Consider the following 144,179-nt stretch of genomic DNA (forward strand, 5'->3'; position numbering starts at 1 on the left):
ATTATTAAAGAGGATTAAAAAGCCCAAAGGCAGCTCTGTCAAACCAGAGGAATGTGGCTAGTTTTCATTTGTCTTAGGAAAGATTGGTGCTTTGTTTGTTATTTTCTTGGTCGTTAATAGTAAAAATTCATATTTCTTATTCTTTGAAATTTTTGAATTCTGTTAACATGTTTATTTTATTATGTTACTATGATGAAATAATATGCCACTTTAGGTACATGTTTAAAGATGTTCTTTAAATGATTCTATCATCCCAACATAAATAACTTAAGAACAAATTAAAGTCTGACAGTACTGGAATCCATACTATTATCTTATTTAACGTTTTTGTTGTGGGGAATTAAAAGTGAAAGACTCTCAATTCTAAAGTGTTTAACCAAAAAAAATCTATAGAAATCAAATACAAGGGAAGACATTCTGATCTCAACAATATCCACAGGAATCCCACTATGTCAGAAGACACTCTGATTTTATATTTGGTGTAACTCAGAATCAGATCTGGCACAGGGACTTTAAACTGTGTTTGTGCAGCAGGCTGGGAAATAAAACCCACTACAGTAGCAACAATAGCAATTTTTATGATCAGTGATTAAATTATAAGGTTAGTACATGAATATTGAAAAGCAATCATTATTTGAAGTAGCCTATAATTTTAGGGAGAAGATTTCATGTTTGATGATAATATTTGCAAAGAAGAAACCTAATTTTCAGTTAGTTTTCCTTTATTATAAATCTGCAATGTTTCTCACTCTCATGGAATTGTGCATTGATTTGTTCACTTGTTAAAATAATGCATTTCATGGAATAGCATATTTTGTAGCTTCTGTGGAGATGACATCTGATTTTCAAATGCAGAAAAGATGGTTCTAATGCTTCTGGAGCAGTGGTTCTCAACTTGTGGCCCACAAATACCAGGGGTCTTCAGACTATGCCCAAGGGGTCCACGAAAGATTGAGATTACCATAGGATAGTGTTTTTCATTCTGCGGTTTCAGACACCTGGGGGTCCACAGATTATGTCTTACATTTCCAAAGATGTCCATACATCCATTAGAAATTTGTTAGGGCTTTTGCAAATGAAAAAAAAACTTAAGAGTCATTGTTCTAGAGGAATCTATTATGACAATGTTGGCCCAAACACCCCAAGGAGAGAACAGGAAATTTGAGTCCCAAAGAATAAGCAATTGAATCAATTGATCATACACAATATAATTGTACCATGAAAATGTGTTGAATAAGGTATCATTGAAATTACTGATTCACCGTTCGTGACTATTGTGTGATGTATGGATGGATAGTACAGATGGATATTATGTAGAGAGTTATATGCACTTGCTGGAAATATGTACCAACATATGTTTTGGGGGCAGATTTACCAGTTTGAATCAAGCTTTGTAGGCCTTAGACCGTGAAAGCACATTTACATACAAAATAGATAAAGCAATTAAGCTAAAAGAGGCAGAATTCTGCACCCTCAAGATGTCCTCCTTGTTCATACTTTGGGAAAGGTAAGAAGAGCAAAAAGTTAATTAGTAATCCATCTCTTAGGGAACAAACTAGTTCTTTGAAGGTACGATCTTCTTGGCTGGAGGACAAGATATGTTGGTAACTTGAAGTAAATGAAAAATTAGCTTAGGCAAAGAAGTAATTTGCTAAAGTTAAGTTTTAGCCTTTAGAAAGTGTTTGGCTTTTGACTATAACCGTATGTCTCCTTTTCTCTTGCTTAGTATGATTTAAATCTCTGTTTTATATTGACAAACTTATTTTAAGTTATTTATTTAAAGCATTTCAGTGCTGTGATATTGAAATACAGAGTGAGCCAAAGTGACAATGCCAACTCTTCCAATATGCAAAATGCACCACTGCATAAGGCACCATTAAATTTGGGGTACCAAATTGTTCCAAATTCTGTGGTGCCCTTGGCAGTTGAATGTTATATATGGGGCAGCATCAGCTCCAGCAGCCAACTCCTTGCTGACCCTACCTTGGGCTTCCGTGACCAACAAGCAAGTATCTAGTCAACATTACCATTTAATTATCAAATTATGCAAAAAAGGTTCAATCAGAAGCAAATTTTATTCTAAATCACACCCTGTGTAGTGTATTGAGTCAATTAGAATTTATGAAGTTTAATTTCAGGAAAGATTCTACCTTTCAGTCTTTGATGTTTCTCATCGTAACTTATTACAAAATAATCAGAAAATATTTTTGTGCATAACTCTTCAAAAAGATTGAAGTTCCTTGTCCTGATCCTCATCTGTTCTCTAATGAATGTTGGGGAAAATATATATTCATCTGTCATATATGAAAATAACAATGGTGTACACTGGTATACTAGAGTCTCCTTGAAACACTGTATGAAGCTGTAGAGGTAGTGGTATTGTTGGTTTGAAGTTATACATTTTGTCTCCAGCAAAACAAATTATGTAAAGGATTTAAATGATAGACTATTACATTACTCTTCCACAGTTAAAATGTCAATAGTGTCTGAAGAATTCTTCCACTGACCTGTCACTTCCATCAGTTACATGGACTGGCACAGCAATGCCATTTTGAAGCAACAATCTTTTTGTACAATAGCTCCGTTAGTGTAAATGATTATTAAAGGTACATTAAATAACTTAACCTGACAGGAAATAGTCTGTACCAAAAAAGGTTATTTTTTTTAAGAAAAGGAAAACATTTTGCCTCAGTCAGACAGTTCATTTGTCAATTTAGTCAACAATAAGAAAAATAGTATCTTTATTTTGAAAAAGTTAACATGAAACAGAACAAAATATCAAGAACGGTAATAAAAATTAGAATATAAAAAAAAAATGATTCACCTGTAAAGAAAACAAAGGCGAATGAAGAAAGAAGTGAGCTAATAATATTTATCCTTCCTATTTATTTCCCCTGATTTTAACAACTGTTAACAGGTATAAAAATAAATTAGGAGATAAAACAGGATAATAAACCCTCAGCATGTAAACAATACCTGAGGTTTGTGTTACATTATTTTTTGAGATCTGAAAACTTTGTTTTGTTCCCTAAGTACATTTAATAAGCAGTGGCAAATAGCACACACAATGTAGAAAAACAACAAGGTTAAAAATCAATAGCATCATCAGTCACTGTGTGTGACTGATCAAACCAAATGTGTTCAATAATATTCAAAAGGGTTCTTGTGAAGACTGGTGATTTAACCTTGGAAATGCTATCTGTTGAATAATAAAGTACATTAGACCTCTTGAAGATAACACTTATAAAGGCCTGTAGGATTTTGTGGGTAACAAAACTGTTTACTCTTTGATTCTGAAACAGTCATAATGACAGAATTTGGCAAAACAAGACAAAATTGCCCAGGCATTACATGCTAAAAAGGTAACTAAGCACCTAGAACTAAGAAGAAAGCCTCTTAAAATAATTACATATAAGCATTTTCTTGAGTGATCAAAGAGGAAGGAACATAGTCCATAACAACTGAAACATAAATGGTTATGGCTTTACCTCCTTAGTGTGACATGGAAGACAGAAATGGTAGGTGATTAAAATTGTGTTTTAAATTAAAACACATAAATAAAGCAATTAGGAATGGGAAAAGTGAGAAGTAAATTATAGATCAGTTCACCAGAAACTGAGTACTTGTGTGAAGCATATTCAGAGGGATGTCATTACATATAGAAGAGAATATCTAGACAAGGAAGATACTGAATAAAAAATAATTCCAGTACTGCCTGAACTTTGACCATTTTTGGCCTCTAACTACATTCACAAAACAAAACTTTTGAAGTGACAGTACAGAGAAGGTTGACAGAACTTAAGACCAAAAGGGACTGTCATAATCATATTGTCTGATGTTCTGCATGACGCAAGAATGGAGTTTCACCCACAACTATTTCCTTGTCAGACAGTGTTGGTGCTGCAAGAAAAGACAACCTTTCCAGAGCAGTAGTGGATGGTTAGCTATTAAGGGCAGAGACTTGTTTCAAACATTGACTTTCATCGACACATGGCAGGTTTTTTCAATATTTACACACGTTATAAGGATAAAGATTTGCATGTCCACCTAACAGGAGGAAGCTTTTAAATACATACGCGCTAGTAGAACTGCTGGAATCTCTGGAGACGGTGTCTGTGACTGAGTATTTTGCTGAGTTATCCTTGTTTCAATTAACCTTTATTCTGATCTTTTGAGAGCTCATTTCAAAATAATGATATGATTTAAAAGCAGAAGAATATTGGAAAATGAGGGTTTAAGCATATGCAATTGCAGTCCATGAAGGAGGGCTCAGCACGGATACTATTTGTGTTGGCCATCAGAGATCATTTTCTACGTGGAACTAGAGTGATATAAGTTTTCTAAGAGATCAAGGCAAAGATATCAGAATGGAACACCTTTTTGACAGTGGGCTTTTTTATTCATCAAAGGCAGGGGGACCAAGAGATCCTCTAGAAAAGTCAAAAGTCAATAAAGCAGGAGGAAAGAAGGACTGAAGCATACTAACAGTATAATTATTTTAAAGTCACAGAGTAACAGAGAGATAGCTGTGTTAGTCTATATTGTACCAAAACAAAAAAGCAGTCCAGTAGCACTTTAAAGACGAACAAAATAATTTATTAGGTGATGAGCTTTCGTGGGACAGACCCACTTCTTCAGACCATAGCCATACGAGAACAGACTCACTATTTAAGACACAGAGAACCAAAAATAGTTACCAAGGTTGACAAATCAGAAAAACTTTAATAAAGGTGGGCAAATCAAAAAAGAAGAGGGGTGGAAGGATGGGGGGAAGTTTAGAGTCAGATAAAACAAAGTATGTAGAAGTGTCTTTATAATGGGTTAGATAATTGGTGTCCTGGTTCAAACCACATGTTAATGTGTTGAATTTGAATATAAAAGAGAGCTTGGCACTCTCTCTTTGTAGGCGATTCTTTAAGTTCCTTTTGAGTAAAACACAGATTTTCAGGTCATTAACAGAATGGCCCACTCCATTAGAGTGCTGGATGACAGGCTTTTGAGTTAAGAGCTTTTTGATGTCTGTTTTGTGTCCATTCATTCTTTGTCGAAGTGTGTTTATCATTTGTCCTATATACAAAGTATGTGGGCATTGTTGGGACATGATGGCATATATGATGTTAGTAGAGGAACATGAGAATGTGCCCGTGACTCTGTGAATAACCTGGTAAGGTCCAGTGATGGTATCTCCAGAATAGATATGTGGACAAAGCTGGCAACAGAGCTTGTTGCAAGGAAAAGTTCCAGGATTGGTATTATTGCAGTGTAGCCTGTAGTTGCGGGTGAGAATCCTCATAAGGTTGAGAGGTTATCTGTAGGAAAGAACAGGCCTGTCACCCAGAGCCTTTTGGAGTGTGGCATCCTGATTAAGGATGGGTTGCAGGTCTTTGATGATGAATTGCAGTGCTTTGAGTTGGGGGCTGTAGGTAATGACCAGTGGTGTTCTGTTGTTGGTTTTATTGGGCCTATCTTGAAGTAGTCGGTTTCTGGGTATTTGTCTGGCCCTGTTGATTTGTTTTTTTACTTCTCCTGGTGGGTAATTCTGGTTTATGAGTATTTGGTAGAGATCTTGTAGTTTATGGTCCCTGAAAGTATGATCAGGGTAAACGCGATTGTAGCTAAGGGCTTGACTGTAAGATCGTCCCAAAAAAGCCAAGAACAGAACACCACTGGTCATCACCTACAGCCCCCAACTCAGACCACTGCAACAAATTATTAAAGACCTACAACCTATCCTTAATCAGGATGCCACACTCCAGAAGGCCCTGGGTGACATGCCTGTTCTCTCCTACAGACAACCTCCCAACCTCATGAGGATCCTCACTAACAGCCACAGTCTATACCCCAGGAATACCAGTCCTGGAACCTTTCCCTGCCACAAAGCCCGCTGCCAGCTTTGTCCACATATCTTCTCTGGAAATACCATCCCTGGACCTAATCAGGTTACTCACAGAATCCCGGGCACTTTCTCATGCTCCTCTACTAACATCATATATGCCATCATGTGCCAACAATGCCCAGGTGCTTTGTATATTGGACAGATTTCTAACTCCCTTAGACAAAGGGTCAATGGACACAAAACAGACATCAAAACACTCCAGATCCACAAACCAGTTAGTCAACATTTTAATGGAGTGGGGCATTCTGTCAATGACCTAAAGGTATGTGTGTTACTGAAAAGGAATTTTCGCACCGTTTTGGAAAGAGAATCATCTGAGCTGGCTTTTATATTCAAATTTGGCACATTAATACATGGTTTAAATCATGATGGGAACTTTCTGAGTCACTGTAGGGGCTTATCTGCATACTTGGCTCAATCTAATTCTTGACCTTCCCTTCCACCCCTCCACTCTCTGATTTGCTCACCTTGATTATCTTTTTCTGATTTGTCCTCCTTGCTTACTGTTTTTGGTTCTCTGTGCCTTAAATATTGAGTCTGTTCTGGTCTGGCTATGATCTGAAGAAGTGGGTCTGTCCCACAAAAGCTCACCTAATAAACCATTTTGCTAGTCTTTAAAGTGCTACTTGACTGCTTTTTGTTTTGATAATGGATCTTGTGTGTGTGTAAGATAGAAGCTAGAAGAGTGTAGGTATGTATAGCGGTCAGTGGGTTTCCCATAGAATGTGGTACTGATCAGGCCATTCTTGATTTGTCCGGTAGTGTCCAGGAAATGTATTTCTTGCATGGAGTGGTCGAAGCATAAGTTGATGGTGTGGTGCAGATTGTTAAAGTCTCTGTGGAATTCTTCTAGAGTCTCTATACCATGGTCCAAATCATAAAGATGTCATCGATGTATGCTAAGTAAAGGAGGCGTAATAGGGGACAAGAGCTGAGGAATCGTTGTTCCAGGTCAGCTATAAATATATTACCATATTGTGGGACCATACAGGTGCCCATAGCAGTTCCACTAATCCGAAGGTATAAGTTGTCCTCACATCAGATGTAATTGTGGGTGAGAACAAAGTTACAGAGGTCAGACACCAGACTGGCTGTAATGACATCAGGGATGATATTCCCGTTCGCTTGTAATCCATCATCATGTGGAAAATGAGTGTACAGAGCCTCTACATCCATGGTGGCAAGGATGGTGTTGTCAGGAAGTTTTCCAAAGTTTTGTAATTTCCTCAGGAAGTCAGTGATATCTCAGAAATAGCTGGGAGTGTTTTAAAGTCACAGAGTTACGCCAAGAATGAATTTGGACCATTGCTTCTTTGGGCAAGGAGATATAGATTACAAGATCTTTCTGATAGGAAAAGGCAAGATGATGGGAAGTTTTTAACATGCATTGAATTTTCATGTGCGTCCCTTAATGCTGAAAATTATAAAACTTAACTGAGCTATATGGGAAAGAAGGCATTTGACCCACTTTGATTTTTTCATGAAAGGGTTCATCCATTCTTTAACATCCTAGAAATGCAGGGTTAAAAAGGACTCCATGAAGTCATAAAGCCTCTTCTCTGCACTGAAGGGTTGTGGTCACTCTAACCCCTCCTTTTGGAGGGGCTATAATAATGTGTCACTTCAGGATATGCTAAAGAGGTGCTCCCATGAATATGCAGTCCCTTATTAGCATAATGGTGGTCACACATGCTTTGAAATTGCCAATTTCGAAACGCACACCTACTGTGTAGCCAGGGGCCTTTCAAAGCAACCTCCTGATTCTGAAAGCTCATTAGTCCCATCTGGTTTTGGGAATAAGGGACTTTCAAAACCAGGCCTCCCCCCAGCTCCATGGACAGCTGCATTTTGAAACCTGCAGTTTCAAAGCATGTGCAGATGCCATTATGCTAACAAGGCACTGAATATTCATGGCAGTGCCTCATTAGCATATCCTGAAGTGCCACATTACCATAGCCCCTCCAAAAGGAGGGGCTAGTGTGGCCACAACCAAGAAGGAGCAAATAAGCCTAGACTTTTTGACAGGTAATTGTCCAACATGTTCTTAAAAATTTCCAGTAATGGGGACTCCACAACCTTCTTTGGCTGGCTACCTCAGGCCTTAACTACACTTACAGTTAGGGGGAAGTTTTAAAATCCAACTTTGCTGCAGATTTAAACACCTTACCTTTTCTTCCACCTTCAGCAGACATGAAGAACTGTTGGATTTGCTGAATACCTGGAGAGAGGAGGCTGATTAACTGCAGTTTTGTACTTGGAACAAGAACTTCAATACCTATGGGCTCACTGCTAGTGGCATGCAGAAGAATGGACACAAAAGAGATGCAGTAGTGCCATGCTAAGACTAAGGAGCTGGGATAGGTGTGCCAGAAGGCAAGGGAGGCCAATTGTCATTCTGGTGGGGTGCCAACCACATGTCATTTCAATAGGAAAGAGCATGCCATCCTTCTTTAAGGCTATATCTACCCTAGCACCCTCCTTTCGAAAGGGAATGCTAATGAGACACATCAGGATATGATAATGAGATGCTGCCATGAATATGCAGCACATCGTTAGCATAATGGTGGCCACAGCACTTTGAAAGTGCTGCTTTTGATCACACGCAGCTTGTCTACATGGGGTCCTTTCCGAAAGACATCCACAGACATCAAAATCCCCTTATTCCTATTTGGTTATAAGAACAAGGGGATTTCAATGTCTGTGGGGTCCTTTCAAAAAGAACCCCATGTAGACAAGCTGCATGCGAGCGAAAGCAACACTTTTGACGTGTCTCAGCTGCCATTATGCTAATAAGGCGCTACATAGTCATTGCAGCACCTCATTAGCATATTCCAATGTGGCTCATTAGCATCCCTCTTTCAAAAGGGGGGTGCTAATGTAGACATAGCCTACATGTGCTTTTCATCTTGTTGGTGTTATACATTATAAAGACTTTGGAGCAAGAAACATACATTACTCAGCTTGTAATCAGCTGAGTTGATGCAGTTGATAGTAATAGTGATATGGTAACTGTTATCGCTTGAAACACGTGTAGACTTTAGATAATTAAAATACCATAAATCAGAGCAAACAAATTGGCACTGGTTCTTGGAGGTTTAGTAATATATGTATTAATATTATATATATATATATATATATATATATATATATATATATATATATATATATATATATTGTGCATACACTTTTTCTGATGCTAATGATAACCAATTAAATATGATGCAGACATAAAGAATTTGATCTAGCAGCAGCTAATGCCTGTTGGTTAGCTGTCCTCTAGCAAAATTACATGCACCCATAAATAAAAGACCTGTCAACTCAGCTTACACTGATAAGGTCAGACAGATTTTATAGCTTTTTTCCCCTTGTCTTTGAATTTTGGATGTGTTCTGTCCATAATAACATTACCTGTTGGAAACAATCACATTAGAAAGTGTTTTGTCCACAAGACCAATTCATACATTGTTTTCCCGCTGATGCAGGCTTGTAGTTTCACTCTCCATAGCATGTTTATTACAAATCTACATAATTACAATGCACATAAACTGAATGTATACCCTCAAAAAATAGTGTAACAGGAAGTCAATAATTTGAAAAACTACCTTTAACTCCTAGCTCATTGGATATTCCACTCTCTTCTGGGGTGATATCATGTGATCTTCGGCTTTCTAAATAAACAAACGTGGATCACACTTTCGATCTGCATGACATTTACAACTAGAAGCCCTAGTTAGGCTCAGTGGTCGATTGTGGTAGTCACTGGGCAAATACACAATACGTGTTGATCAACTGTTAACTTAAAGCACAACAGCTCTTCCCTACTAGGTTCCTGTATGGACACTTCTATTCTGCACTCCAAGTTGCTTTTATCCACTTCCACAGTAGATTAACCAAAACTGCAGGAAGCACTAGTAGTAGGTAATAAGCGTCCATATGGGAAAACAGCCTGACCAGGCTTTTTTCCCTGTGAAAAACCCTAAGAGACAATCTGTTCCATGAAGAATTTACACTCTTGTTTAGTCTGGGATTCTCTAAAGCACCTAACACAGCTGGATGTGCAGCTCTCAATGAAAGTGCATGTGACTGAAATTGGGATCCTAATTCCTCTGACAATTCTAGAAATCCTATACTATATAGCTAGTTATCCCTGAAAAAAAAAAACAGTGGACCAAATTTGTCCTGATATAACTCTCTTTGGCCATGTCTACACTTGGCCAAGACTTTGAAATGACCATGCAAATGGCCAAATCAGACAATACTAATGAGGTGCAGAAAAACAAGAGAACACCACTGACCATCACATAGAGCCCCCACCTAAGGCCTCTCCAACGCATCATCAGTGATCTGCAACCCACCCTGAACAATGATCTTTCATTCTTGCAGACCTTGGGAGGCAGGCCTGTCCTCACCTACAGACAGCCTGCCAACCTTAAACAAATCCTCACCAGTCACTACAAATCACAAACCAGTGGCTCTAGGCCTGGAACCAGGCCCCTGCAAAGGTCCTCGCTGCCAGCTCTGCTCACATATCTACACCAGTGACATCATCACAGGACCTAACACCAACTATACCATCAGGGCTCCTTTACCGGCACATCTACTAATATAATATATGCCATCATGTGCCAGCAATGCCCCACTGCAATTGACATTGGCCAAACTGGACAGTCTCTATGTGAAAGAATAAATGGACATAAGTCAGACATCAGGAACGGTAATGTACAGAAGCCTGTGGGGGAACACTTCAATCTCCCTGGACACTCAGTAACAGATTTAAGGGTGGCAGTCCTGAAACAAAGACATTTCAAAAATCAAATGGAGAGAGAAATCTCTGAGCTGCAATTTATTTGCAAATTTGACTCCATTAACCAAGGATTAAACAGAGACTGGGAGTGGCTAGCAGCTTACAAAGGCAGCTTCTCTGCCCTGGGTGTTAAGATCTCCCCATTAGACTCTGACAATGGCTCATATCCCCCGTCTGTGGGCCATTTCCACCTTGCTGAATAGACCCTGTCAGCTCTGGCCCTCCCTTTTTCTGGGACCCCATTCTTTAAATACCCCTCTGAAACAACCCCCTCCCTCCACTCACGCATCTGAGGAAGTGGGTCTTTGCCCACGAAAGCTTATGCTCCAAAATATCTGTTAGTCTATAATGTGCCACAAGACTTCTTGTTGTCAAAGCTACAGACTAACTCGGCTACCTCTCTGATATTTAAACAAACACTAATTCTATCCACAGTGACAAAATTTCTACAGTACTAAAAATAATCTCCTAGCATAGTACAAGAAAAGAACTATGCCTAATTAACTCAGGCCTTCAGAAGAAACCTGAGCATATAAATCAGGCAAATTAAAAGCATACATTCAGGAGATTTTTTTTTAAAACAACATGATCATTAGAAAGGAGTCATAAATGGCCTGAATTGCATTCACATTAATCCTAACCCTCTTCAGTGTGCAGACGCTGCTATTGAGTTGCATAGTGTCTCCATCTATTCCTCGTAGACTTATGGTCCCATTGTCCTAGAAAAACGAAAATGTTCAGCAGCCACTTTGACCTACGTAGGTATCAGGCTGGTCTGGGGTCACAAGTCATGCCTTACTCTGGGTAAAATACCACAAACAGCTCCTTCGAAAGCTCCTCCAAGGAACATGCAGGGTAAACACTCATTACCAGGTAAACACTCCATATTGATTGTTATCTCTTTGAGGACAGGGAATTTATTTACAGGCTTGCTCCCTTTCCCAGCATTACTTGATATACTCCTACCATTTCCATGGTCACCCTGAGAATAGGAACATCTGAATGCCTTGGTTCTCAGCTGAACCAAAAACTGGGCTACGCTGGGCCAATGATTTGCCTTAATGGGGCAGCTGATCATGTCACAGGGATTCACAGAGCAGGAGACAATGTAGTGTCCAGACAAGTCATAGGGCTCTGTATACTGAGCACCTCTTTGTCTTTGCAACGTTAAAATCTTTGCCAAGAGATTAGTTGGGGCATAACTTCCTGCTTGAAGCAGGAGGCTGGACTAGATGACCTCCTGAGGTCCCTTCCAGCCCTTTGATTCTGTGATTCCTCCTATCCAGGGCCAAATTTTCTGTAAACACTTTTGGTGCACCCTATATAGACAAGCTGCAAATGAGATATTAGGGTTTCAGTAGGTAAGTGGATAGCTTGAGACCCTTATAGCTTCTGCCAAATTTACTGCTACCGAAACATTTGCCTTTAGGACTTATATGTTGTTTTTAAGTCACAGTAAATAAATATAAGTTGTGGTCTACTTAATCATAATCTTGTAACTGTGTTTACCTTCATTTTCTCCTCTCATTGAAAGTTAGATTACATGGAGTAACCAAAGCTAGAGGAATGACAATGGCATTAATCCTTCCACAGCTGCTGGAACTGGAGAGATGGTACAGTCTCAAAACAGGCATTTTCCTTGTAATAACTCTAGATGTGGAGTTCTTTAGCAGCTGAAAATGATTTCATGCCCAGAAGCAATATCAGACAAGAAAATATAACACAGAAGAGGTGTAAACAAGACTAGGGCATTGAAGAGAGCTTGCTCATGGTGGTGAGCCACATAGTTGGTGGAGAAGGGAGGGAAAATACCCTGGGCTACAGCCAAGAAGAGCGTATCAGGCTGCATCTACGCTACAAGATAAATTTGAATTTAAGGCAGTTGGCTCAATATTACCACGTGACTGTTTTCACTGTAAATACCATTAGCTTGATTTTGGGAGCACTAATACCAAGATTACAATATCACCATTGACTGACGGGTATAGCATCAAGTTCAAATTCAAAAGTTTGATTAAAGGCCAGAGTGGAAGTGCCACGTCTTAAAATCAAATTTATTAGCCTCCAGAGGTGTTCCATATGTAACCACAATGCCCCACAGTGCTCTGCTCAGGCTGCTGCTCTCCAGGTGCACTGGAATTAGATAACAGGAAGACCATGAGTTTCAAAACACCAGCAGCAAGCCTGCGGCTGTGAGCTCATGTTTGTATGAGAGCCTGAGAAATGTCGTTCTTTCTTTGTTATTAGTGCTGTGAGCACATATGCTCATCACAAATACACCCTGCAAGGAGTTCATGGTTCTGTCTCTACACTTGTTATTTTTTTTTTCTGCGCTGCATGGTGCCAGCCATTGCCCACATCGCAACAAGGCTGTGGTGGGGGTCATGATTGCGTAAGACACCATGAAACTTCTTCTCAGTGGTTTATATTTGCACACCAACCCCCCATCCTGTCCCCACAGGAGCCAACAGTCAGAGTCTTTCCCATTCTCAGCCACATCATGTGGTAGCCCCGACCCAATAAAAGGAGGTGCCTGCTGTTCAGTGCTGACCATGCTGCCAGGCAGCACCATATCATAGCTTGCGCATTAGGGCTCCAAGGGTGGGAAAGAATTTTGTGGGCTTGCAACTGCTGGGTGGAAGCTTCACCCGGTGACTAAGATATTCGGGGACTTGCTGCTCCTGGGGGGAAGTCTCCCCCCGGCTAAGATAGTTGGGGGGGGACCACTTCAACTAACGACCCCCTGCCAAGTCCCTAGCAAGGGACCGGTGGTGTTAGCTGCCACTGGGGGAAAGTGTCCCTTGGTGGCTAAGATACTAGGGGTGACTACTTCAGCTACTTCAACATTCCAAATGGCTCTGCACCCACAGACCACAGTACCCCCACATAGACCCCACCAAAAATATTTTCAGGAGCTAGATGTCCATTGCAGACACCTGCTGGTTTGATATTTCTGCTGTAAAATCTTTTTTTCTAACATATCCTATCTGTTTGCATGCTTTTGACCCCCTCAGAAACATGGGGAGGGGCTAGATGAGATTTCTGTTTCCATTATTAAGTCAGTGTATGATATTTTACTGCCATCACCTGTGTTTGCAATGTCTGTGTAGTGAAGATGAAAGTCGATTTTTTTTCCCTAGAATTTTTTATCCTTTTTCTTCTAACTTTGAGAATAGGGACAATATTTTCAGGGATTGGATGCAATGATGGGAGGTGGGGACACTCAGTGGATGGCCAGTTGAGAACAAAGTCATTGCACAAAAGCCTTATAGTGCACCGGAAAACCAAAACTCTCCCCTTAGCAACTCTCTTTTTTCGAAAAAATTTCCCATCTTCTCTTTCTTCAGGCTTTTCAGGGATATTTCACTGATAGCACCCACGTTGGCAATATCTGTGTAATGAAGAGGGAAGTCAAATTATTTGTCTAGACTTTTCTATCCTCTTTCTTCTATCTTGAAAATACAGTTGGAGTCCCTGTATTATTTTCAGGAATCGGATGCATTGATCGGAGGGAGGACACCAAGTGGATGGCCAGTTGAGAGCACAGCCATTGCACAAAAGCTTTATAGTGGACTAGAAAGCCAAAAATTCTCCCCTCAGCAACACTCTTTAAAAAACAAAACAAAACAAAACAAAACAAACAAAACAAAACTTTTCTATCTTCTCTTTCTTCAAGCTTTTCAGGGTCTCTGTATTATTTTCAGAGATCAGATGCAATCAAGGGATGGGGGACACTCAGTGGATGGCCAGTTGAGAATTCAGCTACAGAAGAAAGACATTTCTGTAAACTTTTTTGCCATCTTTTTGGATGCCCTACTTTTCTTTCCTTCCATTGGGAAAAATGGACATCTTCTTACCAAGGGAGGTGAATGAGGAAAATGAAATGTGGGAAGATGATCTCAAAGACCAGCAAGCATACCCAGAATGGTACAGGGATGAGGGAACTGTGGGATAGGGTCTCACAATGCACTAATGCAACAGCTGATGTTTGCCAATTGAATGTGGCAGCAATGAGTAAACTTTGTGAGGAGCACATGGGGAGGTGAGGATGGTCAAATTCAAACTTATAAATTCCAGAAATACAAAATCAATATTATTAAATTTGAATTTATCTCATAGTGTAGATACAACCTCACTCAGGCAGCTGAAATATCAGGACTGATTCTGCTTGTTCTGGGCAGGAACCCATTGGACGTGCCAATACCGTCACCAAGATCCAGACAGAGGTTTTTACTAGCCGAGAAAGAAAGAATTCACAAACTGCAAAAATCTCAAATCAGTGAGGATGCTCTGATTAGATAACCCAAACCTTTCAAAATATTGTGAAGGGACTGTGCAAAAATAGTGACATGCATATTAGATTTTATATTTTTAAACTGTAGCCATGAATGTTCAACAACTTATCTCCTGAGGCTAAGTCCAGAATTGCTTCTAATGCCTGCTTAGCATACTGTGGAAGCCAGCAGTCCTGTTGTGCCCTAAGAAATATGCATCCATTCCCCAGCTATTTCTCAATTTTAATGCCTGTCAGCATCAGAGAAATAGAAATATCCCATGAGCTATGTTCTAGCCTTTTTAAAGGCCAATCTTATCTACACAAACATTTCTTGATCTGTCTTCTCATCCTATCCAAAAGGGGTAAGATTTGATCATTTAACCATTTTTATCTCATTCAAATTTGTCTTGTCTGAGGCAGTGATGTTACCAGGATGCAGACTTCTGTTTCTTTCGTACTCCTCTTACAGGAATTGCAGTGTCTGCTGTCTTGTCCAATTCTCTTTATTTTTCTATTCTATATTCTGATGACATCCCAGTCAGAGTATTGCTGTCAGTGCATCCATTTGAGTTGCACTAGATGTATCTATATGCACTTTTGTGGCAGTGCTTTCAATTTACATCATTTTCTTCTGGATGATCATATGATCCATCTTTCCACTGTGGCTTTATAAAATAGAAAGATATCCAATACTGCCTCTTTCTTCCTCTTCCATTTTATTAAAATGAACCCACTAAATTTTTATTTAACAGCTGTCTGCTAGCCAAAAATACTGCATCTGCCATCTTACAATATTTAGTACCATTGCCCTCCATTTTGAATATGTAGAGGGTCTGAAATCATTGCTTAGAACTTTTTTCCTCCTATCTTTACTATTTTCACAAACTTTCTTTTCCAGCTGCCACATGCTTATGTGCCATGCTATAGCTAGAGCTACTATCCATTAATAAATGCTGCAGGAAGGGGGTATTCCATACCCTCTTTCCCATTGGATTCTCCATTTCTGTGTAAGGCAAACTTTTATTTTATTGATTGTCAGTCCTGTCATTATTAACATTTTCTCTGTCTCTCTGAATTCTGTCCACATGTATTTTTCTGAAATGGATCACTGAAACATAGTGAAATTAATTGACATGTTCCATTATCATTAAAAAGGAAAGATGGCTTACACAAAAAAAAGCAACACTTAAAATTGTAAGTCCATTTATGTGGTAAATATTGGCAGTAGGCATTTTCCTCTTCATTTTCAGCCTCTTTCACCTCAACTGTATCACACAGTTTCACCTACAATGAAAAAATTAAGTCTATAAATCTAAGAATCACCCACATGCAAACAAATCTTGTCAGAAAGATGTTAGGTAGTCTAGGGTTCTATTGAGATCGCTGTGAATTAAGGATGAACTATTATGCCTTTGTTGTGCCATAACTGAGAACTGCTGATGCCCATTATTATATGAGGGAATTTGTCCAATTCCCTGAACTACTAGAGGTATTGTGATGGATCTGGAGAATAGAAAACAATAATACTGTTATGTCTTATGTCTGTAGGTGTCTATCTCTCAGCATATATCTCATTTCCTTTTCAACATGTAGTTAAAATTAGGGGTAACCAACAGAATTCTATGTTCTTTACATCTGAAGTAACTGGCTGAGCCCTGGTGGTGTCCACTGGGACTGAGGAACAAGGATCAAGGATCCTCCAATGAACTATTACTGACTTATAGTGCTGCATACACCAGGGCTGATGTAGCCAATACAACTATTAAACGTGAGGCCCTACTGATCATGCTCATCCTTTGACCTACCTCCATCATCCCTTCTCTATGGTGAAGCAAACAGGGCCTTGTTCTCCAACTTTACAGAATGACATTGGTCACAATGAAGCATGATCTTTTCTCAGCTAAACTGACTGGCCAGGATTTTTTCCTGTAATAATAAATTCAGTTATTTCCTAGTGAAATAAGGAAATATTTTCACAGCCTTGTAAAAGTTTTGCAGAATTGCATAACTTGGTATCAGTGATGTTTCATATTTGGAAACATATTCCAAATCTGAGGAAAATGAAAATAGCTGGGATCCAGATGCAGCTAATGCTTCTAGAAAAAATCATTGTGTATTATAAAGAAAATATTGCATGGGATGAGGGAGGATTGATTTATCAACTATGTCTGTTTTAAAATTAGATCAAGCCGATCACAGCTGTGTAGAAGCAAGGCCAAAACTCCATTATCCTGAAGGATAGTGGCAGTCCAACAGTATCCAGAGGCCACTCTTGCTTTTCAGCCAGCTAAAAATTAACCCTCTGCTTAGATCTCTCATATGTGCACGTTTGCCAAGTGATAAAGCTGAGGCAGAAATGAGGAGTGAACACCTCTGTCAGGCTCTTTAGGTCCAAAGTCCAGTGAAGTTTTACTTGTTATGGGTTTATTTAAATGGGACTTGGTTTACTCATTAATCTGTACAACTTTGTGAAGGGAAGGCTTCCACCACATTCCAAAGCCTTCAGATCACTGAATATCACTTTGCAGTGATTTGAATGAGAAGTGATTCAATGCACCATGCTGTAACTTATTCTTCGTACTTATTGTAATGATACTTCTGTGGCTAAGGTTCAGAAGATATTTCTTGGTTTTCTGTGTATATCTGATAGGTATTTATGCCTGTTTAAAAACTTTATTTCTAAAACAAATAGTTGCTAAAATTACTTTCAAATATATCTAACATTATCTGTTTTATGCAATAGTGTACCTATTTTATGTTCTGGTAGGTTCTTTGGATAAAGTAGGATTTTATATAAATGTTGCTTCTCTTGAGTATAGACAGGATAATAAAATACTTTACATTTTATAACTCTGATACTGTAATTTTCTTATCTCTAAGGAATGTGTCTTAAGGCCTGTCGCAGACGGTTAAATGTATGACAAGTCTGAAGTTCTAAAAGTGAATTATTCTTGACTTATCTACTGACAAAAATGCCAAGATGTTATAAAACGGAAACTTGCAAAGGTTTAACAACTAATAACTCCCAAATTGTTACTAGATTTTGTTCAGACTTTAAACAGTCACCTAGAGTGTTAATCTACACCTTGACTGAAATGAATTTGGAGTCTTACATCCATTATGAGGTGTGTAGGATGACAAGTAGGGCCCTGATTGTGGCCTTATGCAGGAAACCATCTCTGTTTAAGACAACACTTAAGCACAAGCTAGACTTAGTGCATAAATTCTTTCCTGAATAGGAATGGAATCAAGTCCATGCTTCAGTGCTTTGCTGAATTGTCGGCTGAAGGATTACTTGTGCTTAAAGTTATGCAGGAGCTTGTGTGTTTTGCTGTATTGGAGTCCAAAAAAGGCAAAATTCCTCCATCCTTGAAGTCTATCCTGAACACCATTATATACATTGAATCAAATGAGACTAACCACATGAATAATATTGAATTGAACTGCTTTTATCTGAGGAACCACAAACATGACTTCACAGTATTTGTACTCTATAGTTCACTCAAAATATGTAGTAAAAGCACCACCAAGCAAAGTAAAAATAGTTTGTTTCAGAACATTGTTTTGTTAGTTATTATCTTACCAATAGTTGTTGAGAGCCCAAGGGTTAGAACCACTGGTCATTTTTTTCACCCCAATACCAGGCTAATGAGGGACACAACACTAAAGTGATTCAGAGTCACAGAGAGGTAGCCATTTGTGTCTGTATTTCAGTAATTCACTGCTGTTTTCCATCATTCAAAATATATGTCCTTCACTGGCTTTGTTTTCAAGCTTTACACAGAGGGTAAACACATTATAGAAGTGACAGAGAGGTAGCCATGTTAGTCTGTACTCCAACAAAACAAAACAGTAGAAATGTAGCACTTTAAAGACTAACAGAATGATTTATTTGGTGATGAGCTTTTGTGGGACAGACCCACTTCATGAGATCAATCTCATTTCCAATACAGACTGACATTTATCAGTACAGAGGAACAAAAAAAATTCCAATTAAAACTGATAAATCAAGTGCATACAACTGAAGGAGGTGGGTGAGGGAGGAGGGGAATGTTAAGGGTCCTGCCTCAGATAATTACAAGCGTCAAAGGAAGGGAAGCACTCCTTGTAAGACATGAGGTAACTGGTGTCTCTGTTCATACCACATGCTAACGTATCAAATTTGAATATGAATTCCAATTCAGAAATTTCTCTCTGTAATTTGTTTTTAAATTATTTTTGTTCTAGCACACAAATTCTCAAGTCTTTAACAGAATGGCCTACTCCATGGAAGTGTTCACTGACTGGCTTATGTGTATTGAGATTCCTGATGTCTGTTCTGTGTGCATTTCTTCTTTGGCAAAGGTTTTGCCCAGGGCGTCCAATGTACATAGTGGCAGGGCATTGTGCCGCATAATGGCATATATAATGTTGCTCAAAGTGCATGAAAATAAATTTCCTGGATACCACAGTACAAATCACTGATGGCCACATCGACATCACTCTCTACTGGAAACCCACTGACTGCTACACTTGCCTACATGCTTCCATCCAGCACACAGCACATGATCCATCGTTTACAGTGAAGCACTTCAATATAATCGCATCTGCTCTGATCCTACTGACAGAGACAGAAAACTTCAAGACCTCTAGCAAGCATTCATAAAACTTAATTACCTACTGGGAGAAGAAAAAAAACAAATTGACAGGGCCAGATGAATACACAGAAACCAGCTACTTCAAGATAGGCCCCAGAAGATCAGTAACAGAACCCTTCTTGTCATCACCTATAGTTCCCAACTCAAATCCTTGCAACACATCATTAAAAACCTACAAGCTATTATAGATCATGATGTTACACTCCAGAAGGCCTAGGTGACAGGCCTGTCCTCTCCTGTAGACAACTCGTAACCTAAGAAAGATTCTCACTAGCAATCACAGGCTACACCACAGTAATACTAATCCTGGAAGTTCTCCTTTCCACAAACACTGCTGCCAACTTTGTCTACATATTTATTCTGGAGATGCCATCACTGGACCTAACCATGTTAGTTACAGGATCAAAGGTACATTATTGTGCACTGCGAGCAATGTTATATATAGCATTGTGTGCCAACAATGCCCTGCCACTATGTACATTAGACAGACTGGGCAAAACCTTTGCCAAAGAAGAAACGGACACAGAGCAGACATCAGGAATCTCAACACACATAAACCTGTCAGTGAAAGTGTATAAACTTCAGTGGAGTGGGGCATTCTGTAAAAGACTTTAGAATTTGTGTCCTAGAACAAAGATAATTTAAAAGCAGATTACAGCAAGAAATTTCTGAATTGGAATTCATATTCAAATTCGATACATTAACATGTGGCATGAACAGAGACATCAATTACCTCATGCATTATAAGGACTGCTTCCCTTCCTTTGATGCTCATAATTATCCCAGGCAGGACATACCATCTCCCCTTCCTCATCTGTCTCCATCAGTCCTATGTACTTGATTTGTCAGTTTCTACAGCAATATTTTTTTGGATCACTGTACTTATAGATGTCACCCTGTATTGGAAATGAGACTGATCTCCTGAAATGGGTCTGCCCCATAAAAGCGTATCACCAAAAAAATCATTTTGTTAGTCTTTGAAGTGCTATATTTCTGCTGTTTTACATTAGAGAAGAACAAATTTACAGCTGGTCCACTTCTCAACTCACTCTGCTCCCCATGATTGGGCATATTGTAGCAGGCTGTTCTTCTCTAGTGCTCCCAACTGACTGCTCCAGGCTGGTAGTGGTTTAGCTATTTTCAGGACTCAGACTTTTGACCAGGTCAGTTAGTCCCACCCGTCCAAGTAACACAGAGTGCAATGGCCTTAGAAAAGGCCTTCAGCCTAACCAGTGAATCCCAAGCTCTGTAGATTTCTGTACTCAGAGCAATCAGTCATCCTTACCACCTTCTCATCGACCTCATTGTAGAGCTTCTCAGGGACCCCAGAGTAGCACTACTCTGTTTTCCCAGCAGCCAACATCTGCTCCCTGAAACGCCTTACGGTTACCTCCCTGGACTTCTTCAAGACACTACAAAGTGATTTCCAATGCATTGAAGGTATTGGTATGTGAGGGGACGTGAACTTATTCTTCAAGGATGTCTGTTTCCTTACCTGATTTGTTTCATTTGTAATACTGGTGATCATAATTTCAGGTTCTGCCACATACTGTACATGACATTTTCTTGACCTATTGTGTGCATGATCTGGCAGGCCTCTCCCAAAACCTCTGTAGGTAAACCTTCTCTCATAAACAAGACTCCCTACTGAAATTCCTCCAATAAATCTCTAAATCAAAAGTACCCACTTGAACTCACATCTGCCCACTGCAGGCTTGGCCTTTCATCCCTCTTAATCTCACCTTGGTTTGTTCCCCCATTGGACTTCTCTCAGGGCTTACTACATGGGAGGTGCTCAGAGCCTGACCATTATTAGGACTTACTACCAGAACCTGCTTCCCTCCCCACATCAAATGCCTACACAGTCTCTCTCATGGCCACTCACAAGCCTTCTCTACTCAGGAAAGATTTCCAGGCACTCCAGGCTTTTTCCTTTCCTAATGATCTCTCTAGCCTGTAGTGCCAAGAAAGGAACTACGGAGTATTTTTGCTTTCTTCCTGCAGCCCCCATCTCATCTGTGCTTCTTTTCTCTTGCTATCTGGGCTTCATCTTTTACTTAAGTCTATCCCCTGCTCATGGTAAACCCAAGTAGCAAAAGTGGCCTCTGAGGCACTTATTAACATTTTCCTTGCCTGTATGAGGTACATACCACTCACCACTCACATACAATACTCAAAAGGAAAAGGAGAGAGACATTCCAGAAGAGACATGAAGGCCTTAGGCAAACTTGAGGCAAAATAATTAATCCAACATAAGAGAACTACAGTTGTCTTTAAAATGACAATTTAAACTAAGAAAACCCATTTTCTAAATGGAAAATTTCTTACACACTAGTTACCTCCTCAGAAGGATATAATTTACTTTTTATTGTCAAGAGACAAGTGCTCTGAACAGATCTTTCACTAGCTATATTTGAATTATTTCAGCATTTTTAAAGGCTCATCTAGATATGTCTATTCAAGTTGACCTTAAATGAGTCATCATTCACCGTATATAATAGTACATTGTACTATGAACCATTGTACCACCATTTCTTGTTGATATTCCCATTGAAATCAGTAAGACATTCTGCATAAAAGCTGATAGCACAATATGGCCTATTAGATTAAAGGCTAATGCCCACGCAATTCATAATCAGGCAAAACTCCCAAGTGAGAAGTGCTACAAAAACCAACAAATTAAGCCTCACAAGCTGTCAGTGAGGAAAGGAAAGTATTATTAGCAGCATTTCAAAGATGGTGAAACTGAGGTATTAGTACTACTTAACCCTTCTACTCCGCGTAGAGCATAGGTAATCTACAAAATCTTCCACTTCATTCAGTCCTTGACCTGTTCTTCTCCTCTCTTTACATGTTTTTCTTGCATAATTTTATCTGTTCATCCATCCTTAAGTACCATCTTTACTCCAACAACTCACATACCGCTTCACCCTCCTCCTTCCAACTCCAGATGCTAAGTAGTGTGTTTGACAGATTTTCCTGAATAGCTAAACATGAGCTTGAACTAGGATGATCAAAACGACATGTCTGATTATCTACCAATACTGTCACCAACATATCCATCCTGAGTCCTTCTCTAACTTAAGAAATCTCAGGATGTGTTTCTGACAGCTGGTGTCAAAGTCCTTACCATGGGTCCATGTGATGAAGATGTCACCAATGTAGCAAAAGTAGCAGAGAGGTGCTAGGGAACAGGAGCTGAGGAATCATTGTTACTTCGTCCATTGGTCCTATTAATGACAGGTGACTTCCCCACATTTTTCCTCCTTCTTCCTCCCCACCCCCTTCTATATAAACTTTGAATTCTTATTATCTACACCAATATGAAAATCTGAAGAAATGGGTCTTACCCGCAAATGCACGTTACCTAATAAATAAATGTATTAGTTTTTAAGGTGCTTCAGGACTGCTTGTTTCTCACAGGGCAGGCACTTTCATAAAATGTATATTATGTTATCTACTCACTCAGCACCCAGTGATCTTGTTTCATCACCAGATCATCATTTCCCCCATTTTCACTAGACATGACTGTTTACCAATTGTCTTAGTCCAAACATCTCTACATTTGGAAGGATTTGAAATATTGCTCTAGAAATTCTAATTTTGCACTTTGAGTCCATTTCACCCTAACAAGAGCTTCTTTCTTCTAGAATGGCTATTTCAAAGCTGTAGGAAACTTTAAAAAGTCCTTCATTTTTATGGATGTGAGAATCATTTTTTTAAAACTGTTGTCACTCAAAAGTACAAAGACATTTTTATGAGATCTACATTTGCCTACCAAAGAAGGTTCCAGGCTTAAACTTACATGTAATTTTTGATCTCAGGATAGTTTTAATTAACTAAGAAGACTAGTTTGGGATCTACAAATAATTGCTGCTTAAGATGCAATTCCACTCTGAACATTATTATTCAACAGATCCACACCATTTAAACACATACCTGAGTCATAACTGACAGTTTTGCTGTAACATATGTTTTAAAAATCACTTTTTATTGCTGTAAGCACAGTAGAGCCCATGTGGCTCTAGTAGAGTGGCATGATCTAGGATTCTACATTAGATTTTAAACTTTGCTCAAACCAAAAACTTTATTATTAGTGATGTATGAGCCCAAAAGAATGTAACTTCACTTTCAGACTTAAAGAGGAGCCTACAATTTGGAAAAAAATGCCTCTGGATATTTGGAAAATATATATTAATCACCTGGCACATGTTGCTGTGAAAAATGTAATATAAGCAACATTACTTCAGTCAAACTAAAGTCAAAGTTGGCCATCAGTAAGCATCACATCTTTAAGAAGTGGTGGCAAATCAGTCAATCAAGCAGTTTATGTAGCATCCCTCTGTGAAATTGGTTTCCTTTTACACGCAAAATACTCTTTCACCTTTGAGCTATCAAAGCCCTTTTTCCCCAATGTAGTGTGCTCATCATGGCTACGTCTACACGTGCACCCAACTTCGAAATAGCTTATTTCGATGTTGCGACATCGAAATAGGCTATTTCGATGAATAACGTCTACACGTCCTCCAGGGCTGGCAACGTCGATGTTCAACTTCGACGTTGCTCAGCCCAACATCGAAATAGGCACAGCGAGGGAACGTCTACACGCCAAAGTAGCACACATCGAAATAAGGGAGCCAGGCACAGCTGCAGACAGGGTCACGGGGCGGACTCAACAGCAAGTCGCTCCCTTAAAGGGCCCCTCCCAGACACACTTTCATTAAACAGTGCAAGATACACAGAGCCAACAACTAGTTGCAGACCCTGTATATGCAGCACGGACCCCCAGCTGCAGCAGCAGCAGCCAGAAGCCCTGGGCTAAGGGCTGCTGCCCACGGTGACCACAGAGCCCCGCAAGGGCTGGAGAGAGAGTATCTCTCAACCCCCCAGCTGATGGCCGCCATGGAGGACCCCGCTATTTCGATGTTGCGGGACGCGGATCGTCTACACGTCCCTACTTCGATGTTGAACGTCGAAGTAGGGCGCTATTCCCATCCCCTCATGGGGTTAGCGACTTCGACGTCTCGCCGCCTAACGTCGATTTCAACTTCGAAATAGCGCCCGACATGTGTAGACGTGACGGGCGCTATTTCGAAGTTAGTGCCGCTACTTCGAAGTAGCGTGCACGTGTAGACGCAGCTCATGTAAAACAAAGTGTTTGTTCTCAACTTACAAATTACTCAGAGACTTTAAAGGAGATTGCTCCCAGTATGAAACTGATAGCTCAGAGCCATATTCCACTTTCTCTTTTTGTATTCTCCTTCAACACTCTCACAGTTCCAGGATAAACTTCACTAAAGTTCTGTCAGAAAGAGCCTACCATACAAGCCCTTGTAGCATGAATCATTTTTAAAACTGTTGTCATTATATATTTTCCAGTAAAAGGGCAAAGTGCCAAGTTCTGCTCTCAATGAAAGTTTGGAATAATATAATTGACTTAGCTGACCTCCAGTTTTACACAGTTTGGTGCACAGCTACACTCTCCCAAAAAAGCCATTTTTGAGAGAGAGTGTGGCCCAAGTTTAATTCTCAGAATGGTGCTCGCCATCTACATGCTATCAGAGGTTGAGAAAAGTTGTAATTTGTTATAGATTAATTTGCAAGATCAGTTATTCTTTTAATGCATCTGTATCTTTACACGTAATGTGTGTATATATTCAGAGAAATTAAAAGATGCACTAGGTAGAAGAAATAAGTTTCTTAAATATTCTTGATTTTTTGTCTTTTACTGAGAAAGCTTTAGGCAGCTGAACTACTAAAACGAACAAACAAACAAAACCCTAAAGCAAACATACGCAAATACACTTTGGCATTGTCACCAAGCATTCTCCTCCAGCCCTTCACAACCATGTTTGCCCTGTTTTCAATGCACAACTCTGACTTGCCTGCAATGGCAAATAGGCATACTCTAAATCTTGAGGGTTCCCAAACAATCAGGCAGAAATTGCCTTCAGAAAACAGAGAAACACACATGCAACTTACAGTGAAGTCAACAGGGCTAGTACGCACTTACCCAGGGGCCATATTTGGTTCCAAGGAAATAAAATCTTGTAATTTCTTTCATTCTCCATCCCAAAGGTCTGATTCACCACTGCTCTGCACAAGGTATAATCCTCCATCCCTGCTCTGAGTGAGTTGAAAGTGTTAACCTTCCAATTTGGTAGAATTTACTGCCATTTTGTGTAGATATAAAGGACAATATCTGATGTAATGCACTGAAGAATCAGGTCTATTTCTCATGTGATTTATTGAGGAAATTGCTGTTGTACAGTGGCATTTATACTAACTTTTGTACACTGTATTAACGTACAATAGTTTCAGGAAAGTACATTGTATTACATTTAAAATATAAGGAACCTGGATCACTAGAGATTTTGCTTTGTTTTCATTTTTTCCACTCTAACATCATATTTTGATAAGACATGCTTTATTTGGTGAAGAAAATATAAGATTTGCCCAACTCATAAGCATTATAATAAACTCTTAGAGTTCCCAGGTGACTTTATGAAAATCACCTGTGACAGGGTACAAACCTTGCACTGGGCCAGAAAGGGTTAATACACTGTGGGCAGAGACTGTCCCACCACCTCAGCCATACTGGGCATGCCCCAAGTCCTCAGCTTCTATAAAAGGCAGCAATTCAGCTCAATCTGAGCAGGATGCTGGAGAGGGCAGACCTGGAGCAGGAGCTCCAGAGACAGACCAGCAACAGATCCTCACTGTGGGAGCCAAAGATATGGGGGAATATGACAAGCCCCTGGAGCCTGCAGAACCCCAAAGCTCTGGAGGACCCAAATCTTTACAGATCACCTCATTGCCAGAGATTGTAGGAAGTGACCCATGAAGGGTGCACACATGGTATCTCCCGCCTGAGTGAGCTCAGTGTGTTTCAGTGGGATTCACCACTGAGCTAGTGGTGGACCTCTCCACCAGTGACAGGGCATGGTGGACTTGGGTGCTTCTGAACCCCACTTCCAGGGTTGCCACTCCTCCCCCTACATCTAGCAACAGTCCCCTCACTACTGATCATTGGGCAGCAAAGCCTTGCAAGCAAGGGCTATAGCTTTAGAGTCTGGCCATACGATCACACTGACATAAGGAGACTGACTGACTGAGATCCTATATCAGCACATCATCCATTTGATCTGTGTACGTAAATCTTATGACCCATGTCTTTCTGAGTAAGACACTGTATGCAAACCGAAGTGAATGGGATTTAAGCATGTGCTTAAAACTGAGCAGATGCTGAACTACAGTGTGGGACTTTGGAAATTATGTAAGATGTGCGGATGCTTTATACTGGGGAGTAGCCACATGCCCCTTCCTTAGCATTTGGAATGTAATATTCAAAACAAAGGATGGGAAAGTACTGGGAAGCACCAAAGACAGACCTGGCGCACGCTGTCTGCTGAAACTGCAAAGCACATGAACACAGCTGTGTGACTTGCACATGGCCACACTATTAAAACTCACTGTTGTAAGGGGACATTTGGAAAGCACATCTTCTGTGCAAGATAACAAACGTTGCAAGAACTCACATCCTGAGAAGGATCAGTGATGAATTAACCCTTTCCTATATAGTTCTGCTTTGCCATTATGCAATAAATTTGTCTGAGCTTGGTTATTTTATCTACTGAACATTCTTAATATTAAATCACAACTACAGGTAATTAGTTGGCTATTCATTTCAGTAGTGCCGTTTTTTGTAAATTAAAAAAAACATGCTGGTACACAGCCAGCTCCCAGCCTCCTCTCCTTCTAGCCAATCCCAGGGCTGGGGCTGCAGAGGAACCAGTACTTAGTACTGGCAAGTACTTGCACAAAACAGCACTGTATTTCAGTTAAGAGCATGCAAAAGCTGTATTTGTGGATGTAAACTGGATGATTGCATGTCTGAATGCCTGAGTTACACAAACAAATCACTACATTTACGTTTAGACAGTTTGCATGTAGAAACAGGTGTGTATGTAAATTTTAAAACCCACTCAATGAATACATTTAAATCAGTTTAGAATAACTATAGTGCATAGCCTAGGTGCCATTTCATGGGTTCTCTGGGACTGAAGCAAAGAGAAGAAAGTGCTCAGCACCCACCAGCCACAGCTCATAGAACAATAGAATTACGGAATCCCAGGGTTGGAAGGTCATGAAGTCCGAGATGTTGTCAAGTCCAGTCCCCTGCCTAAAGCAGGATCAACCACAACTAAATCATCCTAGCCAGGACTATCTCAAGCCGAGACTTAGAAGTTTCAAGGGATGGAGATTCCACCACCTCTCTCGGTAACACATTCCAGTGCTTCACCACACTCCTGGTGAAATAATATTTCCTAATATCCAACCTACACCTTTCCTTCTGTAACTTCAGGCCTTTGCTTCTTGTTCTGCTATCTGTCACCATTGAGAACAGTCTCTCTCCATTCTCTTTAGAACTGCCATTCAGGAAGTTGAAGGCTGCTATCAAATCGCCCCTCAGTCTTCTCTTCTGCAAACTAAATAACCCCAGATATCTCCACCTCTCCTCATAGGTCATGTGCTCCAACTCCCTAATCATTTTTGTTGCCCTCCGCTGAACCTTCTCCAATGCGTCCACATCCTTTCTATACTGTGAGGCCCAAGACTGGATGAAATACTCCAGATGTGGCCTGACCAGTGCCAAGTAGAGGGGAGTAATAACTTCTCTAGATCTGCTGGAAATGCTGTCTTCTAATGCAACCAAATATACTATTAGTCTTCTTGGCTACAAGGGCACACTATTGACTCATATGCAGCCTCACATCCACTGTAATCCACACTACAAAACAGCTTATCACAGTCTCAGGAAGGGGCTCAGGGGAGAGGAGATAGTATCAAGCATCGGAAGGGCAGGAGCTTTGGGGAGAGAGTGGGAAGGAAGTGGCCTGGAAGAGGCAGAGTGGATGAGAACCATGCCTCAAGATGGATAAGGGGATGGAGCACAACAGGAAAAGAAGAAAAGCCAGCACTTGTGGTACACTAGTTATTTTGTTTGTTGTTCAGAATCCATATAGCAATAATGCCATCCTTAGGATTTATCAGTCCTTAATTATAGTAGTTTGTATCTGAACAATCCTTTGAGGATGCAAAGATCTATGTGTGCTAACATGTACACGACAAAATATCTTCACCTGCTTCATTGGTACGCTCCTCTGCAACACTCTTATTTGTAGAACTTGCCAAATACAAGGCCTAACTACAAAGCCCAGCAAAGTCCGTGGAAAGACTCTCATTGATTTCAAAAGTAACAGAGAGTAAGCCGTGCTAGTCTATACACTATCAAAACAAAAAGCAGTCAAGTGGCACTTTAAAGACTAGCAAAATAGTTTATTAGGTGAGCTTTCGTGGGACTGGCTATGGTCTGAAAAAGTGGGTCTGTCCCACGAAAGCTCACCTAATAAACTATTTTGCTAGTCTTTAAAGTGCTACTTGACTGCTTTTTGTTTTGATTTCAAAAGGTTTGGAATGAAACTGGATTTAGAACACAAAGGATGTGTCTAGACTAGCCCCGAACTTCGAAGGGGGCATGGTAATTAGGGTGTCAGGAGATTACTAATGAAGTTCAATGGTGCATATGCAGCACTTCATTAGGCTAAATCTCCCCCGTGGCAACTTCAAAGTGTGCAACGTTGAAGTGCTGGCTTGCATGTAGCTGTGGGTCAGCCGCGGGTACTTCGAAGTGTCCACGCTACTTCAAAGTCCTTTTGCTTCTCTTGACCCATTGCTACACGCAAGCCATCACTTAGAAGTGTCACACTTAGAAGTTGCCGTGGGGGAGATTTAGCCTAATGAAGTGCTGTATATGCGCCACAGCACTTCATTGGTAATCTCCCGACACCCAAATTACCATACCCTCTTCGAAGTTCGGGGCTAGTCTAGACACAGCTAAAGAGGTTTGTTTGCTCTTTTTGTTGAGATTGAGGGCCAGAGTGCTTGACATACCCTTTGGTTTTAAGAGGACTCTGATTGCTTTGGGTCTAGGAAATAAACATCCAGACATAGGTAGCAGCCTTTAGGAGCTTTCCACAGGAAAAAAAATGTTAATTTATATAAATTCTTTAGTGCTAGACTACCTTGTCAGGGTAGTCTATCAGTTAACCCAGTGGGGGACGCATCCATGCTCAGGCTGTCCAGTTAATGAATGTTCTTTCCTTAGGTTTAAAACAAAAACTCTCTTTCTTCACTAATCCTTAGGAAAAAGTCTGATTCTATTTAGGACGTGCTTTAAACCCAGTTTAGCATCTGGGTTAGAGGATAAGCTCCACTTTGACTCATGCTGGAATTCACCTGCTTTTCAGTGAGAACAGAGGCAAAAATTGCTGCTGCTAATCTTCCACTGCCCTTCCACCAGTTTCCCTGGAAGACAGACAGTTTATCCCACAAGTGACTGGGGAAGAATCTTAGAGGGTCTGAACACAGAGAACCATGGGATATATCCCCAGAATGCTAATATGCTCACGGCCAGGGGAATTCAGAAATACAGAGGAAATAGTAATGTGGGTATTGCTTTTCTGGAGGAATGCTCACACCCAGGCTCAGTGCTCAGGTGTGGGTGCCAATCACCTGGGTGCAGTGAAGACACATCCTATACAAACCTAACTACAGGAAATGAGTGTGGGTTTTTTTCATAGTTGTTGTTGGGGGACGGGTGGGGGGGGCGGGTTGCCCAAACCACTGGCTCACTCTTTCCCAAGCACTGCTCTGTCCATGGTACCTCACTCTAGCAGGCAGCTAAGTCACGCTTCAGAACTGGAGCAAGAGTATACTTGGATGCCAGAAGTCCTCCTCCCATTGGCTCCCAGGACAGCCATCTCCCAGGGTTGTTTTTATTCTTTTTAATGCAATGCTGGGCACCTGCCACACCACACTTGTATTTCCCAAAGAACATTGTAGGGTGCGAGAAGACTTTGTAACGGTCTCATGAGAGCAGTCCGACCCCTCTGTGAACCCCTAGAGGAAACCTATACAAATGCATGCTGCCAATAAACAAGAGGTACCAAAACCGGTCTGTGCAAGGTGGAAAGCTGCAAAACAACTCCTCCTGCTCCACAGCACCTGCGAAACAAAGTGTGTGTGCCACGACTCCAAGGCTACACTGGCAGGAGGCCACTAGAGATAAGGAATGCATAGGCAATTTGAGGCAATCTTATGTTAATGAGCTCATCTTCATCAGCTAGTGTTAGGAGGCCTGTTACAGAGCCTCTCCCCGAGAGAAGCTCTGGCGCATCGGGTCTTCCCCCATGGGTGACTGCGGCGTCTCCGGGGCTCCCGCCGCAGGTGTCACGCACTTTCAATAAACCAAATATAGCACTCGCCTTCTGGGTGCAGCCTCGTCTCTGGGGAACCCAAGCCTGGTTGGCTACAACATTGCTGCCAGAGTCAGTAGGTTCTTAGTGTAGTGTCTTCTTTGCTGACACTTCTGTGTCCTCACCATCCTGAAACTGTCATTTACCCAAGATGCAAATGAAATGCCCACTGTCTTTGGCATCCCCATGATCAACTGACCTTTGCCTTTACAGAGGCAAAGAAACAAAATAACATTCCTTTGCACTAAGACAAATTTGTCTATCAAATATGTCCCCAAATCTTTGGAACACGTTTCCAGCAGACATATACACCTCAGCCATGCATATTTCATGCAATGATAATATTGAGCAGTGTTACACCAGTTTTCATTTGATAATACACACAGCAATCTTAACAGATAAATATGTGACAATAATATGTCAGGTGTCCTAAATGTATCCAGGCTGCAAGGCATTCATAGGATAGTGACCCTGTGCCAGTCGGCACTGATGGAGGCTGAAGCTCACACCTCATTTGCACATGAGTGTGCTAGAATAGCAGAGTCAGGCTGATTTTACTAAACAAAGGGGCTTATTTGCTTTTTGCTTTTTTTTTTTTTGAGGCTCATGGAGGATGCTTGCCAAACTCATTGGCTATGGTTATACTACGTCCAGTGCTCCATCAACAGAAGTCACTGTCGGAAGAGAGTTCCCAAAAAAAACTTCTGTTGACAGTGTGCAGCCACACACAAAAGCAAATCGGGAGAGTACTCCAGTCTGTCAACAGAGCAGGTGGACTGCCCGGCTGCTCTCTAAACAAAACAGGCACCCGGAAGCACAGCAAACATGTCTGCCCATTGTTCTGGATGCTCTATCTGTCAAGAGAGGCCCACTGAAGGCATTTACACAGCTGCTTTGTGAACAGCAATCTGTCAAGGAAAGTGTCATGCCTCATAATGGGGAGGCAAAACCCGTCAGGGAAAGTGTTGGGTTTTGTCCATATGCTGTCAACAAAAGGCACTTTGTGTGTCAATGCACAGCATGTTTGTCAACAGAACTCTCTAGCGTAACTGTTGCCATTGGTTTTTATTGTGTCTGTGATTGTTTTTGTCTCTACTGCACATACACACCAGCCATTAGCACCTTTCCACATAATATTATTTTAGATAGAAAGCTAGGAACAGAACAGGAGAAGCACAAGAACAGGGTTTCTGTGGCCTGGTGCTCCCTAGGATGGCACATCTAGAAATTTCTGATCAAGGAAATTCTGTGTTTCTTCTGTCTTTTGAGAACAAAATTTTGCCTACTTTCTGCAGGGACAGAGAATAAATGTGGTCCAGGACTAAGGCTGATGCCTATCACTAATTTCTCATCCTAATGGAAATAGTACTTCAAGGTGTTGACTTCTCACTTACCATTTGGGCACGGGACTAATACATTCAGAAAATCTCGTTTATAAACCACTTCAAACATTATGAGATAGGCATATCAACATCAGATAAGATATTAATTAGCATACAATTAATTCCTTTTAGAAGAGCAGAAAATTTCCCCCTAATTAATCTGAACTAAAAACAGCTCACTCATGTGTACATACAAATAGCTGTGCTAAAAGTCTTGGTTGACTCTCCATTACTACACATTTAACAATTCAGCATGGTCCTGCAGAGATATTCTGTGTCTGGTGCAAGGAACTCAGCATTTTATCATTATGCACAAAAATCAATAAACTTCCCTCAGCAAAGAAATATGCCATTCTCAGAAACGAAAAATACGGAAATATATCAGAAGTGGCCTGCAGAGGGTGCCACAGCAAATGGTGTGTCTGACCAGAAAAAACATTTTTCAGGTGAGATGTCAATTGCTAAATGAAAACACACATTGAAACTGAAAGGAATGATTAGATACACAGGGTGACTTCCTTGAAGTGCTTTGGTTTGTTACTTTACTAAATCTGGATATACAGGAGTGGAAAAAGTCCAAGTACATTATAAATAAAGAACCGAAGTTAAGACAGCTGATAAAATATGAATACAGTTCTGAGGAGCTTAATGTGTCAGAGCTGCATAATAAAAAAAGGAGTCCAGTGTGTGTGTGTGCTCCCGCTGCTTAAACAGTAGGTCTGAAAGTGGCTGCAAAGGTAGCACAAGTGGAATATTCCTCTCCTGGCTGCTTTCCAAGGCATTTATTCAGCTTATGAAAAATCTGAAGTTTTATTTGAGATTGGGTATATGAATCGTTCTCTTTGTGGTTTTTCTATTGAAAAGCAATTGGAAAAATATGTTCAAATGGGACACCAGACTAGCATGCATTCGCTCCCTCTCCAGCCCCGGCTGTCCTCTAATTATAGTTCTTATATCTCTTCATCAAAAGTAGAAAGTGGCTTCTGAGAGCTATGTAGCCAGTAACCACTCACAAGGTGAGGTCCAGTACGCAATCTGAAAGATAAAATGAGAATAAACTCTAATCCTTTCCCCTTGTTTCAGAGCTGAACAGTAGCCTAGTAACCAGTGGCTGCTGAACACTGATACCTTGATACAGTGTAGATGGGGTAAGCTAGCCATCTTTCATCTCTGGGGAGATCACAACATTAAATTTGTATTAAAGATGACAGTATGACTGACACCAGGGTCATATTAGCATTTTTTACTCCAGTAGGTTGGTCAGCAAAACATTTTCGTGCATTAATATTGTTGTATTATACTATTGTTCTGAATGAAGCATTTATGAGAAATTTTGTAAGAGCATATTAGAAAGGATGAGCTGGCAAGAGGCTACATTAGAGCTGTGTAATATCTACGTGTAGATCTGAGAAGGAAATTGAGGTCAGATGTTTTTTCATCCAATAAAAAAGTCAGCATCGGAACTGAAAGACATCTAAGGGCTAATTCTGTAACTTCATTTTACTGGAAACCAGTACGCCGGCATGATGATAGGCAATATGAAAAGAAATCTACAAGTTAAATAATATGAATATACTATTAGAACAGCCCCTAGGAAATTGTGAGGTGTCTGTGTGACAAATGTATACAGGGTGCCATTATTATATCCTATCCACTGCATGCGTAGGACCAGATCCTCATAGACACCTTGATGTCATTCAAAAATGCTGATTTACATCAGTAGCAATTCAGCTGATAATCTTTAATACAACACACAGAACTAGCAGTATTTTAAACACTAGAGCTGTCAAGGCACAGCCAGAATATTATTTTAAAACCATTAACAAACAAAGGTAACTGAGACATACACAATACTCGAATGGACACAAGCAGTCCCTCCTTGGAGAGAAAATTAGATATAAAAGGATCACTTGGGAAATGGATATGAATGGAGAATGCTACACAATGCCTTTGTGTATTTGGATCAGAATACATACCATAATGAGGAGTAATAGCCATATGATTTGGCCATCAAGAATACTAAAAAATATCTATGTAGGGTGAGAAGAGGCAACACAAAGACACTTTCATTTTGAATGAATCTATTATTCAGTCCCATCCTCACCCAGCTGTATGGTGAGGAGGGCAATCTGAGCCCAGTACTCCCCTGCCTCCTGCCCATGAAAAGTAGCTCTAAAAGGCTACCATTCTGATTTGGTAACCACTTTGCACAGGCGTTACACAAGGCATCTGGTAGGAAGGAATCAGTATCTCTGTATCTCTAAGAAATCTTAACTTGATACTGCCTAACAGCTGTAGCTATCAGCAGCTGGTTGGAGGAGGGCCTGTGAAATATTTCATTGCACTGCTTTATACTGTAACACTAAATTTAATGCACATCCAAGAGTGCTTTCTACAGACTATTCTGTAAAGCTTCCCATATAAGCTTTCCTGTAAGCCACACAGATCTCGGTGTGTGACTGTTTCACCCATACATGTAAGGTTTTTTGTCACTGTGTATCATCAAAATGGGACTGCTTCTATGTTTTCCAGTTTTACAGCTTTGGCTCAGAGCCCAGCCACCAGAAGACTGCTCACAACACAATGGATTCATCCTAGCTTCCACCAACATGATCACCCCTTGAAGGGTAACACCAAGAACCCTTCCATTGCTGAGATTCCTCAAAACCATCTCCCCAGCCTCTCTGACTGGATATTCCCAGAAGTTATTGAATTTGTTGTCTCCAGAGACACATACCAGCCTGTTAGTTTAGCTGCAGACTTCACCCTTCAGTTTAACAACACTGAGGCTATGTCTACGCTACAATGATCTTTCGAATGAAATTCTTTCAGAAGATCTCTTCTGAAAAAACTTATTTTGAAAGAGTGTACGCAGGGACAAAAAAGGGAATCAAAAGAGTGATCTGGTCTTTTGAAGGAGAGCGCCCACACAGCCCCTGCCCTTTCAAAAGAATGGGCCAGGGATCGAAAAATCAGGAGTCATGAGGACTATTTTTTTGAAAAAAGGGGTCCACAGCATGTCTACACGTTTTCTTTCAAAAGAGGCTTTTGAAAGGAGGTGCTTTTCCGGAAAAGGGAGCGGAAGAGCACTTTCAAAAAGAGTGGTGTGTTCTTTCGATTTAATTTTGAAAGAATGCTTTTTATGTGTAGACGCTCCACTGGATATGTCAAAAGGATCCTTTCTTTCGAAAAATATTTTGAAACAGCTTGCTAATGTAGACATGGCCTGAGATTGAGATAATAAAACAAGAATGAATTTACTAATGAAACCAAGATCTTTAAAGAATAATAAATAAGAATAGGAGAGAAAGATAAGGTTACAAGGAAAACAAAACTAACCATGCTTTTCAGTGACTAAAGTAATGTCATCAAGTTACAGTCTTTCCCTAAGCAGGACTCTTACCTATTCACTTCTGGCTACTCTTGGTTTTCAGTCAAGGAGGACCCATTTTGCTTGTATTCAAAGAGCCCATAGTTTTCGGCTGTGGCCACACAAGAGAGTGACATCGAAATAGCTGTTCCCTATCCATTATTTCGAAATAAGCTATTTTGAAATAAGTAACATGGAAGCGACTACACACAAAATGCGGATTGACGTTGCAATCTGCAACATCAGAAAGACTCCCGGTTATTTCAAAATGGAGCAACTACACAGCCACAGCTTCATTTCGAAATAACCGGGCAGGATATGGCGAGGGCAGGGTTGAAAGGCCGACAGGCCCGTCCTGGAGCATGGGCGAGCCAACCCCTTATAGGGCTCCTCCCAAACACATCCCCCGTGCACTTGCTGAAGACCCTGGCTGCTTGCAGCACCAACTTCCAGCACAGCACTCGGTAGAACCTTGGTTAACCACCACACCACTGCCTGCCATGGACTCACAGCACTTCACTGATGGGGATACCTTGGACATCAAGGCCAGCCTGATGGCCATCCTGACAGCATGCCGTATGAGGCTATGTGCTGCCTGATATGTGGCAAACCTCCTGCAGGCATCCGGGAGTGCTCCCTGTTTCAGCCCCGAAGTTGTCTATGGCTGTACTCCACCAGTGGGGAATGATGGGACAACATCATCCTCAGAGAGTGGGATGATGACCAGTGGCTCCACAACTTCTGGATGACTCAGGCCACCTTCATGGAGCTGTGCCATTGGCTGGCACCAGTACTTGGACACCAGGACACCCCCATGCAGCCCGTGTTCCCCCTATAGAAACGAGTAGCCATTGCTCTGTGGAAGCTGGACACCTTGGACAGCAACCGCTCAGTCGGCCACCAATTCAGGGTGTGGAAGGCCACTGTCGGGGTCGTCCTCGTTGAGGTAGGGCACCCAGGGCCATGCACCCACGGTGGGGTCCTGGGGAGGGGGGTCCCGAGGTGTGGGTCCCCAGGGAGTGGGGTCCTTGGGAGGGGGTGCCAGGGAGTGGGGCCCTGGAGAGTGGGGACCCGCGGAGGTGGTCTCCCATATATTACCACACACTCACAGATGCCTGTGCCCTCTACCCTACAGGTTGTTGCCTCCATCAACAGGATCCTCCTGTGACACCTGATCTGCCTTGGGGACATGGACGCTGCCATGGCTGGCTTCCAACAGCTGGGATTCCCCAACAGCATCAATGCATTGGACAGCACCAACATCGCCATCAGGGCCCCACCATAAAGCTGGTGGCGGTACATCAACCGAAAGAGCTAACACTCTGTCATTCTCCAGGCCCTCGTGGATGCCCGAGAATGTTTCACAGACATCTGTATGGGCTGGCTGGTCAGGGCCCATGATGTCCGCGTCCTGTGGAACTCATAGCTCAGCTGCAGGGTGGCAGAGGGCACATACATCCCCCCATGGGAGCTGCCAGTGGGAGATGTGACCATGGCCCCATGCATTGTCGCCAATGCTGCCTACCCACTCCAAGCCTGGCTAATGCACCCCTACACGGGACACACCAATCAGAGACAGGACCTTTTCAATGACTGCCTCAACCAGGCTAGGAGCAACATGGAGTGGGCATTTGGTCATCTAATGGTGCATTTCAGGTGCCTCCTGATGCGCCTGGAGGTAGGCCTGCCCATTGTGCCTGTAGTCATGGGTGCCTGCTGTGCACTCCACAACCTCATGGAGAGTAAGCAGGAGCTCTTTGTGGCACAATGGGCAGCTGATGCCGTGCAGCACTATGAGCAGCCAGGTGTGGGCCTGTGTCGCCAGGTGAACCGGGATGGGGTATGCGTGCGGGAAGCCCTCCAGGAGACCTTTGCCCAGGGGTCCCCATGACCTGGCTCAGCTCACTCCACGCAACCCCCGCCATTCTCACCTCTTCCCCACCAGCACCCACCCGAGGCAGGACACATAACACCATTCAAAAAAATTCAGCTGCTGTTTTTGGAACACAAAGAACATGTGACTATTTACGGGGTGGGGTGAATTATTTACATGGGGGTGGGGGTGAACTACATACTTGGGGAGGCAGGGGGCCTCAATCTTTTGTCGGAGTGGCTGGTTGGGAGCCATGATGGCCCCTGGAGCTGCGACCACCCCGGGTCGGGGGGACCACGGCAGGGCTGGGATGGGGCAGGTGGAATGGGGAGGTAGGGCTGGACTGGAGTATATAGGGGCTCAGACTCACGGGGAGCAGGGGTGGAGCCATGGATGGGCAGGGCTTACCTGCCCACAGCCAGCTTGCCAGCTCTCACTGCTTGGCAGGGGTCAAGTTTGCTGGGAGCAGAGCTGCAAGGGCGGTGGGGATGAAAGGGGTGCGAGGAAGGGTGGGGAACAGGGAGGAGCTGAGGAAGAGGAGAATGGCAGGGAAAAGGGGGAGGCTGGGGTGGAGGGGGATGGTGGGGAAGAGGGGAGGCTGGGGCGGAGGCGGGGGCTGTGGAAGAGGAGGGGACCGGGGAGGAAGTGGGGGCTGTGGAAGAGAGGTTGCTGAGGGAAAAGCCATCCAGGGGGTGGGCAGCTGGGCCAGGCGGTTGGCAATGGCCTGGGTCAGGGTGTTGAGATACCCGGCCACCCAGTCCCAGGCCTCCCACTCCATGGAGAGCCATTCCCTCAGCAAGCGGTTCTGCTCCCACCATGTAGCCATGTGGGCTGCTGCCAGATCATCTGCCCAGCTGAGGCAGCGGCTCCTCCCACCATGGCGCCCAGTCCAGGGAGGTGTCAACACCTTGCCCTCCTCTGCTGCTGCAGAGCTCCCGGGCACGTCCGGGGGCTGGGGTGGCTGGCAGATGCTGAGGCTTTCAAGACATCAGGAAAGAGGGATGTGCCCCATCAGTCATGAGCCTAGGTACTGTGGGCCAGTGGCCTTGTCCCCACTGCCATCCCACCCTGCTTGTGGTGGGGGGCTCTGGGGTGGCCAGTCTTCTGTGGGGTCTGACAATGTGGGCCATTACAGTAGCTGTCCCAGCCCTCCCGGGCTTCTGACCATCATGGCAGGCCAGGGCCCCATGCGGACCACACCCCCAGCAATGATGATGGACATCCCCAGGTCCCTGGCCCATGGCCAGGTGCCCAGGCCCATACTGGCTGCTTTGGGGACCGTCCCCTCCCCGCATGACCAGGGCACCCCATGCCTGGTCCTACCTGAGGGTCCTTCTCACATTATTCTACAAAAGAATTTTACCACAAGATTGCAGAAGGAGACATGAATTGGAATCCATTTGTAAATTCAACATATTTAAATTAGGTCTTAACCAATATCTCAATTATTTTATGCATTATAAGGGCAATTTCTGCACCTTTGATATTTGCAGGAACAGGGCACATCCTAGTTAACTTAATTTGCTTTATCTACTGATCCTAGTAGAGACACGCAACCCCCTTTTCCCCTCCTTCCTGCCCCCTACCTCCTCAGCTGCTGTAAGCAGACATAGTTCCTGGGACGTCAATGGAGGTATTTGTCTTTTTATCAGTTAAGGATCAGCTACTGTATGCCTGAAGCAACATCAGTGCTGCTATAGGTCTGCCTCTAATATTACTGCTCAAGGGTTTCAAATAAAATATTTTAGTCATAGCAGGTGACATGCTTAATCCTATAGCCCTCATGGGTTTAGGCAATGACAAACAGCAAATAGTGCCTGAATCTGCAGTCTCACTTTCTAGCTCCATTGTTGGAATGAAACATGCAGCATTTCCAGCTGAATATTCATATCAAATTTGTATTGTCCCTTAAATTTAACAGTGGAAGCAAAGTTTTAAGAAAGAAATAGCTCAGAAGCCATTAGAATAGTGATACTGCACTTTCTGCAAACTGTAAAATATCACTAATAGAAGATTAATAGAACATATTTACAGACATTAAGGTCCTGATCCTGCAATCAGCTTTACATAGGCAGACCTTTGTATTAGTACTGAGCTTGTCTGAAGGCAGGGGAGCTCCACAACTGTTCAGGAGCCTGCCTTTATGGAGTTGGTTGCATGACAGGAACCTAAATGCAATAGGTTTTTTGTTTTGTTTTGTTTTGTTTTGTTTTAAACACACACACATCGCTGTGACAAAACACTATTTTAAAAATGAAATCACTTGAAAGAGATGTGCTCAATAGTTCTTTTTCTGTTTAATTATTATTTGTCAAAATATCTATTCAGACAGGACCACCTGTGGTCCCTCATTCAAAATGTAGAGAAGTAGCAAAACTGCCTGGAACTGCTTTTATGCATCCTTGTACACCTATTCAAAGGTGTTTTTCAATTACACTATATTTGCCAATTCTTTACACTGAGAAAAATTGACAAGTGATTTTTCAGCTTCTGAAATCTTACTGATTCCTTTGTGCAATGCTGGGGATTCCGGGCCTGATGTAAAATGCATAGGTCAATGAAACTCTTCTTGTGGATTTCAATGAGCTTTGGATCAGGCCCTTAGACAGTGTAGTCACCTCTAAGCTGTGTCTACACGTGCACGCTACTTCGAAGTAGCGGCACTAACTTCGAAATAGCTCCCGTCGCGGCTACACGCGTCAGGCTACTTCGATGTAGGCTTCACGTGTAGACGTAGCCCTATAGAGGCAATAAGAGAGAGAACAATTCCAGAGTTTCCAGAACATAATTTCAATCCAATGAAATACATAGTACATAAACAAAATAATTGTAAATCCATTTTTATTTCGATAGGTATATTTTCTGGATGAAGACTGACAGATTGGCTGTACTGTACACACTTTGGCATACTATATATTCATTTTCAGGTACCTCCATCACTGTTGGCAGCGTGAAGGATATGTGTTGCTACATGCTGCAATGAAAAGCAAGCCACGTTCATATTGTTGTACGTAACTACATGTGTCAATGAACGGCACGGGCGGGAAGAGGCAGACAGCCTTTCCCTGCAATGGGGAAAGGTTCAGGAAGCAGGGCATTATACTGCTAAAAACAGCATGACATGTCTGGAAGTCACTGCTTGTGCATGTAAAGAATGTAGGTGCGTCTTTTCTCACCTAAGCACAGCCTCACCATTGACACAACCATTTATATACATGCTAGAAGGATGTGCAGTGTACATACACCATATACCAAAGGCATCTGCACTGCAGATGCACCTTTCCAGAGAATATTAGGACTATTCCTGATATTTTTTTTCCAAAATTTTGGCAAAAATACCTGAAGAATAGCTTTCTGTAAGAGGTGAGTTTGGAGAAATGTCCTGAAGGAAGGGGAAGGGGGCTTGGTTTATATTTATTGAAAGGTTGTTCCTAGCTGATTCCAGTAGGACTGTTCATGGGCTTAAATACCTTGGCAAATCAGATCCTACAGGAGTATAACTATGTTTAAAATGTACTCTCAGATAGCACTTAGTGTTAATGTAAGTAGTACAGTCAACAAGAAACCCACTCAATAAGCTGAGGTACTGTAGATATAGTCGTAAAAGGGGGAATCCTTTCCCTCCAACCTTTATCATCTAAAAGGACTCTTGGTACACAACGGACCCTGAATTTACAGAAAGGCATGTTTCAGATACACTTCTGTCAGCATCTTTTCAACATCAAAGAGTAAATAACTTCAAACTCCTTCTTCATAGATATGTCCGTCCGGTGTCTAACTGAGGTTCAGTTTTCATGACTGAATATGAAAATCTATAAAGTTGTGGATGTATTTTTCTGTAGAAGGAGCTGTTAAAATAGAATTTTAAGACTGTCTTATAGGATTACTTCTAAAAGTAAAAGACAACAATATCCAAAATTCAAAGTCAACCTGTAATTTAACCACCTTTTTAGCAAGGTCAGCAAAACAGCAGCTAACGTTAATATGATTTCATGGGGATATCAAAAATCATTTTATCAGAGCCTGGATCTTAAAAAAAAGATGAATTCCACCCATTCCTTTAAAACACAAGGCATGAAAAAGAAAATAGTCTGTTATCAGATTCTGTAGTGGGACTGTGTTTTAATGACAAAGTTTACAATGATTTTTGTTTCCATTCTTTGTATAGTGCCTTTAACTCTGTTAGTTTTGTGCAGTTTCCCACAGATCTTTTTTATTGTTTTCTAAATTTGAAAATATTGGAGTATGTCTTCATCTTGTACAGTAGCTATACCAGATATCCATATCTCAATGGCAACTCTACAAGATATTTCACAAATCTGTTTCTCCTCTTCATCACATAAGTTTTATATGGATGTAACTTCATTGACCTAATGGTTATAATCCTGATTCACCATTGTGTAAGGAGAGTAGAGGTAGAGCTAACATTTTTCATTGTTTATTAGGCTGCAGGCAGAATTAATGGCTGCCAGAAAATAGAATATATTAATTTAAAATTCTGTCCCAGACAAACCTGTATAAGACTAAAAAATGAATGACCCTCAAAAGACTCACAGGTTTGGTTTGGATAAAGATCTACAAGTGTCTGTGTGCTTCTAAATTATAGATCTGCTAAACTAAACAATAATACTGAAATTATATGCATGTGGGCATATCTGAAATTACACAGAATCCCATTGACTCAGGGGTCATCCTACATACCTGCCATTGGAGGATCAGGGCCCTAGACATGGAATTTCAAGAGAATACCCACTGTCTTAAGATTTCCAGTATTTCTAGAATCCAGAGAAAGGCAAATGCTGAAGAAATAGAGTTCTTGAAGTATTTTTGGCTTTTTTGCATAGTTTTTCAACCACATGTAAGCACTTGAAATCTCATAAGTGATTTGGCTTGAGTTCATCTTCAATGTTGAAAGAAAGGTGAATTTTATTCTTTGTGGATCTATTTTAACTTTTGCTGGGGAACATCTACACTATATTAAAGGATAGTTTCTAAACATGGAATTCTGCAAGTCAAACCTGAATTAATAGATGAAAGTAAGCATAATCAATTGCAGTGACTAGACTATATTAAGATACTTTTAACACTTTGTCTTCCATTACATCATTTCTTTCTCAGTAATGATTTTCCCATAACAGCATATAGTCAACCAGACACAAACCGTCCCAAAACTAAGAAAGTAAATATGGGGAAAAATGAGTTCTTATTTTCCTTGAGGCAAATTAGAAAACATCAATCTGTTCCTATTCCCAATTGGAGTTTCCTCATTTCCTTTTACAGACCTCAGCTTCAGTCTGGTTACATCTGCCATCTCTGGACCCTATTGTCTGCCAACTCTCACTTTAACAAAAACCTTGGATGCTTCATACCATCTAAATTCAAGTGATTCAGTTATCTAGTGGTTCCAAAAGATATTATGCTTCCCCTCAATATTTCCTGTTATTCTTGTTGCTGAAATTTTACTGTGTTTTTTTCCACCATCAAGCATATCAGAAAGAGCCCTAATTTATGGAAACATTATACGGACTATTAATAGACAGATCAAGAAGTGGTTTAGAATAATATGTTACTGCAATCAATTCAGGATTTTCTTTACCTTGTGGAAAGACTATATATTCTTATTAGTGTGAAGGAAACAATAAATTTGTAATAATTAAGCATCTATTAATTATTAATTATTAATTATTTAGTTTAAAAAAGAGAAAACTTTTAGGGGACATGATAGCGGTTTTCAAGTACCACAAAGAGGGTTACAAGGAGGAGGGAGAAAAATTGTCCTCCTTGGCCTCTGAGAATAGGACAAAGAGTAATGGGCTTAAGCTGCAGCAAGGGAGGGTTAGATTAGGCATTAGGAAAAACTTCCCTACAGTCAGGGTAGCTAAACACTGGAAAAAGTTACCTACGGAGGCTGTGGAATCTTCATCTCTGGAGATATTTAAGATCACGTTTGATAGACACCTATTGGGAATTATCTAGCTGGTGCTTGCTCCTGCCAAAAAGGCAGGGAACGGGATTCAATGACCTCTTGAGGTTTCTTCCAGTTCTAATGTCTATGATTCTAAGATTCCAGATTTCTCCTTTTTTCTTCTTCTTGGCAGTCACTCAATAATAAGTAGGATGTCTTACTGTCACCCTCCTATTTGTGAGCCTGCTGGAGGCTGATCAGCCCAGTTCTGGAGCTGCAGTTCTTATCACAGAGAAGACAGGTGTTGGTAGCTGTTGGAAGGATGCACAGCATTTTCTGAGGCTCTTTTCTTCTTTTCTGCCTCTCCTCATCTGCACTGCAGTGGGACCTCTCAAATTGAGCCACCCCTTCATGGACTACCATGCTGCACTGTGGATGGTCTATTGGGCAAGGTTCTCCCAAGGGTCCACACCGATGCTGAATTTTTTCATGTGAGCCTTCAGTATGTCCTTATATTGCTTCCACAGGCCCCCAGTGATCCTCTATGCATCCTCCAATTTGGAAAACAGAATCTGTTTTTGGAGGCACTGATCAGACATCTGAACCATGTGACCATTCCAAAGAAATTGTAAATGAATGATAATAGGTGCAGTGCTGGTCTTGTTTAACTCTTCTTCATGCACCTATCCTCCCAAGAGATATTTAGGTTTCTTCTGAGCCAGCATTGATTATATTGCTCAGGTGCCTTCAAATGACACTTGTATGCTGTCCAGGTTTCACATGCATTCAGCACTGGATAAAACACTGCATGGTATGCAAGGAGCTTTGTCTTAGGATAGATGTCCTGGTTCTCGAAGACCTTTGTCTCTGGGGGGTGAAAGCCAAGCTTGCACAGCTCAGGTGATGCTGGATTTCTGCATCAATGTCGAGTTTAGTGGAAAGATGACTTCCAAGGCATGGGAAGTGTTCCACATTTTCCAGCAGTTCTGCATTGACTTCAATAGAAGGTACATGAGATTGTCCCATCAGTGACGGTTGGTGGAGCACCTTTATCTTTTTGATGTTCAGTGTGAGGCTGAGATTCTCATATGCTTCAGCAAAGGAACTTAAGATGGTCTGAAGGGCTGTTGGAAAAAAAGCAGCAACCATATTTTCATCCGTGTACTGGAGTTTCATGATTGAGGCTGTGGAGGTCTTGCTCTTAGCCTTCAGTCTCTAGAGGTTGAAAAGCATCCCATTCATTCTACAGACAATCTTCACACCATGTGGAAGCTGGCCATCATGTGGTGAAAGGTCATGGTGATGAACATACAGAACAGTGATGGGTCAATGACACAGCCTTGCTTGACTCCTGTTTTGACCTCACAAGGGTTGCTTTGGGATCCATTGTTGCTCAATACTGTGGCAGTCATGTTATCATGAAACAGCCTTAAGATGTTAATGAATTTTTGGGGACAGCTTATTTTTGAAAGGATGATCTACGGGGTGTTGCTATTGACTGAGTCGAATGCTTCGCTCAGGCTGATGAAACTCATATTGTTCCTCAGAAGGGTTGGAAGACACACTGGGATTCTGGGAGAATTTCTTCTGAGAGTGGCAGAAGACAGTTTACAAGGATTCAAGTTAAGATTTTCCCTGCCATTGTCAGGAGGGAGATGCCATGATAGTTTTCATAATCTGACTTGTCACTTTTCTTGAAAAGACTGATGATCAGTGTGTGTCTCTGAAATCTTGTCGCATCTGCCCCATATCCTAGATCTTTAGAAACAGGAGGTGGAGCTGTTTGTGGAGCTCTGGTCCACCTTCTTTGAAGACTTCAGCACAGATTCCATCTAGTCCAGTTGCCTTGCTGAACTTCATAACTTTGATGGCAGCTTGGCCCTCACTCAGGATAGAAAGTATCAAGATTGCCTCAAGATGGTTGCTGATGGATTTGGTCAAGGTATTCTAGGACCACGGTGGAGGGACAGTTCAAGAGCTCATTATAATGCTCCTTCCAGTAAGAAACAATGGCTTTCTTGACTTTCAGTAGTTGGGTACCACCCTTTAATCTTAGGAGATTGATTCCATGGCTTCTCAGTCCATAAATAGCTTTGACAGCATTGAAGAAACCTCTTGTATTATTGATGTCTGCAAGATGTTAGAGTTCTTGCACCTTCTCAGTCCACCACTGGTTTTTCAGAGTCCTGGTTTTACATTAGACTTCTACGTTGGTCTTGGCATACACTTCTTTCTTTGTTGTGCAATTGATGTCACTTTGCCAGATTCTAAAGGCTTTCTTTTTGCCTCAATCAAACATTCATTTCCACATCATTCACACCAAACCAGTCCTGATGATTCCTAGTCTGGTAGCCAATGGTTTTTCCACACTGTCCAATGATGGCACTTTTCAATTGACACCAGTGTTCTTCTACATCTTCAGGGTGTGCTGTTGGCAACTTCCTTTGGAGTGTTATCTGGAAGTCTCTTCATCTGATGGGTTCCTTTAAGCCTTGTACATTGATATTTCATTAGATCTGTTTCCCCTGATGTCTCCATTTGGTGACAATCCTAATTGCCATTGTGGATTGAATAAGGTGATGATTGGTCCAGCAAACATCAGCACTAGTCATTGCACATGTGAGAAGGACATCAGGATGATCTTGAGCGTGCATAATGACATAGCCTATGAGGTGCCAGTGCTTCAATCAAGGATGTTGGCATGAGGTCTTAAATTTGTTTTTCTGGCAGAACAGCGTGTTTGTGATAATGAGCTCATATTCTGCACATTTTGTAAGGAAGAGCACTCCATCAGAATTGCCGTTGCTGACTCTTTCTTTCCGAATGGTAGTCTGCCAGAGATCCACATGTCTTCTGACTGTGGCGGTGAAATCTGCCAAGAGAATAATCTTGTCTTCTTTGGGTATGTCTTTCAGGACTGTGTCCAGCTGGGCATAGAACTTCTCCTTCACATCTAGAGTTGGTGCCTAAGCACTGATGACAGTTGCCTGTTGGTTTTTGGCAAGCTTCAAGCGGAGACTCATGAGACGCTTATTGATGCTGACCGGGACTTCAGATAGGATCTTTTTCAGTTCATTTTTGATGCCAAATTCTACTCCATTAATTCATTTTTCTTTCTTTGAGTTCCATTCCAGAAAAATGTGTAACCTCCTCCTTTCTTCTCTTAGCTGTCTTTCTGTTTTAAGTGTTTCTCCCAGGACAGCTATATCAAAGTTAAATCTTTGCAGCTGGTGGGTGATAATTTCCATGAGTCGTTCAGGTCACTCCCTGTCTGGGTTGTCCATTAGAGTCCAAAAATTGCATATTTCAAAGTTTACTGTTCGTCTTTGATTTTGACTGCATGGAGGTGAACCCTCTGGGTGTGGTTATCCAGTTAGAGAGGTTGAGGTGGATTATGTTTAGGGTACCTTTTTAGTCCCCTCCCCATGTGGGGTGAGCAAAGCAAATCCTAAATAGGGATGCTTAGTTTAGGATGCAGCAGATAGACCATTCTACCACCTCAGTCCTCAGAACAGAATGACTGATACATACATCCACCACCTACATGCTGGTTTATGACTAAAAGCTTCCAGATTTCACATTTCTGCTCCCATAGCCATTCACCAATCACCACAGGGCTTAAATTTAGGAGAGTTGTACACAGAGGAAGACACCAGTGTGTGACTTCTTTTAACATGGGGGGACCATTACACTTCAGCCATAGGGTTGTGGTCATGGTTCTTGATGGATAGAATGCTCAGGTCTGTTGTCATGACAACGGAGAGTGACCTCTCCACTGCAGCCTTCATCTGAAATAACAGCCATTGTAGCATTGCCTTTGCTATCCTACACCTGTTCTGCCACTGAGGACTTTTAGGAATGTTCTTTCTCTACACCCTCCCCATTGATTTTGCCACTATGGGTTACTCTGCTGGGAGCATGACACTCCATAAAACATCACTCTGGGGTTCATTGGAGCACACAAGCCCACTCATCATGACTAGGTGACGATCTGGAGAGTAGTACTCTTTTTTCTATAGATACACAGATCAACCAACTCTTGAACTCATTTGTTATTTATGGAATTCTTGGCCTTTTTTTCTTTACATGAATAGCTCAAAGATTTCCAATGAAGTGCGCATGAGTTTCAAAATTTGGATGCCATTGGCTATTTACAAAATCACACAGCATGATTTTTGTTCTCTAAATGAATAATTTAAACAGGCAATCAACACAGTGAAATAATCAATTTTATTATTAAATATATATTAAGAAAGTTACATTTGAACAACAACATGATTTTCATAACCACATGTGGTGGTGAAGTTCAACCATTCAAATCCTCATGGGAGGTAAACATGAGAGGGTGTAAAATAATGTAAAAATTAGGTTCATTTTCAGATCACAGTTAATATTCACAGAATGATTCCTTATTTTCTCATATCTCATTCAAAGAAAAAAGCCTCTCTCAAATTGATTGTCTATTTTCTACATCTATTTTCTACACACAGAAGGTGTGTAGTGAAAAATGGAAATAAATACCAATGAGAATTTTCAAAGACAATGACATCAAGGTTCCAAAAGAAAAAAAATTCCTACAACCATCTGGAGTGAAGACACACTGAATGGGAGATGTTTAGAACAACTATTTTTGGGTGAGAATGCATTTCACTGGTAATTAACCTATTCTGACAAAAGTTAGAGGTGAAAACATTTTAGAAGAATTTGCTAGCATGCATGTCAAAGTGTGGTATTCCATCAGCTCACATGCACACACAAAGCAGCACCACATATTTTAGTAGTACCAACCACTAGTTTGGTTTCTATAGCTCAGATCAGTTGATAGCTTGCACAACATACTGCATATTGACAAAGTCATTATCATTTTAATGTCTTGTGGTCTGACTAACTGTACAGATTCAAAACAGAGGGATGGGGATCCCCTACTGCTCAGGGACTCCCTCCCTCAGTCCCTAATGGGTGTCTTTCCTCTCCTCCTTCTGCAGGTTGTGATGGCTATCAACAACATCCTGCTGTGGAGAGTCATCCAAATGGGAAATGTGGACACTTTTGTGGCTGGATTCGTTACTCTCGGGTTCTTGAACTGTACTGGGGCTGTTGATGGGGCCCACATCCTGATTTGTATCCCAGAGCATAGCACAGCCAAATATACAAACCAAAAGGGCTACTTTTTGCTGGTGCTGCAGGCCCTCATCAACCACCATGACTGGTGTTGGCAGGGTCCCACCCACAGGCCTGAGGATCGTCCAGCCTCCACTGAGGCAGTCTGATGCCCATGCCCGGGGGCTGCCTGCTGGGTGCAGGTGGCAGACACTACCATTCAAACGCTTCCAAGTTCCGGGACTACAACACAAGATCCTGGCCAAGCTGGCAGCATGACATTCACAGCACACCCGATCTGTGCCCACCTCCCACACCCAGCTGATAGGAATAAGGGGATTTTGAAGTCTGCAGGGTCCTTTCGAAAAGGTCCCCTGTGTAGCCGAGCTGTGTGCAAGCAAAATGCAGCACTTGTGAAGTATCATGGCTGACAGCATGCAAATGAGGAGCAGAATATTCATTTCAGTGCCTCATTAGTAAACTCTGATTTGGCAATTATTATGGTCATTTCGAAGTTTTGGCCAAGTGTGGCCACAGCCTCAGAGGACAGCTCAGCTTTTAACAGAGGGCAAAGAACAGCAGTATTTTTCTGCATTCTCTCTTGAATAAGGGTTTTGGTTGTCCTATGACAAATAAAAAGTTATTTTGTTAACAAGAGGTGCTTTAATGAAAATAAGAATATACTGCATCAGCATACTGCCTTGCATAAGACTGCAATATATTGCTCCAGTTTGGGATTTGGTGTAGCGTGAAAGGTACATACCATTTGGTCAAAAGTCCATTTTTAAAGATATGTTTGGCAGTCACAGGAAGTTCATAAAAAGCTAAACTGGTCACTGTTAAAATTTGTACAATTTTGAATTTTCAAGGCACAACATTAGCATGATTATGGCATTTCTGAGATGTGTTACATAGACTATTCAAAGGATGCCACAAACACCACACACCTGTAGACCTAATTCATCCGAGGGTTCTGAGGGAGTTGCATATGTCATTGACGAGCCCTTAGCCATTATCTTTGGAACGTTGTGGAGATCAGGAAAGATCCCAGATGATTGGAAAAAGGCAAATGTAGTGCCCATCTTTAAAAAAGGGAAGAAGGATGATCCAGGAAACTATAGGCTGGTCAGTCTTACATCAGTCCTTGGAAAAATCATGGAGGAGCTCCTCAAGGAAGTCATTTAGAGGCACTTGGAGGTGGGGAAAGTGATCAGGAATAGTCAGCATGGGTTCATGAAGGGCAAGTCATGCCTGACCAATCTGATTAGTTTCTATGATGAGATAACTGGCTCTGTGGATAGGGGAAAATCAATGGATGTGATTTATCTTGACTTTAGCAAAGCTTTTGATACAGTCTCCCACAATATTCTTGTCAGCAAGTTAAAGGAAAATGGATTGGATAAATGCACAGCAAGATGGATAGAAAACTGGCTAGAAGGTCAGGCTCAGAGGGTAGTGATAACGGCTTGATGTCAGGATGGCAGTCAGTTTCTAGTGGAGTGACCCAAGGTTCAGTTCCGGGTCCTTTTTCTGTTCAACATATTTATCAATGACCTGGATGAGGGATTGGATTGCACCCTCAGCAAGTTTGTGGATGACACTAAGCTTGGGGAGAGGTAGATAACGCTGGAGGGGAGGGATAGGGTCAAGAGTGACTAAGACAAATTGGAAGACTGGGCCACAAGAAATCTGATGAGGTTCAATAAGGACAAGTGCAGTAGTTCTGCAGAAAAGGACCTGGAAGTTGTAGTAGACTAGAAGCTGGACATGAGTCAACAGTGTGTCATTGTAGCCAAGAAAGCTAATGGTATATCAGGTTGCATCAAGAGGACCATTGCCAGTAGATCCAGAGAAGCGATTATTCCTCTTTATTCGGCTTTGGTGAGGCCGCATCTGGAATACTGTGTCCAGTTCTGGGCCCCCAATTATAGGAAGGATGCGGACACACTAGAGAGGGTCCAGCAGAGGGTGACCAAAATAATTAGGGGGCTGGAGCATATGACCTATGAAGAAAGGCTGAGGGAATTGGGTCTGTTTAGTCTGCAGAAGAGAAGACTGAGGTGGGGGGGATACGATAACAACCTTCAACTTACTGAAAGGAGGTTGCAAAGAGGCTGGAGAGAGGCTGTTCACAGCGGTCACAGATGGCAGAACACAGAACAATGGTCTCAAGTTGCGGTTGGGAAGGTCCAGGTTGAACATTAGGAAAAACTTTTTCATTCAGAGGGTGGCGAAGCATTGGAATGGTCTACCTAGGGAAGTAGTGGAGTCTCCATCCCTGGAGGTGTTTAGGTCTCAGCTCGACAAAGCCCTGGCTGGGCTGATCAGATGGGGTTTGATGCTGCCTTGGGCAGGGGCTGGACTTGATGGCTTCTTAAGTCTCTTCCAGCTCTATGATTCTATGATAGCATTTCCAGGGTCGGATCTGTGGCTTCAGTGAGTATAAGCCTCTCTTCCACTTTCCCAGTATTGGGCTGTTTGATAGCCAAAATAACAACTGGTTTAAAATTCAAGTAGGCAAAGCCCCATCCTAAATTCTACTGATTGCAGCAGATATATAGGACATGTAGAGAATCAACACACCACTCCCTGCCCTTTCCCAACACTACCTCTACATAATATGATGGCTATAGTGCCCTAGGATTCCCTTGCGTCAGTCTGAATCCTCTGCCACTTAATGCATGACTTTCCAGCTGCTTTACACTGTGGAGGCAGTAGAAAGAATCAGGTGATGAAGTGAAACTTTTATTCCTAAATCTATCAATAATGTATTTTGAAAGATGTCCTAAGTGACAACAGTGGATGAAGTTAATCCCAATCCATTTTTTAAAGTTAACTATAAAAACTCATTCATGGTATTGTCACAGATGAAATCATAAGCCTATTTTATTGCTAACCCGAGTCTGATTCTTCAAAGGACACTTAATATTCGGCAGCATCATATTCAATAAATCTTACAAATAATCATTACATGGATTCAATACATTGTGGTTTTGGTCATAAGTCTTTTGTTCAAACTGAATCTAACCAGAGTAGCTAATATAAGACAATATACTAAACTGTAAATAGATGATCTGGCCTTGTAAATTACTAATCGGTACTATCTGACTAAAAGGTTTTCTTTGTCTCGTGCAGCAATAGGGTTCAGAAATGCTGAATGTAATTTATTAAGACAAAGATAAAGGACCCTTTAAATTTCACCTCATGATCTAGAGCTAGTGTTCAGAAAGAAATATGGAGGCTCCACAACTCTTGAGAACCAATAAAACATTGTGTCTGCTTTAGCATTTATCAATTTTTAACCACCGCTACAAGGCATCAAGCAATCAATTATTCCTCAGCTCAGTGAGGGACTCAAAGCTACACCAGATAAACCAGAAATCAATTTTTTCCGTCTTGTGGCTGGTTTCTAAATATGTTTCTCCTCACCACATTTAAAATGAATATGGCTAGATCTTAGATTACAGAAATGAATGCACTCACTTTATAGCTCACCTGATATTTAAAATGTGAAATGGAAAAAATCCTCATTAAGATTTTTACTCACCTTCCTTCCAATTTATGATTCCTTAAACTACCAATCAAATCAGTGCAGAGAAAAGAAGTATTTTTAGGGATGTCAGGCTATTAACATTAAAATTCACAATTAATCTCCAGATTAAAGTTGTGATTAATCACTGTTTTAATTGCACTTTTGAACAATAAGGCTATGTCTGCTTTACAGAGTTCTTTCGAAAGAAGCTCTTCCTCAAGAACATCTTTCAAAAGAGTGCATCCACACACAAAAAAAGCAGATCGAAAGAATGATCTGTTCTTTCAAAAGACAGCATCCACACATCCTGGGTCTTTCCACAGAATTGAAAAATCAGGTGCCATGAGGACAGCTCTTTCAAAAGAAGGGCTCCAATGAGCATCTACCCCTGTTTTCTTTCAAAGGAAGCTTTTGAAAGAAGGTGCACTTCCTGTAATGGAAGTGGAAGAGTGCTTTCAAAAGGAGTGCCTCATTCTTTTGATTTAGTTTTGATAGAATGCTATTTGTGTGTAGACACTCCATGGGATCTTTTGAAAGAGCCCCCTTCTTTCGAAAAATCTTTTGAAACAACTTGCTAGCGTAGGCACAGCCTAATAGAATACCTTGTAAATTCATTACAAATATTTTTGATGATTGTCTACGTTTTCAAATATTGATTTCAATTACAAGACAAAATACAACGCATACTTACTTTATATTATTATTTTGTTACAACTATTTGCACAATAAAAAAGATTTAAAAGTGTAAGCTACTTATAAAGGGGCACATAAATATTTAGCGCATGTGGTATGTAAATACCTTGCATTTCCCCTTACAACTGGGCCACGCAAAAGCCTTTTCTTATTTTCAAAGGACATTTAATGAAGAAACAAGCAATATTAGCTTCCATTAATGTACACAAACTTACTTTAAAAAAGACTGAGCAGACTTGTAGGCTTTTGGGTTTTACTGTCTTTTGTTCATGAACTCAGTTATTTCAAAAAGAATTTTTTGTAAATAGCACTTCCAAAATAGATTGCATTACAATACTTGTATGAAGTGAATTGAAAAAACAGTTTATTTTACCAATGTACAAATATTTGTAATCACATATTTTAATATGGAAGTGAATTGATTTGAAAGCTGTTTCTAATACACGAGAGAATGCTTTTTCTTATGTCCCTGTTTCTGGACAAATCTTTGAAAAGAGTGGCATTTGCTAGGTAATGTGTAGGCAGAGACACTCAGCAAATGAAAAGCTGGGGTCAGGTTGAAATTATCAGCATATAAATAAAAATAACCTAAAGAGAATGTTGTAACTTTCTAAAAAAGGTGAATAATAACAGGTCTAGAAATTCAAAATAAAAGGTGAAGGATATGTTAAGAGGGAGAGTTACTGAAATAGCTTGAAATTCATCCAAACAACCTTAATTCTGTCATCATTTCATGCCCACTTTTTATGTTGAGCTCCCAGGTCTTGATTATATTCTGAATTCAGTCAATCAGGCTACATCTACACTAGAGGGTTTTGTCGACAAACTGGCATTCTGTTGACAAAACCCACAGAGCACCCAGATTACCAAGGCATTCTGTCGACAGCAAATCAACAGATCTCAGCAGTTTTGTCAAGAGAGTTCTGCCATTCTTCAAAAGGCAGAACTCCTCTCTCGACAGAAATTTGTCAACAGCAAGCCAGTCTCAATGTTCTGGGGGGGCCTTCGGTTGACAGAAAAGGCCTCCAGTGCACTGCCCACATGTCCCGGGGGATGCCCAGACCATAGCAAGCAGTGCTCTATGGTCCCTGCCTTTAGCCATTCTGAAAGCTGCAGGAGCTCCCAGAAACCCCATGGCAGGAAGCTGAGAGTGAGGAAGAAGCCCAGCAGCCTGCTTCTTGTCCTCACGCTCTCAGATCCACTTTCATTTGCCAGACTGTGAAGAGATAGGAGAGAGCCAGGCCCTTTGCAACCTCCCCCTGCCACCGGCCCTTTCCAGGCAGCAGCTGGAGGGATCACAGGATCCACTCTGGTGGTCTAAAAGGCAGGCCCCCTCCTGGACGAGGACTATGTTCCAAGACTTGCTGGACACACGGGACAAAGAACAGACCCTCCTTGAACCCAAAGCCAAGAGGAGGAATACCCCTGTGAATGCCCAACTGGCCACTGTCCTGATGACACAGGGCCACCTCTCCCACATTATAGAGCAGGTGTGGGAGAAGGTGAAAGAACTCCACCTGGACTACACTCAGGCCCGTGATGCTAGGCAGAGATCTGGGGCAGACCCTGTGACCTGCACCTACTACAGGGAGCTGCACCAATTCCATGGGGCAGACAACATGTCCCCTCTGCCTGCCCCCATTGACACCACAGAGGAAGTCCTCCTGCCCCCCACACAGCAGGAACCCAAAGAGGAGGAAGAGCAGCACCCTGAGACCCCACCTCTGCCAGAGCCAGAGGCAGACACAGGGTCTGAGGCAAGGCGGATGCCCCTCATCATTGTCTTGGAGACAGGCTCCTCCAGCCAGGCCACCTCCAGAGTGTTCCCAGAGCTGGACAATGGTCCCTCCCGTAAGCACCTCATGCATCACACAATCCAGAGCATGGGAGTTGGGCACAGATGAGGCATGCTGTGACTGTCACCAAGCTGGCTCACCCAGGCCTTGCAGTTAGGTCCCAGCATGTGGAACCATAAGCAAAGTAGTGTGTCCCACACAGACCCAGCAGGCAGGCCCAGGCACAGATGCCAGCCTGCTGGCAGCCTCACTGGAGTCTAGGTGAGCCACAGGCCCCGGGCAGTGGTGGGGGGAATTGCAAGTCTCTGTCACAGCTGGAAGCATGCCAGCCAGCACTGGTCTGATCCCAGACATACCAAGGAGTGCAGATCTCACTACATGGGGAAGTGTGCAGGTGAGAGTTAGCACCCACTCCTGTGGACAGCATTGTGAGAACAACATGTATGAGGGGGACCCAGGAAAGGCCAGGCTGCACCAGGCTCATCTGCCACATATGCAGGAACCACTTCTGTGCCTGAACACCTCCCCTTGACTGCAAGCCTCTGAGCAGATGGGGATCGGGGGTGGGGGGGTACCACAGCATTCAGCCTGATCCCCGAGGAGTCCCCTCATGACAGGACCCACCATGTAGGCCACACATGACAGTGCTCCCAGGACATCTGCATCCCATGGCCTGGTTTCTGCTCATGGTGGAGGGCATGGCCTTAGGGGCTGTGTTGCATGAATGACTCACCATAGGATAACAAGCCTTGTGGAGAGAAGCTGTGGAAGTGGTGTACCTAGACTTTAGTAAAGCATTTGATAGGGTCTCACATGATATTCTTATCAATAAACTAGGCAGATACAACTTAGGTGAGGCCACTATAAGGTGGGTGAATAACTGGCTGGACAACTGTACTCAAAGAGTAGTTCTTAATGGTTCTCAATCCTTCTGGAAAAGTATAACAAGTGGGGTTCCACAGGGGTCTGCGTTAGGACTGGTTCTGTTCAATATCTTCATCAACAATTTAGATATTGGCATAGAAAGTATGCTTATTATGTTTGCTGATGATACCAAGCTGCTTTGGAAGACAGGGTCATAGTTCAAAAAGATCTGGATAAATTGGAGAAATGGACTGAGGTAAACAGAATGAAGTTTAAGAAGGACAAATGCAAAGTGCTCCACTTGGGAAGGAACAATCAGTTTCACACATACAGAATCGGAAGAGACTGTCTAGGAATGACTACAGCAGAAAGGGATCTAGAGGTTATAGCGGACCACAAGCTAAATATGTCAACAGTGTGATGCTGTTGCAAAAAAGGCAAACATGATTCTGGGATTCATTAACAGGTGTGTTGTGAACAAGACATGAGAAATCATTCTTTTGCTCTACTCTGAGCTGTTTAGGCCTCAGCTGGAGTATTGTGTCAAGTTCTGGGCATCACATTGCAAGAAAGATGTACAGAAATTAGAGAGGGTCCAGAAAAGAGCAACAAGAATGATTGAAGATCTAGGGAGCGTGACCTATGAAGAAAGGCTGAAAGAACTGGGCTTGTTTAGTTTGGAAAAGAGAAGATTGAGTGGTTTTCAAGTATCTGAAAGAGTGTCATAACGAGGAGTGAGAAAACTTGTTCTTTTTGGCCTCTGAGAATAGAACAAGAGGCAATGGACTTAAACTGCAACAAGGGAGGTTTAGGTCGGACATTAGGAAAAAGTTCCTAACTGTCAGGGTGGTCAAACAGTGAAATAAATTGCCAAGGGAGGTTGTAGAATATCCATCGCTGGAGATATTTAAGAACAGGTTAGATAGATGTCTATCTGGGATGATTTAGACAGTACTTGGTCCTTCCATGAGGGCAGGGGGCTGGACTTGATGGCCTCTCGAGGTCCCTTCCAGTCCTAGTATTCTATGATTCTATGATATCTCCTCCTTGTCTTCCTTACAGCTGTTCCTTCCTCCTCACACTGAGGAGGGCCAAGTCAGCCCCATCTCACTGTCAGGGTAAGCAAGCCCACCCCAAGGCAGCACTAGGATGAGATGGCAACTCCCACCAAGTGGGCAGGCCTGCGGCCAGAAGAGCCCTTGCCAGACAAATAATTACCTCCAGAAAGCCCATAGTACCACCTTCTGGAGTGGGAGCTGCAGGACAGCTGGGCATGGCAGTCATTATCCTCAGACCAACTGATGTCCCACTTTCACTCTGACACTGGCCTCTGGCAGGACCTGTTGACCCAGCAGTCCATGGTTGCTTGCACCATCCCTGCCTCTTCCATCACCCCAACCCCTGCCCCTACCCCTACCCTTGCCAGCCATCCCCCATGGCTTCTTGGAGTTTTGGCAGTGGCTCAGGGCCATGCCGATCTCCTCTGCCATGCCCATCCTCCCTGCTCCTCAGGTCCCCTCCTGCTCTCCCTGGCAAGACCTACCCTGCCACAGCCCCACTTCCTTACCTTCCCGTGCTCCCAGCCCCAGCACAGCTCCAACAGGGACCCTGAAACCATGGAAGGAGGCGATCCTGAAGCTTATGTCACTCAGACGCCTGCTTCCCCATGGGGTTGCAGCCCCCCTGAGGCCTCCCCAAGCCCTACAACCAAGCTGTTATGTCTCCTACCCACTGTCCCAAGCCCCTGCCCCACTCACTCTGTATATAGTTCACTGTTTGTACATAGTTTGGTCTTACACCACTTATTTTCAAAACATTTCTCTTTGTTAAAGTAAAAAATAATGTTATTTGACCACCACTCCTGTGTCTGTGGTGATTGTGGAGGCTCAGGAGGGGATGAGGGGGCAAAAGGAGGAGACATGGTGGAGGCAGGGTAGGCTGCAGGCCCAAGGCCTCCACTGGAGGTGCCCTGGGGTGGGTAATTTGGAGCTGTGGGAGAGGCTGTCCCTCGGGGCCTCACAGATCTGCATCCCCATCCTGATGGGCCTGGTGGATAGGAGCTGTACCTGGATACTCATATACATGGCTGGCATCTATTCCCCACCCCAGGAGGAAGGCTTCCATGTTCCCCTCCACTGTGTCGTGTAGGCCACAACACACAGCCACATCTTGGGGTAAGTTGTGGTCCCCCTGATCCAGGTGAGTGAAAAGACACTGAAAGTATGCCCTCAGGCAGCCGAAGGCACACTCAGCTTGCTCCCAGTCCCAGCTGAGTCAGTCATTAAAGAGTTCCTGTCTGGGGTCCAGTTTCCCAATGTAGGGCTTCATAAGCCAGGGCATGAGTAAGTAAGCTACATCCCCCAAAATGCACAGTGGCATATGCACATCCCTGACAGCCAGCTCCCCGTGGTGGTGAAAGCGCCCGCCTCCATCCTCCAGCAAAGGCTAGAGTTTTGAGCAGATCTAGAGAAGTAGTTATTCCTCTTTATTCGGCACTGGTGAGGTCACATCTTTAATATTGTGTCCAGTTTTGGGCCCCCCAATATAAAAAGGATGTGGATTTACTGGAGCAGGTTCAGTGAAGGGCAACAAAAATGATTAATGGTCTGGAGCACAAGACCTATGAGGATAGGCTGAGGGATTTGGGCTTGTTTAGTTTACAGAAGAGAAGACTTAGAGGTGATTTAATAGCAGCCTTCAACTTCCTGAAGGGGAGCTCTAAAAAGGAGGGCGAGAAACTGTTCTCAGTGGTGTCAGATGGCAGAACAAGGAGTAATGGTCAGAAGTTGAAGAGGGAAGGTGCAGGTTAGATATTAGGAAAAACTACTTCACCAGGTGGGTGGTGAAGCACTGGAATGCGCTGCCTAGAGAGGTGGTGAATTCTCCATCCCTTGAGGTTTTTAAGTCCCGGCTGGACAAGGTCCTGGCTGGGATAACTTAGTAGCAGTTGATCCTGCTTGAAGCAGGGGGCTGGACTAGATGACCTCCTGAGGTGCCTTCCAGCGCTATGATTCTGTGATTCTGTTATGGAACACCCATGTGTCATGTCCCCAGCCTGACCACCCCACATAAACATCGATGAACTGGCCACAGTGGTCAACCAGGTCCTACAGCATGATGGATAAATATCTCTTGTGGCTGATGTACTTTGCCGTGCTGTGGTCCAGGGCTAGTTTGGGGATGTGGGTCCTGTCAATAGTCCCAAAGAGGTTGGGGAACCCCAGGATGGCAAATCTGGCCATAACTATGTCCATGTGTAGCCAGACAAAGTCTCCCCCTTACAAGCCAGCTTGCTCACTGCCCCCCCGCCCCCACCGAGGAGCACACAGGGCACGGAAATGGCTGCTGACAGCACAGTCTTTGATGCCCTCATTGAGGCCCAGATATGCTATCTTATCGTGACCCTGAGAAGCAGAAAGTACAGATAGAAGGCTAACAGGCCAGACTGTCAACATGAGGGGGGGGACCCTCAGAAATCACCCCAGCTGGCATTGATCAATATGATGCACACACACACAACCATCCCAGAAGGGGACGTGCCCCGCCCGCACAGAAAGAATGTCCTGTACTCCTAAATTGCTTACCTCCTGTCTTACAAGTGCAAATTAAGTAGAAATGCCCTTGTAACAAACTGGCGTCACAAAGACAGAGCAGTATGATCTGGCACCATAGATAAGAAAGAGAATACGTAACCCAAAGGGGTATAAAAGATGGGTCCAGCAGAACTCTAACTTTGAGTGCATTCCACCAACTACCTGCTGGTCAGGTCAGGTGATTGCCTCCCGAGGTCCACAGCTGGGGACGCCCAACCTCGTATTCGTCTTTCCGTGGAATTGAGTGACTGATCCAGCTTGGCTACGCTGGTATCGAGAGACGCAGAGAGGGTAAGATACACCCATGCTAGGTCTCCAACTTTTTTGTGCACAGCTAAAGAATTAGAGCTCTGTAACTAGATGTCATTGTGCCAAGATATCATTGTGTTAGATGGTAACAGATATCTTTGTATTGGATTGTAACGTAACTTGTTAACACCTGTACTTTGCTAGCATATAAGAAGTAAACAATAGCCTTTTGTAACCGTACGCTTATAACTGTAGCTTAATAAACTTGTAACTAGTTAAGCTCTGAGCCTGACCCTGCTGTTAACCCTTTTGTCACTGCAACACAGCCGGCACAACAAAAGAACTTTAACCGTTTGGTTACTACAGCCTGGCCGTGGGTGAGTGTGCTAGGAGCTGCCTGCTCTAACAGTAAAAAACTGGGTTGTTTAGCACCCAGGGGAGTACCTCACCGCACATTACCTGGCCACCGGCTAACACCATGTCTGTCAGATAGACAATAATCCACAGCAGGAGCATGTTGATGGCCATCATGACCTGCAGAGGTAGGGGACCAAACACACAAATTAGGGACTGAGGAAGGGAGTCCCTGGACCCCCCTCTCATCTCTTCCCTCCTGAGCTTTTTAGGTACCACCCCTGCAAGGCTGTAGCCCTGGCATCAGGGCTATGTGATGATGGGACAGCATGGGCCTCCAGGGACAGGGCTTCCTTCCACCCACATTCACAACCCACTCCCCAAGGATCCCCCTTTGGCGGAACTCTCCCCCACATGCAGGGACTACAGCCCAAGTGCTTTAACTCCATGAGTAGGGCACCAACATTGGACTTCCCCACACCAAACTAGTTTCCCATGGAGTGGTAGCTGTTGGGGGTGGTGAGCTTCCACAGGACCATGGTGCCTTGCTTCTCCACAGGGATGGCAGTCCACAGGCACGTGTCCTGTCTCTGGAAGGCAAAGGTGAGCCAAGAACAAAGGTCCAGAAAGGCATCCTTCTGCATGCAGAATTTCTGCAGCCACTGATGATCATCCCACTGCCCCATGAGGAACCCATTCTTCCAGCTGGAACTGGTGCCATGCCTCCAGATCCACCTGTGTCTCTGTGGTGAGGGGCGAGCATAGGTTGTCCCATGTAGCAGCAATGACGTGTTCCTCAAAAATGGTGCCAGGCTTGCCCTTCCTGAGGAAGAGAAGGCTGGCTGTAATGAGGTTCAGCAGATGCTGAAGCAACTCTGGGTGGGCCAAGTCAAGCCTGGGGGCTGCTCTGGAACCATCACTGGAGCGTTCTGTGTCCTTCTCAGCAAGTGTCAAAGTCCTGCTGTAACAGCTGTGCTATCCCTCAAGGGGGTAGGCAAGCCTCAGCATGGGCAGGTGACAGGAATCTGGGGGCCAGGGAGGAGGCCTTGAAGAGCATACCTTGTCCGGCATTCTGAAAGGGATTGTTGGCCATGCGACCCTGTGTGATGAGGGTTCCAGCTGGCCATTCCGAGAAGAGAGAGGTTGGGCAGTCTGGCTGATCTCTGTCAACATAGCGGATGATTTTTTTATCTGTGTTGCAGTTTGGCTGCAATCTGTGTACAGATGTTTTGTTGGAAGTTATGGACAGATGTTGACAGATCACTCTAGGCTAGATGTAGCCTTGGAGTTTTGCAAACATAATTGGACCTCTGTGGCACCTTTATATAGAATAAAAACATTTGGATGAAAGACATCAGTGAAACTTTGGTCAAGGACACGTGAAATCCACTTCAATGAGCAATGTGCGGATTAGGAACACTGGGATCTGTAAATTGGATATTGTATTTATTATATCTTTGTATGTTATGTTGCTAAGCTGTCTCTTGAAAAGTTCAGAGTCCAAATTCAGTCAGAGGGAACTACATTTCTTCACCATATCTTACAGTGTAAGACAGCATTTTAAATCTGAAAAATTGAGCACATTTGGAGAATTAACCAGACAGATTGCCCAAAATGTGAGTCATTTTGTGAGAACAAATTGAAAACAAATCAATTTATTTGGAGGGATAAGACTCCATTTCCTTCTCCCTCAAGAATGTCTCAATCTTTCCCCTGCAGTGTGGTTCCATAGCTACTGTGCCTACAGTAATATTTTACATGATTTTACTTTGGAAACTTGCGGCGTTTATATAACCTTGAGAGGTTCATTATTTTAATTCAAGCTATTGTTAACACTGAAGAGTTTAACACTACAGCTAATTGAGATGTAATCAGCCTTTTAAAATAAATTACTAAAATGTGTTTTTGTTTGTGAAAAGGCTAAAACTATAGAAATTTTCTGGTTTTGCAAAATTTTCCACACAGCTATTTATTGACATTTAGATCAATTTTATTAACATATTTTCTCCAATGCTTTTCAATTTTCAACTCATTTTGCAGGATAAAGTGACGTTTTCTGTAGACAAAATACATGTAATATTTTGATAAAAAGCACCCACAAAAATGCTATGAAAACTGAAAAATCCTTTTAAACCTGGCATAAAGAAAACAACATAAAAATTCTGAAAACTGTCACAAAATAATTTTCTACTGGCACTCTGTATCCACACAAGGCAATGTCCAAAAGCAGACTCTGCACCATAATTACTAATACTGATTATATTAATCAGAAAAGGTTGATAAAAGTATTTGAAACATCATAGGATGTCTTCCTCAGACAATAATCATATGCCCAAAACAATCAGTTATTTGCATATTATATTATTTCATATTCCTTACACAAATGTTTATACAAGTTCTTTTCATTCCTTTTCTAGTATAAACTGGGTCATGATCATTTAATTCAATTTGGCAAGGGAGGATAGGTATTTCAATGGCATGTCAATTGATCGGGGTGCAACCCAGACTCTGTGTTTTACTAAACCTCTGACTGCCAAAAATTGTGAATGGGTGGATTGCTCAATAATTTCCTGGTCCATTTGTTCCCTCTCAGATATCAGACACAGTCCATTATGAGTAGCAGGTATCAGAGGGGTAACCATGGTAATCTGTAGCCAAAAAACAATAAGTAGGCCTGAGTCTGAATAGAGACTGGGAATGGCTAACTCACTAGAAAAGCAGTTTTCCACCCCTTCACACATCAACTGTTGGTAGTAGGCAACATCCACCTGGAATTGACTGATTTATTAGCACTGGTCCCCTCTTCTTTTCATGTGCCAGTATCTTTATGCCTTCGTCTGTAATTTCCACATCATGAATCTGATGAAGTGGTGTTTTTCCCATAAATGCTTATGCCCAAATATTATGTCAATTTAGCTCTGTCCTGTCAGAAGGCTGCTGGCCATGAGTGGGTCTACTCTTACCACAGGACAAAAAATATGGGATGTTGTGATTGAAAATGTTTGTACAGTAATTTGCAGTTAGAACAATGCTGCTTTTATCTTTTTACAAGTCAAGGCATTTGCCTATCAGTAATAGTTTATTTGCATGTTCTTTGCACTGAGACTATAACAATATTAACAGTTGTATTTATTAGTTAATGGTATTTCACAGGTAACACTCACTTCATCTGATTTCATCAGGAATAAGAATCCAGGGTTTATACAGCATGGGGAGGGGAGAAGGAAGTAGGAGAAGAATTTGTTAGTCGTCAGGATGCTACAGGACTGCTTGTTTTTTGTGAAGTTACAGACTAACATGGCTGCCCCTCTGATATGATACACAAATGTTATCTTCCTTGCAAATGTCTTGAAAAAGTTAAGATTTGAAGTTTTGTTATCGCATACCTTGTGGTGCAAAAAGAAGATTAAAACAGGAAAGTGAACTGTTGCTGCATAGAATTGTATTAAATTGCAAAAAAGTTAAGAGAGAACAAACACATTTATTTCTGTTTTTCATCAGCAATTCAAAACGTGTACAGTATTCTGTGTTAAAATAAATGCTAGTGTATTATATGTTCATATATAAAGTCTGTTTGCTCTTGCAAGCAATTTATGCCATTAAAAAGTATTTACTTGCTGGGTATGCTAGCTCACTTGAGCACCTCACTGTTGGTGTCTCCGTCTCTTTAGAAGAGTCCAAAGATTTGATGAAGGCAATGCATATGAAATCTGTTGAGCCCCTCTTCCTGGTGACAGTATAACATCCATGTCTCACTCTCATACAGAAGTGTGCTGATAGGATCTGCATGATTCACACAGATCTTTGTGAGCTCTGTCAGTTTGTTGTTTTGCTGGACCCTATTCAGTTCAGACTTTGTTGTTGCAGCTTTTTGGGTGCAGATGTTGAGTTCTGTTTCAAGTGAAAGTTTGACTGCAATAGTGGACCCCAGGAATGTGCATCTGTTAACCACTTCAACTCCATAGTTGTTGCCCTTGATGGGGAGTGCTTCCTCAACTCTTTGGCACATTATACTTGTCTTTCTAGGCTTATGGTGAGCCTGAAGTCTTGGCAGTCTTTGGCAAAACTATCCACAGGGTTTTAAAAATCAGGTTCCTTGTGCAGGTTAGCACTGCTGCATCATCAGCAAAGGAGAGGTTCATGCAAACACTCCTCTAACAGAGAAGCATCTGTTGGTTTGGCAAGTGTTCTGAATGAATGATGGGCCCATCCCAAAGCACATCCTCTATGGTGAATTGGCATCTGGAAAAGATCCAAAGAAAACCCAAAACTGCATTTCAAGGATATGTGCAAGCAAGACATCAGAGAAATGGTCAGAGGGTTTTTTAACTCTTTCATGAAAGCATTGAAAAGACTAAATTTGCCTTATGAGAATGTAATTGCCACTCAATCCCCATTCATGTTCCAAACACACTGGTGACTTGCATTAATGCTACTCTAAGGCTGTGTCTAAACATGCCCCGCCCTTTTGGAAGGGGCATTGACATGACACAGATTGGAACTGTTAATGAGGCACCTCATTGGCATAATTGCAGCCAGTTGTGCTTCGAAATTGGTGCTTTCAAAAATGCAAACTGTCCATGTAGACTCAGGTGCTTCGAAATAAACCACAGATTTCGAATATTCATATCAGCACCTCATTAACCAGTTCCAATCCAGGTAATTTAAATGCCTCTTCTGAGAAGGAGGGGCATGTGTAGACATGACCTAATAGTTGAATCCTGAACCTATATCTGGGCCAAATACCTAAACACACACCATGCTGCAGGGAAGTCTTCCTTGGAGGCTCACAAGTGGACCCCCTGAGTTCACCAGCTCTTAAGGGCCTTAAACATACAAGAGTAGCAAGATTCCTGAGGTATTTCTGTGGCTGAAGAAGCAGCAATTTTCTAAAACAAATCTCAGATAGTAAACTTTCAAAATTCACTTGTGTCTATGTTTCATTTGTAGTTGTGTGTGTTTTCAATAAACTATTTGCCTAATCCATCTTATATGAACATTTATATCCCTGTGTTCCAAAATCCCTTGGGTCAGAAAGAATTTTGTTCAATGAGTGTATTGAATCTCAATTGTCTAAAAGCCATTGAAATAGATACTTTTTTCAGCCTATAGTATTTATAAGAAGTCAATGGCTAAATTGAAAGTGATATTTTTTGTCACGCTGATCAGTTAAACTGTCAGTAAACTAAAGTATTTAGAGAAAAACCCAGCAGCAGTGTGTATGCTGTATGATTAAAAAAAGAGTAAAAATGATCCCTTTGGTATAAACACTACAATAAGATGAAAATGACTATCCCTGAAAGGCAGTAGTCCATCTAATAAGAATTAGAAATTTTACATTTAAAAATCATCTATATTCATTTTGGTTCTTTAGCATCTTCAATTTATTAACACTGCAATAGGTAGTTTGGCAGTAAAGCAGATAATAAATAAAATGTCATGAAAAAGGAGCACCCTTAATTCATGTGTCTGGATTTGGAACAGAAAATCAGATTTTTTTGAGCAATAAGTAAGCCAAGTACAGCAAAATAGTATTGCTAATGTTTAAACATGCCTTGGTCTGTAAAACATACATTCACATTATTTGGGCTGATACCCTTGCCTATTATTCTAATCAGCACATTCTCATAAAACAATGTGTTGTAATTTTTCTGATCAGCTCCAATTTTAAGATCCTTTCCCTCAAACCACAGCTTTCCTCATGGCAATCCATCAGTTTTGTTGCATTTGGTTTAGAGCAGTGATGGGCAACCTTAAATAGTAAACGAGCTGTAGGTATGGCACTAGCTCACCTTTTTCACTGGGGTTCCATCTGTACCAACAGTGCCTCAGTCTGCCCTCTCCCCTGTGTCCCACTCATGGACCAGGGCACTGGAGTTCCACACTTTCTGGCTTCTTCCCTCCCACCCAGAACTTTCGGAACCATGAATCATACATGATGGATGCACACAGCTGATTTGTGGCATTCCCACTCTGGGAGGGGGAAAGGGAGGAGTTGAGATGGAGCATGAATCAGGTGATTCATGCTTCTAAATGTGCTGGGAGGGCAGGGAGGAGCAGGTAAGTGCAGGGCTCTGGTGCCCTGGTGCATGAGTGTCACACGTGGGAGATGGCAGACAGGAGGTCTGCAGGCCACAGGTGGAGTCCCGGTGGGCCAGATGAGGCCAAAGGGCCCAGGCTGCCCACCATTGGTTTAGAACGAGTTCAAGATCTCTTGAGACAGCTTGCTTATTTTGAACAATGAAAAGAGATCTTTCGGCAGAATGGCAGGAAAAAGTTTGCCCCTTTCACTTCTTTGTTAAATATTTTAATGGGCATTAGTGAGGTGAGAAATGCTTAACTAGTCAAGCAGATCATTTGTAATGCCTTTCTACAAATATCTCAACAGGCCTATCCAGTTTTAATATTACCTCTTGGTCATTAATAGTAGAAGTAACAGCTACACAATCTACATAGTTGTCACTGCCTTTGGAAATACAATATATGGATGAAGCAGCAGACTCTTAATTGTGTTAACTGATCTATATATATTATATTTGTTTCTTCTAATTTGTTTTCATAACACCTCATCATTTCTGACTAACATAACTGTTCAATTTTCAAAATATCACTGCAGTCACCACTCAGTTTGGTACAATTCAGAACAACTGGCAAATGCTTTTCAAAAGAGAACCAGTGGTCTGTTAACTGAGGTGTTGCAGGTCATAAATGAGTATTACTGGCAAAGCTAGTTTGGAAGGTTATGTAGTACCTGGCACTGGATGATCTCCAGCTGGTATTTCAATGAATACTAAGATTACCCTGAATCAATTGTCATTGTTAAGACCATTGGCAATCTATATACCCAATTTGTAGCTTTTCTAGGCTAGGGCAGTCTCAGAGGGGCTGGGTGGAGACATGCTGGGCAGATCAGAAGCTTCATGGCTGCCCACTAAAGCTGGGGCTCAGGAATAGGGGAGCTGGGCAGGCGTTTTAGTACGTAAAGTGTCAGGCACTCAGTTCAAGCATCAAGACAGTCCAGACTCTAAATTGTGAAATAAATTATAAATTGTGACAAAATGATGTCTTAGCATGACTCACTGAGTCAGAACCAGGCCCACTGAAAATGAAACCCATTACTTAGTTTCATCTTGAGTCTCACAACTTAGTAAAATACTGATGTATTTGGGTTTCCAACACCGCAGGGAAATTCTAATATGTATAATAAATCAAATTAGAAAAACCCTGCCTTTGTTCATATTACAATTCTGAAACAAGTTTTCACAAGTTGCTACATTAAATGTCAATATTTGAAAGAAAAAGAAGAGTTAGTACTAAAATTTCAAAATGAGAAGGTTTTCTTTCGTTTGTTTGTTTTATGATCCCTTTTCCTTCTTCCCTCTAAAAATAAACAAAAAACTACCATGTAAAAATCAATGGTGCTTCATATTCTCCTGGAAGATAAAACAAAGGTAGCTTAAAACTGTGTAGGCTGTTGCTGTTGACCGAATGTGAGGTCCTAAAGGCTTTATAGTCTTTGTCAGACATATCATATATTTTTGGAGCTGACAAAGTGGAACTAGGGTCCTGGCCCATAGTGTTAAATAGCCCTCTGTTGTCCACAAACATCAGCCTTGGAGACACTGGCAAGGAGAAGTAGAAGTTTCCTGCTAACATTAGGCCACACTACACACTTTCCAATCTAAACCACACCACAACCCCATATCTCATAGATTGACTGTGAAGGCTGGAAAAATATTAAGTTTTCTAATGGAAGTCTTAGACTGACACAGACAAGATGAAAAAAAAAGGGATTTCTCTAGGGCGCTGGTGTCCAATAGTAATTCAAGGATCACCACACTTATGGTTGCCATCCTTCCACATTCACCACAGCCCCCACCCACTCTAAATAAATGCCTTCCCCCTCCTCCAGAGCCAGGAACCCCAGCCTCCTCATCACTCTAAATAAATGCCCTTCCCCAAAGCCAGGCTCCCCCAGCCACTCCTACACTCTAAATAAATGCCCTCCCCCTCCCCCAGAGCCAGGCATCCCCAGCCCCCCATTCTAAATTAATGCCAGCGACTCACTAGAGCAGCCAGAGCTGCTGCCGCTAGGGGCTGCTGGCGCCTCTTGGGCCCACTTGAGGCCACTGCTGGGACTGCTTGAAGCTACCACCAAGGCTGCCTGGAGCCAGGGCTGGAGCCACTTGGAGTTACCATCATGGCCACTTGAAACTGCTGCTGCCAGGGCCACTGGAATGGCCAGGGCTGCCGCTTCCATTGGAGAGTCCAGGGCTGGCACTGCCAGGTCCAACGAAGCAGCCACCACCACCGCTGTCAGGACTGCCAGGGCGACCAGAGCCACTGGAGCCACCGGGGTTTCTGCAGCAGCTGAAGCCACCACCACCCAGGCTGCTGGAGCAGCCAGAGCAGAAGGAGTGCCCAAAGCCACTACTGGAGCCGCTGGGGCCAGAGCTGCTGCAGGAGCCGGCATCGATGCCACCACACACTTCTCCCACCAAGTGGTGGGGCGCAAAGCAGCATACCGCTGTCAAAGGAGCCACATTCAAAGGCTCTAAAAACCATATATGGCTCCAGAGCTGAAATAGCCACACCACACTGTCCTGTTTGCCACATGTGGAGAGTGGTGAACGTATTGGACACCACTGGTCTAGGGAAACACACATATACAATAGCTAGCAGATGCCATTTTTTCAGTCCTGGGGCCAGATCATCGATGGGTGTAAATTAGAGCACCAGAATTGCTTCAGTGCACCCAGTCTGATTGATACAAACTGCTGAATATTCCATAGAGGAGAGGGGGCTGAAGAAGAATGTATGGGAACATTTGAACCAATCTAAGATCAACAACGTCAACATTTCATTGATGTTCTCCAGTTTTGACTAGGTTGTTTAAAAATCATGTTAGGATAAGTTTTAATAAAAAAGGGAAGTACTGTCTCTGGTTTATTTCATGCCATGAAGTTGTGGCTAGGGACAGGCTTGCCTAGGGGAGGAGCAGGCAAAGAGAGTGAATACGTCTCAGTCCAGCATTTCAAAGGGACCTTTGGAAGCTGCTGCAGCTGAAGCTTTGGGCCCCTTTGAAATGCTGCAGCGCACTTTACACTGCTCCATGGGCAGATCATAGGGAGCAGGGTGGGCCCTGTGTTGACAGGCCTAAGTCTCACCCCAGCTGCCTTTGATCCCACACCTTCCAAGGATGGACAACTGGGATCTCCTCCCACCTTGCTTCCAGGCCTGTGGCACCTATTGGTGCTGTTGGTTAGGGATACTTCGCAAACGTTGCTCGAATACCAAACTAGAGGTAGTTCTGAATCAGAAACCCTGATCTGAACAACCTCAAACTTTGGAGGTATTCATATACAATACTTACTCCAACTTTTGTGGCTAAAAAGCTGTTTAATAAAATTGTTTTTGGTATGTAATTTTTAATTTGGTTTATGATGAAGTAATTTTACTATAGGTTTACTTGAAGAAACTATTTTAACGTTAATTTACTTAGTTATATTTTAGATTGGTTTTTGTTCTGCCTTGATAGAATAGGTTAGAATGTTGCTTCTGAACTCATTGTACTTTGTTGTACGTGCATGAGGTATTTTGTGATATGTGAGCAGACAAAACACCAGCACATTATAAAGGAAGAAATAAGAAAGGTGAAGAAGTAAGGTGCCAGCATCTTCATCCTGAGACTATGCTGGCTGAAGAGTGCAGATTGACAACCCTAAAGCGTGAAAAGCATATACCCTAACACAAGAACAAAATACAAGAACAGGTGAGGAGGAGAGCTGTGAAAACAGCACACTGCTGATGAAGAACTGTGAAAGCAACCAGTCTGTGATTAACAATCCAAGCATGACACAGCAAATTCCATGGGTCTTACATGAGGCTATGTTACTATAAAAGAGGGCAAAGGGCAAAGGCACTTTGGGTTCACTCAGCAGCAACAATGGAATTTGGCATGTGTCCAGCGGGGGCCTAGATCCCACTCACGTTCAGTTTAGCTGGCCACTACACTGACTCATGCCACAATAAGGCCTGGTCACTATAACACCAGCTGCAGAACCTTTTGGGCCATGCATGTGCATGTTCACACATATGCTGATTTTAACACTTATTTCACATTTTTAATAAACGTGACATATTATCTTGTTCCCTGGAAAAGATTCTGTGATTTTTTTATAAGCATAACAACAGATCTGTGCACAAAACATGCATGAGTTAAGCATCATTGCAGCTCTATGAAATAGTCGAGTATGACATTCATGTTGTAATAATTCAACAACTAAATCACAGAGAGGTTAAAGCCAATGTTTTCAAATGTGAGACATCTAAATTACTATGCTATTGCAATTCTGTGGTCTGATCTTCAATTTCTGGGCATTTGAACTCTTAGATAGAGCAGAGAGGCTCCACATTATCAGAGAAGGGGTAGAGAAAGTCTTTGGGCCCAGGCCTCTCCACTTAGCTAAATGTGCAGCCAGTGCTAAGCATGGAGGGGAGGATTAAAAGGAAACAGTCTGACTTAGTTCAAGGTTGATTGACCAGGAGGGAGGATGCAGCTCTGCCTTTCTGTTTGAAGGGAGCTTTACATTAGAGTGCAAGGAGACAGGCCTCAAACCTACTTAGAATTCAAGGTTTGCTTCCATAACTTCCAATGCGAAATCAGATCTGTACGCAGAGATAAATTTTGCTTAGGTGTGTGAACCTGAACAGATTCATTTATGAGTGAGAGAGGTTTTGAATGAAGATGACTTTGCATTTTAAACAACTAATATTGACACTTCTGGAAAGTTTGAAGTGAAATCAACTATTTTGCTGAAAAATGAAGTTAAAGAGGCACGTTGGGGATGCAAAATCTCATAAAATGAAAAAGAAAAATGTTTTAGATAAATAAGAATAGAAAATTAAACACAATTCTAGCCAGAGATTCTGATGCTGAATCTGGACTTTAAATACACATCATCATCATAAACAACCATGGTCTCAGCATCCGTTGGTGTCTGATGCCTCCCTCACTATTTCCCTCTGTCTTTTCCTGTCCAGTGCAGAGTGGCTTAGTTTCTGTAGACTAGTGCCAATCTACTATATCATCTATCCATGCTCTGTTGGGTCTACCTCTCCTATTCAAGCTTTCCTTTATGCCAAATACCAGGGCCTTGACTTTTCGCTCATCGCTCATTCCACAGATATGCCCAAATAGCACTAACTTCCATTGCATCACCTTCTGTAGTAGGTTCTCTTTCAGCCATATCTTCCTATATAATTTCTCATTGGCCAAAAGAACCACCATACAATGCATGTAAAATCTTAATAACACATCTGATGGAACAAATTGCAAGTTGTAGCATAAATATTCAAACCATACACCAATAAAGGTCACAACATTTGTTGTCAAATATATGGTGTATATGAAAAGAAAAATCCTGTTTTCCTTCAAATTATCTGTCAGCAGAAAATTTCTCGAGAGGAGAGCACACAATGCAAATTGCATGTCTGTGCTCTGAATAAACACTTCTCTATTTTACTAGTACACAAAACAAGAACAGGTGATGTAACATACTACCTAAATACATGAGAAACAATAGTACTTTTTCAACAACACCTTCCGTCTCATCTAGCACTTATTTCAAAAAAGGAAGTGCAGGTACAGTGCTTCAAGAATTTTGTATCTACTAATAATACAGATATCACTTTTTGTAGAAAAGTGATATTTAATATTAGCTATCTGAAATGTATAGATCACTATAATCAAGAATTAAATATTTGACAATATCATTATTTCCACTAGTGATTTTCATAATAGAATCTATGCTGCCATTTGTTTGTTTTCTTCTTTGTTGTTGTTATTCATCTAATCATAGAACCACAGAATACTAGAACTGGAAGAGACCTTGAGAAGTCTTTGAATCCAGTCCCTCGCACTCATGACAGAACCAAGCACCATTAAGATAATCCCTGACAGATGTTTATCTCACCTGTTCTTAAATAACTCCAACAAAGGACATTCCATAACCTCCCTATGCAATTTTTTCCTGTGCTTAAACACCTTGACAGTTAGGAAATTTTTCCTAATGTCCAATTTAAACCTCCATTTCTGTAATTTAAGCCCATTGCTTCTTGTTCTACCCTCAGAAGTTAAGGACAGTAATTTTTCTCCTTCCTCCTTTTAACAACCTTTTAGGTGCTTGAAAGCTGTTACAATATCCCTTCTCAGTCGTCTCTTTTCCAGAATAAAAACCCTAATTTTCAATCATCCCTCATAGGTCATGTTTTCTAGACCATTAATAAAGTTTGTTGCTCTTCTCTGGACCTTTTCCAGTTTCTCCACATCTTTTGTGAAATATGGTACACAGGACTACAGCTGTGGCCAGTGCAGAGTAAACAGGAAGAATTACTTCTTGTGCCCTGCTTAAAGAACTCCTGCTAATACATGGCAGCATAATGCTTGCTTTTTTTTACATCAGTCTTACACCGTTAGCTCATATTTAGCACTACCATTTCCACATTTTCTGTAATTTTTTCCCCTCTTCATTAAATAATGGACCAACATTGTCCTTGGGCTTCCTCTTTCTTCTACTCTGTTTGTAGAATCTTGTCTTCTTATCCTTTATGCCACTAGCTAGTTTGAACTTATTTTGTGTCTTGGCCTTTCTAATTTTGTCCCTACCTATTTGTATTATTTGTTTATGTTCATCCTTTGCCATTTGACCTAGCGTACATTTTTAGGACATATTTTGATTTTTTGATCACTCAAGATCCCCTTTTATAAAGCATTAACAATGTCTTCGGCCTCAACATACATCCAGAATACATTGTTCTCATAGAACATCATAGAAAAAGACTGCTCTTTCAAAGCAGCCTTGCAGGCACAGCCCAGCCAGAACCAGTCTATGAGACAGCAGGACCATGTTCACACCACATCCACTGTACTGAAAGGATGTCTGTTGCATCATCTGAAAGAGTGGTCCTTCCTAAGGGATGACGAAACAAGGACACACACTCATCAAGTCCTAATGCTTCCACTTGGACGGTCATTAACACAAAGCTGTGTTTAATTTACATCATCTGATCACTAAGGAGACATGGCCTTGCTTCAAGGATCTCACATGCTGGTATGAACGTAAATAAAATCAGGAGACACATAATTATTTCTGTGTCTCTAGCTATGCCTAGACTGCAGGCTTCTGTTGACAAAGCTCAGAAAAGGTCTGGTGGTCAGGAGTGTTCCAGTGACATCCATGTGCACCTCATTCCACGAGGAAGAAGGGATGTCTCAACAACCCTAACCATAACCATAACCCAAATGTTGGAAAAACCTCTCCCAACAGAACTGTCAGCAAAAGATATGCAAACTGCAGTGCACTATTTACATATCTTTTGCCAACAGTTCCCCACAGTCTAGACAGAGCCTCTGAGACTATTTGAATAACCAAGATCTGATTGCCTCTTAAACCCTGAAATGTTATGGATTCCATTTATGGCTGTGCTGTCTATTAACAATAAAAGAGAGAAAATATGTATTGGTTGCAGGTAGAGGTTAGATGAAAGTTAATATACTGAACCTAATATTGAAAAGTGATACATTAAAACACGCTTTTATTCTGTCATCCTAGAACAGCCTCTTTGATGTAACAAGATTAAACTGAAAAGTAAATAACAGAACAAATTTGGATTTAACTGTGACTATTATACAGACATTTGGACGTATCTAATGTAGGCAATTTACTATTTTTACTACAAAGGAAGGATGAGCTACACTGAATTGCTTATGCATAACGCTATATCCATGATAGACAGCACATAAAATTCTATAAATAAAATTAAAGCATATTTGCTAGTAAAAATATACTTGCTACACTTTACCCAGTATTTAGTTTACAAAAACTCTGTTTCAGTGGAAGAATCTGAACTAATGTGTTTGGTGCTGTTCCTTAAAAAGGTCTCTTTTAAACAACTTTAGAGAACCAGAGCTCTTGTCAGTGCTATCATGTGGAAATACACTCCAAACTGTGTGCAATTTATGAAGTCTAAATATAAATGAAGAGGATTTTTCAAGTCTATTTAACAGTTGGCAGTAGTAAGATGTGTGCCTCGAGCTTCTTGTCCCCTTTTTTATGTTTTTGTTTGTTTGTTTGTTTGTTTGTTTGTTTGTTTGTTTAAAATCATATCCCACCATCTGGAAGTCTAGAATGCTCCATTCATTTCTGTTACCACCTATGCAGCATGATGTGAGGAAGCAACTTTTAAAAACATAGTCTTTTGAAAATACTCTCCTTATAGAAAGCTGACAGCTCTTATAGATCCTCATGTCGCTCAGTCACTCCCTTCTAAATTACAGACAAGTATCATCAAGATGCACTGGGCTAAATCACCAGCTAAATATAAATCAACTTGGCTACAATGATTTCACCTTTTCCTTTGATTATTAAAGATGAGTGAAATGGTTCCATGGACGTTGCCTTCTATAGTTCCTGGTTATGGGCATAGCCCATTCTCATAAGCAAAAGGAAGCCAATCGTCTTGTGACAATCAGAATTGTTCTATTAACGACATGTAGTCTGGGACACTGTAATGTACAGATCAGTTGCTTAACTGGTATAGATATATACCTCATCTTGGGTTAAAGGGTGAAGAAGGCAGATGGCCCACCACTAGTTTCCAGATCACTTAGGATGGCTGTACTGTGACAGAGGTGGAGGGATACTGTCTTCAGGATTAGCTATAGACAGAGGCTTTTCTAGATTGACCAGCTCTGCAAGCATTTGATTTCAAATGCTTTCAGGAAACATTTGATTCAATATGTTCACAGAAAGGCGCAGGATGATGCCCATGTTGAGGAATGTTATAGTGAGTATAGTTTGTACAGTTTTGATCCTGAAGACAGATTTGGCTGATTTTGCTTTTGTTGATATCTTGGAAGACAAGCTGAAAGGAGAGATACTGGACGTCCAGCAGGGTAGTCTCTTTTTCAGAATACCAAAGACTATCTCTGTCAAAGCAGTGGTACATGCTGAGCTTATCATCACTACTGCTAGTGCTTCCAGAAGGAGGAGAGAGTCAAAGTCCTTAACTTGGGCCAGTGCAACATCTTCAAATGTATCCTTTTCGTATCGTCCAAATGACTACTTGGCTGCAAGCTGCTTGTTGTCTCAAATCCCGTGAATATTTGAACTATGCGGGCTGGAGAATGAGTCATTTTCCTAAAGACCATGTTATTGATAGTGCTTCAGTCTGGATCTCTGCACATTTCTGTTATCACATGGGCAAAAGACTGATCATCCATCAACTCTGTGGATCACGGGTGAACAGGGGAACTCTAGTGGACTTGTCTGGAAGGAGATGCATATTGCAAATACCTCCTGGGTGGTTCTTCACCCTGACAGTGGAGCTGATGTATTTAAGCCAAACTGGAAAGAAATCTATAAACAAGGGATGGGGAGTGTTTATGAGCTTAGCAAGATGCTGAAATATGGATTTAATTAAACTATTATAAAGATCACTTAGGCAGTAAGATTTAGAACTTTGATACTGTATTCTAAAAGAGACTGTAGGCTCTGTTTGTGATTTTCATTTGGTGTTCAAACAGTACTCAGGTCAGTAGTTCACAGCTTCAGTAACAAACTCCTCTGACAGGTCACAAAGATGCAGTGGAGGCACGCCACAGTAATTATTGCAGTGATATCATTACCCTACTTCCAACCTAGACTTATGCATTATTTTCTACATTTATGTTCCTCACATCCTGTTCTCTTTCCTGCTGTGGTGTTGTATTGGTCCCCAAGGGGTTTGAACCACATATCACGTAGCTGTAGAACTAACAGGTTTTGTCCTAAAGTATTTTTTCCATAATGTTGCTGCACATTGTGGAAGTTAAAGAGCTGTACTTGATACATATTTATGAGGTATTTTGGTATTCTCCGATGAAGATCAAGGGAAATATCATAAATAGAAGCAGTTGGGTCTTTGAAATTCATTGGTTTCAGTTGTATACATGTATAACAAGACTGTTAATACACTCTGTTTTGAATCATTTATGGCTCCATCAGCTAAATGTTATCATATCAAATATAATTCATTCTTCTAGGTAGTTCAAATAGTGATCCAGATACAATAAACAAGTTGGAAAGAAATATATCTAAACAACACATTTTAGAAAATTGGGCCTTTGTCTCAGACCCAATTAAGACTTAATTGTTTAATTCAAAGTGGAATGGCTTCAGCAAGAGAGACTGGGTAAGATGTATAACAGAATACCTCATGGGGAGGGCATTGTAATAAAGAGGCAGGAAACCCTATTCAAATTCCTTCAACTCCTCAGGCAAAATGAGGACTTGAACTAGGATTTCTCACATTGGTCGTGTCCATGCTAGCAAGTACTTTTGAAATATTGTCGAAAGAAGGGGCTTTTTCGAAATATCCAGTGGAGCATCTACACATAAAAGCGGTATTTCAAAATTAAATTGAAAGAATGCGGCACATCTTTCAAAAGCTTCTTTCCAAAGAAAATGTGTGTAGATGCTCTGCAGGCCCTTTTATTTTTTGAAAGAGCAGTTCTCATGGCACCTGATTTTTCAATCCCTGGCCCATTCTTTCAAAAGAGCTAGGGCTGTGAGGATGCTTTCTATAGAAAGAGTGGATCGATATTTTGATCTGCCTTTTTGTGTGTGAATGAGCTCTTTTGAAAGAAGTTTCTTTCAGAAGATATCTTCTGGAAGAACTTCTTTTGAAAGATCACTGTAGTGTAGACACAGCCATTGTGGGCAAGTGCCCAAATGACTGGCCTAAAGGATGGAGCTGTTTTCCTGACTGTTTTGTTAGGTGCCATCTGAGAATGTATAACTGAGGGGGCCCAACAAGCACAATAAACAGAGAAACTTCTATGTCTACCATGTCAAAGGATAATACTGGGGTTTATGCATGCAACAGGCATAGAGTGAGGCAGCACTACACATGCCAGAGACAAAAATCTAGGCTCCTGAGTAACCTTTATAGCAGAAATATATGTCCCATGTGAGTTGAAGTGTCCACATGGTTTGATGGTAGCTGAGCAGGGATTTGTGGATTTACCTAGGATTTAGGCATATAAATCTGGGGTTGAAGCATATAAACTGTTTTCTGAGTTTGCATCCATGAGGCATGCTGTTTTTAAGAGGGCTTTCTCTGATTTCCCTTTTTACAGCAGGTCCTTTTTCAAAAAAAGCCTATTACTGGCTGGTCAGTACAATGCCATAAAAGTACTCAGTGCATAAATATGTCACTGTGGAGAAGATTAAGTAATCTATGACTCCAGGATGCCAGGAAGGTATGATCTTTCATGCAGAAGAGAAGAAAAATCTATGTACACTAGATTCAAGAACTACTGACATAGAAGAGATTTTTATTTCATCAAAACATGTCAGGTTTTCTTGAAATCATTAACCTGATATTTCTAAAGAAACAGAAAATAAAATAGTCACGAAGTTTCATAGGGAAAAAAAAATCCCCATTAGCTCTACTAACTACACTATTCCATTTAACACTCTGTAATATGAAATTTGAAAATCGTTTAATTTGAATTGTTCTTTTTCTCTTAGCTGCTGCTTGTTGAGGACCTCACAAGTAGATTACAAGGGATTCTAGGTTTTCTAAGTGTCAGACCATCAGACCTAATTGACTCAATTTCATTTCTTTTGCGAAAATAAAGAACATTTTCAGGAAAAATATTTCAATATCTTAATTTTTTTGTTCTGCTTTTTGGGTTGTTTTTTTTTTTTTGCAACACAAGTCTCTGATTTTTGAAATCAAATTGGGCATTTTGCATGTAGAAATATGGTTTGTGAATACAAAAATTAAGTTTTTGGGTACCCATACCCAAAATGCAGAAATGTATAGCACAGTGTATATAACTTAAAAGCATTTTACCCTTTAACTTATTTTGTAAAAATAATGTTTCTTTCTTGAAACTTTCCAGTTTATAATTTAAATCATGAAAAACTTAAGCAAAATAAAAAATCAGTATAGCCTCTCAGTTGAATAATAAAATTGCTCTGTTTTCTTTGTATAATGTATGCCTTTCAAAACTACAGCCAGTGACAGACAGTCAGTAAGCTATAGACTCAATTATTGCTCAAGTTGTCTTTTTAAGCCTCAATAGCTTTGAAATTCCTGTCATGGTGTCATGTCTCTTTTTATAAGGAATTTTCTGGGCTGTATTGATTTTTCAAAAATCCTTGAAGTTACTGACAAAGGAACATATAAAGTTGGGAAATTAAATAGACTCTCAAATAAAAGAACACGGTGGCTGTAGGTTAGCAACACAATTCTTCTTACATATTTCTCAACAGAGACTATTTTTAAAAGGCTGAAACCATTGCAAAATGGATATGGAGCATTAAGGTGGACTACTCTTTCCTTGTACTATTTATGAATTATACAGAGATAAGACAAGGCATCCCCAAATGCCTGGGGGAAATTGACAGTTGCAGTTTATATAACTGATTGTGACAAATAGGACAAATCTTCTGGATGAGTTATTGAATTAATTTTTATACTTTTGGGAGGTACATTGCAGTAAAAGTGCATTTGCTTGTGTGTTAATGTGTAATTAGATGCAACTTCTATGTGACCAGTGTAATCTTTGGGAAATATTAGGAACTTCACAGGACTTCATGAAAACAATGTGAAATTTTAAAATGAAGTGGGTTTCCCAGGAAATCTCTAGGAGGGAGGGATATGCTAATGTAACCCCTTCAGTTAGGCAAGAATTCAGCCATTTGAATTGTCACCCCACAGAGAGGACCAATTGACTGGCAGATTATCTAGTCATACTCTCTTCAGAGTCTCCAGACTGGATAAATGGCTCATTCACAGATTCGTGGGAGCTATTTTTTGAGCAGAGTGTTACATACTAGAAACCAAAGGAAAATCCCTAAGTAGGGACTACTGGATTGCTCACCTCTCAGAGTTCCTCATGAAGATGGGTAAATTTTTGGTGAGCTTATTATCGTGTGTAGGTAGCTTTATTGTTTTTACCAGGTAATCTCTGTATTGCTTTTATGTTAATACAAACAAACTGCTTGCTACAAAAGAGCTGATGAACTGCAGAGTGGATGAATTGTGGTAATTACACTGTTGTTCAATGCCTCTAAAGAGAAGGCAGAAGAAGACTACTTAGGGAGCCTGTCTTTTGCTCGGGATATCATAGTGTAGACTGGGAAGGGGTCATCCTAGAAATACCTGCTCGAAGGGGAGAGGAAAGTGACATTTGAGGAGCAGGATGTCTAGTATGGGTGACCTTGCTGCTCCACAGAAAGAGGATATAGGTACAGGCACCTGTCATACAGATTTTATGAGAATTAATATGACTATTAGTAGGGTGACCATGTTGTCTCTTTAAAAAAAATACAAAGCAGCTGTGGCAACATTTCATAAGGTCACCAAATCATCAAATAATACATAAAAGTGCAGTTATTAAAATTGTGTGCTAGTGTCTCTAATGATCAATTTCCTTTCCAGTAATGTTACTCTATTAATGAGTTTATTAATTTTGAACAGTGTAGTTAATATAGGCTCTGTCCAAAAGAACTCTTTTGAAAGACAGTATGCTCATTTGACTTTGCTCTTCATTCTAAACACTCTTCATTTTGATGGATATTCTCTTTGCCTATTTCTTGCATGTAAACATAAAGCTAATTAAATATTATTTTGCAATATTCATTGGACCCACAAAATCAGTTATGAAAGAAACCAATAGCTGTGAATGCTTAACTTAAAGGATGATATCCAAGCTATCGGTCACCATGGTATTGTCATGCTCCCCAGGCTTTATTAAATTGTATTATGAACATGCATAACTCAAAGATGCTTTATGAGAAGTAGATCACATGACATATCATTTTAAAATCTGTAATCCACTGAATCTATGTATCCTATTTGTGTGCGTGTTTATTTCTTATATGTGAAATTAGAAATGTTAAGAGGGAGTCTGTTTTATTCATGCAGGTATTCTAGTTAAATACATTAGGGATAATTTAGGAACTTGATGACTGTGTGATCATATCAATGATCTGTGAATGGTTTTATTTTCCCTGTAAGCCCAAACTATGGCTGATCCCATAAACAGATGTGACCATGCCACCTGATGCTGGAACCCATTTTGGAGCTGGCACTTTTCCACTCAAGGTAAGAAAAAAAAAAAAAAAGATCTGAGCACAAATAATTCCCACCTTCAGCAAAAGGGATATACTGATAAGGGATAAGGTGAAAAAACATGAAGTGAGTGGCCATAAATCAGAAGACAACCACTTACCATCCAAGGTGCTAGCTGGAAACACTGAAGACTGAAATGGGGAAGAATTGGGCCCAAGCTAGGAAAATGTCTGCCTTGTGAAAGGGATTATTATAATAACTGTTAGGATAAGAATATGAATGGAGCAATTTTCTTAATTTGTTAAGATTAGGTATATTTTGTTTATTTTGATTTAGTTACTCACCTTAATCTATCTGTTTTCATTTTCAATCACTTAAATTCTATTTTTTGTACTTAATAAAACCCTTCTTTTTAATTGTGAAGTCCAGTATTAATTATTATTACCTGTGGGTCGAGGTAGCAATCACTATGCAATTTACCTGTCATCAAGAAAGAGGGAAAACTTACTTTTTTATATAAAACAAATTTGTTTGGTGTTTTGGTCCTCTTTGGGGGTTGTGTTCTTGGGTGCTGTCAGCAGTCTTAAATTTGAGCCACACCAGATCCTTCAGGGTACTATAAACCTGAGTCATTCAGTACCTCATAGGTCTTCTCCATGTTGCTCTTCAAGATGTCATTTAGTGGCTTCACAATCTGATTTGTAATATTGTCCATCTAGTAGCTGATGCTGAAAACAAAATATATATGTTTCACAGTACTCTGAAAAGAGATATTAAATTTAAAGATGATCAAACTGCATCTGACACAGCTAAAGAGATGGGTTTGCATCCACAAGGCATGGAGCAACCTTTTGGATTCAGTGAAAGGATCCTTGCTTAGATGCCACTCTTGCTTTCCTTCATGTTGACACTTCTGTCAGAATTTTGGCCATGACAGTCATGAAACATTGTTTTATTCACATTTAAAATGTGTATAAACAGTTCCGAGAGGCCTTTTCTGGTAAATTCATCCACAGACTTTACCATTGGATCCTTTTCACCAATAAATCTTACTTTTAAAATTCCATCTTTTTACTGTGACCGGTGTTTGGAATGCAGTCCATTTGTATGGCGTGGTACTTTTCAGTAATAATCCATATCTTCTTTATGAGTTACACATCAGTGCTCATGCATGACATCCTCATTTTTTTTCCCAAAGAGTTCTATCAAACTGAGAAAATTCCCATTAGATTCAGTGGGCAACTTATCAAACAAGCCTTGAAAAGCCAAAATGTACTTTGCAAGGAAGATGATAATTGAGATCAGATACTCAAGCTCACTCCTCCAGTCCGAGGCTGCTAAATTAATAATGTACTGCCTGTGTCTATGCACTTGTTTATCATGAGCCTGGAGTTGAACTCCATCCATTTGGAAAATAAAATAGCAGTCCTGTAGCACTTTAAAGACTAACAAAGTAATTTATTAGGTGATGAATTTTTGTGGGACAGATCCACTTCTTCAGATTTTGTTGGTCTTTAAAGAGCTACAGGACTGCTTTTATGTTTTGTGAAGACAAAGACTAACATGGCTACCTCTCTGTGACTATCTAATCATTTGGAGTAGACCATAAAATAGCTGGGTGACTATTCACATTGCTTCAGAGCATCAGGGAAGTCATACCAGTAATTGTGCCCTGAAACCATAAGCAGTGATTTGACATTGCTGTCAAATATTTTGAACACGGACAGAACATCTTCTCAGTTGATTTTGAAATATCTGGTCAATGCCATTTCAGTTACTCATCATTTTCAAACACTTTTTTGTATTGTTACTTTGAGAAATGAAGCTTCTGCTCATTACTGGAAACATCATATACTTGATTTTGCCCAACCTGTTCAAAATGGTATAATCAATACTAGCAAAGTTTAGATTGCTGACTGTAAGGCAGGATCAGAAGTATTGATTCATGGTGCGCAATTTTTCTCATTGCTGTTTCTGTCATCATTTGAGGCTGTTTATTGTTTCTCTCTTTTTCATGCAAACTTTTATTTTTCTTTTCCATTCCTCTTCTTTCATGCGGATTATAATCTTCATTATCTTCACACTCTTTTATGCCACCAAGAAAACTGGATGACTTTTTGTCACTTTCCTCATATTTTCCTTTCTCGTGTTCACATAAATATACGAATTCCTTATTAATAGAACTTAGATTGTTTATGCTCTGCTTGTCTTCTGATTATGGACAACCATTGCAGCCTAAACCCTGGTCATATTGTTCTGTTCAGATTTATTATCACATCAAATTTGCCCCTTGTTTGAAAACTAGATTGCAAAGTAATTTTCACTTCCTATACTGAACTTCTGAAGGCTTTATTAGGGGATCTTTTATTTTCTGGGGTGTGTGGCGGGGGCGGAGAGACAGTATTATGGCGAGCAAATGTATATGTTCTACAGTCCTAGAAATTCAGTGAACACTATGGCTGGGTCTACACTTGCCCTCAACTTCGAAGGGGGCATGTTAATCAGGGTGACAGGAGATTACTAATTCAGTGCTGCAATGAATATGCAGCACTTCATTAGGCTAATTCTCCCCCCCGTGGCAACTTCAAAATGTCAACCTTTGAAGTGTTGGCATGTGTGTAGCCACGGGCACTTCAAAGTGCCTGTACTACTTCAAAGTGCCTTTAATCATCAAAATTTTGGGAGTAAAGGCACTTCAAAGTAGCACGGGCACTTTGAAGTGCCCATAGCTACACATATGCCAGCACTTTGAAATCTGATACTTTGAAGTTGCTGTGGGGGAAAATTAGCCTGATGAAGTGCTGTGTATTCATTGCAGCACTTCATTATTAATCTCCCATTGCCCTGATTAACATGCCCCTTTAGAATTTTGGGGCAAGTGTAGACAAGCCCTGTGTGTTAAATACTGGAAAAGAAGTACCTGAATTTATTTCAAATTGTTGCTCAGATGGGGTTTGATAGACATTTCTGATATCTTTTTAAATATGTCCTTTATTAATCACTATTTACACTATTCAAATCTTAAAGCACTTCTACAATTACACAATCAAATAAGGTTCACAGTACCATGGGTAGACTCTTGTTTTTATATCTCATTCACTCAATAACAATATACTGCATCATCTACTCCCATGAGGGCATGGCTTACAACACTCTAGGAGATTCAGGGAAAATGTAGTTCTCAGAAGGTCTGGAAGGTTCCACGAGATTCTACAAAGCTGCACAATATTCTGGGAGGTTACTGAAAACTAAATCCACATATGAAGATTGAAACATTTTACTTCAGATATTCTAATTTTAACTGTTGGCCCTAACCACAAAAACAGAATCCTGAGCCCAACCTTGCCTCAAACCCAGCACCCCAGGTAGTCAGCTGGCTCTGGCCCTGGCCATATGATTCTGAATATCAGAAGGTCCTGTTGAGGACACATGCCAGGAAGTAGTGATGAGTTTCAGAAGTGCTTAAATGCAGAGGGGTCATTATGATAATCTTATCTCACTTCCTGCCGAATAAAGGCCCTAGAATTTTAAGTAGTGTAATTCATCAAGACCAGTAACTCTTGTGGTTAAGGTCTGAACTTTTTACCATCTTAAAGTACCCTCTGGAAATGAACATGTTGTTTAACAAACAAGCTGCCCTTAGCAACAGCCAAGGTATATCTGTATTTAGGCTATGTCAAGGTACTTTGTTCTTACAGATAGCCACACGACCATATTCAGGGCACTGCATGAGCTTTTCATGTGATGATGTAGTACACAGTTCATTCTTCATTAATATTTGTGTAATGCTGTCAGACCCCAGCTATCTTCGGACAGAATGACACTTGGGACCTCTGGCACGTAGTACATGAGCCTCTACCAGATGAACTCAAAGATGACTGCCTATTAGCTAAAGCTGTAGAACACATATTATACTCTCTGTAACTGCTCTCAGTTGGGACAGTATAGAAGGTATGTGGGTTACACTTTATCCTTTGGCATTCAGACGCAGATTATTCTGTGTTCACATTGTTAATCTAAGCTTAAAAATATTACCACACAAATAATGCACAATTTTTCAAGTGGCTACATGTGATGCAGTGCTTAAGTAATAATAATAAATATAAACAAAATACCTTTCACTGCCTTTTCCTAGTGGAAAAAAAAGAAAATCACCACACATCGTTTATGTAATTTCGCAGCTTTCAAGTTTTGTCTTATGTTGAAACAGTCTATGAAATAAACATAGAAATGAAATGTTAATATAAGAGTCCTAGGATATCATAAAACTTAAAAAAATGTGTGTTCTCACCCTTGCCTTTACAGAGTAGTTTATCATATAATTAGGAAAAGCAAATTGTTATGCCGTAATTTCACTCTGTGGTTTCACAATTGATCTGTCATTTAAAGCTGTGCTGTGACTCAGAGCACCTTTCCCTTATTTTTTTTTTAAATAGCTCCCCAGAGCCAGGAAATGGAATACCAAGTACTGATACACATTTGTGGCTTCTGTGGTCTTGAAAAGCTTGGGCTAATTAGAATTTATCTTGATTTCATAAATCTACTATGACTTGTTTAAAATAACTGCCAAGTTGTCCTCCTAAGTCCAAAGCAGGTTTTAGTACCAAATTATTATTATTCCCAAGAAATGTTAGTAGAACAAGTTTGTTACTAGAATTCACCATTTATAACTGGAAATATAAGTTAATAGTTGGACTAGACATTGATTTATTATACATTATAATTATGTGTACAACACTGTAACATTGTCAGAATTACACATACATCATACAATGGAGCTAATGTATCAAATGCACAAGTTGAACCTCTGTAACCTGAAACTGTCTTGTCCAGCAACATCCATCATCCAGCATGATTTTAATTAGCTAGATGACCACTTTTCATGGGTATGGCCAAGTTTCCTGTGGCCCCATAAAGTTTGTTTCCAGTCACCAGTCCTGTCTGTCAGTGTTCTCTGCTGTTATTTAGCTGTAATTTACCCCTAACTGTCTTCTAAGAGCTCAAGAAGTAGTGGAAGTGTTGGTAATTTGCTCGACAATATTGACCTCTGGTGGGCCGGCAAATTCTCTCATTCGGCACCAGTCAGGTTCCAAGGGTGCGTGATGACAGATATTCAACCTGTATTTATTTTTAACTGAATCATTTTTTTATATTATTGGTAATATTCATGAACATAATGCTGTATTTCCAATTACAAGCATTCAAAAATCATGGAATTATTATAATTATTAGAAAATATTTATAGACAATTTTGGGTGTTCTATATTTGCCATCTGGTTTATTGACATTAAGATTCACATTTTCAAGCTTTCCTGAGCAGCCATGAAGACTAGAAATGTGCTTAGTGTAAAATTAAAGCTGAGATTCTCTCATGTTCCCAGGACTCCAGGAGATGGGTCTTTAAAATTCAGCTTATGGCATAAGAATCATAGTAAGAATTCAAAGGTACGTCAATATATCCTTATTACGGAGGTCAAAAATTCCCACAAATATATATTCAAGCACTGTTAATGTCTTAATCAAACTTACTAATGCATTGAGATCTGGCTTAAAAGGAGATTAAGCTATATTTCTATTTATTTATCGCTGCCTAGACATTTTAGATCATATAAAAATTTAAAATACTAACAACTCATAGATCCTTTGGTGAATTGCTTAATGTCTGCACAATGAAAAGTGACTTTTAGACTTATTATCACTGAGAGTAATAGACAATCCCAGATGTTCACTAAGGAATGTGTATAACTGAAAACAATGTTATTTTAAGAATACATAAATGAAGTACATTTTCAATGGTATTAAAATTATAATAATAGGGATAAGAAAAATGAAGAGAATGGATAAATATATTTCTTTACATATGAATAGTGAATGTATAAGTCTTCACCCTCAAAAATCTGAGCACATGCAACTCCAACTGAATGATTCATAGAAAAGATATAATTATATGCTTAATGATAAATTATGTGTAAATAAAATAGATCAAATATTTTAAGAATTAAAATTATTAATTTGCTGTAAAACTTTCCTATGGGGCCTGTGTCTGAACCAGTGAGTGCTAGTAAGATATCTAGCATCATTTCCTGCATGACCTTCAGACATATACCACGTAAATATAGATATGTTGTTTGGACCAATGGAGGAAAGCTACTGTAATGTAGGTATTACTCTTCATATTATGTCTATTGATGGAACAATGTTTTTACAGACACCAAAAATACTAAAATGTTGGGAAATGTGGTGTTCTGTGCTTCTGTTTTATCAGTAGCTTTTCACTGATGTGTTTGTTAAATAACTTACCAGCTAGCCTTACCCCATTTCTACTACTACCTCATTGCAATGGATTCCAGTTCCTTATGGGAAATAAAAATCCTCATGCTTTGTTGTTGTGGATCTGCAGGTGAACTCTTCTTTAAAATTATGAAATTCTCTTAGCTATTGCCATATGGGAGGTAGTGCCAGTGTTCCATCAGAAAGTGCTTGTTTGTTGTATTTCCAAGACAGGGCTTTCTGTTCATTGTGTTTCTTCCCGCAGAGAATAGAGAGGACTCAGAATCACAGCTGAAGCTTTAGAGAATTACAGATTTCATTGTACCTTCCCAAGCTCATTAGTTCTGCTAACAGCTTCCACTTGTTAAGAGGCTCTGCGGGTAAGGACAATCAGCAGCAGTCAGTGATGCTAAAACAGGGGTAGTAGCAGAGAATATTGTGCTGGCTGATGCTAAGGTGAGAAGTGGAAATGAGAATGTGAACTTTTGTTGGGTACAGTATTTATAAATATAATCCAGTTGCACAATATGCAGATTGACTTTTTTTTTTGGCACCCAAAAGAAAAGTAAATAAAACACCAGTCAAGACTGTATTAATTCCTTGCAATCCTACTGATTTCTATGTGGTTAGGGAAGGATTTTGCCTTTTTATCAGATTCCCACCATGGAAGGAGCTTTATTTTGTTCCTATTTTTAGTCATATTAGGTACAGCTAGAAACTGGATTCCATCCTTCTAGGCTATATCTAGATGCAAGAGTTTTGTTGCCAAAATGGCTGTTTTGTCACCAAAATCAGCAGAGCAACCAGATTCCCAAGTGCGTTCTGTCAACAGTAAGCAGGTTTGGTAAAAGTGAAGGAGCTGAGGCAGGGTTAAGTCTGGGCCCAGGATGCTGCCTGATGCTCTAGGGCAGAGCCTGCCCCTTAGGAGCTCAATGCCATCTTGGGGGATGATACATCACCCCTGTGCCTGAACATAGACACAGTGCTTGAGGTCACCACCACCACAGCAGCAACCCCCACAGGCCAAAGAGGAGGAGAAGGAGACATCCCTGCCCCAACCCCTGCCAGAGCCAGATTTCAAGGGCAGGAGCCTCATCCTGGTGTTGGACCCCGTCCCCAGCTGCCAGGCCATGCTCTGGGCAAGGGTTTCTCTGGTGAGTACTGTTGAAGCACATGATTTCTGTGTGTTTAGGCAGCTAACATTCAGCTTTATTGAATTCAGTAAGGCAACAGATGAGCCAAACTGGACACTAGTAAGACCAGGTCCAGCAAGGCTGCCTGATGCAGCTAACTCTAGTATTTTATAGCCTTATACAAACAAGCCCAGTGTCAGAGGCAATTAGTTAGAGAATCGCAAATCACTTTCCAAAGAGAAACCGTTATCAGCAAGGAAAAACAGGTACCTAGGAGCTGGATCCCCAACTCTAAACAGTTCATTAATGCATTCCATAGAGCTCATCCTCCCAGCCATTCCCAAACAGGTCAAGAAAACGACAGGCTCTTGTGTGCGTGCAGCAATAAGGGATGTGAAATGGCTTCTCTACAACATGGCTTCCACAGTACCCTGCGGATTACACGCCCCAGTCATGGGAGGCAGGCACAGATGAGCATGCTGTGAGTGTCACTGAGCCAGCTTGGGTGGCACCTCACACTGTGGTTCCAGCAGCAGGAGTGTGCCCTGCCCAGGCCCAGCGGAGACCCCCTGGGCAAGGGTGACATCCTGCTGCCAGCCTTATAGGGGGCCAGATGGGCCCCAGATCCTGGCGGGGGAAGCCTTGACAGCTCCAGCCATGGCTGGAAACAAGCTAGCCACAAGGGCACCAGCCCAATCCCAGACACACCAAGGACTGCGGCACCTGGCATGTGGGCATGCCCACAGGTGTGAGGCAGCATCCACTCCCATGGACAGCACCATGAGCCGCAGGTGTGTGTGGGGGCCTTGGGGAGGGCAAGTCTACTCCCAGCTCTCCCAGCAGACCCCTCCACAGCTGTACACCCCCTTTGCCCACTAGCCTGTCGACTGGGGGGGTGCAGTCAGCTCAATCCCAAAGGCACCACAGAGCCCCTGTGCAGCAGGGCCCACCGCATAGGCCCCACAAGGCTCTGCTTCTGGGACATACCTGTCACTTGGCCCAGGGGACTGTTGGTCAGTGCTCATAGTGAAGGGTATGGCCTCAGGAGTGGGCATAACCCACCAGCTCTCCTTCTTGTCTTCCTTACAGCTGGACCTATACTGTCTGAGTGCTGAGTCACTCCCACCTTGCTGCCAGACCAAGCTACCCCACCGCACAGCCAGGCCATGCCCATAGCCAGAGGAGCCATTGGAGGGTGTATAAAGACCTCTAGTGGGACTACAGTGACTCCCTGTGGACTATGATGTGGATCATGGAGTGACAGCCAAGGGCCAACATGGCATAGCAGTCACAGGCCTGGAGCCAGGTCATGTCCTGCTTTGATGTGTTCGTCCCCCGCCTGCCCCTTCCGAGCTCTCTAGGAGCTCCCCTTGTGAGGCCACCCTCCCAGGAGCAGACTTTTGCAAGAGTGGGATGGCACAAACCCCTGGGGATGGGGCTTTCCCCCCACACTCCAACACTGCCCCTTGCACCACCAACCTTGCTTTACAAGGGTCCCCCTTCATCAAGAAACTCTCCCCCCATGCACGGATTACAGCCTAACAGTGTCTTATCTCCATGAGGGCCCCAATGGTGTACTTCCCTGCGCCAAACTAGTTGCCCACAGAGCAGTTGCTCTCAGGGGTGCTGGGCTTCCAGAGGGCAACTGTGACACACTTCTCCATGGCGGGGATGCAGAAGGGTCTTCTGTCTCCAGAGGGTGCTGTTGAGCCAGGCACAGAGCTCCAGGAAGGTGGACTTCCACATCCTTCTACCCCACGACCAGCTAGTCCCTCCAGTTGGAACTAGCAGGGTGCCTCCAGAGCCACCTGTGCACTGGTGGTGGGGAGTGGCCAAGCTGAATATGTGATTGTCCTGCAGCCCTGGCAAGGTTTTCACGGGTGGTCTCAGACTCACCCTCTGTAAGGAGGAGGAGGATGGACATCAGGACGTTCAGAAGTTGCTGCAGCATCTCTGTGTGGGGTCAGTGCAAGCCCCGGGGCAGCTCCAACAGCACTGCTCCCTGGAAACAGTTGTGTCACCCACAAAGACATGAAGCCCTGTTCTAGCTGTGCTCTCCCACAAGAAGGTAGACATGCCCGCAACAGAGGCAGGAAATGAGTGTCTGGGGGGGTACCTTTAAGAGGGCATTTCTCTGGGACTCCTGGAAGGAACTAGTGACCTGCAACCCTGTCTGCTGTGGTTCTGGGTGGCTGTTTTGCTGGTACAATGGCTGGACAGTCTGGACACTCTCTGCCAATAGAGTGGATTACTCTTTCAATCTGCCTTGGTGTCTGGATGCAATCATCCACAGAAGTTTTGTCACAAGATAGTTTCCAATGCAAATTTCTGCCGACAAATTCCTGTAGCCTAGACGTAGCCCTAGAGTACTGAGGTTTAACCCTATCAAAGTATTTTCCTTGAATATCCTGTTACTGCTGCTCAGGATTCCCCCACTCCACCCCCACCCCCACTTCTTTGGCATCTTCCCCCTGCTGCCTTACATAATGAATACAGAGCACATTTTTACTGAGCATTTATTCCACTTGCAAAATCCACAAGCAAAATAATAAACATAATTATATGCTATCTACACATGCAGAAATACATGCATCAGCCTCAACAATCCACTGCATCAGAGCTCTGCTTTGGTGAAGTGGGTAGCATGGTAAAACCTGATAAGGAATCTGTTGTGCTTTAAATTTAAACTGTGGGGGGATGTTTTGAGACACAGGAGGTGTCAGAGCCACCTACATTATTTTTATAGCTGTGGTGATTCTCACTGTGGCACTATGACCAATATTTTTCAGACAAATGTAATATGATTTTGGCATAACTAAAATGTGGTATATGTAAGATAGATCACAGTCATTGGAGAGATTATGGTTTATTAAATGTGATTATCCTATTTATAGGCATGTATCATTTCTGCGGGGTGTATGGAGTGTCCAGGGAGGGGTAGAACCTCTGGTGTGGGGACTTGTCGTGTCTCTTCAGGGCAGTTCGTACACCTTTTGTCCCCACCTGGCACCCAGCTCTCACCTGTGGCTCCAAGAAGCTGTAAAATGCAGTGGCCAAACCCGATAAACCACTTCGACAGGCGGGCTAAACCAAGTGAGGGTAGCCAGCAGGTCTGAAACCTGCGGTCAGACAGGGAATTGCCTATCCCAGCATGCAAAGTCGGCCCTGGCGGACTGGGCGGATGAGATCAACAGCAAGATCCGACGACCAGGAAGGTGGTTCTGCAACGCTCTGTGGAGAGTGAAGGGCATGACAAGGCAACAAAGACGGCATAGCCATCCACTGCAGCCTAGGAAGTCCCAGCTATGACAAGTTTTCATACCACTGGAACCAGGCTTCTGAGATTGAGAGAGTGGAACTGCCCCTGTGCAACAGCTTTTCCACTTGAAACGTTCTACCGCACAGGTTCTTTTCACAGTCTCATCACTTCTGTCTACCTCAAAGTCCTGCGGTGATGGTGGAGGGGCAAAGCAACAGATGGAGGTGACCAGTGGGAGTCGTAGCTCCAAACCTGCATGTAGGTGGCCTGTGGATATTGGTCGCTCAGCTTGCACCCCGGGACGACAGAGGTGTTCAGCAGCATCCCAGGCAACTGAGCAGGCCTTTTTAGGAACAGCACTTCTCACCCTCAAAATGAGGGAGGGGGCTAGAAAAGGTGTCTCAAAAATTGCTTGTCCTAACCAAAATGGCCAGCATGCCTCAGCTGGCAATTTTACCCTCACAGCGGTCAACAAACAGTGAAAATATAGATGATATTTGCAGCATGGAATGCTTGCACCCTCTTAGACAGGAAGAATACTATGAGGTCTGAGAGAAGAACGGCCCTCGTAGCAAGAGAACTGGCACGTTATAACATTGACATAGCTGCCCTGAGCAAGACCAGGCTGGCAGAGGAAGGCTCCATCTGAAAACCAAAAGGAGGTTACACCTTCTTCTGGAAAGGCAGGCCAGAAAATGAAGACAGAATCCATGGAGTGGGACTTGCCACCAAAACATCACTTCTGTACCAGCTTCCTGACCTACCAACTTGCATCAGTGAGCATCTGATCAAGCTCCACTTCCCCTTCAACACCTCTCACCACATGACAGTCATCAGCGCTTATGCCCCCATGCTGACTAGCAGCGAAGATGAAAAAGAAAATTTCTGTGAGGACCCTGACCATCTTGTGAAAGCATCTCCTCCTAGTGACAAGCTTCTCCTGTTGGGTGACTTCAATGCCAGGGTCGGCAAGGACTGTAGGTAACATCAATGCCAATGGCCACCTTCTGCTGAGCTTGTGTTCAGAAAATGACCTGACGATTACCAACACTCTCTTCAGGTAAGCCGATAAATACAAGACCACGTGGATGTACCCGAGATCAAAACAGTGGCACCTGATTGACTATGTCATCAGTCACAGGCAGGACATTCAAGAAGTTAAGATCACCAGGGCCATGTGGGGAGCTGAGTGCTGGACTGATCATAGACTCGTCAGATCACACCTTTTGCTGCTCATCAAACCACTGCACTGCAAGAAGCTCAAGGTTGTCAGACCCTCCTTCAACATCGGGAAGCTGAAACATACTAGTCAGTGTGAGAAATTTGCAGCCTGCCTTGACGAAGTGCTGATGTCCCATGGACCTCTGACTGGAGACCCAACACAAGTAGAACCAGTTCAAAACCCTGGTGACAGAGTCAGCCAAGTCAACACTAGGACTGAAAAAGAGAGTTCACCAAGACTGGTTTGATGAAAATGACAAAGCCACCATGAAGATCTTAGAGGAAAAACAGAACACATTTCTGTTATGGCAAAATGATCAGTCCTCAATCTCCGAACGTGATCATTTCAAACACCTTCAGAGCCAGGCACAAACAGCACTTCACAAAATGCAAGATGAGTGATGGGAGAGCAAAGCTGATGAAGTCCAATACTATGCTGACACCAAGAACTCCAAGATGTTCTTCAGTTCTATCAAAGCTATATATGGACCTTCAAAGCAAGTACTACACCTCTCCTCTCTGCAGATGGCATGACCCTTCTGAGGGAGAAGAACAGCATCAACAATAAGTGGAGAGAGCACTTCAGCAACCTTCTCAACAGACCCTCCATTGTCAACCCTGTGGCCCTTGACCAGATCCCTCAGAAACCCACAATAAGCAGTCTTGACCTGCCCCCTACAATGGATGAGGTCAAAAAGGCAATCAGCCTGATCAGCTCTGGCAAAGCCCCAGGGATGGATGGTATCCCTGATGAAATTTTCAAAGGGCAGGACCAGTGTCACTTGAAGCTTTTCACAACATCTTGATCAGCATCTGGGAAGAAGACGACATGCCCAAAGACTTTAAGGATGCCACAATCATCTCACTTTTCAAGAACAAGGGCAACAAAGCTGACTGTGGAAATTACCGGGGCATCTCCCTTCTCTGTACTGCTGGGAAGATCTTGGCTCAAGTCATCCTCAACCGTCTGATCACCAGCATCTCAGAGGAGAACCTACCAGAGGCACAGTGTGGTTTTCGCTCAGGCTGCAGCACCATTCACGTGATCTTTACTGTTCATCAGGTCCAGGAAAAGTGCATAGAGTAGAACTTGGATCTGTACACTGTCTTTATAGACCTGACCAAGGTGTTGATGCCATTAACAGAGAAGCCCTGTAGATTATCCTGTCAAAACTTGGCTGCCCGAGAAGATTCGTTAACCTCATACGCCTGTTCCATGATGACTTGACTTTGAACTGGCTTTGTTCTTTCAAATGGCAAGTCCTCATATCCATTTGAGATATCCAATGGTGTGAAGCAAGGGTGCATGCTGACCCCAGTGTTATTCAACCTCTTTTTCACATGCATCCTCAGCCACACAGTTAGGGACCTGGACCATGGAGTCCACATAAAATAGACTTGATGGGTCACTTTTCGACCTTTGTCGTCTGAATGCTAAAACCAAGACACTTGAGAGGCTCATCCTGGAAGCCCTTTTTGCTGACGACTGTGCACTTATGGCACGCAAGGAATCTGATCTCCAGCTCATCGTCAACAAGTTTGCTGATGTCACTCACCTCTTTGGTTTGACCATCAGCCTAGAAAAGACCAAGGTACTTTTCAACCTGCTCCAGGATCTGCTGCTCTCCCCACTTCAATCTTTAGTGAAGGAACAGAATTAAAAACAGTAGAGGAGTTCGAGAACCTTGGCAGTGTGATAGCCAGTGATGACTCCCTTGACAAAGAAATCAATGCCAGAATCTGCCAGGCCAGCCAGGCACTAGGACATCTGAGAGTGCGAGTGTTGAATCAACACAATATCTGACAGTCTACTAAACTGAATGTGTACAAGGCTGTAGCCCTGACCAGTCTCCTGTATGGCTGTGAAAGCTGGACCTTGTACAGAAAACATATAAAACTGCTGGAGTACTTCCACACATGCAGCCTGAGGTCAATAGTTTCTCCCAGGGCAAAAGGAGTCAAGGTAGGCCTTGCAAGAGGTACAAAGACAGCATGAAGGCCAACATTGCTCATGCTGGTTTAAAAACAGCTCAGCTAGAGCAGCATGCAAAAGACCGAACAGGCTGGTGTGCTCTCGTTCAACATGCATATGACAACTTTGAAGAGCAGTGACACGTACGCCTCATTGATGCTTGTGAGAGGAAGAAAGCAACAGCAGCAGCCACACCAACAGAGCCAGAACAATTCCTTTGCCTCCACTGTGAATGCCCATGCCGTCCAAAGCTTGGACTCCTCAGCCACATGCAAGTCCACAACAGATGAGCCTGTGCAAGCTCAAGACATCATTGTTGGACACGACGGACCACCTACAGATCATTTCTGTATCTGAACTTAGGAATATTAACAACGTATGAATTACAAAAATTTGGGCACCTGAAAGACACCTATGAGACAAATGCAGTCTGGCTGGTTAGTCGGTGATCCATTAGAAGGTACAGTAGAACTCTGAAGATGATGATCTTTAATCTGAGAAGTTCCCTGAGATGCTGCTCAGAACCTTGACTCAGACCTGGTACTGAACTCCATCTTGGGCTGATAGTATTTTTCCACTATTAGAAAGAACTGAAGAGAGAACACAGGGTATTATGACAGCTATATGCCAGACATCCCTCTAACAGCGTGTCTTCTTAATGTCAAATGTAAGCCTCATCACCTCCCAGCTTTCTCAGTGACAAAATTACTTGGAGGCAGCTAACTGGCAAATGCTAAGATAGGAATCTTACCTTCTTTGTTCTGTTCCTAACTGTATGCATCTTGCCTTCAGATTGTCAGTCTTCTGCCTTGGGGTTCTTCCTCACCACTAGTGGATGGCTTAGTAACTATAGCAGAGCAAAATCCTAATGAAATAAGAAAGAAACAATAACGAAAACACTTTCATAAGTGACTCCTTATTGCCTTTACAGAGACACAGGCTTGGTCATGTTGACACATGCTTTCCTGACCTCTAGGTTTGACTGCTGGAATATACATCTTGTAATGAAGTCAGAGCCCTTGGAAATCTCTAGTGGATGAAAAAAGCAGCAAACCTTCTGCTTGGTGTTTGCTATCACAGCATCAAAGGGCTTAGAGAGGTAAAGCTGGAAGAGTATGGATTGACTGTCCTTGTGTGTGGGAAGAAGAGAATCCACCAGAACAATAGGCTTTATTTCTGTACCTGCCCTGGCCTGAAGACTAACTGAGAGGGATCCAGAATATGGTTACTGACAAGTGACAATACAGACTTTTTTCTTCTAGTTTCTTGATTACCTTGCTCAGAAATGGGAACTTGAACTACGGACAGGGGTTTGTGAGCCTTTTTTAGGGTAACTCCCTCATGTAAAAAGGTATTGACAATCTCATTTCACAGATCTAAGGGGTGTTCTCTGCTCTCTTTTGGCATACAGCAGTGATTTAGGAACTCAGACACAGAGGTAGCCCTGGCTGCTATCGGTTCTTCTGTGTCTAGTACTTGCATGATGAGCATAAATCTGTGAAGGTGCTGTGCTCTTGATTTATTATTTTAAAAAGGCCTAAAAGGACTTAATTGATGCAATGACCTTCTCTGTGAAAGAAGAGAATAGTTCCTTAGAGTGAGAGGTGATAAGGCTAACAAGATGTGTTCTGGGTTTACAAAGAAATTTTGATCAGAGAAGTTCTGTGACGTATGACTTTCCTGTCTCTGAGGGCAGTCTCCTCCATGGCAGTCATGGTGAGTTATGTAGGTAGTGAGATGCGATGTGGCGAGAAAGGTTGTTTTATGCTACAATGTCCACTGCAGCAATACAGAAGTGATATTACTGCTTTACTGATTCTTCTACTCCTTGGTTTCTTGATTAGGCAGAGCTTTCAAGACTGGTTGAGTCCAGGAGCTTTCAGATACATATGTTGGTGATGGGTTCTATTTGCCTTGTGGTAGGGTGAGTTCTGGTATATATTTGCAAGAGAAAGTTACCTGGTCAGGGCGGGGACTACTCACTGCAAAATGGAGCCCATGTATCCAGTCCACCTGAATGTCCATGGACGTTACCAGTGAAAAACCTACAGTGGAAAGTTTGTAGCTGCACTGTTGGACTATAGTTTCAGAGGGGCTGTCTACACTAATACTGAGGCGTCCCAAAAGAATGAGCCTTGTGAGTTTTGTCACTGACTCAGACAACATCTAGTCCATGAGAAGCTTTGGTACATGGAGCTTTACAGATGAGCATGATATCTGGGTTAATTTTGTCCGTGACCTGAGTGATGTCAGAGATTAAGTGGATGTATTCAAAAGCATATGTTCTAAGCAAGCAAGAAGGGACTAGAATGACAGACAATACTTCAATGGTATCAATCCAAAATATATGGTACAATATCAGTAATAACTTGGTACAACAGCAAGTGAAAACTATTCTCAGGGTATATTAAATATATAGATTGCTTTTTCTAGCTTTTTTTTTGTTTATCTTTTGCTCTATCCACCTCAAATAAACAAACAAACAAACAGTAAGAGTTATTACCTAAATTACAGTGTGTTTCTGTGTCCAACACATAGAGATCACATTTGTTTAACAAACTCGGGATTATGCATTTATCTCTTCATTTGCTGTTGGTCAGTATTTTAATGTTGATCTGCAGATCTCAGAAGAGCCACATCTGTTTTATTTACAAGAATAATGTCCATTTGTATGTTTGTAGGTTAATAATGATATTATATGCTCTGTAAAACTGCCATTCTTTGTTTCATGAAATGCTTGTGAAATGGAGAGAATGGATGAATGTCACTTTAGAAATATCATCCGTATAACTACCATCCAGAGAAGGACAGAATTTTAGTAAATTATTTGCAGTGGGACAATTTTTTAAAACCTGTGTTTTATTTGAGTTTCACAGAATGGCAAGGGCAAGTGGGAGGTAGTCTCAACTGAAAATCAGTCCTACTATGTGAAGTATTCATACTGTATTAACCAGGGATGGATATCAGTGCTCATTTTGCATGTGAAAGTAAAGGTTCTATTTCTAGTCTTTATATTCATTACATTTCATGATTATTTGTAGCAGTAGATGAAATTTCAAAAAGTGATGCAACAAACTGACCTTAAACCTACTCCTAGAAGAAAAGTGAAAGGAACAGCAGTAGATCTCAACCTGGTGACAGCTATCAACATATCAATTTTTTTTTTTTTAGGTTTTGCTGAGAGAAAATTTCTCCATCACTGACCTGCAGAATCTCACAGGGGTTTTAATGCCATAAGTCATGCACAGTAACTGTAGTTCAAACTATGACAATTGTGGAACAGAAAAAAATACATATATTTGGGCAGAAATCAGGATCTAGAGAAAAGGGGTGCCAAAAACAATGGGGCCAATAGACTCACAAGGCACTCTGTCAAGGATGGGAGGGAGGAACTTGGCTCCAAACCTCTGGAAGAGATGTGGTCTTGCGTAGGAGAGCAGGACTGAGCCTAAGCCTCAGCACTTTAGGAAGCCTCAACACCCCTCGGAGCATGCTACGTATACCCCAGGCAGCCCTCAGTGCTGCTCAGAACACGCCACATGGAATTCTTGGCAGAGATTTAAAGGGCCTGGGGCTTTGGCTCCCACTGCCACCACCATGCAGAAGTGGCAGCAGCAGCAGTTGGGAGGCCAGGGGCCTTGGAATTATCAGGGCCCAGGGCTGCTTCCCTTTTTGCCCTCCTCTCTCTAGGGGTAAAGGGCCTGGTCAAAGGGCTTAAGGAACATATATTATCTGCTCCCAGCCAGGGCCAGTCACAATCACCTTTTTTTGTACCCAGACTATTGCATGAACTGTTGCCTTCTCTGTCCTTCCTCAGCACCAATGTTGGGTGGGGGGAGAAGAAGTGGGGGAGAAGAAAGGCTCTACCATGGCAGTGCTGACACACCCCTGTCATCAGTGGCTGGGATCAAATCTAGGACCTCAGTGCATGATCCACTACTGCCTGAGCTAAAATATAGGTACATCTGTCTTAGCCAAGGGTTCAGCAAGCTTGTCACTCTCTACCTGGTCTAAGCCAACACTAAAGAGGGGAACATCAACCTGCCAATAAGGCACAGTTTACACTATTTTAAAGGGTAATTCAGCCTGCACAGTCCCCTGCTCACTGGGAAACCCAAGAAGGGTGCATGCTATGCTGATATTCCATGTGAAGTATGAGGCATGATTGTTTTTAAAATTTTAAGAGTGATTAACAAGCAGAACAACCTATCCAGGAAAGGGGTGGATTTCCCACGTCTTGATACACTCACATAAAGATGTATGCTTCCATACAAAATATTCTTCAGTTAAACACAAGTTATCAGGCTCAACAACAAGATAATGGGGAAAATTCTACAGTTAAATGATCAGATTAGATGATTGAATGGCCCCTTCTAGTCTCAAAATCTATGATTATATCCCTGGGGTAATACAGCTCCATATTGGCCCATATACAAAGATAGGCCTAAAGGGCACTATCTGCACCCTTCTTACTGTGTTACACTAAGTACATTTTTCTGTCCAGGAATAAAAAATATGAAAGTTATTGTTTATATTATGCAAATGTCTGTAAATAAACTAATTAATTACCAGTTTTTCACTAGCTGGAACATACACTCATCCACAGTAGGTCTGGCTAAGAAACATTTTCCATTCTGTGGAAAAACTACAAGATTTTAAAGTTTAATTTTATCCTGAATTGGAATCAAAGGTCAAAATCTATGATTTTTTCAAAGCAAAATGTTCCTAACACTTGACTTTCAAATTTATTAAGATGTTTATTTTGATTTTATTTTGTTTACTATAATGTATTATAAAAGCTGAAACTATAAGGTTGAAACAAAACAATCACATACAAATTAAATTTATCAACCTTATCTAAATGATTTTTTTTAATTTCACATTGATTATTTTTACAAAATTCAAAAATACATTCCAATGAAATTTTTCAATTTGATTAAATCATCATTCTCCTAAGGAAAACTGTCATCCCAAATGTTTTGACCATCTCTACACCACAATATTTAAGGCCACTGTAGGTTGAATAATTATATTTGAAAAGTAAGAATATTTGTAATTATCCAGGCTCACTGTTAAATTAACTTTGTGGAATCTGAACACCATAATGAAGTGACTACATCCCTAAAAGTTTTTAAGTCCTGGCTTGACTGATTCCTGGCTGGGATGATTCAGTTAGGGTTGGTCCTGCTTTGGGCAGGGAGCTGGACTTGATGAGCTCCTGAGGTCTCTTCCAGTCCTGTGAATCTATGATCCCCCACCACCTTTCTCAGTTCCTTTCTCATTCTCTATCTCCTAATTAGTACCTTGAAAGTTATATATAAATAAATCATTGTGTGAGAGTCTATCTATTTACACACATTAAATACAGAGGGTTACAGAGAAAGAGTAGACAAAGTAATCCTGAACCATTGTGGCATTTACCAGATAAAAGGAAATCTATCCTGAATTACTTAATGCCTCTGAAATATTAACTCCTTCCTGTTGCACTGTTATGATATATATTGTGCTTATGTTTTTAAACATCATTAGCATGTCCTAATATTGCTATGAAAGGTTTTGACTATGTAGAGGTGAGTACTAATAAGGATATTAGGACTGATGGGCTAGTGTTTGTTCAGAAATGTAGCAGTCATTATTAACTTTTTCTGTATGTTTCATGGTTTGACAGGAGGTGTTTCTGATGTTGGTTATTTCTCCCCTTCCCCTCAAATTTGACTGAGTTCTTGGATGCTTTTATTTTGTAAGGGAGCCAATATTTGACACTTATGATTTCTCACCAACACTGGTGTAAGGAATGTGCCAGCAGGAACTCAATGCTGCTGAAGGCTTGGAGGAAGGTATCTCCCAGAGATTATTTGCATGAGAATGCAAAGGTTTGTATATGTGACACCTTGCAAACAAAGCCTCGTGGGTAGCAAGGAAGCAATTTGATTTTGTCTATTGTAAACACATTGATGTAAAAATCACAATTTATGCTAACACTCAGTATCAGAATTGTGAATTCTCAGCAATGCTCCAAGTCATTGTGGGGGACAGGGCAGGTCATCATAAATGCATAAGACATGGATTACTCAGGGATTCCCTGGTTTAAAGCATTGTAAGGTAGAAGGGGAAGGATATGGGTTGAACTAGTTAATTGAGTGTCTTTGTCCTACCTAAGCCTCAGCTGTATAGCTATAAATCTGGCTTGACTAGCTCTCCCTACCTGTTAAAAAGATAGAGCTATATGCTAGTGTTTTTATGAGACTCTACTTTGGTAGCTATTAAGAGCTGAAATCACAGAGTTTTGCCTCAGGCCAAACCCACAGCGGATGGCACGTAAGAGGAGCAGCAGGTGGACAGGCAGCTGGTAGGAGGAGCAACGGCTGGCTGGTAGGAGCAAGCAGAACACCAGACCAGCACAAAGATGGCATTGTCTCAGGTTCCATGAGGGACTGCATCAGTGTCAGGTGTCAGTGCCTGCACAGACTGGACCCAGTTGTAAGTGGGGCATTTGAATTGGGGGTGTGGAAAAAGTTGGGTGTGTGGACTGGCTGCTTACAGTATTGGACTGGTGAGCCTGAGAGGCCAAGGACATTGCCCAATGCATCTGAGCTGGGACATTTACTTGAGGATTGGTTATGAATTCTGGGTGTGGTATTTTCCCACGCTTATGCTAATTGACCTTTCTGCCTCTTTTGTTAAAATTCTTTTCTGCACCCAGACTCTGTGCTCGTGAGTGGGGAAGCATTGCCTCTCCAAGGTACCCAGGGGTGTGTGAAGTTCCCAGGCTACTAGGTGGGGGCTTCAGCCGGTTCTGTGTGAGATGGATGAAAAGGAACCTCTAGATGTTGAACCTGGCCCTGGCTGCTGCCATCTCCTTCTGGCAGAAGGGTTACACTGGCAAATACAAAAAGCCAAAGAAAAATATCTTGATTGGAACCAATGTTTGTGTACAATGTTTATATAAACATGTTGCCATAAATTAAGGGCTCCATCACTTGACTCTTTCCTCTCTGCTATTTTGCATTGTGTCAGACACTGAAGAAATTGACAATTAAAGACTGCAGTATATAAAAAATAAAGTGATACACCAATCCCTTGAGGTCCCACTACTCCCCATTAGATCAAAACACAGCTTGGTGAGAGGCAAATTATCTTCTCAGAAGTTTCATGAAAATTAGCAAGAGACAGATTTTTTGACTCCCTTCTCTCAGATGGAAGTCACATCTATGTTAATGTCAGAAGAAATGGGCTTTTAGGATGAACTTGCATCTTCCAATTCACCCATCTTAGTCAGTTCATTACAGTGTTCAGATTCCACAAAGTTAATTTAACAGTGAGCCTGGATAATTACAAATATTCCTACTGTCTAATTTCATATAATTATCCACTCTACAGTGGCTTTACATACAAGCTACGTCTACACTAGCCGGCTACTTCGAAGTAGCCGGCACTACGTCAAAATAGCACGCGTTGCATCTACACGCGCCGTGTGCTATTTCGACGTTCAAATCAAAGGTAAGCGGCGAGACGTCGAAATCGCTATTCCCATCAGAAGATGGGAATAGCGCCCTACTTCGATGTTCAACGTTGAAGTAGGGTGTGTGTAGATGATCCGCGTCCCGCTACTTCGAAATAGCGGGGTCTTCCATGGTGGCAATCAGCTGAGGGGTTGAGACCCTCTGTCCAGCCCCTGCGGGGCTCTATGATCTCTGCACTCAGTGGCTCTTAAAGCTGCAGGGACCCGGAAACCCTGTAGCAGGAAGCTGGCAGCGTGCACACAGCAGCCCTGCCATGAGGTGTCCCTGCACAGCCAGAGGGACACCATCATGGCGGCCAGCAAGCCTCAGGAGCACCCCCAGAGCTCCCACTCTGGGCCATCCCAGAGATCCCAGGCCTCCAGCCAGTGGGGTAGGAAGCGGGGCCCCTCCTGGACTGACCCTCAAATCTGAGACCTGCTGGGGCTCTGGGGGGGGAGGAGGAGGTGCTGCACGTCATGCGGAGCAAGCAGCAGAACGCAGAGGTGTTCGCCCGGCTGGCCGAGGGCCTGGCTGCTCAGGGTCACCCTGCCCGCACCCCTGACCATGTCAGGAGTAAAGTCAAGGAGTTGCAGCAGGGTTACACCCAGGCCCAGTACTCGGCCAGCTGGTCTGAGGCTGCCCCCCGCCACTTGCCCCTATTACCGGGAGCTCAGGGCTATCCTGGGCCCCCGCGGCACCTCCTCCCCCCCAGCCACCCTTGACACCATGGCCGACGAGCCCCAGCTGGCCTCGGAGACAGGGTCAGGTCCAGAGGCCAGCCCTGCCCCCCACGGCTAGAGCCAGGTCCCTCCACCCCAGCCACCGAGTGGTCCAGCAAGGAGGGGGAGCTGGTGCTGGATGTCCCGTCCCGCAGCTCCAGCTGGGTGTCCACTGCATGGGCATCTCTGGGGCCTGGCAGTGCACCATCAGGTATGTACCCCACAGGGTACAGACCCCCTGAGCATGGGGCGGGGTCACCACTTGACCAGGGGCCCCATACATCCCCACAACACCCCAGCCTGACAAGGCCCAGGCAATCCACAGCACAGGGATGGTGCCACAGCCACCAGTGCCCAACAGCACCTCCACCTATGGACAGTGCCTAGCCCCACCGCTGGTGGGAGGGGAGGGGGCGGACCACTGGAGGGGGCCACCCACAGGATCACTGCATGCACCAATGAGGGATGGATGGGGAGGGGACACAGGCCCTTGGGGGGATCGGGGGTGGGCCATGGGTCAAGGCTGGGTACTCATGGCCTCCCTTCCCCGTTTCCCCCTATTTCTGCAGCAGCATCATCCGTGGTCCCCGACAGCCCTCCCAGACCACCGGAGCACCACCTCCTGGGGTCACCTCCTGCCCCAGTATGGGCCCATCCATGCCGAGGACACCGCCGCACCACCACCTCCTATGACCCGCAGGTGGCTGCGGCCCTCCGGCACCAGGCGGACCTCATGGAGCAGAGGCTCCAATTCGAGGAGCGGGAGGCCACATGGCGCCGGGAGGCCTGGCGGGAATTCATGACCACATTCAACTGGGTGGCCAATATGTTTGAGGAGCTGGTGGCCCGTCTGCCTCTCCCCATGTCGTCTGTGCTGCCCTCCCCGCCACCCCTTCTGCTGTCCCGCCTGCTGTCCCACCCGATGTCCCACCTGCTGCCCCACCCACCAGCTCCTCAGAGCAAGAGCCACCCGGGGACGAGGACCTGCCTTGGCCATACCTCCCCATGCTCCTGGCCCCCAGCTGGCCTTGCCGGGGACCCTGGCTGACAGGTGGACCAGCCAGCCGAACGTGGCGGGGCTTGCGCCCATCCACCCCCACCCCAGAATGATGGGCCAATGTGGCGTGCCCACATCTCCCCCTTGTACATAGTTGTCCCCACCCCGTATATAGTTATTCACAGTTGACCCCCTGTAATAGTTGTTAGAGATGTCCCCAACTGTATATTCGTTATTATTTTCATTGAATCTGTTTTATTTTTGCTAAATATTATTTATATGCTGAAAAGAGGCAACATTTTTGTTGTTGTAAATAACAATAGTTTTATTTTTCCAAAAACCTGTGTCACGTGTGCTTTTGACAAGGGTGAGGTGTGGGTGCTGGGGCTGGGTGCAGCGATGGCCAGGGTGTCACTCACTGGGCCCCCTGGTCAAAGTACTCCCTTAGGGCCTCCCAGACCTGCACCCCATTCTGGTGGGCCTGGCGACTCGGGGCAGTGGCTGGCTGGGGGTAGGCTGTTGCGGCCTCCTGTGCCCAGCCCTGCACAAAGGCCTCCCGCTTGCTTTCCACCAGGTTGTGGAGTATGCAGCAGGCCCCCACAACCTGGGGGATGTTTGGGAGGCCCAGGTCTAGGCGTGCCAGGAGGCAAAGCCAGCGGCCTTTCAGGTGCCCAAAGGCTCGCTTGACCACTTGTCAGGCATGGTTGAGTCAGGCATTGTAGCGCTCCTGGCAATCAGAGAGGTGGCCTGTATAGGGCCGCATAAGCCAGGGCTGGAGGGGGTATGCCGCATCCCCCACAAGGCAGAGGGGTACAGTGGTGGTATCCCCCAGAGGGATCTCCCTCTGGGGGATGTAGGTCCCCGCCTGCAGTCAGTGGCATAGTCCCAAATTCTGGAAAACACAGGCATTGTGGGTAGAGCCAGGCTAGCCCACGTAGATGTCCTGGAAGCAGCCACGGCTGTTGACCATGGCCTGCAGGACCACAGAGTGGTAGCCCTTCCTGTTGACATAGCGGCCACCACTGTGGTCCGGGGCACGGATGGGGATGTGGGTCCCATCAAGGGCTCCAAAGCAGTTGGGGAATCCCATGGCAGCGAATCTCTCGACGGCCGTGTCCAGGTCCCCAACTTGGACGACCCTCTTCAGCAGCAGGGCATTGAGTGCATGCACCACCTGTGCGGAGGGAACATGGGTGCCTGTGAGGGTTTGCAGAGTGTGACCCCCTCACCCAGGCCTCCCTCTTTGCCCCCCCCCACCCAGGGCCCCCTCCTCAGCCCCCCTCACCCAGCCCCCCTCCTCAGCCCCCCTCCTTGGCCCCCCTCCCCAGGGCCCCCTCCTCAGGCCCCCTTCCCAGGCTCCGCTCACCCAGGCCCCCTCCCCTGCAGGGGGTTCAGCCCCAGACCTGCTTACCTCTATGAGGACAGCCCTGACTGTGGCCTTTCCCACTCCAAACTACTGTCCCACGGAGTGGTAGCTGTCTGGAGTGGCCAGCTTCCAGACAGCTATTGCGACCCTCTTCTCGACGGGGAGGGCGCGCCGCATCCAGGTGTCATGGTGCCTGAGTGCGGGGGTGAGCCACTGGCAGAGCTCCATGAAGGGCTGCTGGCTCATGCGGAAGTTCCACAGCCACTGGTCATCATTCCATTCCCCCATAACCAGGTGCTCCCACCACTCGGTGCTGGAGGGGTAGCTCCAGAGTCGGTGGGGCACCTAGCGGGGGAGGGTGAGGAGGGCCCAATGGTTGGGGACGTCTCCTGGTGCTCCTGGGGAGGGCTCCCATTCCAGAAGCTGCTGTGTGGCTGCCCAGGCAGCATCTAGAAGGGTGCCTGCTCCGCGGGAGGCGGCTTGTAGAGCTTCCGGCTGCTGCTGGACGTCCATGTCTGTGAGGTCGAGGTCTGAGAGGCTTGTATCACCAACGCAGGGCTGCTCGTGTAGTGCAGGCCAAGTGTGTCTGGGAGGTGTCCTTTAAGGGAGCGGCTTGCAGCTGCCCCGGAAGGGCTAGTGTGCTCTGTGACCCGGTCCATGGGCTTTCCTGGCCCCTTATTTTGAAAGAGGGGGCTTGTATGTATGGACGCTCCATGTTTCCTTCCAGGGCGGCTCTTTTCGATGTTCTCTGGGGCTACTTCAACATTGAATGTCAAAGTTGCCAGCCCTGGAGAACATGTAGATGATTATCGTCAAAGTAGCCTATTTCGATGTTCTTATTTGGAAATAGGCTACTTCGACATTGTGTCCTAGTGTAGACATAGCCACAGTGAACTAGAGGTGGTCAAAACATTTGGAATAACAGTGTTCCTTAAGAGTGACGATTTCATCAAATTGAAAAATTTCATTGGCATGTATTTTTGAATTTAAAAAAATCAATGTGAAATGATAGAAATTATCTCCATAGCTAACACATTCCACTGCTTCACGACCCTCTTAGTGAAATTTATTTTTTTCTAATATCTAACCTAGACCTCCCTCACTGCAACTTGACACCATTAAGTCTGAAAAAAATAAAACCCAAACAATAAAATGTTAATTCTGATAATAAATGAAGAGAATCAAGGAACTATTGAAAGAATCTGGAGCGGATGGTGTTACATGGCTTTCCCTGCACTCTCTGCCCTCCTTCTTGTCACACAGACAGAAGGAAGAAGGCCAGAAGTCTGAACTGCAGGCAGCATAATGGTTGGTGATATTAGTTCTAAGCAAACATGCCCATAACTCTACTTGCCAGCAGAGTCTGTTTCCGAGTGTCCCCCTTCCCTGCTCTGACGCCACGGAGCCTTGTCTGTGTCCCTGTGCGCCGTTCCCCTTTTTCATTTCCTCCTTTTTAACAAGCCCAAAAGTTCTTGAGTTGCATGCCCCTAGTCACACACCTTACAACTTATGTTCATTCTCTTTTCTGGAGAATAGTGCAACTGGGGTCTTCATCCCACTCATTTTTATCCCAAGAGAGGGATAAGGAATGCTAGGCTTTTCTTTGCCTTTTAGTGTTTTCTATGTCCCACCCTCTAGTCTCGTTTACCCTTCGAAAAAGGTTGTTTGACCTTTCCTTCAGAAAGGAACCAAGCATCCTTTCAGTGTATGCCCATATATTACATTCCAGTCATATCCTGTTGTGTTTTTAGTTCTATCCCTTATCTTTTCCCTTTGTACTAACAAACCCATCTGGTCAGACAGAATGTGTCTTTAATCCTTTGCTTACACTTGTTAGTACAAGATATAAGAGTAGCAAAAATTCATACACAAAATTCTATCTCAGGCTGACAAATATGCCTATGTGCTAACTGGGTGAATGAAGGCTGCCAGCCATGAAAAGAAATTGGAGGGAACTGCTTTGTAAACTTGTTTATTTCTTCAGCACAAGTGTGCATAATACTAACAGCCCAAAGAAAAGCAGGGCAAAGAACTCATGATATATGAGGACTGTTTGTTCTGTTCAAGTGACTCAGTGTGTGAAACATCTGATCTTTAGGAGATAGGAAATGTGTCTTAATTAATTAATGTTCTAATATTTTTAGATATCCTGTTGTGTTCTGAGAATGCTGGGGATCTCAGTTATTTCTTGTGCTGCAAAATATCAGGTTCAGTGTTGCATAGATTAATCTTTTGTATTTTTCAAAGCGATCTTTACTTAGAGTGTACTTATATGCTATTTCCATAAGTTTCTGACAAAACTTGAAGACTTTTTCTAGGGTCTCTCAAAAAGTGCATGTCCCAACAGAAGATTCTATTTAGATTTTCAATGTTTTCCCTTTTGCTGTTTTATGGCATGTCTGGGAATTAGGGGCTATAGTAAACTGCTGATAGTTGGGCGGCCTCTATAGGAGCAGATTAGTAAATCTTCAAAATTGCACACGATTACTGTTATCCATAAATAAGACGTTGTCAAGTGCCTCCCATGTCTTGTTTTTGGCTCAACCATGCAAGCTTCCGAGAACTCTCCAGTCCTTCTAATTTCAGTAGGAAATGGGAGTGCCTACCACCACACAATGTGAATTCTGAATCACTGTTAGCACTTATACTACTTTGGGACAAAGTGCATGTCTAGTTACTCACTTGTGCAATTTCACAATGAGGTTGCAAAGAAGAAACTATGGTCAAAAAATTTTTAAAGCTTACCAGGCTTAGAATCAGAGACCTCGGCTGCGTCTACACGTGCACGCTACTTCGAAGTAGCGGCACCAACTTCGAAATAGCGCCCGTCGCGGCTACACGCGTCGGGCGCTATTTCGAAGTTAACTTCGACGTTAGGCGGCGAGACGTCGAAGTCGCTAACCTCATGAGGAGATAGGAATAGCGCCCTCCTTCGACGTTCAACGTCGAAGTAGGGACCGTGTAGACGAATCGCGTCCCGCAACGTCGAAATTGCTGGGTCCTCCATGGCGGCCATCAGCTGGGGGGTTGAGAGATGCTCTCTCTCCAGCCCCTGCGGGGCTCTATGGTCACCGTGGGCAGCAGCCCTTAGCCCAGGGCTTCTGCCTGCTTCTGCGGCAGCTGGGGATCTATGCTGCAGGCACAGGGTCTGCAACCAGTTGTCGGCTCTGTGGATCTTGTGTTGTTTAGTGCAACTGTGTCTGGGAGGGGCCCTTTAAGGGAGCGGCTTGCTGTTGAGTCCGCCCTGTGACCCTGTCTGCAGCTGTGCCTGGCATCCCTATTTCGATGTGTGCTACTTTGACGTGTAGACGTTCCCTCGCTGCGCCTATTTCGATGTTGGGCTGAGCAACGTCGAAGTTGAACATCGACGTTGCCGGCCCTGGAGGACGTGTAGACGTTATTCATCGAAATAGACTATTTTGATGTCGCAACATCGAAATAAGCTATTTCGATGTTGGCTGCACGTGTAGACGTAGCCCTCATGAGGTCATCTGTTCCATTTCCTTGAACTCAAGTCAGGAATAAGTACAACCTAGATCATCAGTGAGCAAACTTTTTTACATCGGGCGCCACTCTTCATCCCTGCAATTAACAGCCCCTTCTCTATCTGTCTAATGTGGTCCAAACTGATGTACATTATGTTCATATAAAAAAAAAACCTTTCAGCAGGCATAAGAAAATATGTCAAATGTAAACACTTTATTAATCAGCATATAAATGTGAATACACATACATAAAAGCAGTCATGTAGTTCAACATTGTTAATAAGATCAACCTGAGACCCAGCAGCTGATTATACTGCCCCACTTTATGCACCCCTGAGCTAGATTATCCTAGTCAAATGTTTGTCTAGTAAGCTGTTAAAAATCTCCATTGGTGGAGATTCCACAACTATCTAGGCAATTTATTGCAGTGCTTAACTATGCTGACAGAATTTTTTTTTCCTCATATCTTTCTAATTTTTTCATACATACTCATGATATTTATTCATATTTTTTCTTTATAATTTGACCTAGTTTCAAATTTTTGTAGAATTCTTTTGTTTTCAGTTTGGATAATTGGAGATTTCCTGGTTAACCCAGTATGGTTTATTGCCATTCTTCTTATTTTGCGCATGCATTGGGATAGTTTGCTCTTGAGCCTTCTGATGGGGTACATCAACCCACACTGGGTCAGAAGGGGTTAGCCTGGCTCACTTGGCTGAAGAAGCCCTGCCCCCACAGACCTTCTGTGCATGCCCCATATGGAGACGTAGAATAAAAGTCTGTGGAGCTGCCCAGTAAGGACAGGGGAAGAAGATGCTGCAGAAGCTCCAGGAAAGAAATCACCAGTGGACCGAGCCATGGGAACCAGCCCATGAGAGACAGAGAAGCCCAAGACAGGATTGAGAATGGGAGAGAACTTCTCCATGAGACTGGTGAAAAGCAGATCATGGTGGGGGATTGTAACCCCCAAGAGCTTGGTGTGTTGCAGTGGGATTCACTGCCAAGCTAGTAGTTGACTGTTCCACTGTTGACAGGACCTGGATAGGCACCCCATGGCGAGTGAGGGCCAGGATCCGCCTACTGTCTCCTCACCAATTTCATACAGAGTTCATGTTGAATGATTGGTTGCTGACTACTAGGCAATACTAACCTAAGGCCACAGGGGAAATTGAGTTGATGGATCCTTGTCATTGAGCTGCACTACCCCATGGAGTGAGGTCGTGTTTACTGACTCTGGCCAGTGCGCTACACATCCTTGAGAGTAATAGGGTGAATACAGTGCAAGGAGCAGCAGAGGGCCTGATGCTGCCTTCAGAAGAGGATGGGCAAGGTGATTCTCAAGATGCCCTCAGTAATGTCTCTCTAAAAAAATGCCAACTGTTCTGAACTGTTTTTCCCCTTAGACTTGATTCCCATGGTATCCTATCTGTTTGAGGCTGTGTCTACACGTGCCCCAAACTTCGAAATGGCCATGCAAATGGCCATTTCGAAGTTTACTAATGAAGCGCTGAAATGCATATTCAGCGCTTCATTAGCATGCGGGCGGCAGCGGCGCTTCGAAATTGACGAGCCTTGCAGCCGCGCGGCGCGTCCAGACGGGGCTCCTTTTCGAAAGGGCCCCGCCTACTTCGAAGTCCCCTTATTCCATGAGCTCATGGGAATAAGGGGACTTCGAAGAAGGTGGCGTCCTTTCGAAAAGGAGCCCCGTCTGGACGCGCCGCGCGGCTGCAAGGCTCGTCAATTTCGAAGCGCCGCTGCCGCCCGCATGCTAATGAAGCGCTGAATATGCATTTCAGCGCTTCATTAGTAAACTTCGAAATGGCCATTTGCATGGCCATTTCGAAGTTTGGGGCACGTGTAGACATAGCTGAGATTGCTAAAGTCTGCTTTCTTAAAATTCATTATCTTTATTGTACTATTTTCCCTCCTATCATTCAATAGGATCTTGACATCTATTATTGTGAGATCACTTTCGCTCCACGTTGCCTTCCACTTTTGAATTCTCAACCTGTTCCTCTCCATTTCTCAAAATGTAATCCACAACAGTGTCTCCCCTACCACCTTTCTCCTCCTTTTTAAAATGAAAAAAAAATTGTCTACAATATATTCAAAGAGCTTGTTGGATAATCTGTATCCTTCTCTATCAGATGTATGGGTAGTTGAAGACCCATGTCACCACCAAGTCCTGTGCTTTGGATGATTTTGTCAGTTGTTTCAGCTACCTCTTCTTCCAGGCTGGCTGTTCTGTTGTAGACCCCTAGAAGTACATCACCCTTAGTTTTTAACTTTTTTATCCTTACTCAGAGACCACTGACAAGCAAATATCACAATGGCTACGTCTACACGTGAAGCCAACATCGAAATAGCTTATTTTGACATAGCAACATCGAAATAGGCTATTTCGATGAATAACGTCTACACGTTCTCCAGGGCTGGCAACGTCGATGTTCAACTTCAATGTTGCGCGGCACCACATCGAAATAGGCGCTGCGAGGGAACGTCTACACGCCAAAGTAGCACACATCGAAATAAGGGTGCCAGGCACAGCTGCAGACAAGGTCACAGGGCGGACTCAACAGCAAGCCGCTCCCTTAAAGAGCCCCTTCCAGACACAGTTGCACTAAACAACACAAGATACACAGAGCCGACAACTGGTTGCAGACCCCGTGCCTGCAGCATGGATCCCCAGCTGCCGCAGCAGCAGCCAGAAGCCCTGGGCTAAGGGCTGCTGCCCACGGTGACCATAGAGCCCCGCAGGGGCCGGAGAGAGAGCATCTCTCAACCCCACAGCTGATGGCTGCCATGGAGGACCCGGAAATTTCGACGTTGCGGGACGCGGATCGTCTACACGGTCCCTACTTCGACGTTGAACGTCGAAGTAGGGCGCTATTCCGATCCCCTCATGAGGTTAGCGACTTCGACGTCTCACCGCCTAACGTCAAAGTTAACTTCGAAATAGCGCCCGACGCGTGTAGCCGCGACAGGCACTATTTCGAAGTTAGTGCCGCTACTTCGAAGTAGCGTGCACGTGTAGACACAGCTAAAATGCATTAAAAATGCTCTGTGTGTGTGGTGTGTGATTAAAAAGCACATTCTGCCTAGCCACAGGTAGACAATACAGTGCAATATGGATAATGCAGTGTAGAGGGGGAGCAGGACCTATATGAGAGAATCGTGCCCTGAGGGGCCCAGAACTACAACTACCATGAAGCATTGTGATGGGTATAGTGGATGAAAAGGTTAATGTTTGCCGGACCCAAAGATTTTAATTTTCCAGATGGCAAAGCTCTAATGTCACTCCTATCGCAGGAAAAAAAATAAATGAAACTCCACCTTCTGACAGAAAATGATAGTTGAAAATCTTTATGATAGCCCACAGCAATGCCTCACCTCTAGGATGTGTGTCCAAAGTAAAATGCATTGACCGTTCAGCTGACCTTAACTGGAGTATTGAATTTCTGGAGTTGGCAAGACAGAAAGGAGAGAGAATTAGAAGAGGGAAAGAGACTATGGTGAAGGTTGCAGTGTAAGAACCTGAACAGAAAAGAAAAACAAAAACAAAAAAAAGTGAAAGGAACAGCAGCAGACTCATTACTTAGGGTGAATATCCAACTATCATTTTTTTGAAACTCAGGCTTAGAGAAAGATGTCCTGACCTAAAAATGTCTTCAGGTTATTAATCAATAAAGATTATATAGTCTAAAATGTGACAAAAGAACACAGAAAAAATACTGTATTTCTCAGCCCTTCTCAGCAATTGTTTATAGATTCATAGAACTGTAAGGTCAGAAAACACCACTAGGATTAAGACTTCCTCTGTAACACAGGATGTAGAATTTCAAAAAATGATTCCTGCAGAGGATTACTCTTATTTTTTTTGTATATAAAAATAAACCATGATTGATGTTGTTATATAAATGTTTGCAGCTAAAACCAATTACCTCCCAGTTTTCTAGGATCCGAAATGTCCAAACATCAACAATATGCAAGGTCATAGCTAACTGACTAAAGAAAATTTGCAATTTAAACGTAAGTGTTCTTGCAATTAGATTGGCAAGCACAGACCCCTGCATCCAAATCTTGTCTCAGTGAAGCTCTGTATGAGCAATATAGTATGTATTAGGGGATCTGATAATAGGATTGGGGCCAATATGCATCCCTAATCTGAAATATTTCCACTGTCATTCAGTCAATTTTGAAAGAATTATTATTGTTTTTCACTTCACATCAATTGTTTTTATAAATCTGGCAGCAATAACTGTACCTTTTAGTCAAGTAAATTTTTATTTTGATTTGTTATATTAAAAATCTGTTATGTAAAAGTGATCTTTTGAGTAACACTATGAATAATGCGTAATTTAGATATATGTATTTCTTGTATATATGTACACACCTGTACTGTTTCTAAGTGCAGCAATGGAACACCTATTTAATAGAACAGAATAAATTGCAAGCAAGACATTATTTCCTGGGTTAATAGCTTCCATGCTACCATATTCCTGTCAAAAAGAAGGTATATGTTTTCCCAGGGGAGCCCTTAATGTGATGCACAAGATCATAGTCACATGGGTGAACACATTAATGAGGAAACAAAGTAAGGTTCAGATGAGGTCTATTAACCTCAGCATACCAGTTCACTCACAATAACATTTCCTGTTTTTCTAATGACTCAGTACATTTATCAAAAGTTCATGTCAGTTTAAAAATGCATAATTATGTGAAAACACATTTCAGTGTTTACTGTGAATTTAGTTTTCCTCTGAGTGGAATTTATTTTATAACTCCTTGAACAAGTTATTATCTGTCCTTCAGGATACTTTCTTATATACAATTTGTGTTGTTGCAATCAGGTTACTGAGTTATATTTTTGGCTTCATCAGACAGTTCATTCCCATTAATCTTTCAAGTGACAGTAGTGAATCAGCTTCTCCATGTCTGGTATGTACTAACTCCCACTGAAATCAGTGGGTGGGTGGGTGGGTGGGGTATGTGTGTAAAGACCACACAGCTGATCCCCAGAACTTTATACAGTAGTCCCTCAAGTTACATGAGGGTTGTGTTCCCACGAACTCTAGAGTAACTCAAATTTTGCATAAATTGGGGGGGAGGGGAGGGTAGCTTTTTTCCCTGGCAGAATGCACGTTTTGCAGCTGGGGAAGCAGCAGGAGCACCTGGAGCTCCTTTTGTAAAGTAAGTCTTGAGGTTAGGGGTGCTTTTTGGGAGGGTTAAGCCTGGCAGTGGGCTAGGGCCATAGGAAGGGAACAGGGGGGTTAAGCCTGGGTTGGGGGTAGGGCTGCAGGGGGGACAGAGGTGTGAAGTTGAGCCAAAGCCACAGATGGGGGTGAGCTGGAGCCAAATGCGGAGGTTTTGAACCAGAGCTGTGGGGGAGGGAGGGGTTGAGCCAGAGCCACATGTGGGGGTGGTAAGCTGGAGCCACATGTGAGGGGTGGGCTGGGCCATGGGGGGGTTGAAACGGAGCTGGTGGGGGGGTTGAATGTGGCCTCATGGAGCTGGGGGAGTTAAGCCAGGGGGAGCAGGATTTTGAGCTGTGCTTATCTCACATTAATTGCACATTTTGAGGGTTTACTGTATGACCTTTTCCTAGTTTTAAATGTCTATGACCCATATTGTCTTTCAGGTAAGCCACTATGTATGGACTGCCAGTTCAAAGCCTGGCTATTGTAATAACCTTTTTGGGCCTTCAGTACTAGCTCTTTTAACTTAGTCTGTGGCCCAAATCACTGCAAAGCAACCCCAAGTTGTGGTTAAGGTAAAGGTGGCATATTTACACATTCACACCCAACCTTTGTGGAGCCATGCTTCATGCAACTCAGCCACAAACAGTAATATTAGCCAAAATTAGTCTTTCATATGGACAAGGTGGTGAGCAATGAAAGAAAGTAAACATCGCCCATTATGTTCGGTCTCAAAGTTCACAAGCTAAGAAACACTCTTCAGTATGAAACTGAAATGTGTTTATTGACACTGACACACATAACCGATATTTCCAAATCTAGGACTGGAGGCAATTGCCTTGCTGAAAAGAGATGCCATTCAGACAGTCATGACAGGACAGAATTACAACATTCTGAGGCCCTAGGATGTGTCAAGTATAAGAGGCCTCACACCTTACAAAAAGACCATTATGTTTACACAAAGGCCATTAAATATATGAATATGAAAGGTGTGTAGTTGCATGGACACAGAGGCAAAGTTGTGAAAATAAAATAATCATTTTCATCAGCCCTCTCTGTAATGATGAAATCAGGACAAAAATACATTTTACACAAGGGGGGTCTCAAACTCATAGCCACAGGCCACAACCAGACAGAGCAGCTGCTCAATACAGCCTAAGCATACCAGCAAGATAGGAAAGGAGGCTGTCCATTCCCGTTCCCCCAACATCTGACCCATCCTGCCATTGCTCCTCCCTCTCCTCATTGCACCCCATCCTACAGAGATGTGGCATTGGCCATTATGGGGGCTTGGCAAAGGGTTGCTGGAGCAGTTGACCTCCCCAACACTCTCTATGTTGGCAAGAGCCAAGGAGAAGTGGTTCACTCAATAATCTGCTCCATTTCCTCACAGATCCTGCTGTTGCGGAGAGCATACTGGGCCCAATCACTGCTTCAGCCTACACTAAGCCCCTCATAATTCCTGAGGCTGCAGCCATGGGGGATGGGGTACAATGAGGACTGAGCAGGGTGGCAGCAGGAATGGGTGGGGCTTGTTGGACTGGAATGGATAGCCCACCCTCCCCCAGTGCACCCGGCCTGACTGCACAGCTGCTGTGGGCAAGGATGGTCTATGGGCAGTGAATGTGAGACCCTATTGTACACAATATTTTTGGTCTAACTGAGTATACAATTAAAGAAAGAAGAAACAATAAACATAAAAATATAAAACAAAAACTTACAGTAACTAATAAAACTCACTAGAAATGTATTCAAGGAATTTTTCTTTTCTTTTGGAGCATCTTAAATTCCAGAATTTTTTGTGTGAATATGCAATGACACTCTCAGAGGATTTAGCTTAGTAACAGTAGGTACAAGAGGCAAGCAAAGATATCTAAAAGATAATCTATGAGAATAAAAAATAACCATTAGTTGTATACATATGAATTATACACAGTTAATAAGCAAACCATCAGAAAATGTTATGTAGGTTACATATTTCCAATACATTTATTTGATTCATTTTTATAGAAGGTTATGCTGATTTGCCTAAGATTGCTATTGAAATTAGTAGCAGAAAGTTTATATTTAAACCAGTAAAATTAATGTTATAGTATAAATATTGAGACATATTTGTTTACATAACTACAAATAATATTTGTATTAATAGATATTCCAAAAACACTGTGTTATTCTACCAGGGTATTTCTGTAAATGTTAGTGCTATTTTGCTTATGTTATCAAAGGAAACATATACATGTTTCCTGTGGTAACATAAGCAAAATAGCAATAACATAAGCAATTTATAATTTTGTTAGGAAGCAACACAATTTATCCACTCTATATATAAAATATATTTTCAAATGTTTATTCTGATTTAATTTTCACTACAAAACAATGAATTGTTGAGGGTTTTTTTGTCTGTTCCCATACTTGAAAATACAACACATTATACATAGGATATATGATTTATAAGTCTATATAAAATTTTTACATAGCATGCTATTTATAATAAAAAATTACCTTGTGCATTCCAAACCTGGCAAAAAGAAAATCACTCTTTCTTTCAAGGCAGACATCTCTCTTTGTGTTTACATCTCTAGGCTCTGTCTTCCCCAGGAACACTAATGAATCTCAAGTAAACACCTCAAACACACAGAGAGTGACAACATGCTATATGCACAAAAGTGAAAGAGAGAATTTACGAGAAAAAAAGACTGGCAGTCTCTAGATAGTCATTGAAAAAGTGAGAAAAACTAGCCTATTCTGAAGAAAAAATAATGAATATTATAAGCTTTATTGGCCTATAAATCATACAGGCACCTAGTTTGAGATAACTTTCTCACCGGGTACACAGAATATTTCAATATATATGTCTTCCTACAGTTCCCTCAACACCCAGTATTTATCCCTTCATCAGCACTCTGATATTTACTGTGAAGATTCCTGAAGCTGATGGAGGGAAGCCAGTACAAATTTATCCTCTTCAAGATTCACTCCATCCAAGTCCATAATGCTAACTCAGTTATGTGACGCATGAATAGCACCTGAAGCAGAAAGTAGCATGCACTCTAAAATACACAGTGCACATACAGAGAGAGAGCCATGTTCGTCAACATTCTATCAAAAAAAAAAAAGGTAGTCCAGTAGAAGTTTAAAGACTAATAAAATAATTTATTAGGTGGTGAGCTTTTGTGGGACAGACCCACTTCTTCAGACCATAGCCATACCAGAACAGACTCAACATTTAAGTCACAGAGAATCAAAACTTGTTATCAAGATGGACAAATCAGAAGAGCAGAGTAGTGGTAGGAGGTGGGGGAGGGGTCAAGAATCAGTTAAAACAAAGTATGTAAAAGAGTCCTTATAATGAGCCAGGTAATTGCCATCCCAGTTCAAACCACGTGTTAATGTATCGAATTTGATTATAAAAGAGAGCTCCACACTTTCTCTCTGCAGGCAGTCACTAAAGTTCCTTTTCAGTAAAACACAGACTTTCAGGTCATTAAAAGAATAGCCCACTCCATTAAAGTTTTCTGATGTCTGTTTTGTGTCCCTTTATTCTTTGCCTAAGAGTGTTTAACATTTGCGTTATGTACATAGTATGTGGGCATTGCTGGCACATGATGGCATATATGATGTTAGTTGGGGAACATGAGAATGTGCCTGTGATTCTGTGAGTAACCTGGTTACGTCCAGTGATGGTATCTCCAGAATAGATATGTGGACAAAGTTGGTAGTGGGTCTTGTTGCAAGGAAAAGTTCCAGGATTGGTATTATTGTGGTATAGCCTGTGGTTGCTGGTGGGATTCTCATAAGGTTGGGAGGTTGTCTTTAGGAGAGAACAGTCCTGTCACCAAGGGCCTTTTGGAGTGTGGCATCCTGATTAAGGTTAGGTTGTAGGTCATTAATGGTGTGTTGCAGTGGATTGAGTTGGGGGCTGTAGGCAATGACCAGTGGTGTCCTGTTGTTGGTTTTTTGGGGCCTATCTTGAAGTAGCTGGTTTCTGGGTATTCATCTGGCCCTGTCTATTTGGTTTTCTTTACTTCTCCAGGTGGGTAATCCAGGTTTACGAGTATTCGGTATAGATCTTGTTGTTTATGGTCTCTGTCAGTAGGATCAGAGCAAATGCGATCGTACCTAAGGGCTTGACTATAAACAATGGATCTTGTTGTGTGTGCAGGATGGAAGCTAGAAGCATGTAGGTAAGTATGGCAGTCAGTGGGTTTCCGGTAGAGTGTGGTACTGATCAGGCCATCATTGATTTGTACTGTAGTGTACATGCAGATCAAAAGAAGAAAGAACACATTAATATAAAACTGTGAGCTTGGCAGGTCTGCTTCGTGACACTACCATCTCTGGTCTTACATTGGTCCTGATTTTATCAGCCATGAGGTTTGCTCTTTATATATTTCTTTAATTTAAATAAGTTATGAAGAAACAGTTGGAATTTCACCGGTAGCAGCTGGCCAACAAAACACCTATCAGCCACTTGGGGCAGTGATTTCCTCATAGACCTAAGAGTTTTACAAGTGAAATTATCATTTTTTTCCTCAGGCCTCAGCAGAAGGGTGAGGGTAAGGTAAGGGTACACTTGTAGCCAAAATGCGTATATTGTGAATGAAAAAGTCTGTATTTAGAAAGAATCTCCTTTCTCTCTTCTCCTTTGTTTATCGGTAGACTTGGTAAAATTTCAGTCAGATTTTTGCAGCTTTTAGAGGCCTCTCACAGGGTGAGGCCCTAAACTGTAGTTTACTTATATTTTACTTTAATCCAGCACCACTGACAGACCTTCAGAAGAGAATGCTAACTCTGCTCTAATACCAGCTTAATAGGAAGAATAAAAAAAAATCTAATGTTTAACATTTAAAAATAAAACATGTTTAAATACTTTTATTCTGGTTTGTAATCAGTTACTGAAATATTGTTTAATACTGCTTTACAGTCATCACCAACTGATAAAAGAGAGAGATATCGTTTATTTCCTGATCTATCTACTCCCTCATTGTGAGAAGAGTGTAAGTGTAAGCAATCTTTGAAAACAACAATATTCAATTTCATCTGAACTTCAAAAAATAACAGCCTTCTATTTTGCAATTTCAGGTAAGTATGCCCAATACTTTATTTAGTTTTAAATTGTTTTTTTCAGATTGTTTAAATAACATAGGGAGCAGATCTACATTATTCCTGTAAGTCTCAATCAAAGTCAACTTCAGTTCTCTTTTGCTCAGTTTGTATTTATGTTCTGTGTTTCTGCAAGCAATGAACTATGTATACTTGGGTATTTGTCTATAGCACATTGCATTTGTCTTACATACTGGTAATCCTGTCAGGAATAATTACACAAAATAATGCAATAATATTCAGTGGAAATAATGCATTATATGTAACAGTTACATTGCCAATAACACAACATATTTCCTGTATACACAGTGATGGAGATTGGTCAAGACTTGGATGCCCAGGTACTTCCATTAACATTCATATGTTGTGAGGAACCCAAAGCATTAAGGCAATTAATCAAGTTACCATAATTAAGGTAACCTTGATTTAAGCAAATTTTCCTTAAAGATTTCTAGAATCAATGTTTTGATAAAATTGCTAAGTCAGTAAGTGTGTGGCCTATAAGTGGATTCTTGGAGATGATTTATGAGTCCCATAAGGGATTTTTCTGAAAACTGGAAATCTACTTCCAAATCCACAAAAAATAATGCAGCTGATTGCACTTAGTTGACAACAAAGGTCCCAATCCCCCAGTGAACTGACTCCTCCCTGAAACCTCTGTGCAATTCCATATGGATGCAGAGCTCCACCTGTGCAGAGTTTATTACATCATGTGCTAACAGTCTGATCCTCGTAGCAAAACTCTCATTGTCTTCAATGGGAGAAGAATTGGGTCTTAAATATTCTGAAAGCTGTGTATAGCAAGAAGATTACATTCCCCTTATATATGTTGCCGTGGAAGATCTAGAACACTTTTATTCCTTGCAAACCAGTCTAGTGTAGTTGGAAGATGAGTTTTATTTATGGCATATCTTTAAGTATGACAAACAAATAAAAGGAAAAAAGTAGTCAAGTAGCACTTTAAAGACTCACAAAATAAATTTATTAGGTGAGCTTTTGTGGGACAGACCCACTTCTTCAGACCATGTTCTGGTATGGCTATGTTCTGAAGAAGTGGGTCTGTCCCACAAAAGCTCACCTAATAAATTTATTTTGTTAGTCTTTAAAGTGCTACTTGACTGCTTTTTCGTTTTGATAGTATATAGACTAGCACAGCTTTCTCTCTGTTGCAAATAAAAGGAAATTCTTCACACAGCACACAGTCAAAATGTGGAACTCCTTGCCAGAGGAGGCTGTGAAGGCTAGGACTATAACAAGGTTCAAAAAAGAGCTAGATAAATTCATGGAGGTTAGGTCCATTAATGGCTATTAGCCAGGATGGGAAAGAGTGGTGTCCCTGGTCTCTATTTATCAGAAGCTGGAGAGAGATTGTTACCTGTTCAGTTCACTCCCTCTGGGGCACCTGGCATTGGCCACTGTCAGCAGAGAGGATACTGGGCTATACAGACCTTTGGTGTGACCCAGTATGGCCAGTCTTATGTTCTTATGAGAACAGTTAGATTAATTATAAGCTAACTATCACTAAACCATGAGCGAGTCATGTCCATGGTATTCAGCATAATGGATGGCTCAAATAGGAAAGGCAGACCCCACAGAGCATGTGTAGACGATATAGTAGACTGGTGCGGAGCTAGTCTACAGAAACTAAGCCACTCTGCACTGGACACGGAAAGATGGAAGGAAATAGTGAGGGAAGCATTGAACACCGATGGGCACTGAGCCCATGGTTGTTGATATCACTAATCTGTTATCTTACAATGACCAGTCATTTCATCCCCATTGAAGTTAAAGCACCCACTCTCAGTGATCAAGAGAAGCAGCAGATTTCTGATGCCTACTCCTTCCTTAGTGAAGTGCCCAACATCTTGCAACCTGCAGGTTAGTAAAAACCAGCCTTCAGTCATCAGTAGGAGAAAAAAAAAATGGAGCATAGTACGAGACCCAGTGAATAACAGGCCTATGTTTGCAGCACACCTTTTTGTTACCCAGAATGGCTGCATTACAGAACAATTCTTAATTAAGATGGTTTATTGTGAAATATTTGCTGTTTGAGAGTGCATTGTTCCAAGGTAATTTAGATCAATTCAAAGTCCACTGGAGTCTATGAGACATCTCCCATAATTTCTGTATACATCTGACTGACCACTCTGGGGGAAAGATGAAAATTTCTTGGCCTACCAAATACATTAGGAGACATAAAAATGAAGAAAACAGGCTAGGGTTAACAGTAGGTATATGTGGTGCTCTCTCATGTAGGGCAAGACTAATAAAAATGCCTACACTCTTTGGTTCTGAATTAGCATCACCTTGTTTATGTGAGACAAACAAAGATAATTACATAGAAGATAGGTCACCTGCCTTCTAGCCAGTCAAGCTTCATTGTTAAGCTCATGGAGAGAAGAAGATTGACACAGCAGGCTGAAAACATTATGAGATAGGTCCTGGAAGTGTTTTAGTGTAGCAATGAGAATCTTAAACAAGAAATGCCTGTTACTCTTACAAGTATCTGCCACAGAAATCTTAATATTCTTCCCTTGAGATCCCAGTTCTATGCTAAATTTCATTATGAGAATGCCCCGTTCTGACCAAACTCAGACTAGTCAGTATAAACTTACCAATATACGTTGCTGTTTCTTTTCCAATTGTTGCACAGGCAGGAAAGCAGATTTAAAATTGGCAGAATATCTTCTACAGTACATGCATGAGGAATGGTGAGTCAAACAGAAACTCCTGTTAATTGAATTCATATACCTCCCTAAGGTGGTATCAGCTGACGTCTACCCTTTCCATAGTAAACACATGAACTTATTTGTTCTACCTTCCATCATGATAGTGTGATAAAATTAATAGTGTGGCCATGGTAAAATGAACAACAGTCAGCATCAGCTGTGCAGAAACTGTTACAAAGTCCATCTTATTCCTGGGCTTCTGGCCTCTATTCAGCACACTGGGCCCACTTAAGGGCCCAGTTGCTTTCACTGGGATGAGGGGTGGTCTGGGGGGAACCCATCATCCACTCACTTGTGCAGGGTTCCAGACAAGGGACCCTATGCTGCTGATAGTTGGGAAGAGCTGAGTCCCTTAGTCCTCAGCACAGCAGCTCTCCTCCCTGAGCACGTCCCCACATGATTCCCCCAGGCACCTTCTCCATACTGCCACAGTCACAAGTCCACATTCTTGATCTGATGAAGCTCCTGGCTCTTCCTCTGCAGTTTCTGGTGTTCCTGATGCTCTCTTCTGCTCCTCTCAAACCTGCTCTCTCCCACTACTCTGGTCTCCTCGTGTCTCTTTGCTTACCACTCACACTCTCCCACTGCCCTTCCCACTGTGAAGGGTTTTTAAAGACCTCTTATTAGCCCAGTCACGGAGTCAGCTGGCCCCAGTTAGGCTGAGTCATCTCCTGCCCAGCTATCTGTGATTACTGTGCTGGTACTCTGCAGGCCCTTCCGCTTGTTTGGGCTCACTCTGAGGGGGCTCTTGGTCCTGGCCCTGCCATAAATCCTATCCAGACCTCTTAGACATATACTCAGGCTCACTAGTCTAGTTTCATTATTCATTTTTCTGCTAGATTACAAGTCATCTGCTGTCAAAAATCCCTTCCTCATGTAGTACTTGAAAGTTACGATCAAAGCATCTCTTAACCTTCTCTTGGACAGAGCAAGCAGATTGAACTGATTGCATCTCATTATAAAGCATGTTTTCCAGAATTCAGTTAATTCTTGGAACTATTTTCTCGTCCTTTTCAATGTTTCAACTTCCTTATTAAAGTGTTGAAACTGGCACTGGACACAATAGCTGTGTGTACACTAGCCAAAAATTTCGAAATGGTCATGCAAATAGCCATTTAAAAGTTTACTAATGAAGTGCTGAAATACATATTCAGCACCTCATTAGCATGCAGGTGGCCATGACACTTCGAAATTGACGCGGCTCACTGCCGCGCGGCTTGTACAGATGGGGCTCCTTTTCGAAAGGACCCCAGCTACTTCGAAGTCCTCTTATTCCTATCTGCTCATAGGAATAAGGGGACTTCAAAGTAGCTGGGGTCTTTTTGAAAAGGAGCCCCGTCTGGATGAGCCGCGTCAATTTCAAAGTGCTGTGGCCGCCCGCATGCTAATGAGGTGCTGAATATGTATTTCAGTGTTTCATTAGTAAACTTTGAAATGGCCATTTGCTTGGCCATTTCAAAATTTTTGGCTAGTGTAGAAGTAGCCAATATTCCAATAGTAGCCTTACTATTACCACATACAAAGTTTATATCCTATCCCCACTCCATTTATAAGTCCACCAATAGTGTTTGCTTCCTTAGCTAAAGTATTGTACTGTGACATCATGTTCCATTGCTTATCTGGTATGATCTCTAAAAGTATGTCTGTACTGCTAATGTAAGCTCAGGATCAAACCCAATTCCCCCATCCACCTGCACAAAAATTATTGCTAAACCAGGGCCCATACCCAAGGTCTCAGGACCATTCAGAGCTTTTAGGTCCGAGTCCTAGTCAAGCTAGGGCCCAGGGTTTGAGACCTATTGTTTCACAATGTGATCTTAGCCCTTTTAGCCTCAAGTCTTGGGAGTCCTCCAGAAGAATCTCACAATCCAACCCTCCTTTGTCCTCTCTATACCAACAATCCCCAAACAACTCAAGTGAAATAGAAGCTATTCTCACTTCATGTACAACATCCCTCCGCATGAGGAGAGCAGCAGAATAAGTCAAGCAGACTTTAATTTCTTCAGGGAACTAACTGGCAGGTTCCTCTGGGAAGCTAATATGAGGGGGAAAGTTGTCCAGGAGGGCTGGCTGTATTTGATGAAGCCTTATTGAGGGTGCATGAACAAACCATGCCAGTGTGCTGAAAGAATAGCAAGTATGGCAGGCAACCAACTTGGCTCCATAAAGAAATTTTTGGTGAGCTTAAACACAACATGGAAACTAACAAGAAGTAGAAATGTGGACAGATGACCAGGAAGGAGAGGGGGGGCATGCAGAGATAGGGTGTTTGTGTCAGGTTTGAGCTGGTTCCTGTGCATATTTTTGGCAAGTGTTCTTCTGTTACTTGTTTTGGGGCGCTGTAGTGAGAGCTGGCCTGCCCAGCACAGAGTGACTGTTGCACTAGTGGAATATGTTTGCACAAAAATCCTTTGATATTATCAAGAAAAAGTTTATTGCTATCTTTGCATTATGCTCTGCATTATGTGATACAAAGAGGATTTGAGATAATAAAGTTAAAAAACATGATTAGAAGCAAGTATGCATTACTAGGCAAATACTATTCCTCTACCTACCTAGGCACAGTAATTCACACTGTAATAAATTCTAAATATAAAGCCTACATCGTGGTCCCCCCCAAAAAAATCCATTATTCATCATGTCATCCGTAAATACATTTCACGTCAGTCAAGACAAAACCTCTTCCAAACATTAAGCTCCCACCTCACAAAAATAATTAGCCCCTTTCCTCACATAAGCACATTCTTACAGGTACTATTTCATCTCTTCCATCAGGCCATGCAAATCCATAGTGTGAGAACACAAAGCATGCCTGACTTCCATTGCCAGGGCAACAACAACAGCACAAGTAGGTGCAAATTTTGGCTGAGGGCATAGATTCTGTGGCGCTTCTCTGTAATAGATCCTTGCAGGGGGAACTAGCTCTGTCTGAACCTCTGGCTTCAAAAAGAATGTGAAGCATACACACAGTCACAGTAATGAAGACAGCATTGATGACTGTGGTATCCAAACAGATCTGTAGAGATCTACAGTGGGATTTTAATCTGCCCAAAGCATATCCAACAGCCGTGTTACATTTGTTGATAACATAATCACATCTTCTTTTTCCACAGCCCCATGAAATCAGGGTAAGGTCTCACAAGCCAGCGCCAAGATGGGTCCAACCCAGAATCATGGTGTGGACAGTAACTTCATTTATGACAATGTCATTTGGTCAGAATAGTCTGACCATGAATTTAGGCTCCTGAGAAATGAAAAGTTCTGATATTGTGAACTTCCCAGTGCAGCCCATGATGATAGTCATAAAATGGCCTCCGTGATCCACAAGGACCTGCATAATTTCTGGAGTAATGTGCTCCTTGAGGAAGGCAGACTGTTGGCTCATGAGCCCGTGAATGGACCCTTACAATTTGGAAGTCCCTTTCTCTCAAAGCCAGAAATTACCCCTGTAATATCTTTACTACCTGCCATGTTGGGATAAGCTGCATGCCTGATTGTTCAGAAATCACCACCACTTTACCAACAGTCAATTTTTCAACTCCAGATGAGTTGGCAACAGACATTTAGCAGACTGGGAGAGCCAGATTCCAGAAGGTTATAGGTAGGAAGCAAAGTCTGGACACCGTGCATGAAGCAAGCAGGAGGGTTTATTACACACAGAGCTGGAGGAGTGGTTGCGAGGTATCTCTCTACTCATGTTAACTGGATTTCTGTAATATAGGATTATAGGCCTGCTCCAGGCTTTAGGAACCAAACAGTGGGTCTTTAGCAAAAACCATAACCTGCCTCAGAAATTTCCATCCTACCACAATAGATATTTAGCAGACTGGGGGAGCCAGATTGTAGAAAGTTATAGCACCCCTCTTTCATACCAGCAGGCCTGACCTTCTCTATATTGGAGGACGTGAGAATGGCCATACAGGGTCAGGCCAAAGGTCCATCTGGTCCAGTATTTTGTCTGCTGACAGTGGCCAATGCCATTGCCCATTCCCAGCTTCTGAACAATTCTTTTGCTTGTGCTTTCACTCTAGCGTCAGGGAATGGGCAGAGCATCAGTGAAGTTCTGGTGGACATTTTTATGAAGTTATCTCTGATCCACCAAAGATACCATGAATGGAAGGTGAGGACAAGCTTCTCACAAAGATTCAGAAATTCAGCTTCTCTCAGGTGATAGTCCAACATTCTCTGGCTACCCCAGGTGTGTATGAGAATGTGATTCCCAGCTTTCCGTGCTTGTAGCCCTGCACCAGAAATGCTGGTCTTCATAGGGGGCATCAGCAGTTCTAAAAGTCACACTGAGCCTCATCTTCTAGTTCATATCTGTCAAGCCAGGGTACCTCTTCCTCTACTTCCTTGTCCCTGTCCTGTTCCACCATAACATTATGAGTTACCTTTGGTGGGTTAGAAAATGCCACAAAATGTCCACCAGCACCTCACAGATGCTTTGCCTATTTCCTGACAAAGGAGAGAAAATGCAAGCAAAAGATTGTATTCAAAAGATGCCTCCTCCATGTGGCTGGATCCAGCAATGGAGAGCTCACAGATGAAATGCTGGTTCTGAGAGCAATGTGAACTGCTCTGTTCATTTTAAATACGTGTAAAACTTGAAGCTACGTGATCATCACCTAAATGTCAACATTCTTAATATAAGAACTATTAATCAAAATGTTCAAGAAAAATGACAATCCTGTTATAAGAGTCTTCATAACTTATGGGGTGACATTGTTTTTTACCTTAATAAATGGCCATGGTTTGGTTTCTTGGGTAGGTTGATTTGCGGGCAGAAATCAAGTAAATACCACCACTTTTTTTCCCCTCCAGTCTAACTCTTGGCACTTAGTTTATGCAATCCAAATAATGACCAGAAGGAAGGGATATTTTTTCTAAAAATAAATAGACCCTTAAATTTACCCATACCACTTTCAACTCTTGAATTGAAAAGAAACAGAGGTCATCCTACTAAGATTTTCTGCATTTCCTATGTACAATCAAGGACAAAAATAAAGCAAGAAAACCTTTTCTCATCAGATTTTTGGCATTTCTTCAGTTGCAGCCATAGCTAGTAAAAAAACAGAGGTGACCTAAAATTTGCTTATGCATGAGTTAATTCTGACCAGAACTTCGGATGGACTCTACTTTCTCCAAACCACTGTACTTCTTATTCTTCTTTATATTGTCTGCAAAAGGGATAAGGAGCTGCTGTAGGCCCAGCCATCCCACTCCACTGTACCTGTAGGAAATGCATCAGGGGAAGAAGAGTTAAGAGGCAGGGAAGTAACTCTTTAGGACGGTGGTTCCCAAAATTTTTGGCATTACACCCCCCATTGACTTTTGAGAAAACCTCATGCCTCTCACCTCTTCTTTACCATCATTCAATCCCCCTTTTAACAAAAAATTCAATTTGTAATTTCAAATAAACACAAAAACTTGATATAAAAATATTATTTAAAATTAAAAATAGGCACAAATAGTTTTTCTTGTCCTCTTGCAGGTGTGTGGTGCAGCCCTAGTTGGCCAGCTGCCTGAGCCCCATGCCAGCCACCAGAGCTGCCTGTGCCAGCTGCTCACCCACCTGAGCCCTGCACCACCGGAGCCAGGCACCCCCCACCCACCAGCTGCCTGCCCTAGCCACAGACCAGCCACCTGAGCCACCCACCCAAGTCCCACGCTACCCCAGCCAGCCACCTGCCCACCTGCCTGCCAGCCCGAGCAGCCTGAGTCCTGCGATGCAGAAGCCAGTCAACCAAGCCCCATGACTCCCACAAGCTGGCCAGCCGCCTGAGCCCTGCAAGCCCCATGAGCCGCTCATCCGATCCCCTTCTCTCCCACAAAGCCAGGCACCACCAGCACCCCCGCTCTCACCCCATCCCCCTTACCTGAGCCAGACAACCCCAGTCTCCCATTTAACCCCATTCCCCCCCAACCCACACTTACTCACCTTTGCACATGGGGCTTTGCCTGCTGCCTGCTTTTTATGGCAGCTGCATTGGGTCACCCATTCAAAATGGCAGCAGCTGAGAGCAAGCAGCAAAGGTTGGGGAGAATGATGGGGGGAGGTTGCCTTGTGCCCCCCTTGGAATTTCTTCACACCCTCTCAGGGGGGCATGCCCCCCAGTTTGGGAAACCATGCTTTAGGGTATGGATGAGGGAAGAGAACAAACTGCATTCTGCAACTCCAGCACAGAAGAGCTGAGGAAATGACAGAATCTCTCTCTATGACAACAGGGTAAAAGTATGCCAATGAGCGAAGGGAGGGCAACCTACAGATGTAGCCTAGGAGGGAAATATTCCCCTTTTCTGCTCATATGACTTTATTAATTCTTTTAATTTTGTTTGGACTATTCTAGTAGCACAGTGGTTCTCAAAGTGTGGTCTGTGGACTACTAGGGTCCACAACCATCTAGCAGGTGGACCAGGGGCTCAGGACTTCCCCCCGAGCCCCACAGTGGAAAGCATGCACTGTCTCTCCAGCTCTGCACCCTCTCTCCCCATGTCACAGCTGCATATCTACATTTTTATGCTCCAACAGACTAATATGATTTATTTCATATCTAAGGTATTTAGAGATAAGCAAATACATGTTGTCATTATGGGTGCTTGGCTGGTGGTCCATGGAACGATTGGCATTGAGCAGGGTGGGCCGTGGATCAAAAGGTTTGAAAACCCCTGCAAGAAGGGAAAAGTCATAGGACTGATTTCGCACAGGAACCTGAGCCATACCACAGAAGAAGACAGTTGCATACTAAGAGGGGAAGAGAGCTACCATTCAACATGAAGCCACTAGAAGCTGTTTTGCGGTGAGTGGGCACCCTTCATGTCACCTAATCCAGATGGTGATGTTGGGACAGTCACAGGAGAACTGATAGGAAATGGCACAGGGAAGGAGCCATAAGCACTCCCAGCTTACAGAACACTGGTATCTATTGAACAGCCCTGGGTTTGAGCCTGGTGGACTGGGGGGACCTGGCCTATCATACCAGCAACCTTCCTAGAAGTCACAAACCTCAGCCCTGTCCACATGGCAACATTACCCTACCAACCAACCACCAAGTGAGGACCATCACACTGCCAGAAAAAAATGTTTTTACAATGTTTTTGCTAAAGCATGACTTCTTTTTACAAAAGGGGTTGTAAAATTTCCACATAAAAATGTGGGATACCAATTTAAAATACGCTCCTGATCTAGACATACTTGAAGTTCACTTATCATTTGTTCAAATATAAAGGTGTATAATTACTGTATAAGAAACCCCATTAGTTACATGTCCATCGTGTGCTCAAATTAGGCCTGTAAAAAGATTAAAGGAAAAATTAAAATTCTCAGGTTTCTTTGTGAAAGCTTTGATAAAAAACTATCAATTGCATTAAACTGACAATCTGTATTGATTAAAGGGAAATGGTAGAGACAAGGCAAAGTACCAGCATACCAACAGAGGGACAAATTGTTGCAGACTTTATGTCACCACATAAGTGTCTACTTACGTGCATATAGGTTAACGACTAACTACAAAAAGCATTTGCTCTTTGCATAATAAGTGTCAGACCAGAGAATTAAAACCTTCAGATTACTTCTCCCCCAAGAAGAGTCAATTATAATGACACTTTGCACTAAATCAGAAATCATATATTTCCATGAAAAACCTCTGCAGTAAACACAGAGTGTAAAACAAGATGATTAGATGTACCACTTCATTTTCTGCACAGGCTGTAAAATTGAACAGATGGAGTCCTAGCACTATTGTGAAGCTGGTAACGTCATCAGCTTTCAATTATTTAATACGATGTACAGCACAGTGTAAAAGAGTTAGTATCCAGAGAATATGTGTTTTGTCAAGTGAGGATGTTATGAATTATGGCGACTAAGATGCAGATTCCATTATCTCCAGTTGCACTTAACATAGGGTAAATGTTATTGGCAAGACTCATGGTGTTATGAAATATGAGAAATGGCAAGTTAGAGTTGAATCACAATGCCCTGTGATTTCCAGTAAAAGCACAGTCCTCTTATGCTTCTTTGCACTGCCTAATTCAAGAAGCACTGTCATTCAGAAAACATAAAGGCACAACATGAAATACTCCACAGTCTGGATTTCTCACCAGATGTTTTGCTAAATGTTCAAAAAATACCTACAAAGATGAAGTCAGGATTTATATTTTAGTTACCATGAAACTCATTGTATTGCTTATACTTCTAACCTTTCTGATTCTGGTACTTAAACCATTTGAGTAGTCCTGGATATGAGGTAGTCAAAACATCAATTAAAACAGCAGACCATTCACTGTTGAATGCAGCATTCCAAGGTTTCCGAGGCTGTATTTCCTAAGACTGAACATTCTATTTGAATGAATAGATTAACAACCATCAAGAATGGTGGAAGGAGAGGTGGGTGCTCTGAAGATGATATAGACCTTCCAGACTTCAGATTTACTCCAAAGTTAATGAGAAAAGATGTTTCTCTACTGGCACACAAACTGAAACAGTCAATATTCCAACCGGTTCTCAGATAACCTAGAAGCAGTCAGCCACCAGTTCAGGGTGGGCAAGGCCACTGTTGGGACCATCCTCATGGAGGTGAGTCATGCTCAGGTTACGTACCCACCGCAGGGAGGTATGAGGATGCTCCTGGTAAAGGGGGACCTTTTGGGACTGTGGGGTAAGGGCCCTCGAGGGGACCGTGGAGGGGAGGTGGGCCCTGGAGGGGGTAGGGGGGCAGGGAAGAGGGTGGGGAGGGTGCTGGGAACAGTGGGGTGTGGAGCACCCTGTCACGCTCTCCACTCCATTCAGGTCATCAGGGCAATAAGCAGCATCCTCCTTCACTGAGTCATCCATGTCAGGGATCTCAGCATCACCCTCATGGAGTTCACAGAGCTGGACTTCCCCACGGCTTCAGGGCTCTGGATGGGACCCACATCACCATCCAGGCCCCAGACCACAGTGCTGGTGCCTTCATCAACTGGAAGGGGTATCACTCCATGGTGCTCCAGGCCCTTGTGGACACCAAGAGTCATTTTATGGGCGTGTGTGGGCTGTGCCAGGTGAACCTATGATGCCCAGGTCTTTTGGATCTCTTGGTTTGGCTGTGGGAGGCAGGAGGAGACCTACTTCCACACATGAGAGCTCCTGGTTGGACACCACCAGGCCCTGCTGCAACATGGCCACTGCCCCCCCAATATCCATGCCTAATGAGGCCTACACGGAACATGCCAACCCCACCCAGGACATTTTTAATGAAAGCCTAAACCAGGATTGCAACAGTGTAGAGCAGGCATTTGGGCATCTGACGGGGTGCTTTCTGTGCTTCCTCATGCATCTGGATGTGGGTCTCCCCTTGTGCCAGATGTGGTGGGAGCATCTACAATATTGTGGAGGCAAAGCACAAGCCTTTCATGCAGTGATGGGCTGCCAAGGCCAGCCATGGCTACGAGCCCCACAACACCAGGTGCATGGGAGAGGGTATGAGTCATGAAGGCCCTCTGAGAGACCTTCTCTCCAGGGTCCCAGTGACCCTCCCCATTCACCCTCAACCACAATCCCTCTCCTGCACTCCTACGCCTCACTGCTGCCCCACCACAAACCCCATGCCCCACTCCACCCCCTGCCCACCATACATGAGGGACACAAGAGTGGTGAAAAATAAACTATTTACTAGAATGATATCAAATGAATCCCAGCTATGTAAAGTGAATGACAAACTATTTGCAAGGGGGAATGGGGAAGAACTATATACAACAGGGGCCTGGGGTAAGGGTGGGGGCAATGAAACTTGGAAGGGGTCCTGGTGTCAGGGTGGAGGGCCTTACTCCTTCACCAGGGTGGAGGGCTGGAGACACAGTGGTTAGAGGAACCACTACTGCCCCAGGTCTAGGGTCCCCATTGGGGCTGGGACAGAAACAGGACCACAGGGAGGTAGGGATGCAGAAGGGGTCCAGACGGCTCATGCTCAGGCTTGGGCCCATCAGGAAGCATGGGGAGGGAATGAGGGGCAAGGGGAAGAGGGGGTTGGCTCATCCTGGCCAGCACTGTCACTTGCCACCGGCTAAGTTCCAGCCAGGTGGCTGGTGGGAAGTCAGGCAAGATCAGGGCAGCAAGGTCAGGGCCTGCAGGGGGAGCTGCGGGTGGAGCTGTGAGGGGCTGTGGGGGTGGCTGGCAAGGCAGTGGGATGCTGGGTCATGTGGGCAGTAACAGCCTGGTTGAGGGTGTCCAGGGTGCCTGCCACCTGATCCCAGGCCTCCCGCTCCATCATCAGCCACTCCTGCAGGATGGCAGTCATGTCCCACAGGGCAGCTGTGTGGGTGGTGGTGCTCCGCCCCAGTAGTGTTGGTGCAACACTGCTCCCACATACGAGAGGGTGGTGGTGGGGTTCCATCTTCCTCACCCTCTGATGTGGCCATGTACAGGGCTCGGCCAGCCCCCAAATGGTAGTGCTCTGGAGACATGCGAGGACAGAGGAATGGACCATTAGTACCATGACCAGGCCCTGGGGTTGTGCCCCCAGTCCCCCACATACTTCCCCACCCTCCTATCCAATGGCCCAGGGGTCCTGGGGGGTCCAAGTTGCTGTGGGTCCCTGCATCGGTGCAGACTTTGGTCAAACCCCCGACTTCCCTCACCAGGCGTGTGGCCTGTGTTGCTGTCCAGCTGGGTGGGTGCTAAATGCTATGTGCAGCTCCCCTCCAGGGCTTGGGGAGGGTGGCCATCCAGGGTGCATCTGGACTGAGGCTTGTGAGCAGTCCACTGCCAGCTGTGGCAGAGAAATGCATGGGACCTACCTGAGGATCGCTCCAAGAACTCGGGAGGACTGGGTGGAGGGGGCCCACCTGGAGATCTCTGATGACAGAGCGATTATGAGGGTCCCGTTGCCGGACCCTTCATCATCTCTGTGATGTTTGGGTTCAGGCCTGTTGAGTGGAGGATGCTGCTGGCTGAGGGTCCCAGCACAACCTCCGGCTTGCTGTTGGGCTCCAGCTCCAGTTCTCGCTCAGCAGTGTCCAGCACTTGGATAGGAGGTGTCACCTCCTCGGGCCAAGGATGTGGTTCAGCTCTTCAAAGTGAGAGCAGGTGGTGGCCACTGCCACTGAGCAGCTGGCCACATCTCAAGCCCAGCAGTATGCCTGCCTTTGCTCCTTGACCTTTGATTGCACCTGATCAGGCATACAGCTGGGTCCCTGGGACATCAAGCCAGTGGAGAGGTGCACAAACACCCAGGTTGTTGTCCCACAGTCTCAGACTCTGACCATGATTGGGCCCTTTTTTGAGGCCCTGGCTGGGCTCCTGGGTGCCCTCTGACTACTCAGTGGGGGACCCCTGGGAGGGCGCAGGGACCTTGGCTGATGGCCATATGAGGGAATCAGTGCCTCAGGGAGCTGTGCTGTCAACTGGAGGTCATGCTGGAGTGGGATCCTGCTCCCTGCATCTCTAAACATGGCCAGATGCAGAGGCCATATAGTCCTGTTTGTACTAGCAGTGCCATCTCCACACTCCAGCTGGCCGGCACCATGGTGGACCCTATCTTTCGAAAGAGTGACCTATGAAGTATCTATACCCGTTCCATTTCTACACAGCCTTTCGAAAGGGGGACCTCTTCATGAAATGGAAATGGAAGAGTGATTTTGAAAGGTGAGCTGCGCTCTTTTGAAATTCCTTTCAAAAGAACTCATTTTGTGTGTAGGCACTCCATGGGGAATTTCAAAAGGGCCTCTTCTTCCGAAATTTCTTTTGAAATGATTTGCTAGTGTAGATGCAGCCACTATGTTTATAATTAACTGGATTTGTACAATGAAACATTATTATGGATATAAATGAATAATTTAAATATAATAATTATCCACATATTAATCCTTGTGTTTCAGGATTTTTCTGTGATTGTTTTCTAAATTGAACATATCTCTTCACTGATTTACTTGTAAGATTCATTGTGAGACAAAATTATAACTAAAAAATGAGTATTTATGTATGAGAACTTCAAAGTATGCTCAGCATTTTGCTTTCTTCTTTTTCCTCTCTTTCATCTTTTAATTCTTTCCTAGTTTTGTGCTGTCTTTTTTTCTCTGGTTATCTTTCACTCCTTCCCTCATCTGTTATCATCTTTTTTATTTCTCATCTCTTTCAACCTGTTCTATTGGATGGAAAAATAAAATGTCGCATTATCTATCTCTCACACTTCTCCACTTTTCATAGGATAATTTTATTTTATCTTTGTTATGGTAGATGGTGCTTTTTTAAAACACTGTCCATTTTCATCCAGTCCCATAATCTTTTTGTTTTACACCCTCTGATTTATTCATGTCTTTTTCTTATTTTAAATTCCTTAAAACTATTTTTTCTTATATAATAATTTAGGAAACCTGCATGTGTGATGATTTCGCACTTCTAACTTTTTCAAACCTTATGCTATGCATATGGAAAATGCAGAGCTTTCCAGTGAGTAGTGACCAACAATGGAGGAACATCATGTAAGGTCCAAATTTCAGTTTAGACAATCTCTTTGATGTTTAGTGCTCATTCAAGCCTTACTTGGACCTCTTGACCGGGCTCATAATCTTGTGATAACTAGAAGTGGGCCTGAGCCACAAAGTTCAAATAAGTGTTTGTGTCTGTATCCAAACTTTGCTGCAAACTTTTCAGTAATTTTAACGTCCAGAATTCATGTTCAACCCATTATATATAGACAACCCTACAGAGAAATCTAGATTAAAACCAGAACTTCCCCAAAGTTTAAGGGTATTAGGGTAAGAGATTAGTTTGTTTTTCTCTTCAGTGGATAGCTTCTACTATCAGTGTTTTTCTCTTCAGTGGTGCTTCTACTTCTGATCAGATGCTGCTGCTTTCTTCCTAAGGTTGCGAAATAGTATGCAGTATTCTGGAAATGAAGCTTATTGAACTTTTAAAACAAATGTCAGCCCCCAAAATTATAAGCCATAAATTGAAAAATTAATCAGAAACTGGACATGTTTGATTTAGAAATGCCAAGAGCATTTGGTGCTTTATGTTCTCATTCTTTATGTGCTCAGCTCTAGGGTTGAACAATGTAATGGATCGACTCCTTTTGTGAAACCTCTGTGGTACCATATGAAAATTCCTGATCATGATGCCTCATGAGGCATGTAGCCCATCTGGGAAACCCTGTGCTTATCAGGTGCATCAGGCACCTAAATTAAAAATCCTATCAGACAGGCTGATGCCACTTCCTATCTTAATTATTTGTTTGTTTTCAGCTTGAAATGTTCAAGGTTTGTCCAGAAAACCAGTTTGTGTGTTTGGTTTTGCTTTTTATCTACAAAGGTCTAAATTTTGTACAGGCCTTTACATTAAAAATTGTATTGAGTTGAAAACCCAATTTTACTTTAAAAACAATTTTGCTGAAAAATTTTGACCAGATTTTTTTTACATCTTCTCTTCCACTTCCAGCCAAAAAGCCATGCCATCCCTTTTCTGAAGGATGAGTTTCTACAGAAGGAACATGTAAATGGGGATCTCTCCCCAGCGCATATTCTGCAAAAGGGCTGGGATTTATCCTCACATGCAAATAGGATGCAGTTCCACTCCCCTCATACCTGGTAGTTCCCAGGGGATTTAAAAGAGACTGCAGGACAGCAGAGGCAGCAGACCTTCTTTCATATGGGGGAAGGGAGGGCCCTCTGAGTGTACATCTGGCAGAAGACTGGGGGAAATGATATCTGCCCAGATTAGGAGTTATTTATTGTTGTTTAACAAAAACAGTGAGGATCCTGTGTCATCTTAAAAACGAAATGATTTATTTAGGCATAGGGTTTTATGGGTAAAAAACTACTTTGTTGATGCATCTAACAAGGTGGTTCTAACCCATGAAATCTTATGTCCAAATAAATCTATTAGTTTATCGAGACACAAGATTCCTGACTGTTTTTTTGCAGATAAAGACTAACACAGCTACTCCTTTGAGACCATTTTTTCTTTTAGCCCCACTAAATATATGTGCAAGGAATGAAGGAAGAGGGAAGAAAACCCTGCCTCAGGGAGCAATAGGCGACAATGGTGTCACTATTTATTTAAGGGACGGATTGAAAGTGGTTGTGACTCGATGGACAATTCAGTTTCTTTAGAGAAAGCTATAACAGTCAATGATAATTTAATCCATCTTGAACATCACATGCTTCCTCTTTCTCTTCGAAGAAACAAGCAAATATTTTAGATTTGATTTTCACTTAGCCAGCCTATTCCTGACCTTATTACATTCATGAAAAAAATGAGCTCATTCAAGGAATATTCCCCAACAACACATCTTGCATTATTTGCTAACTATGATTCTAGTCTAAAAAGTGCCTCTGTATAAAAATATCTCAGTACTCAATAAACCAGATCCCTGTATGCATTTGGGAGAGCAATCTGGAGGCTATTTTGATTCATGCATCATTAACACAATTAACTAAACCTTAGATTTTCATGAGTGTTTACGGGAATTAAGCTTCCAATTGCCACTGAAAGTGAAAGGCAGGTGGGTGCCAAACTCCCCTTGGCTCTTTACAAAATTTCTGTTTAAAGACCAAAAAAGCCTTGTTGTTCATGAGCCTCAAAACAATGATAAAAAAATTGTCTGATGTTTGTTAGAAAAAATATACCAACCCTCCCCCTCAAAAAAAACACCATTACCTGCAAACTGTATCAATAGAACTTAAAAGTCATGGGTAGAATAAACAAGGTTCTCTACAATCAGTGACACACATCTGGGAACGTGGATTAAGGGGTGAGCAATGCTCTCTCACCCACTCACAGAATTTTTCATTTGCTCAATGTTCCACAGCCCATGGCCTCACTGATTTTAAGCAGTGGTTCTATGCTAAGTTAGTCTGGCTTCTGCCAAAGATGACTGGAACATGGCTCTGGTTAAACAGTTCTCAGGCCAGGTATATTTGATGCAGCCACCCCAGCATTTGGCCAGAGGAAGAGAAAAAACAAAGACGCCCAGCTTGTAGAGGCACAGCACCATTCAAATTTGGCCTGGCTGCCACTTTGTCTGGATAGAGGGAAGCCTGGGTGAAATGTCTTGTGATGGGTTCATAGAGAATATTTTCCTCTATGGCAGGGAATCTGCTGAGAACTAATCACCTAGCAGGACTCTCACTTGTACTGTGTGGATAAGATGGAGGGGAGACTCTTTGACTGAAGGAGACCCAAGGTCTCTGTAGGAAGAAGGTCATGGACCAGAATATGCCCTCTGCTGCTCAAAAATATCTGAACTGGCACCCCTGTCTACAATGCTATTTTTCACAGTAGAAACACACTGTACGTCATGGTTATTTGCAGCATTGTTGACTGTTTTTAACTATCTATCATACAGTCACATTTACTGACATTCATGGAAAAGAACTGAAAAGATCATTTACACAGCTGTAGTGCTCTGATGTTTTACCTGGAGAGACTCAGTGACATCATCAAAGTTAAAAAATTGTTAATCAGAACCCAATACAGAACTGGGTCGTAAAGGCGTTCTATGTCTGCTCCTAGTTGAGAGAAAAGCATCTACAGTCCCTTCATGCTTTTGAAACATATTAGCTCTGTCACATGCTGCTTTGTGTCTGCAAATATATTTCTAGAATCAAGGAATGAAGGAAATTGAAGCGGGGGGGGGGGGGGGAAGAGACAAATTGTGGACTGGATCTGGCAATATCAAATATTTGATTGCATGCTAATGCTAATTTGTAAACATATAGACTTGGAACATCAAATCCTTATCATGGTAACAAAGTTCATATTGGGTTGCTAAAAATATGAAATGTGCAAATGGCAACTCAGAGTCTTTGATTACATTTTTCCAAGATATACCTTTATTTTTAATGCTTTCTGTAGGTATAACCTGGTTCTCTTTCAATATCACAGTGCAGCTGGGATTATGCCATTCGTTAAATCAAAGACAAATATTTGTATATATTTGGGTCTATGCATTTTACTAATAACTGAATATAAGTAACCTATTTTTACTGAAAAGGAAGCCTTCCCAAATATTAATAAATTTTACAGCCACTTCCTATTTTGGGGGTTAGTCTAAAATTTGCTAAGGGAAGCAGAAAGAGCACAAATATAAGCATATATAACACATAAAAGGTGGAGTCAAACTGCTTTCAGATATGATCTCATATGCAGGGTGGCCATATTTACCTATGTGAAACACAGAACACCTGCTAAATTGCTTGGAGTTAAGTGAGTTCAATGGCAACCCATGAGAACTATGCAGTACGAACATTCCAAATAACATTAAGTTTACTGAACACCCCTTTAAACGATATACTGCATTATTACAGCAAATTTAGGTAAAAATTAAAAATAAATACCTACAATTGAGTGATTATTGCTCTGTAAAAGTGCCTACCTTATTCTAATCTTGCTGTCCTTCAGGCTGCATCTACACTTGCAAGTTTTTTGCTTTTTGTTGAAAATCCAGACTTTTTCTGGATGAACACACAGAGCACCTACACACAAAATATGCTTTTTCAATCCGAAATCGAAAGAACGTGGCTCTTCTTCTGGAAACCCTCTTCAGCTCCCAGATCAGGAAGAACACCTTCTTTCAAAAGCTTCTTTTGAAAAATAGCATGTGTATATGCTCCGCAGGCCCTTTTTTCGAAGGAGCAGCCTATTGGTTGGTTCAAATACCCCCCAAACAAATGCTAAAACTTGAGGGAAATCACTTATCTGGAAGTCCAACTCTAATTGAAAAGTCAAATAAACAGGATTAATGGTAAAGTTCTTCCAGCTTTTAATTTACCATGTACCAAATAGTAAAATAACAGGATTTTTTTAAAATTATTGATCTGTTTCAGATAGCTACAAAAATCCTAAAAAATTATGTTGTAAAAAGAATTCTTTCCCTTCTAGACCGTTAACTTCTCTGTAAAGTGGAGCAGCCAAAATCTTTACCTCCACCCCATTTCTTCCATCACCTCACGTTTTTCCACCTCCTTTTGGAGGGTTGGGGGACTGTGGCTCTGGTCTTTGTGGGAAGGTGCAGGCAGAAAGATGGAGTGTGTGGAGTGGTGTTAGCCTCTTTAAGGAGGGGTGGGGGTGAGAGATTCCACCTGCCACTCCTGTCTGAGCAATTTAAAGGGTTCTGAGGCTTCCAGGACATTTTAAATTGTCTTGGGTCCTGAGCACTTGCCCCTTTGCCCCCATCTGTCAGTGGGCCAAGCTGAGCACTATCCTGCACTCCAAACCCATGGGTGCAGACTGGAGCTCCCACCTGCTGCATTCCAAACCCTTTGTCCCAAGCTCTAACTCAGCATACGGTCCTAGCTGGAGCATCCTCACCCTATCTCACATCCCAGACTTCTGGCGCAATGTGGAGCAAACCCTCCCGTATTCTGAACCCATAATTTTTGTGCTCACCCCTGATTCTAGGGGGCCCCATAAAATCTAATAGCCCTGGCCTCCAGAAGAGTTAATCCAGCTCTACCAGCCCTCCATGATTCATCCTTGTCCCCTTCTTCCTGTCTCTGCTCCCTTCTGAGCCCTGTCTCCTATCTGTCATGGGACTCCTCCAGACCCATGGTCCCCCATCTAACACTGGTCTGGGCCCAGTTGTCCTTTACTCCAGAAACTTGCCTGTTTGCACTGCCTGTGGGCTACCAAGCTAAGTGCAAACCCCTAGCAGCCATCCCCCCTTTCTCCCAAGTGGTTTCCCCCTATTCTCCACCTAGGGCCCTGCCCTCCCTATCCCAATCCTATTACCTGCCAGCAGTGTTGGCGGGGATGGTGGAGCTGGATATTTGAGACACAGGCTCCTCTCTCTTTCTGAGGTAGTGTTAGCAGAGTGCTCAGCAGCCTGACCCCACCCTACCCCTCTCCTCCAGTCCCCCTCAAATCAACCCAGGTACTGCTGGCAACATGGTGTTTAAACAATCTGTTTAAACAGCCTACACACCTCCTTCAGCTGGCTGTTTAAAGAAACAGCCCCTGCTGCTTAAGAAGCTGTCTCTTTAAAATTCAGGTTCCTGCTTTGCAGCATATGGAACAATTTGCCTGTTTTTTTGTTTTTTGTTTTTTTTTAAAGTTGGGACACTCACCAGGGAGCTAAAAAAAGGGGCAGTCCCAGCTAAAACAGGACAGATGGTCACTTTACTCAAATGTTTAACCCAACAATTTACACGGTTGATCACCTGTGATACAATTTTCTTTCTATATCCCATAAAGTTAATCCCATTGTTGTGGGTTGGGTAATTACAGTCTCCAAAGCTAGTGGCATTTAAAGAGCTTTTATTGCTGTATCCGTAGTCCCCTCAAATCACATGCTCCACATATATTCAGATTAAAATTCAGAGTTGTCTCCTAGCAAAGACCCATCAGGGATTTTTACAGCACCAATGGTTAATTCAGTAATGTGACACAATATAAAAAGACTCTTAGCGGCTCTGTTTTCCTATCTGAGACCTGGCAAATGGACCTGGCAAATGCAAGGGGCAGACAATTTATCATGATCAAGCACTACACTTCAAATATAATAGAGAATGAACAGTAATAACACACGTGGTAGCTCTTAGTAATAATACTGGAAATGTATGTTTGTTTTGTTGTAAATTTAGCTAAAAAGAAAACCATTCAAGGTCATCAAAATATTCTTTCAAAGTCTTTAATTGCCTCTATATTGAAGGATGAAACTCCCTATGGTTGGTTTTGATTTTAAAGGCAGCCTGCCTGTAGACAATAAAGGCAAACTCAAGGCTAAAGTAAACAATATCCCTGTCAAGATCGCAGGATATAGCTGAATACGTGGGAGCAATTTGCCTGGAATATAAGTGAATTTCATATGGGCTCAGGATACTTTTTTCCAAAGGTATGAAGTTTATCATCTCTTCTTTGACTAGTACTAGAAACAACATAGTCATATGTTCTTATGTTATATAGCTAAGATAGGAAATTCAGGTATTAATTAAATGATTTATAACGAAATCTTCAGTGAATATTGTATGGTTCCCTGTGTCCTCAAAACATACTTTTAGCATCTGACTTAATCCTGCATATTTTAAAATAATTTTAACTGTAAAATAATTCTGTGATATCTATTACACGTGGAACTATCTTAGGTATATGTGAAAAGATGTGGGTTAGCTCAGTGTTGTAACATGCACACTGGTCTTTTGCCATGAATATGTATTGCTCCTTGCCATAGGCGAATGTAATTTTGCAAGGCTAGTTTATTCACTGATGCCCTCAACAAAAATCCAATAATGAAAAGGACATATTACAATCCATGAGCCTAAGTTTAAATAAACACAGAAATGGTCCTAAAGATGGTGTATGTATATTTTGCACAATATTCCAGATATAATTAGCACAGACTGTATCTGGGATTTTTGATCCTCCAGCTTGGCAACATATAGCAGCACTTTGTTTAATGCCTGGGTCTTATGCAGAGCTGTGGCTACAGTTAACACCTGAAGTTTGACAATGGTCTCACTGTTCCATATACAAAAACAATCATATAGCACTGGGAGTATATGACACTACTGCCCAGTGTGCTGTCCTAGGTGCCTATTGGTTTCAAGTTGGAACTGGAGGGGCTGCTGGTCAAAAAGTCCTGGAACTGCTAACTTGAGAGATTCTATGTCTATGCTTCACTGTTACAGTTGCAGTCACTAAAAAACAGCAAGGAGTCCTGTGGCACCTTAAAGACTAAGGCTGTGTCTACGCTAGCCCAAAATTTCAAAATGGCCATGCAAATGGCCATTTTGAAGTTTACTAATGAAGCGCTGAAATACATATTCAGCACCTCATTAGAATGCGGGTGGCCACGGCACTTAGAAGTTGACGCGGCCAATCCAGACGGGGCTCCTTTTTGAAAGGACCCCAGCTACTTCGAAGTCCCCTTATTCCTATCTGCTCATAAGGATAAGGGGACTTCAAAGTAGCTGGGGTCCTTTCGAAAAGGAGCCCCACCTGGATGAGCCACGCAGCGGTAAGGCATGTCAATTTTGAAGTGCCGCGGCCGCCCGCATGCTAATGAGGCGCCGAATATGTATTTCAGCGCTTCATTCGTAAACTTTGAAATGGCCATTAGCATGGCCATTTCAAAGTTTTGGGCTAGTGTAGACACAGCCTAACAGATTTATTTGGGGGTAAGCTTTTGTGGTCAAAACCCTCTCAAGCTACATCACCTTCAATTTAACATGGGGTGCTGACAGGAGACAGAAAACTTTAGCTTTCGCCTCATGTTTCCTCTTAATTCAAAGTACACAGAATGTGTCAATATTCACAAATAAGAAAAAGTTGCCCCTTTAGGCCCACCTGCAGCCAGATTATTGGAAAGACAAAATGCAGTTGTAATTGTGCAGATATGACATCCAATAAGTTATACAGTTGCTTTAAGGTCACATTTTCATATGTTGATTTAGGAGCCTAATTTTCATTTGCAGTAGCCATTTAGGCAATGGTGAAAATGAAATGTAGGAGCCTTCTAAATGTTTGGCCATTATCTAAATTTTGGAAAACATTTTAGATTTCATTTTTATTCATCTTTTCCCTTGAACCATCAGTAATTGTCATTTAATTCTTTTTCCCATACCTTTTCCACTTAACATTTATTGTCCGTCTTTGTTTAATACAATATTTAAATTAAATAAAGTCAGTGCAAGGGGGATTATGATAGTACTCGAATCACACAAAGGACTCATACTATATAGTAGAAATAATCCTCTGTCCAGATATGCAAAATAAGTAAAATGTCTTTCTAGTTCAAACGATGCATAAAAGACATACAGAATCATGGGTCCTTCAGTGTTAGCTGAAGTGCTTCTGAGTTAATTAGCTGCAATTGGGTTAACTAATGTTGATAACTGAGAAACTAGACACAGTCCTGTTCCAAAAGGAAAGTAGACATTCTCTGAAACTAAATTAATGGAGAAACTTGTATTAAGTTTACTTTTCCCTAGCTTACTTCTAAATGCTTAACAAACATCCAATTAAGTGTCCCATCAAATTAATTAGTGCATACCATCTAGTGGAATGTTATCTGTTTTTGAATTAATGTATACAGAATCTGGATATCTGTGTGGTACATTATAATTCAAATTAATATTTAATTGGATGTGAGTTCTGAACAAGAACAGTAAAGCGCTATGAGTTTTCTCATGAAAAATTATATACACATGATTATGAAAGTTTCCCTAATTTTTTAGTTAAGCCCTTGGTAAACACACCACTGAGCAGAATATATATTTGAAACAACACCAGGGCCACATTTACATGAGAATCGTTTCCCAGCAAAACTGGACTTTTGATGGGAAAAAGACACAGATTGGCTACATAGTTTGTTGGCAAAAGCTGATACATCCACCAGAAGCGTTATATGTCTCCTCATGCAGGTATAATGCCTCTCTAAACAGTGTTCTGTCAACAAAACAGCCATGTAGACACTCAGGGGCCCTTTTGTCATTAGAAAGGGCTTCCAGTCACCAGGCAGCCCTATTTTCAGAGCTTCTGGTCAGCTGCTCTGTTGAGAAGACCAGGCAGTCTGACTGCTCTCTGTTGACAGAGCGGCTTGCTCTTTCGATCTGCTTTTATGTTTCGGTGTGATCTGCCAACAGAAGTTTTGCCAGGAAATCCCTTCCAACAGTGACTTCTGTCAACAGAAGCTTCTGGGGTAGATGTGGCTCAGTAGTATAGCAATAAACTCATTCCTTTAACAGCTTTATTAACTTCAACAAAGCTCTTCCAAGAAATGAATTTTGCCCATTATGTTTTCCTTTTTAAATACTGAAAGAGATTTTCTGTGTTGTTATCATTAAAATCATAAAACAAATCTAAAATTATAGCAACCATCTGAATAATTGAAACAACATTGAAATAAACCCAGTTTGGCAAACTTTAGCATTCTCTCAATCCCTAAAAATAAATAAAATAATAACAACAAAAATGACAGCTGGTGGTGTAACAATAAACTCAATTTTTCTATTTCATTCATTTTTCTATAGTAGCTTATAAGATTTAGGGACAAAAAGTTTATACACTTCATTAAAGTTAAGCCAGGAGACATAATGACCAATTTCTGACTATACAAGTTGTAGTTAATTGCTTTGTTTGACCCTGAAAATAGGTCGGCATGTAGTTTTCTTAGAATTTAGCAACAACACATTGCTGTAGGACTGTGTATGAAAATTAGATCACAGTTTTTAAATCTGTTTCTTTAGCTTTTTGGAAAATGGTTTTAATGTTTTTATGAAGTTTTCCTCCAAATTAAATGCTTTCACCAGCTGATTGATGGAAGGGGGGCAGTGCTGCAGTCACAGCAGTGCTAAGGGCAACTACCTTTGGCCCCTGGCTTCCCTCCCCTGCTCCCACTTTGCTCTGGGGCCCACAGTGGCTGTTGGAGCTGCTGCTGAAACCTGTTCTTTAACTGCAGAACAAAAGCTTCCTGTGTTTCAGTGGACTTTAGCTTGCAAAGTCATCGCATCTATGTGCCTTGTTTGGTGGACCCACAGTTCCAAGTTTTAGTTGGATGGAGGCTGTCAAAAGGTGATGGTTGCAACCAATATCTGCAGCCCTTCTCCCTTTCATATCTATCAGTGAGCATCACCATTCACCATTGACCACCATATGGTCAATATAGTTCTTATTTCTGCCTTTTCGTGAACACCATGTCAGCTTGTGAATTTCACCAAAATGAACAAGGGTGGGAAAGGAAATAATCTTCCTGCTGTTACCATTTCCATGAGATTTGTCTACTTGTCTGCCAGTCTATTCTTAAACTGTTTAATTTTTAGGTTATGGAGTTATCCATCCTTTTTTTTTTTTCTCGGTGTTATGTGAGCCCTAAGGTTTTCTATAGCACTTTTTCAAAAGAGTGGCATTACTAGTCTTGACTTCTTGGATGATACTTGATCAACCTAATTTTCCCCTGCTCTTTTCATTTCGTTACTGTGAACTAAATATTCACATTTTTGTGTACTGCCTAAAAGCTATCATATTTCATTCTACTACTCCAGAGACAGCTGTCTTCCAGTTCTGTGTAAAGTGGTTGTTTGATATAATTTGTTTTAAACTCTTTCATGATGAAAGACAATATATAAGCCTAAGCATGGGACATAGCCTTATGCGATATAAATCAGTGTAAATCCATTTACATCTAAGCCACATCTACACTAGCTGGCTATTTCGAAATAGCCGTGCCAACTTCAAAATAGCACCCGCTGCGTCTACACGTGCTGAGCGCTATTTTGAAGTTGAAATCGACGTAGGGCGGCGTGATGTCGAAGTCGCTATCCTCATCAGGGGATGGGAATAGTGCCCTACTTCGATGTTGAACGTCGAAGTAGGGCACGTGCAGACGATCCATGTCCCACAACATTGAAAAAGCGGGGTCCTCCATGGTGGCCACCAGCTGAGGGGTTGAGAGACGCTCTCTCCAGCCCCTGAGCTCTATGGTCGCTGTGTGCAGCAGCCCCTTAAAGCTCTTTGCCCCCTGAGTTCCTGTGCAGGAAGCTGAGCGCGCGTG

At 42.5% G+C, this 144,179-nt stretch overlaps 1 pseudogene; it reads left to right on the forward strand.

Annotated features, from left to right (window-relative positions):
- Nucleotides 1-74,462: 74,462 nt before the first annotated feature.
- LOC142010132 (L-lactate dehydrogenase A chain-like) lies at nucleotides 74,463-75,125 on the forward strand (annotated as a pseudogene).
- The last annotated feature ends 69,054 nt before the right edge of the window (nucleotides 75,126-144,179 follow it).

This window comes from Carettochelys insculpta, chromosome 3 (genome assembly GCF_033958435.1).
Source record: "Carettochelys insculpta isolate YL-2023 chromosome 3, ASM3395843v1, whole genome shotgun sequence".
Taxonomy (NCBI): Eukaryota; Metazoa; Chordata; order Testudines; family Carettochelyidae; genus Carettochelys; species Carettochelys insculpta.